At 40.0% G+C, this 144179-nt stretch overlaps 2 protein-coding genes across 4 annotated transcripts; one reads left to right on the top strand and one right to left on the bottom strand.

Moving 5' to 3' along the window:
* Window positions 1–9916: 9916 nt before the first annotated feature.
* CEP85L (centrosomal protein 85L) lies at window positions 9917–116257 on the top strand. Of its 2 annotated transcripts, XM_082302876.1 has the most exons (13): window positions 9917–10205; window positions 26670–26831; window positions 53053–53819; window positions 88905–89026; window positions 99603–99720; window positions 101741–101917; window positions 103585–103737; window positions 104018–104172; window positions 105643–105760; window positions 106078–106128; window positions 109766–109873; window positions 110256–110469; window positions 111548–116257. In XM_082302876.1, exons 1-13 carry the CDS (start codon window positions 10157–10159, stop codon window positions 111709–111711), a joined length of 2358 nt encoding a protein of 785 aa, XP_082159002.1. In that variant the 5' UTR covers window positions 9917–10156; the 3' UTR covers window positions 111712–116257. The 2 variants fall into 2 exon arrangements, with proteins under 2 accessions (XP_082159002.1, XP_082159003.1); XM_082302877.1 differs by lacking the exons at window positions 9917–10205; window positions 26670–26831 and adding an exon at window positions 45897–45959.
* Window positions 63521–73114, bottom strand: PLN (phospholamban). Of its 2 annotated transcripts, XM_082302879.1 has the most exons (4): window positions 72857–73114; window positions 68690–68731; window positions 66554–66630; window positions 63521–66151 (listed from the first exon to the last, which is right to left on the bottom strand). In XM_082302879.1, the coding sequence occupies exon 4, from the start codon at window positions 66026–66028 to the stop codon at window positions 65870–65872; it is 159 nt and encodes a 52-aa protein (XP_082159005.1). In that variant the 5' UTR covers window positions 66029–66151; window positions 66554–66630; window positions 68690–68731; window positions 72857–73114; the 3' UTR covers window positions 63521–65869. The 2 variants fall into 2 exon arrangements, with proteins under 2 accessions (XP_082159005.1, XP_082159004.1); XM_082302878.1 differs by lacking the exon at window positions 66554–66630.
* Window positions 116258–144179: the final 27922 nt, after the last annotated feature.

Here is a 144179-nt window from a genome sequence, read left to right on the forward strand (position 1 = left end):
AGAATAAGAGTGAGAGATTTTGCGGAGAGGCTATATACCATGAAGGCCTGAAGGAACAGATATTTTACACCGTCTCTTTGAAAGCCTCAACACACACCCACACACGGATTGTCATGAATAACTGATGATGCACTTGCCAGCTATTCTGCAGATACAAGCAAGCCAGTAAATGAGTTGCCTACTCATTTGCAGTAGTTGAGCAGGGCTAAAGCTGTTGGCAGTGCCTGCATCAAAGCTGAAATATGATGAAAGGATTTGTGTTGTGTGTCCTGAACAGGGCAGGACTGCATCATGTTCATTTGCCGTCCAGCAAATGCTACTTCGTGACACCATGACATGTCTCAGGGGCAGGTCTCCCTCTTTGCTGTGCCGAGCAGTAAGTCCAGCCAAGTCTGCCTCTCTTCTGTTTAATCTGTAACAGTGTGACCAACTGTCAAATCTCAGGAAATTCTATGGAGCTGGTTTTGTATTTAAAAATAGAGCTGATAAGGGTGTGGGTGGGGAAAGAGCACATTCAGAAATCTGGCTTTTTGTTCTTTGTGAGAACTCTCTCTCTCTCCCTGACAGATTTTGCAAAGAGCTTACCATATGGGGGATGAGGGCTTGGGAAAAATCTTACCCTGATCCTTCAAAACTGTCCTCTGCTGGGATGGTAAACTGTATGATTTAAGTTGTACAACTAACTGGACATCCTGTTTTATGGTCCTAATGTGCTTATTCATCCTTCATACAATCATTAGAGTCTTTACTGAGGTCCAGTCAGTCAAATTTATAGGACAAGAGGTGATGGCTTTAAACTGACAGAGGGTAGCTTTAGATTAGATATTAGGAAGTGGTGGGTGCCCCATCCCTGGCAGTGTTTGAGACCAGGTTGGACAGGGCTTTCAGCAACCCAGTCTAGTGCAAAGTGTCCCTGCCCATGGCAGGAGGGTTGGAACCAGGTGATCTTTAAGGTCCCTTCCAACCCAAACCATTCTGTGATTCTACGGTTCTATGAAATTACTTTTCAAGCCTTTGCAACTGGCTTTGCAAGCCCTGCATATGTATCAAGCAGAGCTTCCCCACAGACCAGTGCCACAAGGACCTCGAGCCCTTGTTCTCTCCAACACTGAACTAGTAACTCTTGTATCTGCCCCTTTTTTCCTGGTAAATCCAACCACAGAACTTCTAAATCCATATTGTGCTGCATGGAATTCTGTATGGAATCACCACCAGGAAGGGAGGATCTGTAGTATGCAGCAGCCTGAGGCCTATGCTGTGGAAATGTTTGATGTGGCCGAGTTTCAGGGGCTGTAAAACCCTATCTTGCAGTCACTGTTTGGGACAGCAAAAAGAATTTCTGTGAGAAATCCTTGCAGCTGGAGATATGGTTGATCAGGTCTCTACAAAAACAATCCATCTTGGTGACAGTTCACTAGTATTTTAAATAAATGAGCCTCTAGCAAAGAGTCTTTTACCATATGGTCCAGTTTGAGTATCTATATATACTTCATGTAAAATTATATTTGAAAGTCATATGAAAAATTATGCTAAAAAAAACAGTGAGGGAAAATAAGGGACTCCATTAGATAAGGAAACAATTCACAGCCTCTCAAACTAGATATCTGGATCTGCTTATACAACTTGGCTCACTTGCTAGCTCAATGGAAGTTACTGTATTTACTAACTTATCTGCTCTTTTTAAAGAAGGAGCTAATCTTCCAACATTTTCTTTTCCTCTCTGTTCATAAAAATTTGAACTCCCAATTCTGTTCTGTTTTGTTCATGATGGTGAGCTCCAAGAGGGTTTCGGTATATTTTTGTTCTTTGTAATTGTTACATTGGGAGCATGTACCTGATGGAAACAAAATGTTGATGATTCAGCCACATTTTAGAACTTCTTTGTGCTTCAGAACTGATGTGTATATTTTTCAAGGTGAAATTTTGTTCTGAACATTCAATGTGCCTCATAATGGCATTTTTTTCTGGTGATTTTTTTATGCTTTTGTAGAGGCAGTTTCAGCAATTAAAGCATGACACAGCAAATGCTAAATATAGATTTGAGTGGAATGGTTGGTAGTTTTTGTTTTACACAGCTTGGTTTTCTTATCTCTGTGCAAGGGAGACTGGTTTACTTAAATTGGAATGTATAAGCTCAAAGATATATAGCACTGAGTACATATGGTTATGTTGTAGAGCCTTTAGAGTTTGCAATGTACTTCTAGGGCTTTAGATATTTCAGTTTACTCTAGAGGTCTGTTAGAATCAGCTTTCTGAGGTTATGCGTTCCTGCCTACCAGGAACATCTGAAAGCAGTAACATAAAAATGCAGCAAATGTGTTTTGGGAAGATGTGATTCAATTTATCATTTTTTAAATAAGCACTTGAGTTCTACCTTAATACAATGCAAAATGCATGGTTTTCTTTTTTTTTAATCCAAATTTTGAGAGTTTATCATTGCTACAATTATCTTCAAACATGGAAGTGAAAGACAAGTAGTATTTGCATGTATTTCAAGATGCTTCATTGTAGCTGTCTTCTTATGATTTCTTATTTTTCTTGTTCTATCTGTTAACTGAAGTGACTGTGCTAAGTAAAGATCTTGTTACGGTGACTCCTGGGGATGTGTTCCAGCAGGGCCAACACCACGAAAGGCTCAGTTAACATATTGTCAATGGTGTCATTGAGCAAGGACTTCCATGAATGAAGTGGTTTCATGGAGCATTTGCTGGGGTAGTGTGCAGATGGGAGTCATGTGTATGACTGCCTCTTGCACTTTCTTATTGCATTTTTGTTGCTCTCTGTTTTGGCTTCCTGACTGCTTGTCATCTCCTGTTTCAGTATTTTTTTTTTTGTAATTTTCATATCGGAAGCATGTGCATAATGGTGTTTTGGAAGGATGCAGCCAGATCCAGATTTTTAGTTAAGCTATTTATCTCTTCCTATTAATGCATTTTGTTTGGGTCTTTCAAGCTTCTTACTTTGTGAACAGATGGCAATTACTTTTCCTTCAGAAGCCCTGGAGACAATCCCATGTTCTGGGTTGACCTTCTGATGCTTGGCTCAGAAGATAGCAACACCAAGAACTAAATGGTCAAAATATAGAGCATATTTGTGTCATACTCTCCTGCATTAACCAGAAAATTGCAACTGTGATTCTTCAGTTTCATTTTAATTAATTTAACAAGATATTCTTACTCACAATATTAGAATGGTACAGCAATGCACCACATGATGTGCACTTCTTAAACCATGGGATTCCTAAATGAGTGGGACTGTCCCCAAGAAATCAAGCAGCAATACTTAAACTTCTACGCTTCTTTTAGTCATATATATTGAAAGTTACATGCTCACTTAGGAGCTTGATTTTTTTCTTGTTTTCTAAGTGACCAAAGATCAGGTTACATGTTTACGCCTCCCAGATCAATTTGGTCACTCAAGTAATGTGTTAAAAGTAGAATGATCTTACAGCCAAGCCAGAGCTGCAAAGTTACTTTTAATAAGCACTCTTGTCCGTGTTAATTTTAAGTCAAAAGCAAAACAGTCTAAGGATACTGTGGTGGTTTGTATGTATGTCATATACTAACCCTGAGGTCCCATAAAACAAATCTGGCAGGCACGGTGGTCAGTACAAACCAGTACAGCCCAATTTGTGCATTTCAGTCATTTTCCACCTTCTTGGGTAAAAAGGGTTTATCTAAATATGTGTGTTCTATACATTTATTAGTTTACTGTGAGAAGGATACAAAGCACAAGACATAAGCAAATAATGCTTTACAGTGCCAGGCATACCAAAACCAGAGTGTTTTCTAAGGCTGCCTGTCCTGCACACAGGGCAGTTCCCAGCAGTGCCACGGCTGATGGCTGCTGGTCCTTCAGCATTGTACAGGGAGCAGGCTGGTTCTGAGACATCTGCAGGGGTTGTGCTGGGTGGTATAAAAGTGCCCAATTAAACTGGATTTTATTCTACCAGCATAGAATACCTTGTCATTTTAGTTGTGGAATTCTCACTGCTGAGAGAAAAAAAAAGTATTATAATAGTGATACATTATTCTAGCATATAGTATGTAAGGAATTATTGTAGAATTCATGTCAGTGATATTTGAAGAATAAAAGTCAACGGAGAAAAAATGGAGTAGGGAGATTCATTAAGTTATAGTATTTATAGTTACAGCATGAAATAAATTTTTCCATCCAACTTTTACGTATGGGCATATGACAGTACAGAGCTGACTAAACTAAGCACTGGCATAACTCCATTGACTTTACTGAAATTTCATCCCTTTGCAGCAATATTGGGTTTGGCTCAAACACAAGAGACCAGATAATTTTCTGACTGGTAATGTTCATAGGTTGTATTTCTGACTTGGAATAAACAAACAACATATTTCAGGCTATAAGCGGATAATGATGGCCACTAGGAAGAAATTTCCATTTTCAAGTATTCATACAATGTTGCACTGCTGGCTTGTTGCGCTGTAGTGTGTTTGGCCTTCCTGTAACAGTTACTTGTAATTTAAAATTCTGATTTATTGCAAAGTTATATAATTCATCAGGGATGCTTGTTGCAAAAGGAAAACAGGACTTACTCCTTCCAACACTGAGGTGGAAAAAGGCCACCCAAAAAACAGACCCTGAACTACATGGTCTGATCCTTTGTTTCAGTGACTGCATACAAGGGGGTGCTTTTTGATTGACCTTTAAAGCAGGTAGGTTTAAACAGGTTAGGCTAAATGCTGTTTTAGTGCTTCTAATACAGCAGTTACTTCACATTTGAGGTGGAGTTTAATATACATAAAGAAGCTTTGAAAACCCTGCAAATTATTGTGCAGTGATATCATCCAGTTTTGGATGCGTTATCCTTGTGCACTCGTTTGTCTGTGTGTAACACGGAGTCAAACAAGTCTGCCTTGAAGTAAAATGCCTGCTATAAAAACTTGAACATTGTCAGTGGCAGTTGGATCAAAAACCTGAACTGCAGCACTGCTGAGGCCTCCTGGGCTTTAGTGTTTTAGCACAGAGAAGCAAATACAAAAAAGTATTGATGCTCCTAAAATCAGACAGGGTGTTCACAGAACGTGAAGGTCACTCAAGTGGGCTCAAGAACAAGAGAACTGGAGATTCTGGGAAAAAGTCGTGCAACAGAGTAGGAGAAACAATTTTTAAAAAATATTTTTTGTGAAAGCATAATGTCTTGAGAAGAAGCTGGATATGTTAGTGAGTCCTGGTGGGGACAGGGGAAGAGGCTCTCCCCTGCTCTGGTAGAGGCACTTAAACTTTATAGGAACCAACCTTGGAAGCCTGGGAAAAGACCTGCCTCCAGCCTGTAGGTTTTTACATATTCTCTTCATCTCCTCCCAAACCATTTATATTTCCTCTTCTTCTCTACTGCTTTTGGGAAGAGGAGAGGATGGAGAAAAGGGAAGACAGAATAGCAGAACTCAAAACATTTTGCCTTGAGAAAAATGTACCTGGGAAATTCCTGTTTATCTTCATAAGTTACTGGTTAGGCACCACTGGATGCCACTCCTACATATGTTCTTCCTGCACTATCTGAGTTGATAACACAAAGTTGATTTAATTCTCTGTGACTTATTTTAAGTTAATATGACACACAGAGAGAAAAAAAGGTGAAAAATTCCTGACTCCAAAGGGTCTTTTAGCAATGACACAAATAATTTCTCAGGTGAAAATCCGACTCTGAAAGCTGGAATAATAATAAGAATCTGCTATTTCAGGAAGTTGGTAAGAACCATATCTACGGTTTATTAGCTATGTTTATAGGTATGGTAACAACGAGCCGTTTGGTTTGACTCTCTCCCATGGTGTAAGCTGTTAGTGAAAGCGCAGTGCAAAGCAGATTCAAACAGTATCAACTCGTGCTCCCCTGTGCAACGTGCACTCCCATTCACTTGTAGAAAAAGCAAAAATAAGAACATTGTATACACCGTGTTATTTCACGATGCCTACTTCACAGATATTAGGTGACACAATTTATTGTTAATGCTGTGCAGTGCACTCCATGTACTTTGAAGAAAACATTTCACTCTTTTGTAGGCCAGCATGCCCCTACCAGAAGGTGTGCAGTTCCATAGGTAAACTAATCTGTTCTTAATTACAGTGACAGCCAATAGAGTCTAACATCTTGCTTTGTAACATACATAGTTATTTTTTTGGAAAACAGGAGGAATTGCTCTAAGGCTTCTTAAAGGCTGGTAAGACTTTGTTAGGACGCAGTGTTCAACCGAAACAGTTGTGGGTAGAGGGAAAGAATTGCTGTACTTAGTGAAGCAACTCAATAGCTGAAAATCTGTGATTTTAATTTCAAACTAATTTACAATGTAGATGTGCTTGCAGAAATACTGCTGTTGTTTTTTGATAGAATGCACACATGCTTGATGTCTTAATTCGATAGGGGAAATGGTCTGCATTCTCTTAGAACCACGTTTAGGTATTAGCATTTGGGATTTTTTAGTAATATTTTAGTTTTATTAAATGTGAAAGCAAGTGTGTAGAATAAGCATTTAACTTATTTTTGGCTTTAATCAAAGGAAAATGCTGTTTTCACAGGTTATGCTTCAGCTTAATTCCACTTCGAGCATTATGTTTTCACAGAGGGGGGAAAAAAATGATGGGATTTCTGAACGTGGAGACAGATCACAAACCCTTGGATAAGACATGCTCCAATTGACCTTAATGAGACAGCATCTGCCAAGTACCAGTGCTTAAGCTGTTACTTTCTATTGTCACTTTCCTTTGTTCATTCTGCCAAGAAGGTGGAGTTTGTGTCAGAAAAAAAGAGGTGGGGAGAAGGCTTTTCAGACTCTAAGAAATTGAGTCCATTCATAGTCTGTAGCATCACATTTCACAATAATTACCTGGGGATGCAGGCTGTTTCCACTTACAGTTTTATTCAAATGTAAGGTTACATGAGTTTTCCTTCATACCAAACTGCTGTTTTCCATGAGTATCAGCAGTGAGGCAGCACTGGAACACAGATTGTCACGCTCCTAATTCTTATCAACCCAGGAGATGTAAGAGGTGACAAGCTTGAACTCGATGGTCTTAGAGGTCTTTTCCAACCTTAATGACTCCATGTTTCTACGCTCATGCAAGTCACGTTAGTGTAGGTGCGCTCCCTTGGGCACAGAGGGACAAAGGCATGAGAAGTGGACCAGAGCCACTACTGCCCACCCCTGCACACGGCTGGGCCTCGCAGGTGGGACAACAGAGAGTTGTTAAGAAGAGCAACTTGGGATGTCTTCAGGGCCCACTGCATTTCCAAGCTGAGATCCACATGAAAATAGGGGATTGCTTCAGCAACATTAAATTGCACAAGCTCTTTTTTTTTTTTTGCAGGAGGTCCAAACCAGTGATCACACTTTTTCAAGAGATTTTTGAAAGTCTAAAACAAATAGTGCTCCAGGTCTAGAACTGTATACAGAAGCAGACTGCAGATGTAAAACATTGCTGGATAGAGAATAAAGCATTAACCAGCTAACATTTATATAGAGAGTTAAACTACTGGCTTCAGTTTGGCCTGGTTTCCAGACAGATACACTGTGGTCATTTGTAGTGAAAAAGCTTTACTAATTACATTTAGTTTCTATAAAAATAACTTAAAATCCAATCATAACAATGAAAGTGTCTCAGGTTTTGTTATCTGACTGCTTAAACTTAAGCACAGTTATTTTTTTCTTTCTGCTCTGAGCAGTAGCACTGTCAAAAGCACAGATGTCCCAGTGGGGACACCTTGGAAGACACAGCCCTGTGGTTGGAGGGGATTCAGCCAGACTACCTGGTTGTGTTCTCCCACCCTCATCTTGGCCTTTTTATCTTTTTTTTTTTTCCTTCTGTAGTATTGTTCATGACTAGACAGGAGATACATAGGAAACTGTAAAGCTTCCATGAACAGCAATACAAATTACATAAAACCACTGCAGTGACATTTATTAGAAGACAGAAGAACAGTTGCCACAGCTTTTTCAGGCATGCAGCTTTCTGCAGCCATGATATGCCTCTGGATTCTTGCAGCTGCATTTCAGGACAGCACCACAAACTCCAAAGCTTAGCAGTCATGAGGTAATTTTTCTTCTTGCCTGCAGCTAGATACCTTCCCCTTCTTAATATTCAGCTTCCTTACAGCTCACTGCATCCTCCTGCAAATATGCTAAGTATTCACTCTAATCCAACAAAATAGTATGCTACAAATGTTACATGCAGTCAAGTCTTTTAAAGAGGTCTTGAACTAAGCTGTTTTTGTGTTTCATTGTCTTCAATGTTTTGCAAGACACTTTAGCTTTTATGCTTCCTTCTAAAATTCATGTTTACTACCATGCATCTGTCTCACAAATATTCTTCAGTATTGATGTTGGCTTCAGGATTGAAGGCTGGATGTTTCATTGAGGTGTTGTCAACAGTAATTTAGTTCCTGCTTTGGTGTTCTACTGTAAAGCAGTTTTTGTGGCTTCTTGAAAATGCTTCTGACCTTTTACCATTCAAGGACTTCTAGCAACAGTCAAGGTTTTGACAAGATCTCCTGCAGTTTTACTATTTGGGATTTTTATTCAGTATTTGGTAACATTTGAAGTCTGTGTTTCTACAACTCTACCTACAGAACACCCACTGACAGTTACACTCTGAAGTTAAACAAGCTGGTGAGGAATGCATCATGTCAGGTCTTCGATGAGTGCGCAAGGGCTTTACACAGAAAGAAAGAGGATGAAATAACAACATGCAGCATTTCTATATGCTCATGCCAGTACTTCTGAGGCCTCTTTTTGACTGAGTACATTATGAATACCAAGCTAGGCATAAATAAAACATGACTTGTGCTGAAATAAAACATATAACTTTCAGAATAGATAAAAGCTATTCTGTGATCATCAGCTACTAATTAAAAATGCATTGGGTCAGCAGGAAATGTTTGAACACAATTTTATTTATTGATTGCAAATGTCTCCACACAAACACAGAACTGATCCTGTTTCACCTCACTTCCCTAAACTATAATGTCTACCATAATCTACAATGCTGTCTGAAGCATTGCTTTTCTTCTTTTGGTGGGTGTGTGTTTTGTAATCTTGGTATGGCTATGCTGAAGTTAGAAGCTATCCAAATGTTTTCTCCTTCTCTTTTCGTCTGATGACATGGACTGCTGATTGAGTCAGGGTACACTAGTTCAGAAAGTAGTTTATAATGGGGACCACTGGGCTGCAGTTGCAAGCAACAGTAACAGTAAGGCTACTATTGCAGAATTATCTTTTGAAGTATTTGGAGCAGACTCAAAGCAGCGTGAAGGGATGCACCTCTCACTGGGTTTGAATTATTGCTGACAGGAGCATTTTGTTCCCAGTCCTGTGGCTGAAACTTTACGATGCTACTGTGGATCTTTTGGTGGAACTGATCGTTCAAATGGATGTTACGATTGTTCTTTATTTCCACATCGTCTTCTTACTAAAACAAAAATAAGTAGAGGTAAATTGTGATTTTATTATGAACTCTACTTACTAAAGTCTGAGCATACTGGCCTTGGGTATTTCCATGCCGCAACTCTGAAGTCAGGCGTTTCACTTTCCTTGACCGATTACCTTTACACCACGCTAAGCGCTGTCAGTTCAGTGCTTTCCCCGGGGACGGGCACACGCCGCTGCCTACCAGCCCCTTCCCCGAGCCCAGGGCGAGCGGGCGGCGAGTAAGTGACCTAAGCCGAGTCCAAACACACCTCCGCGGCCCGGCGGGGCCTGAGCTGGGCGGGATGGGCCGGCCCGGGGCGGCCCGTGCGGACTCGCCCCCCGCCGCAGCCCCTCGCTGCAGCTCGCCCCGTGGGCCGGGTTATGTAAGCAGTTCGTCCCCGAGCAGCAGCCGCCGCATCTGCGGCGCTCCCGCCCCTGTCCCCGCCCCGCTGCCAGCGCCGGAGAGGCAGGAGGCGGCGGCGGCAGCGCAATAGAGCAAGTTTTGTCTCCGGCGAGGGGGCGGCCAGGTCCCACCGCGCTCGGCAGCGCCGGCAGCATGGCCGCGGTGCCCCTGGGGCGGGCGGCAGCCCCCGCCCCGGCGGCAGTGCCCCGCTGAGCTCCCCGGGCAGCGGCAGCCGGAGCGGCCGCCTCCGCCGCCCATCCGGGCCGCTCTCCTGCCCGCCGGAGAGCGGCGGTCCCCCGGCCCGGCCCGGCGCGGCACCATGTGGGGCGGGCTGCACCCCCAGCCCGGCTTGCGCGGCTACAAGGCGGGTAAGGAGCGCTAAGGAGGGAAGGGGCTGGGGCGGGGGGGAGGCACAGGGGCCCGCGCCGCTTCCCCTCCCCCGGCCCGGCCCGGCTCCCTCCCGGGTCCCCAGGGGAACGCCGGAGGAAGCGGCTGTGTCCCCCCCGCGCGCGGGAAGCGGCGCGGCCCCTTCCCCACGCCCGGCGCCCGGAGGAGGACGTGGCGCCCGGAGGGGGCGCGGGGGCCGGCCCGGTGCCGCTGGCGCCGAATCGGCCCCAGCCGGGGGCTCAGCGTTTCCTTAGCTGGACCTTGCAGCAGATGACAAAAGCCGAGCTTAACCTACATAATCTGTTTCTATGTTTTGGGCTTTCTCTTCCGTCCCCGGTTTATGTTAGCGCACCACCGTTAAGCAGAGGCTGCAAGCGTGCTGCTCTTGATGCTTTTTCGTTTTAAATTTAGACCGCAACAAATGGGTCGAGTCCTGGTTTGTTTTTTTTTTTTTTTTCATCCACGACTTTTCTGCCTGTGGATTAATTAGAACCTAGTTCCTGCAGGCTGGCAGGGATGCGTTGAAATGTTAATGCTTGGAGTTAGGTTGTTCCACGGGCAACACCTCTGTGCAAGCGATGGGCTGACTCCCCCTGTCAAGGCTGTCAAAGTGGCAGAGGAAAACTGGTGAATTGGCTGCAGAGCCGTGTGAGCATTGCTTTTGGGCAGGTAAGGCAAGGTACCGGCTCTTTAGGATCCCCTTTTCAAATCCTTTTCAGGATTTGAAAATACTACCGACTGTATTACCTGTCTTGCTCTGGCAGGACTTCTGCAAATATTTTGTCATGTTTTGATTTATTGAAGCAATTGATCACAAGTGGAGGTCTGTGGTTTGGCTCTGCCATTGCAAGTGCAAAGTAGTGCTGTTGGAGTAATTTTTCTCGCTTAGAAATTTGGATTTATGTTTTAATTTTGGGTTCGCAAAAGATGACTGTATAATATGTATACAGTTAGCTGACATATTTAAATGGCGAGATTGTTTTGCTTTCGACTGACAGGGTTTTTCTTGCAAATACAAGAGCTGCTAAGACATTCTCAGCAGCTGCCTGAATCTCTACAAGTAGGCTAATGTTCATCCCTATAAGGTGAAAGAAGACATTGTTCTTTTTTTTCTGTACTGTGATTAAGTTATGAATTTCTATGTATAACACGTTTGCCTTGTTGAAGCATTTTAAAAAATTATTTAGTGTTTCCTGCAAAAGAATGGAGTTACATTATCTTTGTGCTACAGCTCGCAAAGATAGTGGGTATTCTGAGCAATAGGTGTGGAGATTTCAGTTAATTTGATGGAAACTGCAGGAATTTAGGGTGTTTCAGTTCTTGATTATTTGTGTTTGGGACAGGAATATTAAAAGGTTACATCACCATGTACTCTGAAACTATCTTCAGACTGTTGCAAAGGTTGTTGGTGTTCATTTTTCACTTGTTTCAGAAAACTTTAGATTGTGACATTTTATACATTGCTTTTTCCCTTTTGTTTGGGATCAAATAAAGTGTCTTAGTACGGTGTTGAATTTATCAGCAAGTCTGATCAGTGAATTATTGGATTAATGTTTTGCTTTGCTTGTTTGTCAAAATTGTCTTTACGACTCGAGAACACATTTTGTGTATTGCTTCTAGTTCCTCCGCCCATCCCTTCTTCTCCTTTGAACTTTTATTAACCCTGAGTGTTTAAGTTTATGTTTCTCTGTCAGCAGTAGAAGTATAAGGTAGCAAAACTGGTATAAAAAAGATCTCATTTGATATAAGATAAACTAGCAGAAAGTGGTGGTTAGTTAGAAAGCAAGTAGGTAGAGGTTTAACCTTGAGAGATGATGTGTACATTATAATTTCCAACCCAAGAGTGCCCTCCTTCATCTGTCCTACTGGGAAACAGTTGAGAAGCTGTTTTGTGAGGTTTGTAATCTATCTGAAGATGTGGAAGTTAATTAGCTCCATGCAGGTATTTTATTGAAGGAATGACAGCTACTAAGATCCTGTGTTATTGTTACTGCCATGTTAGATTTTTTTTTTTAAGGAAGCTGTTAATGGGAAAAGTATTTTGTAGTACAACAGTAGTGTCCTACTAGGAAGCAGGAGTTTAAGCATTTATTTCTTAAGTTGAAGGAACCTTTCTTCTGTCAAGATATGTTTAATACTTTAATGGCAACTACTTGCTGTAGATTCTGATTGGTGTGGGAGCATAATAGTTAATGACTTGATAATTCTTGGTAAACCGTATTTTTTACACTGAAAAGCCTTCTATTTTGCTGGTTGTACTTTAATTATCTGTGGACATGGGTATTTAGAAGTCTTACTTTTGAAAATCATTGAAAATCATATGCTTGAAAATCATACAATTCCCTTATAAAGCTAGGTGCTTACTGAGTTATTCTATTTACCAAGTGGAATTACCAGTTTTTTAGTAATAGATGCAATTTAATTCTGGTTATCTTAAAATGTAACAGGCAAGGACACTTCTGGAGCATATTTAATTTGTGACCTTCAGTTTTATTCTTTCTTCTCACTTCCAAATGGTACTTGCTTTTTGGTTCAATAGGAGTGCCTTCTCTGAAGAAAATTTTGCTGTCTTGTTTGCATCCCACTGAGATTTTTTTTTTTTTAGAGGTCCTTCTTGTTTAATCAGTAAATTTAAGAACAAAGTTTGCTGCCCATGCAAAATAATTTCAGCTCCTTACAGTCCCAGTGCCTGTCCTGAAAAATTAAATTGCTGGTTTTGAAATGTGTATGATTGACTTAAGTCTTTCAGTCTTCTTGTACATGTGACTGTTTATGAAACCCTTGCAGCGTAGTTTGTACCTCTATAAAGACAGCAGTTACCCATGTGCTGTAGGAATTTAACTGCAGTGAAGGGCACACAGCATTTCAATCCCTTTGCTTGTTTATCTAGACCAGCCTTTGAAATGCACACTTGGTTAATAACTCTTCCAAGACTATGAAAGTGTTCATCTAGATGTGTTGTTCCTCTGAGGCATGCAGTCAGGCCGTGTGTGTCCAACAGGTGCCTGTGGAAAGTGAAAGAAGCACTCTTTAAAATGAAATAACACATATTTATTACTTTTAGTAAGCTGTGCCACCATTAGTCAAGCTTCTTTCCACTGTCCAGTATGGCTTATTGGTAGTATTGGACATCAGAAGGATGTGGTCTTTTCCAACCTTAATGACTCTACTAAAAATAGTAGCCTGCACCCCTCTGCTCCTGCGGCCCTGGCAGTGTGATTTGCCCTACATTCTTGTACTTGAGCCTCACTGGCAGCATGACACACGTGGGTCTGAAAGATTGTTTAATGATGTCACAAAGTTTCAGCAGCAATAAGGTCCCAACACCTTCTAAGGCCTGTGGGGCACTGCCTTCTTGGGGTACCCATGGGCTTCACAGGCAGCTTCCTAACCCAGCTGGGGTGGGGAGAATGGGGCTGATGACACTCGTTTTCATCCTCTGAGGTGGAGGAAGAGACAGAAATCTGGTGGTTTTGTTTCTGTAACAAGTTTTCTTGGTCTGCTATTAGAGATCTGCAGCCAGGGATGTTACAGCTCTCGAAGTATATTGAAAAGGCAGGTTTATCTTTACAGACTAGGCAAGGCAATAAATGGTGAGTTAGTCGAAGCATACATTTCAAATTGGTTACCAGTTATAAGTGTATAAATGTGTTTTTATGTGGTGCATTATAAAGATTGTTCACCCAAACTTAAAAATGTAATGTTCCAGCTGCAAGACTGGCTGCTAGAATGGCCTCTGCTGTCTTTCACAGATCACTATGAGGTCAAATGACATTCTGTGTTTGAGTGATGGTGAACAGGAGCTACTTACTTCCCTTCAAAAACAATGCCTTTTTTTCCCCCTCCCTCCAGGTAACTCACTTTTATGGATAGAGCATCCACTCTTTTAATGTGTGCAGAACACTTACGTCTTAACTGTTTGGCAAGAGAAGAATGATTGATATGAGGGTGTATTGTAGTGTTGGGTTTGGAGGTTAGCAGTTGTTCTGATCGCCTGTATGTTACACTTTAAATGACTGAATATAGACTTGTGGTTGCAGTAATTCTATGCTTTTAAATTTTTAATTAAAGGAAGTAGTTATTACTTAAATAATTTTGAGAAGAATGCATTTGTTTTAAGGGGTTTTACAGAATAAGTATGTAGTAAAAAGCAGCCTGAGACATTCCATCTGCCCTAGGGGGAGGTGGTGTGAGAAGTGCTAGTAGGAAAAGAACACCTGTAGATTCTCCAAATAATATCTAGAAGTTATGTCAATCAAATACTGATTCTTACACTGCAAAATTATTTATGCTAAGATTTTAGCCAGGTATTTAATACCTGTTAAAGAACCTATGTGTTTCATGCATGGTGGTAAGAATACCTGAAAGCTTCCCAAATTGCATGACTTGAGGTTGTAGCCAGAGGTGATGATCTACCATTGTTGAAAGCAAAACTTGTTTGTTGTAGACAAGTTAGTTAAGGGGAAGAGGCATAGTACTATACTTGTTCAATATCAACTGCTCTGTCTTCTGTACTCTTTGGATGCTTATTTTTGTCATACAACTTGCCCATGGTTTAATAGTTAGAGAGTTAAACTAATTGTCATTTCCTGTGCTGGTGGTTCTTTGGCTGAAGAAGTGCTGACTTTGTTGTAGTTGTTAGTAATCTCTTGGATGGCCAAATGTGTCTTAAAATTGTATACTGACTATGAAACAGTCTCATTGTGGTTGTGATTAGCTTTAAAACACATTCAGGCGTATTTACTGTGGTTCAAAAAGTAGCTTTCTTACTGGCTTCTGCCACGGGTTAGCCTTGGCTGACTACTCAGTTGCTTGCTGCTCCCAATCCTCAGTGAGACAGGAGAGAAAATAGGAGGGAAAAGCTGGAGTTGAGATGAAGACAGAGAGATTGCTTGCCAGCTACTGTTACAGGCAGAACAGACTTGGCCGTGGTGTCAGTCCATGTTGACTCCTCTTTCACACTCCTTCCTTGTGCTGTCGCCCTGCTCCAGCCTTGTCTCTCTGGGGCCCTACAGGGTGCCTCTGCTCAGAGCTCCTGCTCCTCTGCTCCTGCTCTTGCCTCTGGGTGCGAAGGGCTGTTTCTCACACTCTCATTCATTGCTCACAGGGAGTGTTTTGCTCTTTCTGAACAAATGCTTTCCCTGAGGCACTGCCGTCATGGCAGCGGGGCTCAGCTGAGCCCTGCTGTGGCTGCCTTGGAGCTGTCTGGAACCAGCTGTGTCCATTGCCCAGCAGCTCTGGACACTCCTCATGCAGGCCTTCCGGCAGCCCCCACCAGCATCTGGGCAGCTGCACCCCATAAAACTTCTTCAGGAGGAAGCCATTATGTTTTGACGTTTCTTTTCTGGAATAATACTAAGTATAGTGTCCTGAAGTTTATTCCTGCCAACACCGAGGGAAGGTATACTGAAGTATAATAAGGTTCTGGCTCCTGCCTTAGGCTCCTCCATGAAGTTTCTTGCTGTCTAGGGCAAGTTGAGGAGGCACTAAATGTGGCCTGTGGGACACTGCAAATCAGCTGCAGAGGCCCAGAGGTGGCTGGCTGGGGAGGAGGAGGAGAACATGCAGCAGGGAATAACTCATGTAAATATGCTCACAAGTGTGTTAGTCCTGACACATCATCCCTTATATTCCCGGAAACTGCTGACCCTTGTGGAATTGCCCCTGAGGATGCTAGCTTTCCCTGGGCACTGTGCTCCACAGCATCTGGCTCGGCTGCCTGAGTGCGAACATCCTATTGATTGCACAGCCACGCTCAAGTGACCTATTTCTCTGCAGCCGGCCGTGCCGTAAATGACACTGCATCTTTCTGTTCCTCATTCCCCAGGGATCTCTGCTGTTTTTTGAGATTCAAAAGGCCCATCTGTAAAAGGAGTCAGTAACACAAAGAAAGGAAGGTTGAGTTGTGAGAATTTTTTATTCTTTTTTCTTTAAAGGTGTGATAGTCTCTGAAATGTGGGGGAATATGGCAGGTAAACTCCTCATTTTGGCTGAGGGCTTGCATGCAGGTGGATTGCAGGGCATGATTTCATTTTGCAGCTAAGATAATCTAGTGAGTAATTGCTCCCACCTTTCTGTGTACCTCCACTCATATATCCTTAGTGCATCCAATGTGCCAACTCCAGCGCTTGTTCAACCTTACAGCAAACTAATTGGGGAAGTTGGACCAGGAAAATACTGAAGTTAAATACTGAAGGGGGTGTTTACAGTTGTCTGACCCTGGTGTCAGGCAACTGACAGGAATCTGTCCATTCCACTGCAGGAAGTATCTATCCTGATGTCTGGCAGGTGTGGGATATTTAGAGTCAAATAGACTAGCTCTTCAATTGGCTGGTGGACAGTGGAAAAGTCTCCCAGCACAGTCTTGGTTTGCTGCTGCAGATGCCATCAGGAAGTATATAGGTAATCCCCAGACTTACAAGGTAGGCCAAGGAAGGTTAAGTGAGGATCAGGAAAAAGTGACATTAATTACATTGGACAGTGTAACTTCCACCAATTAGTGGACTGACAGGTTTAAGCAAGTCCAGAATAATGGATAATGACTGCAGAGGTGGTAGGAGACTCTCTCAGTCTTGCTGAGGAAGGGCCAGTGCAAGTAGTGTCAAATAAAAGTCATAACTCCCTCTTCATTTGTTAAAATAACTGAAGTAGACTTAGCAAATACAAGTAAAAAAGGAAAAGATGCTTTTCAAACTTTCAGCTTCCTGTTATGTTAGTGACCAGTGATGTGGTAATCAGACAAGAAACATTCTTGAATGATCCTGGAGTCAGATCTGAGATTCCTTATAAGGTATCCTTATGTTTTTAATGTTTGTTTTTACTCCTTTTGTAGCATAGTTTCCAGATGGTGTGGAAAGCTGCAACTTTTTTGAATGTTTTGAACCAAATTAACCTTTTTTTTTTTTCAGGTCTGTCTTTCTTGTAAGATGGTGTCTTCTCTCCCAAATGCCTACTCTTCAGTGAAGCTATTTAACTTTCTGGCAATTCTCAATGCCTTTGGAGTTATTCTTATAGTTGAGAATTAGTGCTTTGTATAAAAGGTCAGTGGCTAACACTGACCAAAGGCCTGATGGTTCTGCACGTAATAAGAAAACAAAATACGAAGTATAGTGACCTTACTAAAAGCACAAAAAGACATTGAAATACCATTGCTTAAAACTTTATCATTTTTGCTACTTAGCAAAACCAAAGCTAACCATTGCAGTCTTAACTTCTTTCTGTTCTCTTCATCATCTGAAATACTGAACTGAACAAAAGCTTTTGTGTGGTTGGTAGAATTATTGTAATTCAAAGCTTTACATCAAGTTTGGTTGTAGTTGTGAAGACAGAAACACAAGAAGTGCTGGTTTTGAGTGAAGGTATCCTGAGTAGAGTTGATGGTGTATTGTGTGAAGGATTTTTTTTTTTAACTACTACTTTTCAATTTCCAGGGTATTGTCCTTCCTTATATTGAATAGGTGTGAGAGGAAACTGTAAAGCTAAGTGTGGGGAAAAGTTGTGCTCTGTGACATGGGCACTGGAAATTTGTAAGGAAGATCTCCTAATGTCTTATATGAAGACAGAATTTCATCCTTTCCACTGAAATTGTAACAATATGGGAGCTCCCTTGCATAGTTCTGTTACTCAGTGCATACTTCTGTTAGCATGCACTAAAACTGTAGCCTGGAGGCTCAGTTTTCTGATACTTGGACATTAAAGTAGGTGCTGTTGTGTTTATAATGCACATTAGACCTCTTTAACAGTGCTAGGATTTTTTCCTTCATTTTTCATACTTGGGCAAAATATTTCAGTAAAATTTTAGTTTGGGGGAGTCTCTGTTTTCTTCATTTATTTTAGTGTCAGGTATATCTTTAGAATTGATATTAAACTACAAAGAGGAGAAAAATGATGATGCTCTTTTCTTTTTTAAAGTAAGACTGCTAGACTCTTACTTGTTCCACTTCGCAAAGTGTGGGAGCTACTTAAAACCATTTAGTATTTTTTGACTCATTTCAGCAGTTAGGATTACTTCACTTTTCCCTACGCACAGAGGAGATTGAATTAAGCCTTTAAACAGAGAGAGAGAGAGGACAAAGGTAATTCTGTAAGAAAAGTGTTAGAATGACAAACAGCTTGGAGAAAAACGTAGCTGCTTTTGAATACCAATAAAGCTAAGATGTAAGAAGGGGTGAAACAGATGATGATCTGTGATCATCAGGTTTTTTTTGACAGCAGGATTCAGCTGATCAGCTACAACCACACGGCTTTTTTAACAGACCATAGGAACTGGCTGCATGTCCTGAGGGCTTGGTGCTCAAAGTTTATATTAACTTTGAGCATAACTTAGTGTGTTTATTTTCTTAGACTTTCCTCTCTTCATACTGCAGTTGACAAACTTTCCAAATTTAACAGGTAGCCTTCTCTTCTGCAGTTGCTATATGGAAGTGAATGGAAACTAGGAATATCGTTTTGTGTTTCCATGGGGTGAATAGTGCATTGAGTCCAAAAACAAAGAGGCAAACCAGCATAGCAGGCATGAGGTAATAGTTGTAGTCTGTGTGCCAAACATGAAATAAGAAACATCTGCAGTTTGTATTTTGAAGTTCTGTTTTATGCAAATGTTCTATCTGGAAGCAAAAATCTCACAGGAGTGCCATCAACAATTGGACTGAGTTTTTGGTCTTGCTCCTGTCAGTGATGAAATAAAAGCAAACCTCTTTCTTTCCTGGCATGGTTTGGAATTTAATCATTGGTTTGATGCTAAATAACTACAGCTAAATGTTGTCTGTGTTTGAATTTTAAAGTGTGCTATGAATTTGAGTTTGGTTTACATACTTTCCAGAGTAGAAATCAGGAAGGCAGAGCCCAATATTACATTCTTGTGTCAGTTGAAGGATTTTGCCACCTTTTTAGTTAACAGTTGAACACAACTCTCTGTTAGCTGAACAGATTTTGTCCTCCTCAGTGAAGGCAGCCAGAGATTTATGCCTGTCTCGCTCCAGTTTAGAATCTGCCTTAATGTGCAATTTGGCAGTAGGATAAAGCCTGGTTGCTGCTAGGCATCAGACCTGTACGTTCCTGCTCCCTCCTTGGCCCTGCTTCTTGTCTGACCCCTTGCTGAGCAAGTTTAGAAGGTCAAATTAGCAGATAACCTTTTCCATAAGTGAGGATAGTTTGTTCCTGAACCACTTTCTGTAGGTTCTGGAGTGGCAGGGCTTATGCTGGCAAAGCAGGACGAGTGTGTGTCTGGGCAGGGGGAGCAGCATTTGCGTAGCAGCTGACCAGTAGATCCAATTAGCTCTGATGTCAAACAGCATTCCCAGCTCAGACCCATTTTAGCCAGCGGCATAAGCTGGTCAGCTGGACTCCTTGATGGAAAGACAGAGCTGTTCACCTCTTACTTTCTGTAGACCCTGGTGGAGAGTTATAGCGACTGGCTACCTGATTGTGTCTTTAAACTGCCATGGCAAGGTTCTCAGAAGCTCATCCGTCAAATTGTCTTATTTATTACTTTTAGTTGCCCTTGTTTCTTCTAAATTGCATACTTTCCTGCACACGATACCTTGCACCTTGTTGTTGCACAGTCCTGTACACATTTGTAAAGTCATAAAAATCAGACTTTGTGAAGGTTCACTCTGAAATACTGTTTTCTATAGAAGACAGATGTTTTATAGTTGTAATTATCTATGATGAGAGATTGTGCATTTAGCCACTTACGTTGGAGAGAAAAACCAAAACTGTTTAACCTTTATTAAGGAATTTGAAAAGCAAAAGAAGCTGGAGGTTTGGTGACAATCTTCTTGAAATTTAGCTCTCAAGAAACTGAGGCACAAGTTTATATTCCTTAAAATATGGCCATAGTCTTTTTTTGTAAGTGATACTGCCAGTCAGGTCTATGTGTACTTTGAGGATTGTATTTTGAGTATTTTCTTCAGGTTTCTTTCTTCTGTTTTTTTTCCTCTACTATTCTATGTTTTTCTCTCTCTCTAGTAAGTGAATTCTTTTGCACATTAATAGTACAGAGGACAGGCATTAGCCTTTGTATAGCAAGCAGCGTTATCAGCCTCTACAAGTAAAAATGTCAGTAAAAAGGTCTCTCTCAATATTCTTCTGTTTAAACTCTCACATTCCTATTTTTCTTCCCCTGCTTCGCTCTATATCTGTACATTTTTATCTTTCTTCATGCTTAGAATTGTTCTAATCAGTTTCTAACAGGAAGACTATGAGAACTTAGTTACTTGCAGGCTCTCTCAAGAAAGCACACTAATAAAGGATGTGAGTCCTTAGGATGAATCATACTTTAGCTGACACTGTAGAGTACTTTTGAGAAACTGAAATGTAAAAATTTAATAGTTCAGGCTGTCATTTCATCCCACTTTGCTTCTTATTGCGCTTTGATTAAACTGCATCATCCACCTACTCTCAGCTGCGTTTGTGTGAGAGGAGGAATTAGGACCTTCTGGTATCTTAGTTCATGGCCAACTGGTAGAGCTGCAAGTTTCCACCACCTCCAGAGTGTTTGTAAAAAAAGGATCCTGAAACTGTCATCTGGCCACCTTCCCTGAATGCATTGGAAACCTCTCTTTCCAGTGTTCTGCTCACCTTGGAAGAGAAAAGGTACATTGTAGACCTGGAGCTTGTTTTGGACATTTGTATTAATAAAAGTTGTAATTTGCTTTGCAGAAGGACCATGGAGATGAAGTGCACTTGGGAAGTATGTGTCTAGGAGGTTAGGGTTGGGATGCCATTTTTTAAACATTATTTTCAAAAGAATTTATGGTAGTTATTTGTTGAAGTAAGTTTTTTTTTTGCCTGTGTCTGGAAGGAACACTTACATGCCAGGATCTTTTTATTGTGTCCGGATATCGGATTGAATGACTGCACCTTATCATTCGCTTCACCTTAGACTGAGGGAGGCTGCTGTCGCACCATTCTATTGCTGACTCTCAGCTTTTTTTAAAGCCCTATATAAATGTGTTAAAGTATGACATCTGCTCTTGTGTCTTTTGGAAAGGATTTTTAGCGTTTTGGGTTCCCCTGCCTCCATTGCCTTTTCTCACTGTGTTGTCTTTTCAGCAGTTAAAAAAAAATAGAATATTATCCATGAAGACTTGTTGTGCGTGAGGCAGACCCTAGAGTGAGATTTTCTTTAATCTTGTGGCAGTAAGGATCTTGCAGGTATGATGAGTAAACAAACATTTTCCAACTGAAGTAAGTTTTTTCCTACAATACAGCAAATGGGTCACTGAGAGACCATTTGTGGGTTTCTTTGAAGACTTCTCCTTCTGAAAAGTGTGTGGTTATGCAGCCCTGTGGGACAGGAGGGAGAGCCAAAGAGAGGCTTTGGCACTTTAAGGAACTTATTGAGAAGGGAGGTGTGTGTAGAACATGCAACCGGAATAAGTTCAGCAATGTCAGGCATTTAAATATGAGTGGGTGTTGGGAGAACTGGCTTGAAGGTGGGTTGACTTCTTTCAAAATACTGTCATGGGATCTTTCAGCATAATTCTCAGGGTTTTGGGTAAAGGTACAGATGGTGAGGGTAAACTAATTAACTTTGTCTTTGGGCTGAATGCTGACTGTCTTCCCATGAAAGGGCTTCAGGCAGACTTCAGTGCCATGCAGGCGTGAAATACGATTGTACAGCCTGGTCACATCCATGGTGGCTAGAATGAGCTTTGCATAGTTAGGTTTGATAGTGCTGTAGTGAGATCTTCTTCAGAGTCCTTTATATAAATCTGCCCTGGCTGTCATGAGTGATTCATTTCTGGTCACAATCCATTTCAGTCACAGTGTGGAATAGAAAAATCAGTATTCTTAATTTCGTATGTATCTGGTGTGAAACCCAGTTAAGTCTTTTGCTGTTGCTTTCCATTCAGTGTCTAGGTAAAGTAACAGTATCATAGCTGTCACTTAAAATAATAATCTTTGCATTCAAGCATGTTAGAGGTATTTTAGGAACCAAATGTAAAGACAGTGATGTTATTATTTTGTGTATGTATATCATAGGGGATCTGTGCATGCCACTGAAATTAGGAGTGGTAACAATCCAGAATTAACTGGGAGCCTTTCAGACAGCAATAGATGACAGCATTCTGTAACACACAGAAAAAGATTCATGTTTTTGTGGAGTAAAATTTCGACAACTGTTTCCTTTTAATAAATAATCTACTTCCTGCACTTTATATACTTAGTTGTAAAGAGATCTGTTTTAAAAGCCTAGGCTGGAAACAGAGGACTGTGTTGGTATTTTTAACTGACCAAATTTAAGGAGGCATTTAACTGTTTGTATAAAGAAGGCTTCTTTTGAGATTTTTTTGTGATCTTACATGTATTTTGTCATGTTTGTTGGTGGAAATTGCAGCCCGGTAGGATGACACTACATTTTTCTCTTCTAGTGAATCCTGTGAAAGGTAGATTTTTCTAACCCAGTGAAGAATGATCATAGACAGATGCTAATATACAATTCAGCAGCACAAATACTGATTAGAAATTTTTGCTTGCTTCTTTACCCCACTCTGTATTTTGGGCAGATGGACACTGGCTGCTGATTGGCAGGTTTGAGATTAGAGCAGCAGGGTGAGGCAGGTGTGCTGGCTGAGTGGTTCGGGGACTGCTGTGTATCTTCCCCTTTTACACTTGGTTCTTTTAATGTAGGCTGTTTGCTGAAAGATGATGCATTTGCAGAGAGCTGCCCAAAAAGGAGATGGGGAGCATAGAACAGGGTGCATAGTGATTGGGGGTTCCTCAGGACTTGGCTCAGAAGGTGAGTTTCAAATAATGAAAGTAATATGTTAATTTTTAAACAGTGTCTTGGACTAATGAGCTCTATAAGGTCCTATTTTATGGGTTACTTAGTGTTGAGGCTTAATTATTGGGTTTGTTTCTACTGTCTTGGTGCTTGTATTTGGTTGTTTATGATACAGCTTTTCAAAGCTGATTGAACTCACCTTCTCATGCAGACACTTGTATATTTGTAATGGCCTTCTATGAAATAGAATCTCCATTAGGCCTGCAAGATATGGATATCCCGTGGAACATTAAAGACTGTAGACTCCTGGGTTATGTCATTAGCTATCCTTTTTAGAAGAAGAAAAGGAGTATGTTAAATGTCGGGGTGCCAAAGAGAAAGTATTTCTTGAAGTGATCACATGCAACCATGATCTGTTGACATGTATAAATAGGTTGAAACCCACATATTATTTACCTACTAAAAATCTAAACCAAGTGTCTTTCTTGGGACATACTGCTTTTAAATGCAGAGGCTTCTTCTCAACAGTAGAAATCCAGTGAAAAAATGGCTGTTTCACCTCACCCCAGCCCATGTGCACGCCTCTGTGTGCAGGATGGCTGTAAGGAAAAGGCATAATCATGGTGATGGCACTGTGGGTGTACTCCTGCTGCTGTTTGCAGCCAACTGTGCATCCCAGGGGAAGTGAGAGGGGAGTGCCTGAGTGAAGAGACCCTTCTGGAGCTCAGAGCACAGTGCAGGTAGACTTGTGTATTTCCCTGGAAAGCCAGGTGGGATCTGGCTGGCCTGTGCTGAGCCAAAGCTTGGAAAGTCTTGCTGGCCTCATGCTGGTCTGTGGGTAGCTATGGATCTGTACCAGCACTTACCTCTTCAGGCCTACCAGCTCAAGGATCAGGCTTCATGAGTTAACTTAGAGATGCTGAACTGCCCTTGAGTGCAAAGAAAGCATTCATTCTGTGATGTGCCAGCATGTCCTCCTGGACCTGTGCTTCAGCACCACACCCAGGGCTTGGTGTGTCCGCAGGCTGGCTGTGTGTAGGTGTAAAACTGAGAATACATTATAGCAGGTGTTTTGTGGTCCCTCTTATTTTCTCTACTTACAGTACCTGCAGAGATCCTGGTGGGAATGACTGTCTGCCCCCTTTAGTATGTTAACCCTGTTTGTTAACCGAGTCTAGTTGCACTGGGTTGTTGCATATTTTGGGATATATTGCAACACTATGTTTGGAACATGAGAGACTCTTGAGATGTTTGGAAAATTTTTTTGGAATGGAAGGTGGTAAAATGCTGGAAGAACCAGAGAGGTTGTGGAATCAGTGTCCTTGGAGGTGTTCAAGACTGAGCTGGATGGCGCCCTGAGTAGTCTGATCTAATTACCTTGCTTTCAGTTGAAGGTTAGAGAAGGTGACTTCTGGAAGTCCTTTCTTAAGTTACTCTCGTTCTGTGGTATTTTTAGCTCTTGTTCCTCAAAGTTCCACCGGAGTGAAAAGTATCTCTCCCTTTTGGGGGTTTGTGTATGGATGGTTGTAGGTTCACATGCTGAGCATTTGTCTGACCAAGAGATCTGAGGGGTTTGACACTTAATGCTGTGTTAATGCTACCACTACTGCATATTAAATAATCAGCTGCATTTCTTTTAACACCTGTGTAATGCCATAAAAGCTGAAATGTTACCAGAGAGTTGTATAGTGGAAAACGGCATAATAAAGGGTAAATCAATCTAAATTTCTCTTCTATAAATGTATTTTAAATGTCTCCTAAATCAGAACTGTCTCTGATTTAATTAGCTTGGCCTTCTATAAGTCAGTTTTACTCTTGCTGGAATAGCTAGATGCTTCTTGAGAAGGATGAAGTGGAATTCTTGTGGAAGGTAGCCCTGTGTCAGAGGGAGGGATGGTAAAATTATTGTTCCCAAAGCAGCCAGAGTATTAGTGAAAAATATGCTGGATGGTAGGAGAAGAAGAAATGTCCCAGTTTCCCACTAGCCGTGTGCAAAACTGTCACACTTCAGTACATTAGCTGATGACACAGAGAGGGTGGCATGAAGGATGACACCTGGAGTGGTATTCCCTTAGAATCTTGGCTGGGACCTTTTTATGGGGTATGACTGATGAGCCATGGGCACGTGTGTTCATGTCTGGCTCCTCTGGTCTTCCCCCTCATCCTTGGACTTGAAAGATACTGGAATAGTTAAGAGACTTTTGGAGAGGAAAAACTAAGTTTAAGGAAGAGAAGAAAATACATTGCACAAGGTATGGCTGAAGTGGAATGAAGGGGAAGGAGAACTGGGTGATTCTGAATCACTAGGAGAAAAGGTAGGCAAATGTGCTAAAGGGAAAAAGAGGCAGTAACCTCAATGGAGAATGAAGTTGAGGAAAATGAGATGGACAGGCATATTTAAGGCCTTCAAGGACCAACCTACAAAAAAGTAGACTGTTTTAGATGTCATGTTGCAGTTAAATAGTGCATGCAGTAAGGAATTTGTAAGTATTGTGTTCCTCAATTTTCAAGTGGCTTGGCAAGCAGCTGTTACCACTCTGGCTAGTAGGTCTAGTGATTTGGCTGCTATATGGGGAGCATGTATGTATTCATATGTGTGGGGGCAGGATTATATATACACCCACATATATTAATTTTTACGTCATTTTCTGAACTATTTAATTTACTGGAAAACAAGTACGGCTGGAAATAGCAGATATCATTGCAGAGGTAAATTGCTGTTATGACTTTGGATGGACACTGCTCTAAGTGTTTAAATGATCTAAAAATAATGGCACATAGCATAAGAGACATTATATGTGAGCTGATACTTCTTCATGAGTCATTTCCTGCTGAAAGTGCTATACAAAGCTAACTGCTAGAGGGGGTGTATGTATGTGATTATATATAATGAAGAGCAGCCGTGCTTTTTTCCGAGGTTCTTTATGTGCCTCTGCTGGTTCAGAGTATGAATGTGGTGATCAGTACTCTGCCTTTGAACAATGCTCAGATTTAGATATTGGCTATTGGAAATTGTAATGGTCTTCTGGGATTGTACTCTGTGATAAGTTTTCCCTTGAGGTTGACTGTGAGAGTATGTGGCCTACTTTAAAAACTCCTTGAACAGATGAACTAGTTGCTGCTCTGAATTGTGTTTTCAAATGTGATATTTTAACGATTATTTAAATTAAAAAATAACCAAAATGAAACAAAGCACTAGATGGATACACGTCTCACAAAGGTGGCTTGTGTGCAGCTGTATAAGGAATTACTTTAGATAGCAGTGTTGGTGATTCCATTGCCGGCTTTATCACCTAGGTCAGTGGTTTATTCACAGTACAAAGTGATTGTATCTCAGTGGCCAAGTCTTCAACTGGTTTCTGTCCTAACATTAATTCATTTCTTTGTATTTGAAGGCTTGCAATGCAAAATTCTGCTGTGAATTGAGAATCAGTTCTAGGATAGGAATCGTATGATAAGTGTCTTGGCACAGAGTACAAAGTAGTTTAAGGATCATGTTTCTAAATAGTAAAAATACATGTGTTGGAATTTTGGGGAAGCTTTCATCTAGCAAAATGATTAATTAACAAAAAAAATCCCTCCAAGACACAGACACAGTCTGGCTCAAGTTTGATCTATGAAACATAGGATTCAGTTTTCATCTTGGCAGGTATTTTGTTGCTGACATTTGTATTGTATCTCTAATGACAGACTTCTGGCTTTTTTTTTTTCATAGGCTCAGATTATTCCTCAGTGGGATGGTTACCTGGTACTGAATCCCTGTGGCAGTCCTCAGCGATTTCATCAAGCAGTCAAAACAATCCTGTGAGAAGACACAGCATAGCTTCTGACAGCGGGGACACTGGGATTGGTACCTCCTGTTCTGACAGTGTGGAAGGTGAGTTGGTACTGCTAAGTTTTGGATGTTTCTGTGAGAGAAACAATCCAAAACGTTTTAAAGGCATTTTTCACAAGCTAACTGTACTTTTGCAAAGCTGTTGAGTGCTTGCAGTTTCTCCCTTGCTCAAGCCAAGTAATTGTTTTGGTGAGGGTTGATTGATTTAGTTCTGCATGAGTTGTGTGCATTAACTTGCATCTCTGCCACAAAGGCGGTACTTGTCTTACATGTTTTGGTAATTGCAGTTACAAGAACTGCCAGATTATACAGAAGAGTAATGTCCTGTACTACAGCACTTGATAAACAAGAGGGGAAAAAGCAGAAACTTTTGAGGGAGTTGATAAAAGGACAATGCTTTCTGGTATTCATTGTGTGTGTCACATAGTGTGTGTCAGCAAAGAAAGTTTGCTCATTGTGCCGTGAGGAAAATGGGGCGTGTTGTGTCTTCTCATGTCCATTTCTGGTGGGAAGGAATTTCCATTTTATTGCATGGCATTTGAGGCATAGTCAAGGATCTTTGAGAAGAATCAACAGTACCTAAAGATTGTCAGAGCTTAGTTTGCATTAAATCATGATTACTCAAAGGTGATCTTATCAGGGAGGGTTACAGCCTCTAAGGTGGCAGTGTCTCCGTAACATCAGCACTCTCCTTATGCAACGTGTCACTGGAATTAAGCCTGAATGAGAGAGAGCAAGGCTGTAGTAAGACTTGAGGTTTCCTTCTTGCATTGACTTACTTTCCAGTAAGATTTTCAAGACAGGTAATGAATGATGGGACTGTGATATACTTTTCTCCAGCATCTTTCTATGCCTGAAATTTTTCAAAGGGGGTAGCTGGAATGAGGAAAAACAGAAAGAGTTAGTAGAAATGAAGTAAGGAATGCTGAATCAGTGTAAGAAGTCTCCGTGGAGGACTGAGCATTCCTGAGAAAAGGTCCAAATGCCTCAGTTAAGTCTGTCAGGCCTCTTTTGCACATGAGAAAATCCTTTCCGCGCTCTTTCTGTTGCATCTGTCAGTTGGAAAGGAGCTCATAACTTGCTTTGTGCTTCCTTTCATTTCGAAACCTTTCTAAAGTTGTTGGCATTGGCGAAATCAAGGTTTTGCTCAGATCTTCAAATTCTTGGGTGTAAAACTGAAATAGTAAATGGGTATTAATGCAGAAGCTTTTTTTTTTCTTTTCCCCAAGGAATATAGGGGGTATGAAGCACTCTCATGGTGTGTATTTATATATAGATTTAATCGCTCTCAGCCAAACGCTATACAATAATATTTTAAGACGCAGCATTTGAATTAAAACCATGCTCTCCCCTCCCCCCTTTTGAGGGCTTCCCCATTTGAGGGCTGGGATGAAGGAGAGGAAGTGAAATGGCAGCTCCTCATTAGATGTTCTGTTCACCTCTGTAGGCAAGAGAATAATCTGTTCAGGGCTGGGTGGGGGGAGACTGTGCTGAGGGAGAGGAAAATACAGAGGAGAAAGGTTGCAACAACAGATAGTTCATGACGTTTGTCTTCGGCAGTGCTTGACAATGGCCAGTTCTACTGTATCCTCAATGTTATGCATTTCCTGCCACCTTGTTTGAAAAACTTTTAAGTGGCAGAAAAGACAGTGTTAAAGAAAAAAGGGAAACCTAATGGTGAAACGAAGATTAATGAGTAATTGTATGACAGGCTTGGAAATTGACTGTATGTGTATATTTTTACTGGAAGAGGTCATTGCCTGTGGTCCCAAGTTGTCTGCATCTATCAAGCTGACCCCTCGACACATCCACAAAAAGAAAAGAGTATCACTGTCATCTGTGGGACTGTCAGGCCAGACTGGTAATTGCAGACTTGATGCTGGCCATCTGCTCTCAATGTGGTGCTTGGGAAGAAGCTCCTGGGGATTTTTCAGAGGGGAATTTTTTCACAAGTTGGCAGATTATTACACTTCTTAACAATGCTCAGAGAATGAATTGTGGCCTTGCTATTTCCTTTCTATTATGCCCACAAAAAATTAAAAACTTAATTTAAGAATTACCATTAACATCTCCTTTAATTGTGAAGATTGCACCTGAGTTTGTTTGTACAGATATGTAGTTGCTAGTAAATACACTTATGCAGGAAATGGACCTCAGGTGCACTTAAAATATATTTTTACTGGAATTTTTTCGTCCTATCTTAAATGTTCTTTCAAATTCATCTTCTTACTTGTACTAATTTCAGGAGCATTCATTCTTTTTGAAAATGCAGGGTTTAAAGAATAGTGACAAGTACCTCCAGTGTTTGACTCAAACCTGCGTGATTTGGAGGGGAGATGGGCTTTGACAAAGACAGGAGAAAGAAACCGTTTATGTTAAAATGTGTACAATTGATTGTATATTATGTTGTGCAAAGGCAGGAAAATGAGGAAATGAAATAAGCAGTGGAGTTTCACTGTTGAAATTGCACGATGTTGATGTGCACTGTGGGAGCTGAGGAGAGAAGTTCATAAACCCTAAATGTGGGGATGCTAGTTTGGGTAGATCTGACACTCGATTCAGAGTGCTCTTAAAGATTAAAAGGTGTTTTATCTCTGTTTAAACTACAGTTAATGTGTTTGGGGTTTTTATTTGTTTCCTGTTAGTAAGTTGTTCTGGATTCACATGAGCTTTTGGACTTCATTTGTAATTACCATTGTGATACCTCTGTATAACTATTCTTTCAGTGCCACTTACAGAAGAAATATGAAGTGTATATTTTAAGTGTTTTTGAGACTGTTTTTATTTGGGTTACCTAATTACAGAATCAGGGACTTGGCAGAAATTAAATGGTCGGTAGATGCCAGAAGAGCTCTTTCCATTGAGCATATTCTGAGTTTTGCCTCTTGGACAGGAGGGACAAGAACTAGATACTGATGTGGTAAGATACAAGGCCCATGATTCTTGCAGACCAAAACAATTTGCTTCATCAGATAAACTTGTTGTGCAGCAGAAAGTGCCTTATAAAGCAGATCTTTCTCCCTTATTTTGACATGCAGTTCATGATTTAACATTTCTGGTTGCAAATTAATGGCGTGAAAATTCATAGAATGGAAGAGAGAGATTGGATGCAGAGAATCAGAGTTACTTTTTTAGGAGTTGATGTTCTGCTAGTTTACTTTAATAAACCTCCTTTTTTAACAATCCTCCTACAACTTCTCTGGAACATTTAGCTGATAGAATAGAAACTTGTTTTAATGCTATGAGACCCAGAGTAGTCTCTTGCCTACCATTTTTAAGGGAATGTATTTTCTTTTTAAGGGATTAAAAAACCCTGATTACTTCAGTTGAATTGAACTGAATTGGGAACATGGTAAAGCCAGCATCAAAGTTATTTGGTTTTGCTGTTTTAAGCACTCTTTCTTCCAGCAGGTCCCAAGCATGGTATTCTAGCGCCCTTTTTTTTTTTTTTTTTTTTTTTTTATTAAGGAGAAACAGAAAAGTTAATAAATATAACTATTCAATACTGTGAAAGGCTGAACAGAATTTCAGGAGGCAAAACCTAATTATGAAGTATCTTGAGGGGTTTTCTTCTGCCGCTAGAGATAACGGAACTCACAATGTGTAGGTCAAGCATGTAGATTGTCCCGTCAGTTTGGGTATCACAAAAGTGCAATAGCACAAGGATCCTAGATCTTGATTGCTGGCAGTGGTCACTGTCTGCTGTGTTCTGTGATTTTGGAAGATGATTTATGTTCAGGGAAGTTCTTGATCTTAATTGAGTTGAGGTTAATCTCTATGCCCTTGGATCCTGGCAAGTATTGGCATATATTTGGTGAAGTAACTTGATTATTTGGAGGGTAGAAAATGATTATCTTTGAGGCATTTTTCCTTGTTTCCTTCCTCTGTGCTTGCCAAGTCTCATGTTATGAAGAAGTGTCCAGCCCTCTGTGAGTCAGAGTTACTGTGTTCCTTGGATATTATCTACCCTGACAATCAGAAATGTGCACTTCACTTAAGCCTGTGTTAGACTCTAGTCCTTGTAAGTGATATTACCATTGCTTGCTAGAATGAAGTGTCTGTATAGGTGATGGGAATATAAATATTAATGCTTAGAGTTTGGCTGTTTATTTTTGGGGGGTTTTAGGATTAAAAAAAAAAAAAAGTGCTATTTCAGATTCTAGTAGACTATTCCCAGGATTTAACGATTAGGAAAGAATTATACTAATAATTTTCCACTAAAATAAGATGGAAAAATTGCTTCAAGTGACAGTGACGTACTCTGTGTGAACTTGGGTACTCTGAATTTGAAGCTGGCTTGAACTAAACTAAAGGCACTTACTAGTTTCATATATGAATGTTATGCAGAGAGAAACAGCTGCTGCTTTAACTTCATGCTTTGCCTTCTTTTGTGATAGTTTCTCCGTAGGAACAAGCCCTCACAGTATGCTCAGTTTTCCTCACATAAAAAAAATGCCAGCAGGATTTTCCTCTGGCTAGTGGGAGTGTTCTGCACAGTGAACTTGGTGCATTTTGCCTTCAGCTAACATCAGTAGTTGTTTTTCAGAAAAATTACTTCTGTTGTTCTAATTGGAAATAACTCAGTGAAAATAAGTACTGCTTACTTAGAATTTAGTGGCATTCACTTGGTTACTGTGCAAAAAGTTATTTCTGTCATACATATTTTGGAGCTATGTCATTGAGTTGTACCAGAATGTATAGGATGGTGGGATGGGGGAGAGGATCAGAAGAGCAAAAAACAAGAAAAAAAACCCCAAACTTCAGGGTTGAGATAAAGACAGTTTAATAATGAAAAAAAAAAGCAAATGAACGTTGTGATGTAAAAGCACCATCAGGAGACTGATGCCCAGCCAGTCTCTGAGCAAGAAATACTTTGGAAAAAACCTGCCCCTCAGTTTCATTGCTGAGCATGACATTATATAGTATGGAATCTCTTTGGTATTTCAGGTCAGCTGTCCCAGCTGTGTCCTCTCCCAACCTCTTGTGCACCCCTCACTGGGGTGGCAGTGGCCGTGGTGCTGTGTAAGTGCTTCTCAGCAAAAGCTGAGACAGTGCTATGTTACCAAAACACAGCACCATAGGGGCTGCTGTGAAGGAAATTACCTCTCTCCCGGCCACTACAATTTCTGCCTCTTTTTCCATGTCATTTGCATCATGCTTAGGTGAAATATCAGGTAGTTGTTTTTAATGTCCTGTTACCTGTATTTTTGGTGGTAGGTATCTGGCATTCTGATGGGAAAACAAGGAACGTCATACAATTATCTCACCTATATTTAGGTTAATGTAATGAGACCTGGGCATGCCAATCATTATGCATTCTTTGTTGTGGGATTTCAGGGAGGACTTTTCACTTTTCCTTGCTACTATAATGTCAAAGAAAACTCTCTGGCCTGCATTCAGCAGCTCTGTAGCTCAAGGGGAGCAGGAGTGAGATCAGTTTCAGAAGAGCAATGGAGAGGAACAGTTGTAGCCTTAGACTTTTTCTGTGAACACCAGAAACATTCTGTAGCTAGTCAGTACTTAATGTATGTATTCAAGTAGCCTTTGCAGCCTTATCTGAAGAAATCACAGGACTAATTTTTAATCCTTTCCACTATGGACAGAATAGTGCACTTAGTGACAGACTGTAGGCATTTGGGATATAGGCTGCAAGTTCTTTGTAGCCAGAAAAAACTTGTTGCTACTGCCTGGAGTTCTAGCCTGGGGCTTGACAGAGAAGACTGGTTATATTCCCCCTAGAAAAGTTTGTAAAACTGGTTTTTTAACAGTGTTACAAGACTACCCATTTCTGGAGGGCTTATACTTTGCTGTTAGTCATTACTCAGCAGACCTGTTTCTACTATAATGTACGCACAGATTAAACTTTCTTTTAGTGTAAAGTCCAGTTAATGTATTTAATGTCATCCTTTATTTTAGCCATGATTTCAGTGTACTGATAATAAGTAATTTCTGTAAAAGTACCCTTTGAAGTAGAACATAAAAGCTCACTGTTACAGAGAACCTTTTTCAGGGCTTTGCTTGTGTTTCTGTGAGCTTCTGTGATAAGTCACATGGAGTTTTAACATCAGTTTTGGCAGTATAAAAGCAGCAGAGAGGAAGAACAATGTGCAGAGACCACTTGTGCATGAAGCATGGTTACTCCATCTCACTTCCTTCATCTCTGACTTTCTTCACGTTAGGGGAATTAGGTATCTGTAAGAGGAAGTGAGAAATACTCAGCAAATGACAAGTCTGATTAGTTAGCCCAGGTTTGGGGTATAATGAAACAGTTTGAATAGTGGGGACTGGTAATGGAGGGGCAAGGGGATAAAGGCTCAAAAACGCTTGCCTGTGTGCTCATGGGGTATTTGTTTGCAGTAACCTGACTTGAGTGGTAGTTGTTAATAGCTGGCCTGTTTTTTTCAGGCAGAATTATGTGCAAGTTTGTTGCTTTTGATATGTTAAATTCCTTGGAGAAGTGTGATTGGTTTTTTTTAAAAGCAAAGGTTATTTTTATACCTGTGCTTTTTTTTTTTCCTTTTTACCATCTTAAATGCTTCTTACCCCATCAAATTTAGAAGGAAAACTGGTGTGTGTTTTTCCCAATGTGAAACATGGTAAAAGAAATCTCTTGGGGTTTTTGTTTCCTTCCTCTTAGAGGGCTGAAAGCTAAGATTTTGCTATGACAATGACTGCATTTGTGTCAGCAGCAGTTGTGAAAGTCAGCCTTGTAGAAGTGTTGTCAGCTACAGAGAGGTCACTTCTTTGCCCCTGGAGCATGTTCTTCTGGTATAGTTATCCTGTACAATAGGTTAAAAAAGTTTATGCCTAATTCGGCTTATATAAGTAAATACAACTTATGCAACGAATAGCTCTGTAGTGAATACTCAAGCTTTTTCTGCAGAAAAACACTTCTGAGGCATCCTAAGTAGGAAATGTTGTTTATATACATCTAAACAGTATTTTCTGTGTATGTGTATATTGTTTTTAAAATGTCTATTAAGTAGCAAGATCAGAAAAAACCCAGAAGGCAACATAGGTGTCTATGTAGGAATAAAATTAAGTCTGTCCTTAAAGGCAGAAAGATGATTGGCAGGAAAAAATGCAGTGTTCTATTACCTCTAATGCAAAAAATGTCTCTGACATCAGTCCTCTTTGCAGCTTTTTCTGAGTTTTTTGTAATAACAATGAAAACCAGAAAATATACAGGAGTAACTTTTCTAATTTTGCATCAATTTCTCCCTAGCTAGTTTCCAGAATTCCTGTGATGTTCAGGAATTGCACACTCTTCTCTTCCCTGTTCTCTGTGCTGCTGTTCTTCCTGGTGCTTAACCCTTGTATAGAAAAAGTGGTAACAATGAAATATGTTTGCAAGGAATTAATTACATTTCTGAATTACATAAACATAAATTAGTATCTCCCTTCTTGTTAACTGTTCTTACATTACAATTTGTGCCTTGTTGCTCAATATGACTGGATTATTTTTTTTTAAACTCTTACAGCATTGAACAGAAAGTTTATATTAGGATGTTGCTAACAAATTGAGTGGATTGCAGAGGTTCCTGGGGTTTTTTTCCCAATGAGCTTAGTGTCCCAGAAGAAATTACATTCCCATTTTGAGATCACAGTATACTGCCTTTGGCGGTATGGCCCTGAAAACGGGATGGAAGTGGAAAAAAATTTGCTTTCATCTTGCCAGATAATAATACAGGTGTGACATGGCAGTCATCTCTTAAATAAATGACACACCCGGTCCTGAATGCTAGTGTCAAATTCTACCTGGTTGTAGGTTGGCTCCTTGCAACTCAACTCATACTTGGTAATTTAAATGGCACTGCCTAGCTCATGGGAAGATAGGAAGCAAATAGTTTAGTTCAGATGTTTTTAATGCAAAATTAATAAGAATTTTAGCCTCTTTGAGAAAGAATTTGTGCTGGGTATTTTCATGCTATTGAGGTATAGAAATGTGGTTTGGAAAAGACTGCAGGAGGTCTCTGTTTCCAGCCCTATGCTCAGAGCAGGATCATCACCGACACGAGACCAGGTCAGCCCTGACTTTGTCTTGCTGATTCTTGAAAACCTTCCCAGGTACCTCAACCTCTTTGAATAACCTGTTCCAGTGTTATAATAAGATGTCCTTGTGAAGGATTTTTCTCTGATGTCCAGCCTGAACCTACCAAGCTGTAGTTTTTCTATTGTTGGCCCTTATTTTGTCTGCTACTACCAGGAACAGTGTGGTAAATAAATTTAACTAATTTAACTACCTGACATTTATGTATTTTTGGGGGGAAGGAGGGGGGGGGGCGGGCGTGGTGGAGTGGGAGTGGGTTGTTACCGTTTTGGGGTTTTTTTCTGGCCAAAACTGTGTACTACTTTGTATTATCTGCTGTAGGTTTTGGCAAGTCTGAAGGCTATAAAACAGAGTTTAAACATCTTGCATTGAATGTGTCCCTGTGTTTGGGCTGCTATTCTTAAGCATACAGGATGATTTTAGTCTTGATGTCAGTGAATCAGAAGACTGTATTATGTGTATTTTTCTTAAGTTGTATAATTATGATAAACTCTTAGTGGCACAACCTTTTTCCATCAGGGATTACTCTATCCGTGCCAAAGGCTAAAAATATTTTGTATTTTCAAAAATAGAATAGTCTTTCTTGGTTGATGTAAACAATGACATTTATTGTATGAAGTGGCAAGAGGTTTTCAGTTTTCCTGTTTGTAAATTTTATTCTGTAGGATCACCTAGAGATTTGGGACAGGATTGTAGTTTATTGTTCTATCTTACATAAATTCTAAAGAAACAAACACTTTTTAACAGGGTGAGAGGTATTCCTGGAGTAAGAATTCTTTAGAGAGGTGATATGGTTAAAAGTACCCCTTTCTTTCTCATTGCATCAGCCATCTGCATGCACTCATACTTTGCTGTTGAGAGTGATGGCAAGGTTTTAATTCTAATTAGCTCAGCTAGAAAATTGAACTAAAAATATGTTCAGAGTACATAGAAAGGGAATTGGATTCGCTAGGGCATCCATAATGGGGTTGTGGTTCTCCTCATGTGTTAGAGAAATCTTAATAGCCAAAAGAAGTCTCGTTGAAAAAATTTTAGCGACTGTTGGGAATTCAAATAAGATGTGCAGAATTTTTGCTTTTTACTATTTTGCCCTATTTAGACGAGGAGAAAAAATGCTCATGATCAAAAAAAATCCCATGTGAAGAAAACACACTTCAGAGGGGTTGGAACAAGATCATCTTTGAGGCCCTTTAAACCCAAGCCATTCTCTGATTCTGTGAAAATAACTCAATTTTTTGCGGCAGTTGCTTGGATGTCTGTTGTCTAATACAGCTTCTGAAAGGTTCTGGGTAAAATGATTCATGGCTTCTGTAAAATTGGAAGCGTGCTCTCCCTGGAACACATGGTCTGAATGGGATCTTAGGTTACTTTCTCACTCCTTTCAATTGATGTTGATGTCCCCAGGTTCAGTATTCCTTTTCAGATCTCGTTACTCCTCCATCTTCTCTCTCCTAGTGGAGTTCAGGGAGAAGAGGGGGGAAAACAAGTTTGACTTCAAGCAGCCCACAGGATAGATATGCTTTCCACATTCAGGCCTTTACATGAAATCTTTCTCACCTTGATCAGGTACTCACATGATCTTACTAGTTGACACTGAAGAGAGCGTGACAGAGGACTTCAGTACAGGAGGTCCAAATGGGTTAGTTTTACGTACACAACTGCTCCAGTTTGTTGCTTTTCTATTATTTCAGTGTCAGTCCCTGTCGTCCGTTCCCCCCCACTCCCCCAAAAAAAAGGTCATTCTGGCCAAATTTCCTGGTTTAGAGTCTGTAACTTCTGCTGTTCCAAATGGCTCAATTCTTGTAGCCCTTGGGTCTTCACTTAAAAAGAGCAGTATGTTATATAAATAAGAGAAGGAACAGTCCATGATTTATACTGGTAGTATTTCAGCTCTTAGAATATCTTTATGAGATAGTGCAGTAGTATTTTCTTCCTTCTGTTCCTGATGATTTTTTTTCCTTGCTTTCCTTTTTGAAATGAGGTCTGGGATAGTTGTATTGTTTTTGTACATGTTAAGACTGATACCAGTAAGTGATGTAACCAGACTCTTGTGGAATACAAGGATGTGGTATATGTGTAGACATGATGAGTGCATAACAAAAATTGAAGGTTTGTGTTTACCCATGAGTAGAATTTAATTTTTTAATGGAAATTAGCATTTATTTAATCCGTAATGGAAATTGTAATGGATTCTTTTGGAAGGAGGTGAGGAATGTGAAAAATTCAGAGTCTATTAATTATATACTTCTAAAGTTTTGGAATGAAATGGGAATTTGAAAGTAGGTAGGAATATTATGGCTATATATGAATATTTACTTTAGTTAGTTCTGGCAGGTAGCATAGTCTAGTAGAATTAATAATACATGTGGCTTACTGCCAGAAGTTCATGTTTAAATGGTTCTGGGAGTACTGTACTCCCATGAGAATAGTATACCCTTAATTTACTGTAAAAATTAAAGAATGTTAATTAGATTGGTGCTTACATGGGTGGGTGTTATTCCAGCTGTTGAGAAGTAAGTGTGGGACTTGATGGAGCAGGATGTACATGGAGTTCTGTGTTTCAGAAGTCTGATACCAGACTTGGAGAAGCATGGATTCTTTTTTTTTCCTTTTCTTCTGAAGCTTGCTGATTTGTAAGGCTGGTTAAATCAGTTTATTTTATTACACGTGCTTATATAAACAGATTTATTCATATGCATTATACAAGAGTTTCTATGTGGATATCTCTCTCTCTATATATATATGTACACACACAACAGTTACCATGCTTGTTTGTCCAACATCATTAGTGTTTTTGGCCTTAATAACTGAGAATATAAATTAAAATAAAAATAAAGTGCATTACAAAAGATAGGGTAAATAGAGATATTATGATTCTTCTGTTAAGAAGCTGTTCTTGCATTCAGTGTTTATAATTGTTATTGATACAGTTCTTTCCACTGCTTCAATATTGTAATCATGTCTAACTTGCCTGTAAGTGTTAGCCCAAGATGCAAAAAGGAATTTAGCAGTGTGTGGTTATAAAAATATTCTGTGCAAGGTGAAGCATGGTAGTTTTGATTATGGAAAATCATTTGTGTTGACCTCTCTTCTGAAGCTGAAGCACATCAATAACCTTGCGCCACTTGAGTGGGGATGTGAAGATCTGTGTGTAGCTTCTAAAATTGCTACCCTTTGCAGAGTTTCAGATTTCATCCTGGTAGCTAGGATGTGGGCTGAATGCCATTACAGTTTGCTATGTTAGGGATTTACTGGTGCTATTGGGTAACCCCGAAGAACACTGTGGATACCGCATTGCACAAAATTGCTGTCTTGTGTTTCTCTGGGGTGGAAGATGACTTCAGCTATTAACATAATTAGACAGATTTAATTTTTTAATTTTTTTAAAAATTCAAATGCTTTCTGTAAGTATGCAATTCAGACTTTCTGAGCTAGTTGTTATGGAACTGACTTAATTTCAGAGCCAGAGATCGGGTCTCTCAAGTTTACCGCACCAACTTTTATGACAGACTTTGTTTGGTCCATGTTTGTTCCAATCAAAAAATAAGATCTGAAATTGAGTCTACCTTTTGAAAAGAGTTCTGTTTTTAATTTCTGGAATGTGCTGTTCTAGTAGTACCTTAACTGAGGTGTTTCTTAATAGGCTGGAGAGTGGAGAAGAAACAATTTTGTTTTGTTTTGGTTTTTTTTTGTGGGGATCAGAGCACTGCTAATGTGCTTGGATGCCATAGTGATAAGCACTATAAATACCCAAATGTGTGAGCCAACAACTGGAAATAAATTTATAAACACTAAATTCTTTCCATTATCAAAGTCAGCAATTGAAACATTTTCTGCTCTCCCACCTCTTGCTCTGTACTTTTAACTGTGCACATCAGAAAACAAAAAGGACATACAAACTCTGTCTTCCAATTTTCCTGGGGAGCAGAGAGAAATGATCACTAAACCCTTTGAAGGAAAATGTAATTCAGATTGATTGTGTTCAAGCTTGTTGTCTATAAACAGTGAACCACTCTTCTGTTGAAATAAAGTCTAAAACCAGGTGGCAATGCAGGTAGTAGCACTTAAAATAACCACAGTTTTTATGTCATGTGTTATGCTTTGTGTAAGCATGATGGGCTGTGTGCAATAGCGCTGGAGATTCTGTGGCTATTCAGGGAGGTGTGTTGGCAGTGAACCAGCATCCCGTTCAGGTGCCAGGTAAATCTTACTGTTGGGAATTGAGATGCCACATTGATTTCTAGAATTATGGTGATCAAATCCCGAAACTTGCACCTAGGAAGGACTTCTTTTTGTGTGTAGTGTCTTCTTTTTGTTTTGAATACTTTAGCATGTTGTTTCTTAAATGACTACAGAAATCATCTCACATATGCAAGTTGGAGTTGGGTTAGGGTTCTGTTATCTGCAGTAGATCAAGTCCTTTAATCTGTGGCTGCTGATATAATTCATAGCGAGTGTGTTTCATTCCAGGGAGAATGAATTCAGTGGACCAAATGGTGCCTGACATATATACAATTTGGCAAAGGAACTTCTGGTCTTTCAGGATGAGAAACATTCTGTTAAAGCATTTTTCATAATAAATTACTTACATTTTCTTGCTTTTATGATTTAGTTGGATTTATTGCTTTCATTTAATTAGTGTGCTAATCATAACATTTTTCTAGACTTGTAATGTCTGGGCACTAAACTCTATCTTTTCTCTGGCATAGGAAGTGGGGGAGAAAAAACAACTTTAGAAATGGATTGCCAGTGAAAGAATGGGGAAATTCTAAACTGCTGTTAATTTTTTAAAAATTTATTTTAGAAATTATTTACAAAGCTAAGTGTTTTCATTAGGAAAGCTGGGATAAAAGACTCTACTGGTCATTATGCATTTCTCTCCTGATTCAGTCTCAGCTTATTTAAGCATTGGTTATAGTTAAAATCAGATCTTTCAGCCAGTCTTGTCAAAGGGCACAAATGACCTTTAATTTTCAAGATACTTCTAAAAGAAAGTGACATACAGGTTCATTTTAATAGTGTGTAACTGTCATTATGTTACAGACAAACTGCTAGCAGGTGAAAAAAACACTCCTAAGAATTAATGTGTGCATGAAGTTTGGGGTTTTTTTCCTCCAGCCTTTAAAACTGTCCTTCACAGCTTCTTTGATGGTGGACATATAAGGAAGTAATATTCCCTTCTGGAGTGGAGGCTTGTTTTTTACAATACAGAAATCCTCCAAGGAGTGTGAGATTTGGTTCTAAATACACCCTCAGAATTAACACTCCTAATTTTACCTGTGTAATATTTCACATTTGCTCAAACTATTAACTGTCCTCCAAAAAACCTCTGCAATTAAGTCCTCAGAGTGTGTGAAGGTTGGGGGTCCTGGAAGACGACTTGTTTATGGGCAGTACAGAACTGTGAATGCCTCTCCTTTGTTTTGTGTTGTAGGTAAATTGTGTATTAGAATTGGAACAACTCTATGTTATTAATAGTCTTAGTATCATGGCTCCACAAGTGTGCCTGAAAAAGATAATGTTAAAAGTTGGAGTCAAAATGGTGAAAGCCAGATGGTGCACAAAAGCAAAGGGCTTTCCACATCTGTTTATTATCCTGTAATGAGTTTTGTGGGATGGAATCCAGTAACTCTTCCATATCTTCTTGTTGCTGCTGTTGCTTTCAGAAATATTTCTGTTAGTAGTAGGAACGTTGCTATAGGAAAATGCTGAGGATTCCATGTGGGTCTTATCCTCCTTTCCCCTGATTTTATAACTACAAAGTTTTTCTTGAATTTGTGAAATTTAAAAAGGTAACCAGGGTAGCCAGTACTGCTTAGTGTAAAGAGCAGTGGGAGGAAGCAGGTAAAGTTTACTAAGTGACATTAGGCTAGTTGTTGTAAGAGTTTGTCTCCTGTTCTTCATTTGGAAAGTGCAGATAATGACGCTTAATTTTTCGAGTATAAAAAGTGACTTCTTCTGTAGGATATAGAGCTGTGCTAAAATCCAATTTAAAGTTAATCCTCTGTGACCTGAGCTGGGTTCCAGATGGTGACCTACATGTGGAGTAGGCTGTTAATTTGTTATCAAAGCCCTCTGATGTGTCCAAGAAACTTTAAGGGAAGGTGAGATTATTGTATGGTAAATAAAGGGTAGAGTAGCAAAGCTAAGAATATAAATGTTAGAAAATAGAGTGCTAAAGCTACTTTGGCAACATTGTATTTTACTTCTTTCTGTATTTACTTCATGGGGTTTTACTAACATTTGTTTTCTTTTTGTTTTCTTTTTTTTCCAATATTGTATTTAAATATTGTGGTTTTTCCCAGATCTTGTTAAGTAATTATGTAGGCTGCTAGGTCTGCAGCAGACCTACTCCAGTTGAATATTAGCTACTGTTAACATATTACCATCTCTTACCATTTGGGGAGCAGCATCTGAAGGGGAGAGACTTCATCCCAGTGAGTTAAGTTATTCTTGAGGCAACAGTTGAATTTTTGGGATTGCTGGGGATGATTTCTGGCCCTTGGAAGGGATTACTGCTTGATATGGGCCTTCCCAAAGTGTATTAAGTAAATTGCTTGTCGCCCATTAAGTGCTTCCCAGAGGTGCGCAGCAGTGGCAGTGCTGCAGCAAGGCAGGCTGGCTGCGCTTGGCGACCTGGCCTGACCTTGGTCTGCAGCAGGAGGAAGGAGTCAGACAGGGACAGTCTTGCTGTGAAGCAGTGGAAGCCATCAAGCAGTATCCTGCCTCACTGGGCCCATGGCAGCCTCGCTGCTGTGACTGCCCACAGCACCTGCTGCTGCCTGTAAAAGGATTTCTTTTTCCATCTGGGTAATGTACATGTGTTCTAATTGTACAGAAGTCTGTGTGATACTTGGAAGAGTTACCAGTTAAAGGGCTGTCAAATATTGGAACAGACTGCCCCGGGAAGTGTTTGAGTCACCATCCCGGGAGGTTTTCAAAAGATAACATGCAGATGTGGTGCTTGAGGCCATGGTTTTAGTGTGGGACTTGGTAGTGCCAGGTTAATGGTTGGACTCAATGATCTTGAAGGTCTTTTCCATCTTCAGTGATTCTGTTCTATGATTATGGATTCAGGCTGGAGGTCCCAAAGTGAGAATACAGAAGTAAGTGAGGGGGATGACTACTATGTGCAAGACTCAGCTGGGGGAGACCAGTGGAAGAAATGAGGTTGAAGTGTGAGACTGGGAGAAAAAATGGAGGCATGTTCTGTCTTTCCCACTTGCATAGCCTGGCGTAAAACTGGAGGGTGCTGGTCCTGTTAGAGCTATTCCTGGTGGGCTGTGAGCCAAGAGATCCACTGCTCTGTGGTGTGCAGAACAGGTACCAGTTGAATCTAAATATTTTAGTATTAAATTATTTTTAATGATTTATTTCAATATAAAGACAGTCTTAGTAGGAACAGGGATTAAACTGTCATTAGTTGATAATTATCTCAAAAACACAGCCAGAAACTCCAGTCTCCTTGAAAGTGGGATTTAACCTTCTAAAGTTACTTGACATTGAATTGAGGGCTCTGTTTCTACCTGTAGTTATGAAGAAAATGTGAGGTATTGATACACACCTTGGTCAGCCACGGAGTTTTAACTCTCTGAAATGACCGTGCTCTCTGGGAGCGCTCAGGTTTTGCTCTGGCCCCTTGTGTTAGAGGGGATCTCTTAACTCTCCTTGTGTGCGTCTTCACGTGCACGTCCTTTGCCCTTCATGTCTTAGGTGAGGTAGTTTTGCTGCTGAAAGGTGTCAGCCTAGCTAATCAGGGAATCCTGTTGTAGGAGATGGCAACAGAGGTAGGTTAGAGTTGGGATAAAACAAATAAGTTTCCTGTGGAGACTGAGAAAGCACAACTTGCATTTGTCTTGGTATAGGAAGGGGTAGGTATGTACCTGGTACTGGGTGTTCTCTTACAGAGAACAAAAATACCTTGAATTATCCCCCTCTGGAGGGCAGGGATGGATTTCTGTTGTGATGGGTTAAGTTACTCCAGTTTTTTTTCATTCCTAGCTGGGGATGAAAAAGTAGTGCCATCGAGAGGGGGTATCTGGAGGCTCTTGAAGTAGATGGTATTTGTGGCGTGGGTATTGGTATCTTGCAGATACAGAAGGGAAGGAGAACAGATACATTGTGACATCCAGAGTATTTTTCCCCTTTAGCCATTACTTTTAAAGAAGGTCCTGGGGGGATATTTGATTTCTTCATGTCTTCACTGTTAAGTGCTTGTTGTTGGAAAATGGAATTGGAAGCTGTAGATGACCTTCATAAAAGGGCAAATGCAAGTTAAGATCTAGACTCGTGAAAAATGAGACAACCAACCACAAAAGAAATTCCCTGTGGCAGTATAGGTTCTCACTCATACTTTTATTTCAACGAAATCAAGTTGCATGTTTGCGTGACTGCTGTTCTGGAATATTGCTTTATCCTCTTATCTGGGGGGGTGAAAATAGAGCCCATTAATCTAAAAATTGTTCTACTTAGTTATGTAACTGTTTCTTAAAAATAGCTCTAGATGGCTGGAGAAGATAGATGCTGTGGGATACAAATTCCTCTTCTGCTTGGCTTGTGCTCTTTTGCATAGAGCATCCATATTGCATGCATAATGTTTTTGTCTATTTTGTGGTGGCCAGCTGCATGTAACTCACATGTACTCCACAGCAGCCTGTGAACATCCTGTAGCACAGTTTTCTCTCAGGTGCTGTACTGAGGATGGGGCATTTTTTTGTGTGTGTGGCACTTACTGCTGGGAAAGTTTAACTTTTTGAAAATGGTTGTTCAGAGCATTCTTTGTTCTGTTGTACTTCTAGAAATCGCTATTATGTTTGGCTGTGGGTTTGTGATATCCTTGGTTAAAGAGGCAAAATATAAAATCAAAAGGTTTATTGTATTCTGGTAAAAATGAGTTCATTCTTTTAAGACATACTTCTATCTTAACATGCTCAGTTTTCTCATCTAAAGAGATTTTTGTGTAAGTTAGGTTAGCCTTTTTCTTTATAGATTAGTTTAGCAGATGGCCATTGCAAGCTTGGACCAATAGCAGTCATAAATAACTTTTTTTCAGTGACTGATATGGAGTAAAAATTTGCTCTTGGGCTTACCTGCTGTTTACTTTAGACTATTTGCTCAGATAAAATCTGTGAAATATTTTCTGCTTCAGTTAAATATCCCATGGTATTGTATTTGTCGCTTGTTCTTTTAATGAATCTGTACTTTCAGATTTCTCTAACATTGGCATCTGGAATAACTGAGTAGAGGAAGGAAAATAAGAATAGAATCTTGCAGTAGTTGACTTTGCTGTGATTTTTTTTTTCTCTGCTGAATAATCTTTTCCTGTAAAACAAGTTTTGCCTGCTGCTTTTTCAACTGTGTGTCTGTTCATTAGAGCTGCCCTTGTTGCACAGGACCGATGTCTGACTTCATTTTGGAGTGGCAGCATCCCACCTCTATACACTGCTACTTTCCTTTACAGTCCCCTGTTACATCATGTTCTGAATCTGGGTTTCATGTGAGTGAGCTAAGTTGACCCAGATCTGGCTCAAGAGTAGAAGTTACTAAATTTTTTCGAAGACGCTTCTCTTTTGGAGTTGCGGATTCCCCATCTGAGTATTATTAGCCTAGATATTGCTGGGTAAATTGGCACTTCACAGAAATATTAATAGGCAGTACTCTTTTTTTGTGTCCTAAAATATCAGTTAGGCTAAGATCCCTTGGGCAGAACACATATACTTGGTGTGTATCTGATATGTTGGGGGCATGGGGGTTTTCTTTTTCCTCTCTGCATGTATATACCTAATGAGTATTAGGACCTCAGGTTTACTGTACCACTCACGTGTACTTGCCTTTTTCTGTTTGTGGAGTTTGTATTTGTTTTCCCCTATCAAAAATTGTTGCACTGCCTTGGTGCAGTCTCCTTGAAGTCAACTGTTGCAAAAAACAAAGTACTGTTAAACGTTTCTGTTAAGCTTTGTTAGTTGAAATACATGTAAAATTTTATTGAGTCTTATAATAATTGATACTGCCAAACAGCTAGTTTAAAGAAATTTTTTTAAAGCAAAATGGGGATCATTTTACCCAGTATTTTCTTGCACAAAAAAACCCAGCTATATATTTCAAGGGAATGTGTGAACTTTTAACAAGGAGTGTTTTGGATGACAGGTCATTCTACCAAATGTATTTTTAACTTCAGTTAGTATTGGGAACTTTGGCCTCAGATCTGGCTGCAGTGGCACATAGGAGAAAACTAACACTTTCTACAGAGCTTGTCTCGTGTGTAATGGTTTTTTAACTGATCATGCATGATCAAAAAAGAAAATGTATGATCTCTGTGTGCTTCGTTTTGGCACTGATTGTGGTTTGATCGCTCCTGTGCAATTTTCTGGGAAGATGCTCAGATTGCATCTTAAGTTAGATGACAAGTGATGGAATTAAGAATTTGGCACTTGAAATGGGATGTGGAACGCAGAGATTGATTCGTAGTGCTAAGGTGAGTTCATGTGAAGGTGTGGCCCACTGTGTCACTGAGTTGTGTGTTCTTGCTGCTAGAATCTTAAGAACTTCACTACTGAGGTTTTTGCCAGGTCTGCTGTCTCAGAAGGCGTGGTGGGGACCTGATGTTAATGCACAGGGATGACCTCTCAAGCATGGGATAGCACTCTTTAAATAAATCAAAGCTGGTGAGTGTTGGCTGTGACCTCATGAGACTTGGTCAAAGAGCAGACTTGTGAAAGACTATTTCAGTACCAGAAATACTAAAACTTAAGTAGTAGCTCCTAGAGTGTGTGTTCCTTGTCAGTACTGTTTTCTAGGGAAAATACTGAATTTTCAGGTAAATCTAAGTGAATCAAGACAACCTTTCCCATGGTAAGCTGAAAACAGGATGTGAATAATGTGAAAATAGGGAAATACGAGTAATTTTCTTTGAGTAAATACTTTTCCTTTGCTCAGTAAAGAGGTATAATTTTGTTGTATTCAATGACAGTTTCTGTGTTAAGCTTTAATAAACTTTCGAATATACTTGTTTCCCCCTTCCTCTTTTTTCATATTATTTGCAGATGGACACTGTTGTCCTCATTACTTGTCTGAGTAGGATTGTTGCTACCTTATCACCTCTCTAGCAAACAAGGGAGAAGGTATGTTTGCCTGAAGGGTATGGAAAAGAATGAGAAATCACAAATGGGGGAAATGTTAAGTTCATGAGCCATAGAGGAGGAGGATAATGAAGATGGATACCAAGTGGCCAGGTCTTTAGTAAATTAGATGGGGTATGTTTGGCAAGTTTCTGTTCAAGTATGTTCATATGTATGTAGCATTCCTTTTGTTCGTAAGGATGTCTAAGAAGCTGTTTGCCATTTGCTGGAACTCAGTGTTACCTCTGCGTTTCTTTCCTTGCATAAGTGTCTATGCCATCCTGGTACTTATGTGTGCAGCTTTTACTAGCATGTCTTTCTGCTCTACTTACTAAAAGTCCTTTAAAGTTGCCTTGTAGTATTTTTTGATTTCTCTACATTGTAGGACGCCTGTGAGGCTCTCCTATCATTTATTCCTTCTTCCATCTCTCTGCAGTAGCACTGCACAGGGATAGTAGCTTTACCAGTATTTGACCTGAAGGAAAGTGCTAAAAGCAACAAAATTGCTTCACATTTTTGAAATCCTGTCTCAGCTGCAACCTTGTAAGTTCCCATTCATATTATTCAGTGTCATACTGTTCAAATTCTTTGTGAATTATATAGTTTTTTAATTCCTTCAACTTCTAAACCTAGCGAGGTTTTAGGTAGAACTTGCATTCATTTGGTGTGCAATGCAGTAGATAACGGAAAATCTCACACAATTAATGTGAAACAAAGTAGAACTGACTTGGAGTTTGCAATCCACATCTTATGTAAAAGAGTTCTGATTGATACTGGCAGTACAGTGATGGTGATGGTGGAAGGCAGTGAACTTCCTTCTTTTTTCCAATTGACATTAATTGGACTTGCTTCTGAATACCACATGACTGTTTCTGCTTTGAAGGCATAGATGTGACACCACCATCTCAGTTTACTGGCAGTAAGTATTTTAGTATTTAATATTATTTTAAATTAGCATTAGTTAGTATTGTTTTGCCTCTAGTAAGTTTTTTGTTATTCTTTTATAGTTCCTTTTTGTTCAAACACAGAATTTTATAAACAAGCAATATTTAAGAATTCTTTCTCATACAAAACTTGTTAAGTGTCTGACCAGTTCTCTGCTGTGTCTGCAGAGCTTCCTTCTGTGCTTCTGCCACAGCCTTCTCTGATGCGTGTTCTTATTTATCCTTTGGAAAAGAGTTATTTGCAGAGATTTCCTTCCTTCATTCACCTCCTATTTTGGCATAGTAAACTTGAAGGAATATGAAGAGGGCTTGTAAAAAGAATGGTGAGGAATCTGGACAGTACCAAAAAACCCCCAACAAACCAACCAAGCCCCAACCATTCCTGTGACTGCTGCTGCACCCTGGAAAGGCATGCTTTTGCTTCCAGAGAATGATGAGTCAGTGTGCTTAGGGCTTTTTGCTAGGACTGTCCTCCTGCCTGACCACTTTGAAATGTCTCATTTGGCTCATCTGATTATCTCTGCTGCATTAAGGCTGGTCCAGTCTATGAATAGGTAGGCAGGGAGCAACACACATGTAGCATCAATACTGCTGTCATGGTACATCATCCTACTATGTTTCAACCAACTCCCAGGAGAGTCAGACACTTCTGTTGTTGAAAGCCACTGTTTTGGAGATTTCTGGGAAGCAGCCACATGCTTGTGTGGTAGATGGAAGACTCATGGCCCCTTCAGTCTTGTGTTGAATGCTGGAATTGTCTGTGGCTTGTTGCTGGGGTCCATGCAGTTAAGAGCTACAGAACAGTTCAGAGGAACGGACATCATATAATGAATGTCAGAGCTTTTGTTCACTAAACTGCAGCGAGATTCAAGACCTTAAATGCATATAATGGAGGCTTGACATCCCCTGTTTACCTTCTGCTTAGTTAATAAGAACAATTTAGTTTCTTTTCCTGGACTGGGATAAACTATGTTAGTGTTTTGGGGGGTGGGCGGGAAGGGAGGACAGGAAGAGAAGGTCAGCTGTTTTTAATACTGGTGTTTCTCTCCATGATCAGGGCATTCTAATTATACCCTGGATAAAATATCAAATTTCAAAGTCCTTCACACGAGGAAGGTTCTCTGTTTTCAATGGCATTAGGTGAATGTGCATCCCATAAACACATGTATCAAATGCATTTTGGTTTTGATTAATATTGGGTAACTATATTGGCTGATTACTCTGCTCCTGTTTGATAATATCTTATTGGGACCAGTGAAGAATTTGTCCCATGCAGAAGTATATCTTAGATGGGAGCTCTCATAGCACTGTTTTCATTTTGCAGCTTAAGAAGTTGTTTAGGGTTACAGTGAACCTTTTCTGACTTGTGTGTTTTGACTGACTGTTGGGCAACAGATAAGGATTTTAAGTAGCTGAATGAGGCTGGTGTGTCTGGCCTGAGAAATTACTTCAGGGGTTTTTCTTTCAGTAATTTAAAAAGCATAGAACAGGAAAATGCAAATGAGTAGGAGGTGGTCATTAACTTTATATTGAAGAGTTTCTTTCTCCTACCCCTCCTTCAGAAGAAAGTGCCTGGTGTGCTTTCTCTTTGTGATTAGTTTTTTTATTAAGACCAAAATTGACTCTATTACATTATTTTCTATGCCAGATAAGCAGTAATTAAATATTTCAGAAGTTTAACACAAGATGCTAAGAAAGCCATATGAAATGTTCTTCAGTTTTTTATTCCATCTGCTCCTGTTATGTGGTAGAAATCTTGTAATGCGTTTCTAAAATAGCATATTTCAATTCTCTTATTTATGTGGCTTTGGAAGTACTGGATCAGGTATTAAAATGTCATGCCTGTTAGAAAAGTACTCCAGGGAGTTTTGTGGTGGGCCCCAAAAAAAGTTATTAGGATAATTGAAAAGAAAAATTTGTCATATAATCCTACTTTTGCTGAAAGGAAAACCAGTACCATCTAGCTACTTTTTTATCCTCCTGTCTCGTTCGGTTTTCAATAATGAGACCAGTTTTAAGCTTTGAAAGACTCTGGAGACACACAAGCCATGTCTAAGAGTGTTTGTAATCTTCAGATAAATACCAGATGAGTGAAGTATACCCCAAGTAATCCCAAAGAGAGAGTGCTTTCAGTTCTAAACTGGCATTTGCTTACCCCTGCCTGTATGGAAGGGAAAAACCTGCTGCTTGAATAAAGTAGTCTTTGGCAGGATTTGGCCAGATGGAGCTTATTCCTGTGTCTACAGAAGAAGTAATGTCTCTTAAGTTTCATGATGCTTTCTGTATTCTCTCCTGTTTTCAATGAAATCTACAAATTTCCTGCTTTTTGTGTTGAGGGATGTTTCTGAATTGCAGACTGGTTCTCTCTCCAGCTGAGCCTGCAGGCAAGGCAGACTTAAGCAATATGCTCTAAGAAAATGTGTGAATTTTCTCATATGTTTCAGTGAGCGTTAATGGGAAGACTAATTAGGACAATTTGAAGCCAAAATTACTGTGTTTCTCTTTGAGACAAATTATTAGAGACATCCATCAGCTGTACTTGGATATAAGTGGCATTCCAAATTCAAATCTGATGGAAGAGTTTAGAATTGGAAGTGAGGAAAAGAAGTTTAAATCTTAACTAAAAACTAATTAATTTTTAATTTAATTAAATTTAGAGTAGAAAATGGAAAAATAAAAATATACCACATGTTAATAACTCTAATAAATGAAGGAGATAATGCATTTACAATTATTAGTGCTTTTAATTTTTGTTTGAAGATCATGTATGGGTAACATTAAGTCAGTATTTTAGACTGAAAATGCTGTATTACATAGTACTATATATATTTTATTAAGTTTTATAGATACATGTGTAGAGGATTTCTTTCTCCTTTCTCTTGCAGATGTAACATATCTAGTCCTAGAAATCTGCATAGCCTAAAACATAGATCAGTTCTTTTTGAATTCTAATATATTCTTATTTTCTTCGGCTATAAAAAGGCCTGGGTCTGCTGCTGGACTGACTTTGTGCTGTGTCAGATTCAGCTTCTAGGTAAGGCTCAATACAAAAGTTAGTTTTCTTGAGTGTTACAAAGCCAGCAGCATCAAGATAAGGAGTTACCTGTACATGAGGAGATGCATTTCTTTCTGCTGTGCATTTCCATCCCTGCTTTTATCTGAGAAGGTAGGAGGGAAGAGCAGGAGTCTCTTCCTGCTCTTCTGCTGCATATTCTCCAAAAGCAGGACTCCAACCTGCACTTTCCATCTCATGATATATATGTTTGAGACTCCAGCTCCATCAGGTCACATACCTTTCTTGCTTTCTTGTCACAGCTTTGACATCCTCAGACAGAGGTGGCCATGTATCTTTATTTCCATAGCAGGGCTGGACTGGAAGCTGCAACCCCTGCTACACAGCATAGCCAGATGTACCCAATTTGTAGTGGCTTCTGATGCAAGTGTCTGATGTGCCATGAGAGAAGACAGGAGGCAGAGCTGAAAGAAGCCGATACTGTACCTGGCACAGGCAAATAGGTTACATGTGGTGGACATATCACAATTTGGAAATGAATAGTGCTGCAGTGTCACCACCTCTGCTGTTGCAATATCTGTGGGCACTGTTGTGTTTGGTCAGAAGACTGTGATTCCATCTGCTTGAAATGGGTTGTGTGGCCTTCTGTCTTCCTCTGTAACATGTCCCACCTCTTGAGCAATATCAAGACAGAACAGCCAATTGAAATGATTCTCTCTGCAGTATAGAATTTTTAAGGAAGGAGTGCAGGGAGGAAGGAAGGTCTTTTGTCTTGCATGCAAAAAATGTTACCTCCACATAAAGTAGCAGCATGATTAATCAGGTAGCAAGCTGGTCCATTTAACTTTATCATAGAATCAGAGAGTATCCTGAGTTGGAAGGGACCCACAAGGATTGTTGAAGTCCCACTCCTGGCCTTGCACAGGACAGCCCCTGAATGTGTTCTCTGGCCGCCATCAGCACCCTATAAATAGGGTTAAACTGTTGGTCCACTTCAACCAGCACTGACAGTTCTGCCAAGTCTTACAGAGAGTGATGTTCTGTAACTACCACGAAAGTAGGCAGCTGGGTAGAAGCAAGAAACTGTGTGGTGTGAGCTTATGCACTGAAACGAGAGGGTACGTGGTGAGGCAAGGACTCATTGGGAGGCAGGAGGGCTTCAGCAAGATTTGCTGCCTTTCTAGGAGTCCTGGCATTAACTATGTAATAAATAGGTATCAATCAAGGAACTGTTTATTCTTTTGTGGGCTATAATGCATTTTTCTCATGAAGAGTGTGACTGTAGGACTGTATTAATTTGTATTGGGCTACAAGTGCAAAAAGTGAAGGAAGTCTGATCCCAAATAGGGAGGAATATTCAAGTTGCAGGTAAGGATATTTTTATTTGGATACATGGAAAAAGAAGTGCTACCATTTTTGAAAGTTGTTGCGCCGTTGGAAGCTCTCTTCCTCTCTATGGTGTGGTATATTGAGTCAAATACGTGCTTTCACAGTATGCTTAATTAATAATAATGTGTACTGGCTTTCACCAAATCACATTAACCTAGTGTAGCCATCGAACTGGTTATGCCAGTTGTACTTGTAGAGCAATTTTTTTTTTACTTTTAAATTATCACAGTATGAATTCATATAGTAGCTGACAAATCTCAAAGAAAGAGGTTCTCTCTAGGTTAGCATAGAAGAAATAGGAAGAATGTATCTGTCTTGCTTTTTGGCAAAAGGGAGACTAAAAGAATCTTTTAATTAGGGCAATTTCATTCTGTCTGTCTGCCATGAACCTGACTTGGTGGGAGCTGATCCTCTAATGAGAGAATTAGGTGTTTATTTCTGGTTGCCCACAGCCTGTGATGCTAAGCACATGTTGGTGGGTGTGTGAGAGCTCTCAGCCAGTCCCCAGTAATCTCTCCTTTTCCTCTCATATCTTTGTTCTGCTGTTCCTTCCTGAATATCATCTTCCTGATTTCTCTGTTCTTGATATTTTGACTTGGGAAAGATTTTATAAACTGATACACATTTTCTCTGTGGTGTCGTATTTGGGTGTGTAAGTATACAGACACTCACTCCTCCTGCCCCCATGCCTGGTGGGATGGGGAGAAGAATTGGAAGTGTAAAAGTGAAAAAACTCATGGGTTGAGGTAAAAACAGTTTAATAATTGAAAAGAAGAAAAAAATTGTAAGGAAAGTAGTAGAGAAATAAGAAGCAAGAAAGGCTGCAAATGAGAACAGTTGCTTACCACCAGCTGACTGTTGCCTGAGCAGCAGCCCCCCAAACCAACCTTCCCCGTAGTTTTATTGCTGAGCATGGTTCCATAGGATATGGAATATCCATCTGGTCACTTGGGGTCAGCTCTTCCAGCTGTGTCCCCTCCCAGCTCCTTGTGCACCTCCGGCACCTTTGCTGGTGTGGTGGGGTGAGAAGGTGAGAAGCAGAAAAGACCTTGACTATGTGTAAGGACTGCTCAGCAGGCGCTAAAATATCCCTAAATCACCAACACAGTCTCCAGAACAAATCCAAAACATAGCCCCATATCAGCTACTGTGGAGGAAATTAACTCCTTCCCAGTCAAACACAGCGCAGGAAGCATACTTGGAAATTGGTGAGATCCAGAAGGGATGAGTAACTCTGTCCAAGTGACCATTATTAAACTGGCTTGTCTCCAGCACTGCCATTTTACAAAGTGCATTTATTGAATTGTTTTGCCTTTAAAAAAGGAGAAGAGGGGTGATGGAAGAGGAACCAGTCTTGGGGCTCCTGAACACCTCTACCATTTGTGGTATAGAAGCTCCTTAGTATTATGTGGGGTGGGTGAGAAATCCAGCCTGGCAGCTTAAAGCTGGGAAATGAGCAATGGTTTCTTTGGCTCACAGGCTGAGAATTCTATCTGGAGCTGCTGTTTCCCGTGCTTAGTGCACTTTTCTTTTTGTAATCATGACACCTGAACAAAAGATACTTAAAAATCTCTCACTTTAATTAGTTTCCATTCTCATGGTTTAGAATGGTCTAGAAAGCCCTATTTTGTCAAGAAACCTCTTTCCTTCCATTTTGAATTTCACCTTGAATTTGATATTTTATCCTATCTGAATGAATGTTAATGAGCTCAGTGTTGTACTTATTTATGTGATAAATTTCTCTTCACAGATCATTCAACTTCAAGTGGTACATCATCATTTAAGCCCAGCCGATCACTGGTTTCTATTCCCACTGCCCATGTGATGCTGTCTAGTGCCAGCTCTTCACTTTCCAAACACAGGGAAGCTTTCAAGTCTGATGGCTCAAAATGGAGTACAAGCTTTGTGCGGTCAGGAGGAGGCAGAAATCAGGGAGCCCTGGACAATTCTCTTGACATGAAAGATACAAGACCTGTAAGAAAATGGTCCTCCTTGTCTAAACTCAGCTCACCAAATAACTTCAGCCAAGATGGAAGTAGTCATTCAGTGGAATACAGGGCTGGTACGGACAAAACCGTGCCACCTCAATTAAGGACAAATGGGCCAAGTTGTTTGCATGACAGCATGGAGTTGCTAAAAATTGAGGACAAAGAAATGGGGAAAAAACGATCCTCTCTCCTGGACTGCAAATACAAATTTGAAACGTGCAGCAAAGATGACTTTGTTTCAGATTCCCCAAGTAGGAGACATGCCTTAGACTTGACCTACAGTGCCTTACCTGAAAGCAAACCTATGGCAGGCGGCTGTGAAGCTTTTGGCCAGAGATACGCGACGCTGGGACAGCAGGCTGTGAGCGGAGCTCCCATACAGCCGGCAGTGAGGACTCAGATGTGGCTCAAGGAGCAGTTACGGGCAAATCCCCTGGACTGCAGGCCTGCTGAGGAGCCCTATGGCGTGGCTGCGTGGCACATGCAGCAGCTTGAAGACTTCAGAGTAGCAGGTGACCAGCCTGTGCAGGTAAGCCTAAAGCTTGGTGTTTGCTGCCATCATGTGGCATCCTGTGTTATACCTGAGGAGTAACAGGCAGTTTTTAATGAAACAGGAAAGGGAACAGGTCCTCCTAACCAGGTGATGGTATTTTTAAGCTTTGATTGGGTATGTTGCTGCTTGTTTCTCAGTAGTAGTTGTTTGTTGGGTTTTCTTTTATTTCTGCTGTCTGCTTACAGTTTACTCTGATTCATTGTGCCTGTCCGCATGGGACTAACATCTTTATCTGAAGCTGGCTGTGGGAAGAGGCTCATCAAGTAGCCTTTTCATTAGTTTTAGAGTAACTGCATAGTGGGGGAAATATGAATGTATTTTGATCTGAATGAGCTTACACAGATGCTGCATTTATACATTCAGGAAAACAAGAATGACTTTTGTGTACTGCAAGGATGAATGAATATTCAGTCTCATTATGCCTAGCACTTAAAAACTGAATTCAGTTTAGTATTAATGCTTCTTTTTTAACAAACTAAAATCAACTAACAGTAGCCAACAAATCTGGGTTATTTAAATAAAGTAATATATGGGGTTGATGCATCATTCTTGAAATATTTTCATATTGAGAATATCAAGCACATAGTTTTAAGAGATAGGTAACCCTTTTCTAACATGGCAATTCACAGTCTGTTTCCAGCTCTTCCCCTAATGGGGAAGTACAGTTTGTGAATGAAGGCAGTATTTAAAATCTACATGTTCTTGTTTACCTGTGTTGGTAAGTTTGGCTTGGCTTGAGAAAAAAGTCCTGAGCAGTTTACTGTATGTAAATTTGTGTGAAAGGCATCTTAGAGTTAGACTAGGATGTTACCTGAGCAGAGATAATCTAGCTGTATGTCAGATTTCCTGTTTTCTTCAGCCTGAAGTACTTTAAGTGATTTACAAAGAGTTGTGCTCAAATGTTGATGTTCCTTCTGCTCTATATTGAAGGAAAGAATGACAAGTTTAGAGATTCTTAACATCCAGTTTTGCTCTTAATGGTGATCTGGTTTTGTTTTTTTGGTGGTGTGGTGAATTTTTGTTGTGTTTTTTGGTGGTGTGGTGAATTTTTGTTGTGTTGGGGTTTTTTGTGTTTGTTTTTTGCTGGTTTGTTGGGGTCTTTTTTAACTTCAGAAAATTGAAGCCAGCTAATATGGCCAAACCAGTAGTAAGCCCTAAGGGTTTCTCTAAATACCTGACATTTTTACAGGTAGCCAGCCTTTACCTTTATTGCTGCAGAAACGCTCATCTTTCTCTAAGCATTTTAAAGATTTTGGTGCTGATAAACTCCCCAGGTAGAGAGCAGAGGCTGATGGGTTCCTCTCACAGCCAAAGGGACAGAGACTGGCTCAGTGCTGAGGCTGGGTCCAGGGCACTGCCAGCTGGGCTCCTGGCAGTTGGCAGCTGCTGGTGGCTTTGAGGAGCACATGAGGGGTTTGGGAAGTGACAGCAGGGTACCGTGAGGGAGCTTGGGCTATCCATTCATTCAGGTCTTCCCAAACACCTGAGACGCGCAGCTGGCTGCAGCCACCAGTGGTGCTGTCTGTGAGATTTGTGATCAGATTGCTGTGCCTGGTGGTTCTCTTCTTGAATTTAAATATACAGAATGACAGAATGTTAAGGGTTGGAAAGGACCTTAAAGATCATCTAGTCTCGACCCCCTCTGCCATGGGCAGGAACACCTACTAGACCAGACGGCCCAAGGCCTTGTCCAGCCTGGCCTTGGACACTGCCAGGGTTGTGGCATCCACTGCTTCCCTGAGCAACCTATTTCTCTGTCTTCCCACCTTCACAGTAAAGAATTTCTTCCTAATATTTAGCCTTAAATTTCCCATTTTTCAGTTTGTACCCATTAGTCCTTGTCCTATCACTACAGTTCCTGTGAAGGAATTCCAGTAGGCTTCCCTCAGATACTGGAAGGTTGCTGTGAGGTCTCCAAGCAACCTTCTCTTCTCCAGGCTGAACAGCTCCAACTTCTTCAGCTTGTTTCCATAGGGGAGGTGCTCCAGTCCTCTTACCAACTTCGTGGTCTCCTTTGAACGTGCTCCAACAGTTTGATATTCTTCTTTATGTTGGGGACACCAGACCCAGATGGGGTCTCACAAGAGCAGAGTAAGCTTTATTTACTTATTTACTTCATTTAGGTATGTGTCTCTTCATCATGTTGTACGTGCCTTTACAACACTTTGTTTAGGATGGGTGTTTTAGAAATTTATTTTTTGTTTATATCAAAGCAACTCCCAGCTTTTGTCCTTCATGTCTCAGAAGTGCTTTCTCACTCTGGTCATGTTTAAATACAGTATGAAGGCAAAGTTAAATGTTTGAAACAAATGAAGCCCTGTATGTGTTATCACAGTTACTCAAAAAGCTGTGTTTGGAGGACAGAGCCAGCAGGGGGAACACGAGCGTTATTTTTCTTTGATTCAAAAACGGTGCTGCACCTTTCTGGGTTTTTGAGATTTGATACTTTGCCAAAAACTGGCTTGCTTGTTTGTTTGTTTCACCTGTAGCTTTTACATCTCCGTGGAGGAAATTCCTGATGGTCTTAGCAAACACTTTGATTGGTACAATCTGGAGTTGTGTTGCTGACCTTGAAATAGGATCTGTTTTATATCCTCAAGTGAGATGTGCTTGTGAAACAGGACCCAGAGAAGGTTAAAGCATGTGCAAGAGCAGTGGGCCTTTGGGCTCTTAGAGGCATCGCCTGCTGTCCCTCCCTGCCCTCTGTGTCTTTCTGACAGAGGTTACAGCTGTAAGGAGGATAGATGCCAGAAACAAGAAACGAGAATGGTTCTTCCTGTCTTGGCACCTGTTTTCTAAAGAAACCTCAGCATCATTCTGCTGTGGCCTTTTTTCAGAGATCACATGTGTACCTGGAAACTGGTATTTTATTATTTCTGAGAAACCAAGAAAACTACAATCCTAAGTGGAATATATATGTAAGAGAGTAGAAGGCATAAGAGGAAGCTGATAATTTATAAAAGGGGCAAAAACCACAGCTCTATAGAAATTTTTAAATTTTTCTTTTCCTTTTAGTGAGGATCACTTTTGCTGTTTTGCTTTTAACACATATATATGCTGATGGAAGTGGTTTTTCTAGGACTGTAGTGGTTTTTCTAGGACTGAAAAAAATTAGTTTATCATTATTTTGCTTTAAAACTATTATTGCCGTGAACAGAGAATACAACAACCTTTGCTTTAACACACAGCAGCATTTCCCATTTACTGAACTAGGAGGCCGTAAAAATCTAAATTAAAAGGCTCTATGTTTTCAAGCAATGGCATTTCTTTAAGTCTGATCCTATTATATATCCTGCTATCTGAATGCATGGTGCTAGTCCAAAAATTAGGTTTAAAATAAAAACATGCCTTTAAAATTGTTGGAGATCATATAATAAGAAGGAAAGCTTCAGAAGGTTGCATATCTACATATTAAATTTTCACAGTGTTTTAAGTATCACAGGATGAATCTCTTTTTTTCTAGCATACAGAGCATCTGTATCATTTCTTCATGGTGTGCTAAATTGTGTCAGAATATTGCAGAGATAATAGGTGGAAATCGCTTAAGTGCATCTTTTCCCTTTAATGTACCAGGTTTAGTGGGGTTTTTTAATGAGGAAAACACTGGAGTGATCATACCACGTATACAAAAGTTGCTGGTAATTAAGTTTTAATGCAATGAGAAATTTAGAGTTATTATAACAGTTTTCACTGGAAAACAGAAAAGGAAGAAAGTGAACTGCATGCATATCTAAACACTGGTAAACAAAGCTATAAAACTTTAACTGAAAAAAAGTCATAGCATTTTTCAGATAACAGTGTTGCCACATAAAACTTCATTCTTAAATGTCTACTCAAAGCTGGGGTTTTTTACAATCCTATCAGATCAGAAAATTAAAAATTATTAATATCAACATTTTTCCTGTATCACATTTTGATGAAACCATATTTCTTAGGAATATAAAACTTATTAACATGAGAGATTATTACTTTTAGCTAGCAGAGTGAGCTCCTTTACTGTGAGCCATAACTAAGCTTTTATGGTCTGTTCCTTTTGCTGTGAAGTTGGTAGCCCAACAAATGGGATTCCATTCATAATAATGTGCTTGTAGGTTCAGTCTGGAGTAAGTGCTAGCAGATGATGAGAAACCAAACTTGGACTGTGCTTGACTGCAAAAAGAGCCTTGGCGCTGGTTAGCTGATAACTTTGCCAGCTTTATATGTCATGTCAGGAAAACGCATATTTCAGTTTCAGCAGCGTATTTCAGCATTTGTTGGGGATTCTGTCATGTTCATTGCTGGCTGAGAGGAGGCTACTGGGATTGTATCTGGGAGTTGTTTCCCCATACTTTAATGGCAAAGTTTCTCACAGACTTCCTTGGTATGTAATTTTTGATCTGGAAATACATGATAGTTTGTGGCAGTAGGATCATCTTCCTCAATTTATTAAAAAGGAATAAGTGATTTTATTGTTTTGTCAGGACCAACTGTTGTCATCATGGTTTCCCTAAGAAAAGGAAACTTCTGAATATACAGAAGGTCATGCAGACAATAAGCTTTTGTAGCCCCAAGCAGTATGTCAGTGAATAACCATTTTGTTGGGAAAACTGTTCTTACTCTACTTTGGACTAGAGTGGGTTTCCTGTTTGTTTCTGTGTTTTTGGTGTGCTTTGAGCCATCTATGTCAAGCATCAGTGGGAATTCTCCGAAGTAGTACACAACTATGTAACCATTACCACATATATCTCTTGTATATAAATTCACAGATTTTTTTTAAAGCGGAACATTTCAAGATTATCAAAATAAATGATGAAGTGCTTATGGTGATGTAGCTGTGCAAAGTTTTGTGCTTTAAGTGTAAACAGATTGGAATTCATACTACTATAACTACTATCAACATTAGAAAACTATGGGTATATAGTTTGCAGAAGCTATTTCAAATGTTTATTGCGCGTATTTCAGAGCAGGTGAGAAAAGCGCTTTCATTTTAACTATCTGTGCTGCTCTAGGCCATTGTGCTGGTTTGGCTGGGGCAGAGGGAATTTCCTTCATAGTAGCTGGTATGGAGCTATGCTTTGGACTTGCACCAAACTGTAGTCCCATGCTAACTACTATACTGTGAAGAAAATTAACTTTATTCCAGACAAAACCAGCACACTAATGCTCTGTAAGCTTTGGAGCAGGTAGCCTAGAGTGGAATGTGCATACCTATTAATGGTAGGACTCCCTTAAGCTTTTGGGTTTGCTGGGCCTTTTCTTGTGAAAAGTCTATTCATAGATCCAGTTTAGATGAGTCTCCTGCAGATAACTGAACCACCCCACAACAACAGTGATCATACGGAAATTCTGAGTGTGAACATGTACGGATCAGCTCTGTAATATACTCAGCACTCAGCAGTGTATGTGCTGAATCAGGGATGTGCCTTTGGCAATAGGAAGCTGGAGCTGGGGCTTCCCCCACCCATGAAACATCATCTGCCTCTTTTGCACGTGTTAATATGCATATGGCAATAAATTTACTGTGCAATATGTATTTGTTGGTGCACACTGTTCCCATGTTTCTCTTGGGGAAGTGAGATGCTGAGAGGAAGTTGTTTGGCTCCAATATAATGTATGAAAATCTGCTTCTGGTCCCCTCCTTTCCCAGCACTTCTCATGTATTTAGAGCTACTTCCTGGCAAATCATTCCAACAGAAGTGTGCTCTTGTTGGTCACTCTCCTTCCCAGGACCCTGTGGGGAAACTACATCATCATTGTAAAGAGCCACAAAAGAAGGTCGTGTAAGAAGTTTTTGCTGCATGCCTAGAGGTGAGGACAGGCTATGGACTGATGATTGCACTGGCAAGTAACAAGTGGTCTGTCAAATACCGCTGGAGGGCCCTCACACTCTCACTTGACCTGTGCATAAGTGGTAAATCCTCTTACTGAGGCTGTAATGCATCTTGGGTCTGTGCAGATGCACTTACTGCTGGTGTATGTGCTGGTGTTAAGGGTTTTCTGGGCAGAGTTATGATAACCTTGGGTAATGGCCCTTTGTTTTTCAGTTGTTTTGACAGCTGCTTGTTCTGATATGCTGGATAACAGAAGGCTTCTGGCTTTTTGGTGTTCCAGTGAACCACAGGTGGTCAAAAAAGGTCTAACTAATAATTATGTTTTCATATTTAACTTTCACTTATCCCCATCTCTGCTACTGTAAGCTGCTTTGCAGGAATATCTTTGTTTCCATTTACAGCATCTGTGCTTTTCTCTCCACAGGCAATTTGATGTGTTCTGTCAGCTCAATGCTGGCATTTTGGTTTGCCTTTCTTGCTGTCATTTCCTATTAAGTGTATGTTCTACAGAAATCCCATTCTAAAAATGTGGTATCTGCTGTCCCCTTTTTGCAGAAATTACATTCCTTGAATGCTGCAAATAACTTGTAGATCTTTAAATAACAAGCAGCTGTAGCAATGAGAAACTACAGTAGCTGCTGAGGTATTCTTGGATTTCTTCAGGTACTCAGCAAGGCTCTAGATGCTTTCTTCACTCAGTGGCAGATAGACACTTGTGCACAGCTCTTGGGATTGCTTTCTGATAAATTTAGGGTGTGAACACATTCTCTTACTGTCGGATATTTCAGCCTCCGCAGTCTTTGCATACTTATATTCAGGTAGTCTAAAGTGTCTACATTATCATTGCAAAATCCTCAAGGCAAAATCTGAGAAGGAAGCAGAGCCTTACAGAGGTTCACATCAGCTTCACAAGGATAAATGCGAGCACTAGAACCAAGACAATGAGCAGAAAGTTGAGTAGCAGGTTGAGACCCCTGTTGTTGGCAAGATCCATAATGTGTATCAGTCTGCCCTCTTGTGCCTGCAGCAGACTCTTAGCTGTAGATTGGGGTTGCTCCTTCAGTACAAAGCCATGTAGGTTCACATGAATTTCATTGTGTCCACAGCTCTTTACCTGGTTTTACTTTCTGCCACTTAAGGAAAAAAGTATGCTTACAATTGCTAGTTGTTTGGTTTTTTTCTGGAAAAGGATTCTGGATGCTCCTACAAGCCTTTTTTCTCAAATACCTTAAAAATAAAATGAAATGAAATTAAGGTTAATGATAACTTTCAATCCAGTATTGAAGAATTTCTGAAGAACTAATAATTGGAGGAAGAACTTGAATTTTTTCATGGAATTTGGCACTTCATTGACTTTTTTAATGTGTATGGTACTTTTCAGGCCTATTGAATTTTCAAAAGAATGACTGTTCTGAAGACTTTGTCTGTTTCATTAATAAGACTGTTGAAAATGACTTCCTTCTAAAATACCTCTATAGGTACAACATGCCTCCCCCCCACACACTTTCTTATCTGGGCAAAATGTTTCTCTGTTAATAGATGTATTTCCTACCCTTCTGGGGTTTGGCATCATGCAGTGCAGTCGTATTTAGCCAGCAATGTGCTGTGTAAGGTCCACTGCACTTTTGCAAGCACCTTATGAAGAATCTGGATGGAACTGGCAGAGGATGCATCCTTGATGCTTTTATAGCACATATGCAATTACTTATTTTATGATAGCATTAATAACTTAACAATTGAGTTTTATTTATAGAAATATATATACATAAATGAAAGTAACCTATAAACCCACTCAGCCCTAACACTGCAAACAGTTGCCAAAACTTCATTTTAATAATCAGCTACATTTTTAGGGAAGATCACAAGAGGGCAGTGTTTTATAGTTTTATACTGATACAAAGATGTAAGTTCTGGCATTATTTTACCTTTAAAAAAAAAAGACTTATAAAGCAATCAGTCAGATATTACAGTAAATATAGGGCCTATGTTAAATAATTTAAATTACCAGGGTTCATATTGAGGTGAGTATCAATTTTTAAAGGAATACTTATAAATATGTTCTGGTTTTTTGTGTGGTTTTTTTTCTCTTTTTTTCCCCCTATCATGGAGGTCAAAGCTAAAAGGACTACATTTGTTTTAAAATAAGATATCTCTGGATCTTGCAGGATTTCACAAATAATTTTCCAATTGTATTCTGTGAGGCACTACTCATTAATAGCCATACAAATACAGGTATCTGGTCTGTAACCTATAGTGTATTAGTATGCTTCCAAATATAAACAAAAACACTCTCTAAATTAATGTGTTCAATTACTCTGCTCTAATTTTGGCAGAGAGGATATAGATAAAGTATGTTTCAGCATACTTTAAACAGTATATACATTTTTCATGATTATTGTTTTCTATGTATCCCAGAATGGATAAGGTTGGAAGGCACTACAGTCTCCCTGCTCAGACAGAATCATCCTAGAGCACATGGCACAGGATTGTGTCCAGGTGGTGTCTGAACATCTCCCACTCCACAGCCTCTCTGGGCAACCTGTTCTAGTGCACAGTCACCTGCACAGTAAAGAAGTTCTTCCTCACATTCTTGTGGAACTTCCTGTCCATCAGTTTCTGCCCATTGCCTCTTGTCACATTGCTTGGCACCACTGAGCAGAGCCTGGCTCCATCCTCTTGGCACCCCCCCTTCAGATCCTGATGGGCATTGATGATGTCCCCTCTCAGTCACTTCTTCTTGAGGCTGAACAGGCCCAGCTCTCTCGGCCTTTCCTCTTAAGAGAAATACTCCAGTGCCTTAATGATCTTTGTCATCCTCTGCTGGACCTGCTCCAGGAGCTCCATGTCTCTCTTGTACTGAGGAGCCCAGAGCTGGACACAGCATTCCAGGTACAGCCTCACTGGGGCTGCGTAGAGGAGAAGGATCATCTCCCTTGACCTGCTGGGAATGCTCTTCCTAGTGCGTCCTAGGGATACCACTGGCCTAGTTGTACCATTGACCATTGGTGTAGCTGTAGCAAAACTTACCAAAAAATTCTTTGTGCTAGGTGGGTGACAAACATTTTGTGTATGGTATATGAATAATTTTGTTTAAGGCTGTTTTACTCTTGTCTTTCCACTGAGTTGTTAGGTTCTGCTAGGAAGGGAAGTTGTTGCTTAATTGATAAAGAAACGTGAGTATCTGCTGCCTTCTAAAATACTTTACTGACTAGTTTTGGTCAGAGCAAAGTTTCAATTTTTAAGTGGGTCGTGTTTTCACTTAGAGAATAATATCAATTATTCAATTACTGAATCACTTATTATATCAATTTTTGCTGAGGACCTGGCTGAGGAAACACATCTTTAAAACCAGCATATTTTGGTTCCTGATTCAGCTACTTCTAAGTATAAAATTGCCATGGAAGTTGGTCACTATTGTTTTTTGGAGGAAGGGTAATAGAAGATTGTTGCCTGTTTAGCTGTCTTTATTCACTATTAGTGTGTAAGATGATCTTTGGAAAAAGATTTAGGCTTGGGTGGAGTGGAACAGAGAACTGAAAACTTAATCCAAGGTACATGCTGTACATATTTGAAATTTTTATTATGGGTTATAAAAGTGGTGAACTTTTTGATTACACTTGCATAAAATTCATTAGGAATACTTACAAACTTAAAAGCTCTAGCTACTGAGTGGGAATCAGGTGCGTGTAAGTGACCTGGAGATCGCAAAACAGTGAAGACTACTCTTGAAAACCAAAACAGAATAAACAGAAATGTAGAGAATTAGAAAGCTGTGTGATGACTAGATTTTTTTCACGTAACTGTAAGAAGTAAGTAATAGAATGGATGCTTCTTTCTCAACAGAACTGGATATATTTTATGCATTAATATTTTTCAAGCAGTCCTTTTATTAAATAAAAATACAGTAGATATTATTTTTAAAGCTTATGTAAGTCTACAAAGAAGATTGTACTATGTACAAAAGGGGATTTTTTTTAAATCTCTGGGTTCAGTTGACAGTTGGTGATATCGAGGATAGTAGCAGATTTTCTGATCAACAGAAGCCTAAGACAAATAAACAGTATAGGCAATATATCTGCATTGCTGTAAAATTGCATAGGGCTTCCAGTTTATTGATAATTTGGCTTTATTATTCTTGTTTGGTTATTGTTTTAAAATAAGTTACGGGTTTTCAGGTACATAGGAGGAAGGTGGAGGGTTTGTTTATATTGAGCTATGTTTTTTAGCAATGCTTTACTCTGACTCCTTTTTATTATTGGCTTGTGAAACCTATAATCCAAACATGTCCTCAGAATATAAAAGCTGGTGCTTTACTCTTAACACTTTTTTCTTCAGCAAATGTTCAGTACTGTTCAAAACTGTTGTCTGTTTCCAGTTGAAGTCTCTTGAAACACATCCAAAGCAAGCTGAAGCTAGAAACTCTTATCTATCACAAAAATACAGATTTGAGAAAAGAAGAAAAGGAAGAAGGATTAAAAGGGGAAATACGCTTGCTAAAATCTCATGTGTTTGTGAGAGTGGTCAGAATGTATGAAATGGAAATTGAGATTTACACTGACAGTTCAAATCAGTAATGCTCAAATACTGTCTTGCAAATGTGGGGGTGTGTTGCCAGTCTCACCAGTGCTTGCCCTAATCGTCATACAGTAACTATCCTAATTTCTCCTAGCAGTTAACCTTATTTCAGAGTCTGGTCTCAACATACCTACTCACCAGATAGGAAATTCATCACCACTGGATTTGCTTGCATTTCAGTGAATACAGAATTCTTTCAAAGATTTCTTCCCTTCCTACTCAGCTGTTCATTGTCAACTTCTACTCATGAAATACTAAGTCTTAAAAGCAGAATACAAGATCAGCTTGTTTTGATTTTCTGTATTCGTCAGTAAGAATGTTTACATAGAATGGAATAGAAGGCTATCTCTTTTAAAAATGGATGTCTGTCTGACCTTGGTCTGTTGATTCTTGAGCTTTCTTTAAATTTGAAAAATGTATCAAATTTCTAGGAATTTTACTTGTAATAGGGTTGGAAGTTTTCTCCTCAGTCTTGTTACTCGCAATTGCTGGAGTAGAAGTGTCGTCTTCTATGTATATAGCCTATGGTTTACGTGTTGGAAAGATGTTTCTGCAGTGGTTTCCCCTCCTGTGCATCATTCTTTATAACTTACTTTTTTGTCTGTCATTTATTTTAGGAAGCTACTTGCATGTTCTCTAGCAGGAATTTGCAGCTGAAGGTGGAGATGTTGCTTGTATTTGTATGGATGCACTTCAGTCACAGCAGTAAGAGTGTTCTAGGCTTTTCTCTTTGCCACATTAGATATGTCACCTCATGTGACATTGGCATATTCCAAGGTTTTTGTAGTTTTAAACTAAGGAAATGATTACATAAATTAGAACAGGCCTTAATTAAGTTGTCTAAAGGCAAATATTAAGAACTCTGAGAATCCAAGTTGTGCCAGTTGTCATGTCAGTTAAATGACTGTGGAAAACAGAATTTTTGATATCAGTTACAGTAGTGTCAATTTTTTTCTGCAAAACATAATGGAAAATCTTTCCACATGTCACATATATAAGATCCCTTAAATAGGGAGAAAAACATATGAAATAGTTTTTCTTTCTGGATTAGAAGAGATTTTTGGTTTATTTTCATATTCCTTTGAAAAACACTTAAACAATTTGAATGCCTTCAGGTGATAATGTGGAAATGCAGCACCTTGAACTAAGCAGAGCAGAAATTTTCCCAAGATGTGTTGAGGGCCGTGTACCTGTAAGCTCCTCTTTGAGCAGGAATGGTCCAAATTTGGAACCCTTCCAAGCGCTTAAAAATTTTTAGAGAAACCTGAAAACACTTAGGCCCCCAAAAAGTGGTTGTGGTGTTTATCTAACTAAAACACTGAATTTACCAGCTGCTGGCTGTTACTGATGGGAGCAGATAATCTGATTTGCCCATACTTTACCCCATGCTCTTGATTGAGACTGACAAATTGAGTCGTGCACAGCTTTGTAACTACAGGCTCTAAACACTGTTCTGCACAGAAAACGTGGCTTTAATACATGTAGCAGGCAGTAAGATAACAGGGCACCGGTTGGCACACCCTCTAGTCCAAGTGCTAGCCCCTGTCACATGAGGATCCTTGCACTGGGAGTTGCAGGTGTAGGTCTCTCTTCCCCCTGGGGTGACTTTCCTAGAGGACAGTGCAGAGAAGTGCTGGAACTTCAGATAAGCATCACAATGATACAGATCAGCAAGAGGCAAATTAAAATCAGGCAGAAATTCACAAAGAGCTCTTGGAGCCTTTGTCGTGCTTGTGGGTTGACCTCAATAGTTGAGGCTCTCCTCAGAGCAGAGCGGGTTATGTGTTGAACCTTCTCCATGGCAACAAGAAAGCAGAGGGGACAAATCAGAGGTTTTAGGAGTGCAGGAAAGAAGAGCAGTGGTCAGGAGCAGTGCGAAGTGCCTAATATCTTCTCTTTTTGTTCTAAACAGCCTTTGCGAAGCTGGAAAGCAGGAAAGCAGAGAATTAGAAGTGCAGAAGTGTTTTTACGAGTGCAAATGGAGATTGTTTTACAGTTCTAAAAAGTCTGAAACAAATAGATTGCCTTTACAGTGTTTTTAGGTAAAAACAGGATTTTAAAAATTTGGGGTTTTAGGTTTAGATTTGTGCTGTATTGTGCTTCTCCTGAAGGCTACTGAGCACCTGCTTCTTAGCAGTGTTGAGTAACTGTACTATGGAAATTGTGGGTATCTGGGTTTTGCCCAGATTATTGCTTTAGATCCTAAACTCTCTGTCTCACGCGGTCTGTGAAAAGGCCATGGCTGATTGCCGTCCCACACACACCCCTCTGCTTTATTTGTTCGTGCACACGTGAAAGCTTGATGATAAGAGTAAGGTCACAGACCTTTCAGTCAGGAGATATGGATAGTCCTGCTGGCTGGTCCTGACAGGGCAGATAATCTGATTTACCAGTACCTTTTTCTGGAAGGGAGGAAAAGAAATCTTGTTGAAATATATCCATTCAAAGTAAAAGTTCTGTATGGTGAGCAATTAAAAGCTGTTGCCTCACTGCTGTAGGGAATTTTAGTAGCATAGTTCTCAGCAGACAAGACAGAGTAAGGGCTAAATCTTTTTTTATGCATGTAGGACAATGTGTTACAAATGTGAGTGCAAAGGCAGAGGACTGCTATGAGGAACAAAACAAAGAATTTACACAACTTTTTCTCTTAAGTGAGTGTTATATTTAAAGTGCATTTTCCTCTTCTTTAATGGCAGATGGAAGGACCGGGTATCAGTTGTTTTAAAACTCCAAGTAAGTAGTTGCATTGTAAAACCCTTCTGTACCCTTCCATGGCAAGAAGCTAGCTTTGTTATATGCTTGTTTAGCTCATGGTGAGTTGGATTCTGAATGTAGGTGCTGTCACAATGTGAAAACTTGGTTTTTAAAATAATGCTGATATATGCATCTGTCAAACTTTGTTCCTAAAGCTGCACTTGCCCCTAAATGTTTTATGAATTTACATTGTGTTCGTATTTTTCACAGAAGGCCTCTCCTTGTCACCGCTTTAGTTGTTTTGCTTGGCAATCACTGAAATTATATATGCAACATAAGGGAAAATAATTGCTTAGATGTCTGCTGCCCAAATTACATGATGATCCTGACTGAATCAGAGATACTTTGTTGCCTATGAATTTGTCTTTATATGTGGCTAAAATCTAAAAACCTTAAAAGGAAACAAAAGTGTCTTTCAGGCTCTTCCTTTTTTAATCCCTCCATATTGGGCTGTAGAGTCAAATGGTACTGTATGAACAGAATACATGTGTTTTCAGTGGCAGTGGTGGTATTTAAGAGAGACTTTCAAAAGCAATCAGATTGCACATGGTTATTTTAATACCTTTAGAGGATTCCATGTGATGACATCTCCTTCTAAAACTGAACTTCAGATTTTGTTATGATCTTTTGAGCTGTAGTTGATCTTAACTTCATTGTGAACAAAACATACACCAGGAATGTACTCTCGTAGTGGCTATAATTTTTCATCTTTGTTTGACTTTCTGCTGTACCTGTTTTCATCTATTTAAGCAGTTAAAGTGCTTGCCAAGTATATCCTGCTTAGCTCTTTGCTGGTCACAGTCTATCCCAAGTGCCGTAAAAGCAAGACATGCACAGGAATTCTCAAGTCTCTTGGCTGAATTCACATTCATTCTCCCAGGCCAGTACAGGCTGGAGAGCATTAGACCGTTTATCTTCTTGCAGACAAGTCCCGGTAGATGAACCGCTAACGGATTTACACGGATAGAGGAGAGTTTCTGTAACCAGCTTGTGTGACAGACACTGCCCAGAGAACAGCTTTTCCTGCGGGCGACTTCATCACAGCATCTTACGGCATTTTTTCAATGCCAGGTGTGTGCATCTCTCGGTCTTTGAGCTGTGTGTGACCTGCTGCAGCAACATTTATCTTTCCTGATTGGTATTTTTCCTTGGGGTCCAAAGAAGGATTGGAACAGCATTGATGTGTACCTGTGTACATGCACAGTAAATGTACATTCCATTTCATGTGCACTTCATTAGGTGTAACTGCAGTGGTGCTGGCACCTGCACTGCTGTGTTGCTGCATATGTTTCACTTGCATGACTCAAGGGGCAAGGCCCTGGGGCTCTGAAGTGCTTCCATAAAAAGCAGTATTAGCTGGTTGGGCATCACAGATGCAAGATCAAAATAGGTATTTGGACATAGGTGACCAGACAGCTGATACAAAGGGATCTTAAAAAATAGAAGGTAGCGTAAGTTAAAATCTGTATACCTATTACAGCTAGAAAAAGCTGTAGAGAAGGAAGGAAGGACAAAATAGACTAATTTGAATTTCTTGATTTAATAGTTTATATGTTTTTGGAAGTTTTTGAAACATCTATGTGTTGTTTAACTTAATGCGCCTATCTGTGTGGTAAGTTTTTTTGTAAGCAAGGGAAGCCAATTCTGTGTCTGTATTTCAACAAGTTTATCTTTACAAGTGCTCAAGTTCAACTAATAAACACATACCTTGCTTGTTAATCCTCCATGGCTCTGTCACCCACCTAAAGTCTGCAGAAAGAGAAACAGATTCAGTAACACAGCTGCATATGGGTGGCTATCAAGGTCAAAATGGACAGCTTGGAAAATAATTACACAGGAACAAAGACTGATCATTGTCACAAATAGTAGCTGCTCTCTGCTGTTCAATCCCCCGTGTTTTAGGCCAATATAAAGAAGAGTTGTGCATATGCACACACCACTTCTTGAAACAAAAGTGCAGCAAAAGGGCAAGTTACATTTGATATTTTAGAAGTCACAAATGTTACTTGTGCGACAAGGCTGAGCATCACACAAGAGGAACAGTTCGCTGCGTTGCTGTGCAGTTGTGTTTTATCAGTGCTGTTAATGCATGTGCAAGGCTTGTCTTAGGCACAGAGTGAATCTGCAGGAAGAGGTCTGGTGGCTGACCCTGTATGTTACTATGTAGGGAATTCCCTGTACCCCATACTTTAGAATGAGTCACTGATCACAATTATTGCTTCCCACTTGACTGACATGTGACTGTTTCCCTGATTTGTATTAGGTTATTTTTATCTTTGTTCCTGGGTGCCCTTCACAATGAGAAGGGGTATGTGACCAGAGTGAGAACTGTGGGCCACGCTCATTCCTGGTGCAACTGCGTTATCCTTTGAAGTCACACAGGATAAATTTGGCTCCCTTGGAAATGCCACAGCCTGTTTCCTGTCATATGTTCACTAAATGCAGCAGTGATATCAGTGGAATAGAAGAGGTCTGACTTATTTGAATTCTTGCAGTTCCACATGACCAAGTGAAGCCCTGAGGGACACTGTTAAAAAGTTACGTTGCATAAGTCTATTGCATAGATATTTACAATGACATGTCCCAAAACCCCAGTAATTCACTTTTATCCATTGAAAAGACATCTTACTAACCATAAACATAGTGATGGAAAAAGTACTATAAAGTTACGTTGATTGAAGATTTAGACACTGACTTGTGGCATATAATGTTATTTTTCAATTGTATGGAGAAAACATTTCCTTGGAATGGGGAAAGAAGCAACAGTTCAGCTCATAGTTTGATAGGTGCTGGTAACAGGAAAGCAAACTCATGTCTGTTTTGTACTGAAGTGTCATCTGTGTTTCAGAGAGCATAGGGGAAGGCTCACACTTGAGATTCTTTTTTTCCTCCCCCTCTTACAAATTAATTGTTTATACAGTCTTCCTTCTGAGTGGCTTTAATGTTCTTAGTGTTCCAAGAAGCAAGACCAACAGTAAGAACCTCTACTTGTATTTCAAGTCCATGAGAATGTGAATGGTGTAGGTAGTAACAAGGAATTACATTGGTCAATAGCTGAACACACCAGTCATTTTGGGTTTTGGAATTTATCCATATATCTTGTGGGTAACTGGGACTTCTGTGTGTGCTGGTCCATTAGAGTAGCCTGGGAGCTAGTGCTTTGGGCTAGTTTTAAAGTTGGTTAAATTCCCTGCAGCTGCTGCAGGACCCTTATCAAAATAAGACATAAAATAACTGTATACCATTACCAGTCTGTTGGTGTGATTTGCCTTTTACGCAGTAAATTTATTCTGGGAAATGAACTCCATCCTCTGCTGCCTTCACTGAGTACCTAACAAGTTGCTTTCATGCTGAGTTTTAGCTTTGGTTGTTCATAATGTCCCTTTAACAGGGAATGGTCTAAGTGCAGTCTGAATTAAAGTAACAATTGAAATACATCTAGCATGTATAAAAGGTAGAAGGAGAAGGGGATGTTCCAAATTTTTTTTACCTTCTAGCAGCTCAGGAAACAATGACGTGGCATTGATTGAGAAGGATAAAATAGATAAATTCAACTTCCGAGAAGTTACTTGATGCCAGGAAAGTCTTGTTAAGGCTTTTTTCAATCTCCAGAAACCAAAAGCAATTTTCAGTTCTAACTTGTCTTGTAGTTTTAGGGAACAGAACTTTACTTCCCTGCGAGATTTTTTATTTCTCCTCCTGGGGTACTTTTCTATTCCTAAATCAAATTATTCTTAAAGCAAATAACAAGTTGCTTTTGTAGTTCTGTGGATGTATCCCATACATTTTTGTTTGATGATGGTCTAAAAAAGTTGTGACAATCACCTGTCCACTACCAGTTACAAACTGATTTCAGTGAGTTTCCTGCTGTATGATGGAGGCACTATATTCCTAACTTCCTCAGAGGATGAGAAATAAATGCAGCTTTTAAAAATAGAAATGTGGTATGTACATAAATCTTAATCTCTCTTAAATACAAATAAAAATAGCATCGCCATCTTGACAAATAAGTAGCAAAAGAAGAACAAGAAAGAAAAGTGTCTGCTGTAAATTAAATGCCTAATTTCACATTGATTTGTAATACTTATCACCTACCCTGTAGCACATGCTTCTGTCATGACTGTAGGTTCTTGTTTTTCAGGGTTTGGATGTCTGTGACATGGGATGTTATAAGTGTGAAATTCTAAAATTTAATTTAACAGCTGAGCCACTCTCTCATCTACATTAAATTAGTGAACTCTGACAGGATAAAATTGAGATGATGGGGCAGCTAACCTGCTGTAGCCATGGGATGCATTCCAGCTAAAGAGCTGCCTGCAGCAGTTAAGTGTCTGTGTCTATGTTTAATCTATGAGTGTATGCATAAAGTCTGTATCTTTAAAGATCTGTATATGCAATATTTGTGGTAGAAGAGAAAGATTCTCTGGGTGGTACAATAAACCTTAACGCTTCTCTTCACTTGAAAGTACATTTTATGTATAACTTCAGCCTTGAAAAAAAATCTGTCTTGTAATCTTCTTGCACCTTGTAGGCACTGGGAGGTCTGAAGTGCTGCTTCTGCCTACTGAAACCAGCTTCTAGAGAGCTCTGTAACAGATTGTTTGCCTTAGGAGTAACAGCATGTCCAGACATTTCTATCACTTGAATATTCAAAACTGGCGCAGAACTGCTGAGCACAAAACTAAGCACCTGCATGTATCTTTGCCTGATGCCTACCAGTCACTAATAGGAAAAGGAATTAGGTGTATCTCTTCACTAACAGGGAAAACACGCCTCACAAAATTAAAGTCTATATTAAGTTTGTCTCTTCTATAACCAGAACCATCTAGATGTGAGTAGTAAGGTGTGAATTGATGAAAGGGGGGAATGTGATTGGAAAGAGCATAAGCACCTTAGAGACATACATATTAATGAATCATATTTCTTTTAAAAATATTTGTAAATGTAAATATTAAATATTCTCTATGTGACATATTTCTGTGTGAGATGCACTTTTTTGTCAGTGATTTTAAAGCTGGGATTGTATTTCATTGTACAACACATCTGTGCTTCCCTTAGAAATAAATGGGTTATTTTCTGCATTTGAAACTCAGTTCATGATGTTACAAGTCCTAGATAAATTATTTATCTGTTATTAGAAGCAATCTAGGATAAATGTGTTAGTTACAATGAACAACAGGAGAAAATAAACTTTTAATGGATGTCAAAGCAAAAACATTACATGAATTCTGTAGCTTGAACTGCAGTTAGAGTAACATGGTATAATTTTAGTTGTAGTGCTACTATAAATCACTTAAATTTTTAAATTAAGGGTAATTTTTCATCATACAGCAAAAAAAAAGATTTGCTCTCTCAATGTGTTAGATCAGAAAAATGTTTTTCCGAGTTAATGGTGGAAGGGCTTCTTTACCCTTGCTGGACTATGAATAGGCAGCTTTGGGAAAAGAAAAGCCTCTACAAAACTTTTAAGTGAATTATTCTCTTTGTAGATTTTGGATTAAAAACCAAAACCAAACAGACAAAAGAAAAAACAATCAAAAGGTATTAAATTTAAAAGGAAAGACAAAGGTGTGAGAAACATGATGAAACCTTCTCACCTTCTTGTGTAATACCACCTGTATAAATCATCTACCCAAGGACAGCCGGTGTCTCATGAACATATAGGAAATTCTGTTGCCTTTAGTGTTGCTGAAAGACTCCCCCACACAGCAGTACATTTTTGACTTAGAGCTGTAATGCCTACATTTTCATATTTTTGATAAACAGTTAAAACCAGCTGTTAGTTTGAGTAGAGGAATTTTTTGTAGAAAAGTACAGCTACAGCATGCCTTCCTGCAAGAATTAAAAGCATTACACAGAAGAGAGGTTCCTTACCCCAGGTGTGACTTAGTGAAGCACAGAGGAGCTTGCTCCGGGCTGTGGGACGTGCTTGTAGATCTCTGGCAACTTGTCCGAGTCTGTGACCAAGTTGTGGAAACAATTGAAGTAGGTTGAGGGGAAAAAATAACAAAAGTCTCAGAGGCAGGACTCATGGTGTCACTCAGCAGCTCACGAGTTGATTGGTCCCATGTGCCTTCTGACACAGGCAGTGGCTCCTCTAAACTTGTTCCTAGCAGCACCTTTCCTTTTGTGAAAGGATCTGAGTGCCAGGGAGATCACCTGCTCAACCACAGGATGAGGGAATCTGGCAAGTGGCATGCTTCAGTGGGGTAGTGAAGGGAGCTGCTTGCTGACTCCCTGCCTTTTTTTAAACAGGAACTTAAATGGGAACTTATTCAGGCAGCTGCTTTGGATGTGTCACTTTTGCTACAGCAATGTTTCTTCATCGTAGAAAAACCTAAATAGCGAGGGCTGTCATATTTCTTGTGGGTGTTTGACTTGGAATGATTTTCTTTTGTACAAGGTATTTTTAAAACTACACTTTCAATATATATGGTTTTGATAATTCTGTTACACAGCTGGTATTCAGTTTATAGTGTATGATGAGTGCTTTCCAATATCATCTTTCTTCTCAGTGCTTAAACTGAAATAAATTTTCTGTATTTCAAGTCTCTCCCAACCTTTAATATGTGGATTAGAGGATTTTTTTTTCCCCAAATAAGATCTGGCGTATATAAGTTCATCTCTGAAATTTATCATTACGATATATTTTGATATATTTATCTTTCATTTGAAACACACTTCCACATTTTTTTCTTCCCCTCCCACTTTTTGTGGCTGGAAACTATTTAAGTGAATTTTTTGAGAACGCTTTCTCTTTGTTTGGATAAGAGTAGCAGCTTGATGCTACTTTACAGGTTATCTTATGTATACTCTCCTGTGTTAAGAAGTGACAACATAGTGCATATACAGAGTAGGTCCTGTGCATCCAGGAAGTGAAGGATTTACTGGATTAAGCTGTCAAGTGTACGAGCATCCAGCATCAGGCTTTCTGTGTGGATGCAACTGACAGCATGTCCTTTTTCCTGATTTGGAAATTGCAAGCAGAAATACAGAGGCTCAGCCTAACTGAACACTTATGTGTGATTCAGTTTTGACAATAATTGTTTAGCATAGATGAGTGCTTGGCTTTAAGCAGGACCCCAGACAGGGAGAGTATTTTTGGCTTAGTTTGGTTTTTTTGTTCCCTGGAAGCCCTGCTGCGGTACATCGTTCAAACCAGAGACAGAAGGGCGTTGGTGGTGATGCACCACCCTGTTTCAAAGGGAGCTCTATTTTTATTTTTGTGAGTACAGTTTAGCTCTTTTGCAAATTGGTTATATCATAGTTGAAGTTAGCAACTTGGTTTTAGTATAATAAATCTGCCTGCTTTCAGTTGTCCTTTAATATCAAACCCAGGAAGTCTGGGGTCACATATTTCATTTGAAAGTTAATTGAATATCTTCACGGTGAGGAGTGATGGTTCTTTACTGGTGTAAAGTGTTTCATAATTTACTTATAATGGCATTATTAACATTATAAATCTCTCACAGTCAAGCAAACTATTTGGCTTTTTTATGAGGGATGTTTCATGTTTTTATTGCATGCTGTCAGCCAAGAAAAGTGCTAGTATTGGATCGTTTGCTTTTTCTAAGATGTACTATGAAACTTGTACCATTGAAATTCACCCTCTATATTTTGTTATGAAGTCCAACACCCAGCACTGCAGCAGCTGCAATGCCATTCCACCCTTTTATCAAACTGATGTAGAATTACCATGTTATTTAGTTACACTACCCAAAATTTTTGGCTCTTTTTGTTAATGAATTGGAGCTTTTTAGAAATGAGATACATTAAAAGAATTTGGTTTTGTGTGTGAGCTGCTGACACAGTCATAGCTTGGTCTCCATTTTAAAGACTGATACTTTAATGTACAAATTAAGGCACTGAAAAAATACTAGGCTCTCATCAGGAATGTAATACACATCTTCTCTAAATGTCTAACTCTGATAAGAATTTTAAGATGGAAAATGTATTTGCCAAATAGCAATAACATGTACAAGTTCAGGCCCCATGAGGGTTGTAGATCTTGTATTGATGTTGGTTCTCTGAAAACACGCTTGTTTAGGAACAGTCTCTTGAGAACATTTTTGTAGTTCAGGTTAGTATCATTCCCTTGTGTAACTCATGGAGGTTTTGGTGTGATTCTGAGGCAGATGCCAAAGTACTGCTTATGGGACATGTCAAGTCTGACAAGTACAGACACAATATATGAGCACATCATTGTGCTGTTTTCATTCACTCCTGAGTGAACAGGTCCAGACACCCGTGGATATCAGAAAGGAAAGGCTTTAAAGAAGGAATCTGTTTTGGAGGTTTTGGTCTGCTGCATTTTGTTCTGGGGAACAAAAATGTGCAGCTGTTGCCTGCTTGACCTTAAATGGAGATGATCTGGGCTTTCTCCAGGGGGATTAGGAATCTACCACTAGAACATGTTTCTTCTCAGAAATTATTTAGAGATCTGGTTGATGTTTGGGATAACGTCTAAAAAGAGACGTGCTGTACTTCAGCATACCAGCTGCTATATTTGAATAATAATCGTAAGACTTCTATTCACATTGGTAATAATTTCCTGGATTATTTTTGCTTTTCTTGTGCTAGTTTTCAAAATTTGAGCTGTAGACACTGGCCACCTCTATAATCTGTAAAGAGTTTGAGGTGTCACTGTCTGGTCCACTGATAATCCTGACTCTACACTGAAATGGGCTGTGACCCAAGTCCAATTATTTATAATATACAAGTAAAGAAATTCAACAGTAAGTCTGAGTAGTCTGGTTGGTGAGTTGTTTCATGACTCTGCTGCTGTTTTCTCTCACACTGCAAAAGTACCTCTGTGATCTCACGTGGCAGAGGTTCTTGTGTTGCACATTTGGTTTAACAGTAACGCAAAACAGGGAGAAGGAAGAAGTGAATGCTCCCACAGATGTGCACTAGTTTGTGTGTATGTGGGACGGAGTAGCAGATGTTGGTATTGAAGCTGAACTCTAAAATAAGATCTTTCCTTTTTGTAAGCAGTAGTTTTCTGGCCTGATTCTCCCATGGGTAATTGCTTGTAGCCATCCAGATCTCAGCAAATATGGCTTACAGGACCCTTTTTCCTGTTCTCTAAGAGAAAGGACCCAGCTAATGTATCCTTCCCCTTTGTGCTGCAAGCCTGATACAGCCTAAAGGGAAATGTGAGTTTTTCCTTCCTTCGAAAGTGCAGGAAAATCAGTATTTTCAGTGCTGATGTGAATAGCATTCCAGAATCACACCAGATAAGGCAACAGCCTAATCAATTCAGAGATAATAACTTTTTAAATGCATTTGAGGTTTTTTACTTGAATTTGATAGACTTATGGCCCTTTTGCTTGTATGTTTTACCTGATGCCTCCTTTAATGATTATCGGACTTCAGTGAATCTCACTCACATCTGTAATCTCAATATCTTCTGGATTTATGTGAAGGAAGTTGCCTTTCTGAGACTGCAGATGTTCCTGCTTTTCTATAGTGAGACTTAGTCTTTGTTAGTGTTATAGGAAAGAGCTCTGCTGAGAAATCTAGGCTTTGCATCATGTTATTCTCCTCTGGGACAAGATGTATTTACATTTCCTAACCATTGGACAGACATTAAATTAGTTTGATCTTCATGGTTTTTTTCGTCTTTACAAACAAGATGAAATTACTTTTTGAGGCTGCAGCTTTTAAAGCATACCGTTGCAAAGTGATGTAAAAAAAAGTACAAAATAAATCAATAGAAAACTATACAACTTGGTCTGAAACATTTCTCTTTTTGGGAGTGGTGAAAGCTCTGGTAGTCATCTGATTTTTTTACTGACCAAAGACATTTTTTGGAAAGGTCATCTTGAATGTTTTCGTTTCAGTTGCTGTTACTGGCATGAACCTTAAACCATTAAAGTAAATCACAGTGTGCAGAAGTGTGTCACGCCTGTTTATTGTCTTTGGTGCTTTGACCCAGTGTTAGAAGCAAAGGGAAATAAAAAGTTTTGCCTGGCTCTTGCTCTGAAAGTTGACTGTGTCCTTCCTCTTCCTATACCACCTTAGGAAGCACTTATTTCACATGGAGACAATACAATTAGCACAGACTTGACCCATGTAGATGGTTTATTTTGCAACAAAATATTGACAACACAAAAAACTCTGTTCTTGTAAGTACTTGGTGGCTTTCACAGCAACGAAGTGTACCTTTTCACTAGGTTAATGAAGGTCATATAATTTACTAGTAGCAGGTATCTGCAGTGATGCCAAGTGTCTTCAAAATAGCAACATGAGACAGGATAGGAAATTCAGTGATCTTCATTACGGTGAAGGTTCTTCATTTCTGTGAAACGCCTGGGAAAACTGTGTTTTAGTGCTTATTGGTAAGGCTGAACAATGTGCTTTAGGTGGTGTGCCGAGATCCTTATACCTAAGAAACTGTGTTGAGTGTCTTTCAGATAAACTGTTCTGGGAAGCACAGAGATTAGTTGTGTTATTTGACATGTTGTGAGTGATAGATGAACAGCGGGACAAAGGCACATGAAGGAGAGATAAAGTTGGAAGACCGTGTTTCAGTTGCCAAGTGGTGGTGCTGGATTATCTCCACTTGAAAGGGTGACTTCAGAACTGAGGAGAAATGATTGGGCTTTAGCTTTTGCTGCTACCTGTTTTCAGCTGAAAGTTGTCCTAACAGAAATGCATAAAGATTACCCAAACAATGAATGCTTTGGCAGCATTAAGAAGCTGAAGGATTCGCTTGTGCAGAGTATTGCAGTGATCACCCTCAGGTAGTGTGGAGGGGCAGCAAGTAGACCAGTGGCCTCCACATCTTGCCTCACTGGGAACTTCATTCAGATCAACATGGAAATGGCATTAAATCAACCTTTTAAAGAGTTTTCAGGCTGATTTTCAGGTGTCCCTGCTTTGAGAAGTGGGAACCAGAAACACCTTTCTTTCTCTTGCTTGGTGTTACAGAATGGTGTCTGTCTTTTCTTCATTTCTTCTGTCCATTGCTCTGCAGTTTGGTTTTTTTTTTCCCCTTCCCTCTACGGAGTGACTATAAGTAAGACTAGCACAATTCCCATGGTGAACAGCTATCTGTTGCTTCATATCTTTGTTTCATGCAATTCATAGCTAAAACACTAAGGTTTTTTTTTTTACTTCTTCAGAAATCACTGAAGTCTATTTAAGAAGCAGAATGTCTTTTCTCTGTTTGGAAGTGGAGTGCTGATTCAAAATTACTTTTGCAGGAAAAAAAGCATTCAGCAAAAAAGCACCCCAGAAAATTAAGATCCTGAATTTCATTACCTGAGAATTTGAGGTACAAAACTTCGTATTTTTCTTTATTCTGTTGCAGAATGTACCAAATAAAAACATGGGTCCACTCCTTGGTTCAGACTAGCTCTGAATAGCAAGAAGAGATTTCCTGGTCTTGCAGATATTTTCTGACTATGTATTTTGTTTCAGGCAGCTGCTTCCTCATGGAAGTTCTGCTGTAAGTCACTGGAGCATGGAAGCTTTGTCAAGTGTAGTCTCACAGATTGTTTTGGCTGTAGCTGCCTGACCACTGAGGTCATGTGGAGAGCTTTTGTCCTGCTTTTATGACTTTGTTCTTACAAAAGAAACTATTTGCTTTCCTCTTTTTGTTGCCTTTATTGAAAATGAATTGGTTCTATGATTTTGAAATACAGTCCTCTGTATCAATTGGTTATGTGAGTACTTGGTATAGCATTATCATTGGCATCTCTTGAATTAGAAAATGAAAACAAAGGTAGTTCATTCTGAAACATGAATTTTCCCGCCTTCTAAATGAGCCTCCTTCAATCAACACATTTTGTTTTCTTTAGGCAGAGATAGTCTCATTTGTGTCTGTTAAAACCAGTATTTTGTTTACAAAATGGTTTCCACACTAGAGAATCTACTGTGTTTTGGTGCTCTTTGAATCAGAGACATGGACAAATTGTCTTTGTTCTTGTCTCAATTTCCTCTCTGTAGAATGAGAATGATAAGTCTAGTTTCTTTTTAAGAAACTTGGAGACCTACAGGTGACCTACAGGTACAAGTACTAATTGCTAGTCTTGAAAGTGATACTTATTTTTTTTAGTGTGAACTTCTAGCCTTTCTGCTTATATAAAGAAGGTGTTAGGGCTCCCCATGAGTTTATCTTGCAAGGAAGGAAAACACCTTCACACACTGACACGGATGTTTGGATGCACCCTTACATCATACTGCTGCTTTTGCTAGAGACAAGTGTGTTTCAAGTACCCCTCATAAACTCAAGTGGAAAAGGTTCAATCTGGATTGAAGCCAAACAGTTCAAATATCTGTCGCTTACTTCACACACGAATTATGGGATTACCTTCCATGGTTGTGTGGTTCCTGGTTTCACACACAGTCCAGTGTTAAATTGGCAACATTTCTTCTGTTTATCAGTGATGCAGAAGTTTCAGGCTAGGATTTTCAAATGTCTGACTTCTGAGATTCCAGGGCCTGATTTGTCAGAGGTGCAGAGCCTCTGTAAATGCATCTGAAATTGAGACAGTCATGCAAGTACATGGTGTCTCCTTGTGAGCCTTAAAAAAAAAAAAAAATCAGTTTTTTTTTTATTTTTCAAAATTCTGGGGCAAGTGACTGAAATATTTATGTGATGATATATCATATATGTGATGCTGTACAGGGATGGTGGTAAAATCCCTGCTTGAAGCAATTTAATCTTCATGGTTGATCCATGTGCTGTTCTGCTTGGTTTGCTGGCTGAAACAGCTAATTCCTTCTGGGAAGAATTCCTGCAGTTGGGACAGAAAACATGAGTATGGCTCTGATTTTCCCACCCATGGAAGTTTTTCAAGGTAGTCACCAATAAATGTAAACGAGTACTGTACTCAACGTTGTGCAGAGCTCTGATGTCTACAGATCTTACTAACTCTGCACGAGTCTGTTTTAGTAGAGAACTCGGTTTGCTCTGCCAATCCCTGGTAAGGCAACTTTACTAAATCCCTCACTTGCCACTGTTTATAGAGTATTCTTGTCTTTTTTGCCTTGTTTTTAAAATCTGTGTTTGTGGTAATAAGAGCTGGAGAAGAACAAAGGTGTGTGTGTGAGGGGATGCCTTTGTTACTGCTAACAATTTTGGTTTATCAGCCTAAAAGGAAGTGGAAAAGTGTATTACCTAATCATTCCTTCCCCATTAGCTATAACATGTGCAGAAGTTGCATCTGCAAAACTTGAAGTGCACGTATTCCAGTAATTTCACTCCATTCTTTCTGCAAGTGCTCATAGAGACCAGTCCTGGATTATTGTTTTTAAATAAAATGTACTTTCTTGAGTTTGTGGGAATACTTGGATTTGTTCTAATACAAATATTTTTAACGTTTCTGCTTTATTTTTGTGGGATTTTTTGTTTCTTTTAAACTTTAATTTTCTTTTAAACTTCTTTTAAAGTTAATTGTGCTGAGTATTACAGACATGGCTCATGTTTCTTGTAAAGTCATGAAAAGCTAAAGCAAATGGAGCGCAGGAAAGAAGAGGCTCAGTTTTCTCATTTAGGGGCCAACACCCTTCACAGAATCTAGACATCTGCCATTTGAGAAATCCAGACACTTGATAAAGAAATTGCAGAGCATCACTTTTCCCCAAATGTATGCCCCTGCTTCACATTAAATTCATAGTGGCTTCCCTCTCTTCCAATATGTTTGCATGTTTCATTAAGAAAATTTGGTGTTCTGTGCTTATAAGATTTTTCTAAGTTTTCATTTCCAGTAGGATAAGTGTGGGTTGTGGCTTTTTTTCTCTAATATTCACCCAGGTTGCACTCCCTTTTTGTTACTTTTTTGTTGCAGGAGGACTCCTGTTAAGTTTCTGTGCAAGATTGATGGCCAGCTCTGCTCATCCTTACAAAGTTTGTGCAGGCAGGCAAAAAACAGATGCTTTTTAAATTGCTTTCTAGGTCACTTTTTACATCCACCTTAGCCATGAGCAAGCATAATAAGTGAGCAGTCAAGACTGGCACTCAGTAAACTGGTGTTTGTATGTATTAGCAATGGACATTTAATGATCAGAACTTGGTTGAGGATTTCTGAGATATTTTATGGGTCCTTCATGGTTATTTGTGACAATTATTTCTTTTTTTTAAGCTACTTCTGCCTTACTTGTACAGTTCATAATTTTTTGTAGTGAATAACATGTCCTGTATTTATGCAGCATGTAAAACAATGGTCTTTTTGAATAACTGTAGTCACTTTTTGGTCATGCTGCTTTTCAGGACAGAGTAAGAAACAAAAAGAAATAATGAATTTAACAGAAACTTCAACTAAAAGCTTCAAAAAAAAAAAAGGTTGTTCTTGTGGAAACTCCCTTTCATCTCCAGATGTTTAAATTTTTTTTAATAGTAAAGAACATTTGAATTTAAATGCAGTGGGAAGATAAAATGAACACTTAATAAAACAAGTGCTTCTATACTTAGGAAAGACCCAGTCGTTATCAGTGGAAAATTCCAGGCACTGTTGCTTTTAACGTCACATTAAGTAGCACCTAGAAGTGTTTTGTGTTCAAAACATTTGCCAGAATATAAATGGAAAGGATTTATGACAAAAATAATATTGGTGTTGCATGGAGTATGAAGGAATGTTAAAACAACACATAAAAGCAAACCAAGTGTGGTTGTTCAGGGGAAGATAAGCAGAGGAGGGCGTATCATTATCCTGTGTGCAGCTCCGAGAGTGCCAGTGTCACCCTTCAGGAAAATAGTAACTTAGGGGGCAGAGATGAGAGTCAGGAAAGTCAGGGAGGAGTGCTGGGTGGCTGCAGCCTCCTCTAGGAGACTGTCCTTGTCTCTGCACTAACAACATGCATCCCTAGGGATCTTGCAAAGTCTTTTCAGAGTTAATCTATTGACTTCTTTGTCGTTGGAGGCTTTTGCACAGTACCATCAGGGATGCTAAGAGGAACAAAACCTTGCCAGTTAAGTGGTGACCAGAATTCCAGTTCCCTTCCCTCACTAGTCCCCTGTTATATTTCTGCTTTATTCAGCATCCCCTGCTGAATGCAGGTTCTGAACACAGAGATCTTACACGGGCACTCTCTGACTGTAAGCTAGGACTATACTGCTGGTCCTGTGTGTGCTTTCATAATTCATATAGACGACACAGAAAGGACTATTTTGAAAGGTAATAAGGCGCAGAAGACTTTTGATCTGTTACGCCATCTTGATGTGCAAGTTCCTTTTCTTGAACTCATGGCTTATCTAAACACCAGGTCTTGGCCAGCAACTTGACAGTGTCATAGCAATTGCATTGTAGGGTTTTTTTCAGAAGTTTAGAAAATATTCAGTCTATACACTGATACTTTGGGAGGGTTTGGCAGTGCCTGGAGTTGAGATAATTCAGCTTGTGGTCATGTTCGTACTAATTAAGCACGAAGCTGTGCCACTGCAAAATGTGTTGTCTTGTACACTGCTTTCCTGCTTAAGAGTATGTGCCAGTGCTGGATCTCACATGGCCTTGTGCAATGAATCTGATAAGAGTCTGACTGAGATACAAATAACCTTCACGTGTGTGGGATGGAGGGAAGAGTGTAGGACTGGGGTTGTCAGGAGGGAGCTGAAAGGTATGAACATTTGAAGTGGTAAGAAGAGGCAGGAGAACAGGCCCCCTCCCTTTGATAGCAGTGTACATTTATTCCACATTTAAGTGACCACGCAGTTGCTATCAAAACCCTGTAACTATGCCATCAGTAGAAAATCTCTGCTTGTTTTCTATTTATTTAAAATTTTTTCCTCCATGGTGAATTGCTATCTGACCTTAGCCTTTGTTTTCTCCCATCTCTTGTAGTATCCCAGCAACCGTGTACTTGCTATGCTTTGCTCTTAATTCATTTGGAAGCTACTGTGCCAAGGGACCATGTCTTCCTCCCTTGTTGTGGTTATCACACCTAACCTTGATAAAGTTCAGAAGCCTCAGCTGCAGTATAAACAATGTTGGGGAAGAAGTAAATATACAAATAACAGTGACTTGTAGGACTGTCAGGTTCCTTCCAGGGTTATGAGAGTAGAATCTGTGAGGTTTGAATTAAGTGTGTTGCCCTGTATGCAATGGGGATTTCATTTGTGAAGGAAGTTCGAAGAAACATGCTTGTGAAAGTGTAATGGCTAGAACGAGTGCTGCTTTTAGGAGGCATGTGAATGCTATTACTGTTTGTTCTTCTCCATTTTGAAAACCTTCCATTTTCTAAAAGTTTATGATGATGGTGGTGTCTGTAAATAGCATTGGTATTTTAATTTTTTATTGGAAAAGCTTTAAAAAGTCATATAACAGATGTAGCATCCATGCAGTTCAGGTCTGGCTATGTATCTTTGAGGTGATCCCTTTTAAAATGAATTTTGATTCTCGAATTTTTGTCTATTTGGTGCCTAACTGTGATTATTCTGCTCTTGGCATAGTGTAGGCAGTGTGTCTTTAGTCACATGTATGCATAATTTAACCCTAACACTGAAAGGAAGTCCTGATGTGCAAGTAAGGACTGGCTTGCCCCTTTATTTCTAAACTTCATCCAGTGCAGATTCTAAAATTCTAAAATTTGGATCTTCTCTCAGTTGTTTGTAATATGCTTTTGCTACTTTTCTCCATCTCTTTAGTTGGTTTGATGAGGTTTTTTGTTATTGTTTGCTGGTTTTTGTTTGTTTGTTTGTTTTCTCCTGATACTCTTACCCCAGATTGCCATATCTCAATTTTCATTCCATCAACCTTAGTTTACATGGACTCTCAACCTAGGAAACAAGGTATTTACTGTCTGATTTCATGTCTTCTTCAGCCTTTGTGATATTTAGCTTTTTATCATAAATCACTCTTCCTGAGATTTTTAGTCATGAAAGTTTCTCTTTGAACATGTTTTACCATTTCAGTGACTTTCTGGTTCTGGGCACTGTACTTATAGACATACTCTTGCAACTGGGTTTATGCCAGAGCTGTTTAAAGTCACTATTTTATCCTTCCCTCACCCCCTTTTTGTGTGCCCTGACACACCATATATATGCAATCGTGACTTGCATTAAGCTGATTTTCAGGCAGGTTAAATTGTGAACTCCTGTCAAGTTTATTCTCCCCATTAATTTTGGTCCCTCTTATATTAAGTACTTTGCAGGTTGCATGTCTGTATAAAGTATGTGTTCGGGATTTTTTTTTCCAAGCCTTATTGATTTTTGTGTTGCTGTTGGCAGTGCTAACCTCTCTACAATACACCTGTATTTCCTAGTACCTCACCATTTGATGGTGTTTCAGTTTTGATTTTAACGGTGTTTTCCTCATTAAAAAAATTCCCCAAAGAACACCACATGTACCATGGCTGAAATAAAAGTGCAAGGGCATGATTAGATGTTCTTTCCCACGTGACTGCTGGAAATTTGTGAAAGCATAGCAAAATGTGATACAGCCTAGATGTTGCTGCCAAGAAATGTAGTGATTATATCCTGCTGAACAGAAACACTATCTTCCCTAAAAGGCAAAGATGGAGCAGAGTTATGCAGTAGGTAGGTGGTGGTGAGATACAGATACCACAAATTAGGGATTCTTGTCTGTAGTCTTGTTTTTACCCAGCTCAGAATCTGTTACATTGTGGAGGATTCAGCTTTGTAGCTGTTTTTCTAGTGCATTTCTGCAAGGCACAGCCTTTCTGTATAAATGATTCCTTAAAATTAGGGCCTTATTCCATGGTTGCAGCCTTCTATTGCTTTTCCTGCATGAGAGCCACTATCCCTGTCATGTTTTGCCTGCAGAAGGATGAACGATCTTTTGATATTGTCTAAATTATGGGAGCTGTTGTGAGCTGAAACACTCTGCCTGATGTAAGGAAGAAATCTGGGTGGAGAGGAAGGGATGGGTAAATAATTTTTTCCTTACCCAGGGTGGGGAGCAGTTACGGAGCTCCTCAGTGACTGCTGCAGTCACTGTGCCTTTTCCTATCGCAAGTGACCCATACGCAAGAGGCACCTCTGTGACAGGAGTGCATTTGAGCTTGCTGCTGCCACATCCACCTCTTCTTTCTCCCACATCATCCATCCAGTGATGTCCCTGAGGTACAGCCTGAGGGGTCACCCTTATTTGTTCCCTCAACTGTCAGTCAAAAGGGTGAATCCTTAGCTCCTGCTAACATTGGTTGTGTTGATTCTTTGCCTTGGATTAGCTGTGGATGCAAGGAATTCTCCTTCTGTTGGGTAATGCCTGTAAAATGCAGCAAGAGAAGAATGATCCCTATGGACAGGAGTTTATGATAGTGTAAGGCAGTGTAAGCAGTTGTCTAGAAGGGATCACTCACTTGGCATAATTCTTGATGCTCTGCTAGTTGTTAGTAATGGACTGTGAAAACTTTACAGTTGTAGTATGGACAGCACTAAATTATTTAACCTGCAACTTTCACAAAAAAAACCTCTTTCAAATACGTTGATTTTTTGTGGGGTTTTTCTTTGAGCTTAACTATTATATTGACATTTTTGGACTTCGCCTTTACTTTGTGATGTAGTAAATGACATCATTTGAAGTGATACAGCATGTTACACATGGAATGCTGGGCTGCTCTGTGTGCTGAGACACTGATCTGCTTCAAGCAGAAACTATGGGCATATTTGAGAAGATAATTTTAATTAGCCCAGTTAAAAACCCAGCCATATTTGACCTAAGTTGTCTAAATGATGTTACACTCTGTTCACAGAAAAATTGTTTTTCCACTGATAAATAAACATGAAATCATCAGTCAGCAATGTCTCTTCCAGCAGTAAGTATTTGCGTCTAGGTTAGTACAGCAAAGATTTTTTTTTTTTTCCCCAGCAGCTGACTTTCCCTCTGCAGTGACTTGAAGGCTTGCCAAGCCTTTGTCACAAAACAAGCTAGTGAGGACCTTTGGATGTCACTGTGCAAAGGATTCTGTTCTAACTGAACAGATGTTTTCAGGACAAGGGTGATGCTCTCAGAAGAGGTGCCAGGTGACAGAAATAGTTGTATTTTGTAGGACAGATAGAAAAGAATGCTGTGTCTTTCCAGATGGTATTTTGTTTGTAGCTGTGGACGATTCAGGTTAAGGGCTTGGAGTTGTGGCTGGCTTTCTAAATATGACTCCTGGAAGTGTATCTGGTCTCACTATTTGGTTTGATATCCTTAGGAGACAAGGTACTCAAATGTAAGCGGGCTGCTTGTGTGTTACCACACAATTCAAAGCAGTTAGAAAGCTGTCTGTAGTAGTCAACACCATGTGCTCATAAATGAGTGAAGTGTCTTGTTATTTTGGGAAGTGCTAAGAGGTATTTTTAGTATATTCTTTTTTTTTTTAATTGGATGAAACATGATATCAGAATCAAAACATTTTTGTTCTGAGTGAAAAATTGAAGCACAATATAATACAAAGTAATATTTCATTTGTTGTTATGTATATATATACATCATGTATATACTCCATAGGAGTGGGTATATTCCAAAGTTAAAGCGTCTCAGTGAGTCATCTATGGAGGCTTTATGTTTCAGATTTAACAAAAACCCTAAACTAACACTCTGTTGTTGGCATCTCTTTCACGAAATATTACTCTGTTCTTAACTTTGCAAAACTCATTGCATTGCTTTTCAGCAGCCACAGTATTTGACTTGTATAGTTACTTACTGTACCAAATTTGAAGAGTTTTTTTCCAACTTCAGTGCAAATTACAAAGTTTGTTGAGGTGCTAGATTGTAAGGGGCTTGCATTGAAGAACTCTCCTAGAGAAACCACCAGTGACTTCCAGAATGTCGTCACTTAAGATAGGTTCACATTTAAATAGTTGTCTTTAATCTCTTCATTTTTATAGTTCAGTCTTGAAGAGAAAATTCATCTTGCTCATTAAGTTGATTTGGCTTTAGAAAATCATGTATTTCCTGTTCATCGTGTCAAATGCTTGTGAGTTTTCTTTTGAGTAGAGGAGGACTGTGGCTCAGAAAAGTAAAGATCTAATCCCAGCTGCAATAAGGACTGTTTCTTTCTTCTTTTTTGACTTCAGTGTAATGGTGTTGAAGTGGATGTAAGAAAGCATTCATCAGCACTGTAGTGGGAAAAGCAAAGGAAAAAAATTCATAACATGAAGTCCAGTGATAGTTCCTGATGTTGTCACTTTGTACTGCATGTCGTGGCATGGGTCACTAAGAGACTTTCACTGGAATAGGTTTGTGCTGGTGCCTCTTAATTTAGCCAGTCATATGTATAACTAATACAGAACAGTATGTGACAATCCCAAGGTATTCTGTAAGCACCAGTGATGACTTTGAAATGATGTGGTCTGGATGGAGCAACCCAGGCAAAATAAACTTTAGATTCCTTAAGCCATTAAGACTCTACATGTATGTTACTTACAGGAAGAATCATGACTAAGTGTCTTACTTGAGTTTTATTAGATCACTGCCCAAACAAAAAAAAAGATTACCATTTTAGACTTCTTTTAATTGGCATGCAGTATTTAACGTGTAGGACTATTGATGTTCTTTGGGTTTGGTTTTTGGCTTTTTCTTTTTTTTTTTAATCATTCATAACTGATCTTACTATTGAAGGTACCCAGTTTGTTAAGCAAAAGAAATATTCTCTGAAGCAGATAAATGGGACCTGAGGGCATGAGAGACGAGGTGGGGGTGTAACAGTCTTGAGAGATTTTTAGAAATGGTAAGTCTTGTCATCTTACCTGGTTTTAAGTTTTCAATTAGAATAAATGGGCAGAAATACATCAGCGGGCAAGCTAGGGATTGAACTGAACTAGACTGAATGGGAAAAAATACTTTTTAAAGTTACAGAAGAGATGTTGTGAGGAGTTGGCTCCTGACTTAAGTACCTCATGATATTGGGGTTTAAGCAATGAATTCTTTCCATTCAGTGTTACAATTCACTTACAAACTTATTGACCAGAAGCAGGGAGCACGATTGTTTAACTTACTTTAATTGTTGATGATATGTCTTGGTCTTAATACGGTTTGTTGTAATTTCAGATGAAATTTGAAACATTGTAGAGCTATAAAAGAAAAAATAGTCTAAAGTCTATTTTTTTTTTTAATGGTCATGTTTTTTTGCTTTTTTTCCTTCTGCTCTTTTCCAAAAACATAGAAAGACAGCATAGTCCAGGATGCTTCTGAGATAATAAAAAGAGTTATCCTTTTTCAGTGATTCAGAAAACTGGTAAAAGATTAAATGGTACTTCATGGCAGTTGATGCTGGGATCCCTGTTTCATCACAGAAGCTCTACCTTAAACCTTACCTTATGTGAATTCCTGATGCAAATATTTGTAATAAATTTGTAATAAATGCTTTCTTGATTGAACATCCCAGTCAGTTTTTTCTTTTCTTCCAAACCATGATGTTGTTGGTTCACATTCATTTCAGTTGTTGCAAGACACAGAGTATGGTTTTTATGAAAATGAATAGAAAGCCTGAAACCTGTTACTTGTGAAACTTCTTTTGTCAGAAACAGTTACAATTTAGCCAGAATTATATTCCCATATTATGCATTTTAAGTGCACGCACGTCAAGGGAAATTTCTCTTTCTCTGTGTGCTGTTGTTACAGGTGGGAGTTGACCGGGTCAGTGGCAAGTGTCACCTGCAGTTACCGGCAGGTTTAAAGTTATCCAGCAATGTCTTTGAAGTGCTGCAAGGATTGCAATAGGATATGAACATTTTATGCTCTTCCTCTTGATGATGTAGTTAAATTCTTAACGAGCTATTAATTCCAAACTGCTTTCAGAGCTATGAATTGTTTACTAGAGAAATTATAAAATCAGTGACACTGAGCTGAAGTTTGTTTCAAGAAACTTGTTTATAAATCCAGTTGTTTTATACAAAGCAAATCTGAGTTAAACTGAAAAACAGTCCTTAGGTTTCTGTGAGAACAAACCACTTTGTAAATGCTGTAATATGTAGGACATTATTTACCTTCATTGTTTTGGGGGCTAATCCTGCAATTATTTTATGCAGGTTTCACCTGGAACATCTCGTTCGAGTTACCCAGCTACCAGCTATCAGGACTCCAGCAACTGGGAATCTCTAATGAAAATTAAAGAGGGGCTGCTAAGACAGAAAGAGTTTGTGATTGATCGGTAAGTACCCTGCTCCTGCTGCATTCATTAGACTAGATTAAGTAAAAGCTATGGTGTAAAAGCTGGCTTTCAGGAGAACTACTTACTCAGTAAAGTTGTTAGGTTTCAGTCCAGCTACTATTTATGCACAAATATGTAGGAGCTAGTTCTGCTAGGAGAGAAGACTGGCAGCTGGCCTAAAGTCTTACAGAAACTTGGAAATGTATTTAGGAGGTTTAATGCCTCTGGAGTGGAAAAGGAACAGTGGGCCCAACAGCCAGTTGTGCTGTCAGATTCCCCTCTTAGCTTCTTACTGGGCTGCAGATTTGTATAGGACATCTTTCTGCTTTTATGGTCTTGGAAGTGACTTGCAAGATGAAAATTGGTCGGCTACATCGTGCTGACTTCCTTTCCATGACAAGTACAGAAATGCAATGTATTTGAAGCCAGTTGATAAAGCTTTGAGAAACTGGCCTTTGTAGTTACATTCAGTGGTAAAATCCTATTCAAATCCTCATACAGATTGTTCAGATAAAAAAAATACTAAATCCAGAATCTTTATGTCAATAAATACATAACTTTTTATTAAAATTGCTGTCAATGTGAATGGGCCTTAATAGCAATTCACCACTGTTAAGTTTCTAGTACTGGGAAGATTATGCTTGTGCAAGATCTGTTCATTCCTCTATTGCGACAGAGTGAGGAATTGCAGTGGTTGAAGGTGTTTCTGTCCCTTGGCAGTCTGGCCAGCACCTCTGGAGGCATTTCAGTGGTGGAAGTTGGCATTGGGTTGCCTGGTTTGATGGGAGATGTCAGTGTGTGTTTACCTGCTGCTGCAGCAATGATGGGACTCAGTTAGGAACTGGGCTCGCCATTCCACTCTGCCAGCTCTCCTTCGGAGGTGATGATCTCCCAAGGGGGTAAGCAGTTAAAATGGAAACATCCTTGGCTGTTGTTTACATCTCCTCTGTCAGAGCCTTTTGATCAGCTGCTTGAAGGCCATCTAAATTACGGTGTTTTTTTCAGGCTTGCTATGTCAGTTAGTAAAGCTGTAGTAGGAAACCTGCAGCCCACCTTCTGGGCCCCAAGCTGTCAGCAGTGTTTGTGAGTACACTGCCCTTGATGCCTGGGATGGCCTTCAGTGCCTTTGCTGGGGCTTATCATCCTCTGCACTCCACATGAAGGCTTGTTATACACTGGCAGCTAAAAATGCAGTTGGTGTTGCTCTTCTCACACTGGAAATGTATTTACAGTCAAGGGAGAAGTTTCTGAAGGGACTGCTTTTAGCTGGCTGCCTGCTAATGTTGCTTGATACTGTCCATGTGGAAGAACAAAAGCTATTTCTTGACATCCGGTGATGGTGTGCTAGTTCTTTTTTTTTAGAAGTAATTTCTTTTGTGTGACTTAGTGAATACAGTTCTTTCAATATTTCTCACCAGAAGTCTGCTTAGATAATTTCTTTTCATTCAGCTGAAAAGGCAAAATACACTCAGTAAGCTATTGAAGTGCGACAGACCACTTAGTGATGTTACATACTTAAGCAGATACTTGGTGTTAATGTTGTAATTTGTAATAATGCAATGTAACAATACATCACAGAACAGGCTCTTTTTCGAATATTGAATTTCCATTTGAGCAAAATATTTGCCTGAAAAGTTATTTTAAAACGAAATAGAAACATTTAAAATAGATGGTTTGTATTTTTAAGATTAGTACAAATCAGTGTTGCATATTTACAAAGTTTTTACAACAGATTGCTTAATTTTTTCTTTTATTTTTTTAAGGGCAGGTAGTGCTTTCTGTGAAAAATAAAAATACTTTTGGTTTCATTCATGAAGAAAATGGTACATATCTACTGTGCAAAAACCTTGAAATAGAACTCCATTAAAAAGCACTAGTGTTACATTTCATATTAGATGGAGTATTCAGGCTGAAGTGTGAAAACTACCTTTCTTCAAGGCCCAAAGTGGCACTGGGTGAAAATGTGATATTACCTATATTTAACACATGCGAACAAGAACTTCCAGCTCTTGATCTTCCTGAACTTAAATTAAACTTCTTTTCAGAGTTTGAATTTATTTGGGAATAGTGACCTAAAATAAAAAATATGAAGTTTGCTAAAGTGTAGTTAATTCAGCATGGTGGTAGTTAAATTACAGAATTTATGCTTTGGTGAAATGGAGGAGGAATTAATTTGTTGACTGAGGTTAGGTAGTAGGTGTTTGAGAGGGCCTTTGTACCTGTGGTTTTCGTGGAGTTTTAGAAGGTGTAATCTCCTTAAGACGTGTACTGAATTTACAGACTGGTGGTTGAGGGGACAGAAGCTCTGGAGAGATGGGTTAACCTCCTGCTGCCTGGTAGCCAGAGGAGTGGGACAGCAGCTGGCACGGTGCTCCAGACCCAGCTTTTTGCTGCTGGCAAGTACAAGGAACAGCCGGATGAAAAGATGCACACCAGGAACACCCCCCTCTTGCCCTTGTCGCCAGCCTGCCCTTCACCCACAGGGTCATTAACCATCTTTTTAAGGTTAAACACTCTTTTTGTTGGGAATTGTACTGGTGTCCCACTTACTGAGGAAGTGGAGGAGATTAATATCACACACCTTGTTCTGCGTAGTAGTGCTTAAATCTCTTGATAAGTATGAAGTGGATGCTCTGTACAGGGTAGTATCTTTAAGCTGTTCCAGCTTTATCTTGTTAAAAAAGGGAAGAAGAGCAGATGAAGGAAAGAGAAACTTGCTGCCTGCTTTCCTTCTTTCCACACCAAGACAAAAAGTCAAAAAATTCGGCCCTTCCAGATTAGATTATTAAATTCCCTTGTTTTGCATTGGAAATTTAACAGATAGGAATAGTTGCAAGTAAGTTTCCAGTAGTTATGAAAACAATTCAAGGCATAATGCTTAACAGTGTAAATCATAATATTTGGATACTTTGGTGTGTCACTAGAAATTCAAGTATTTTTAAGTTTTTAATATCCCAAACAGTCACTTGAGCCTGTGAATAGAACAAGTAGCTTGATTTTTGATCTGTGTGCTGTGTTCAACAGTAGATTTAATAACAGATAAGTGAAATTGATTTATTTTGTATAGTCTGTTCAGCATTTATTTAAGTAGTACACAGCATAATTGAGTGGGTTTAAAAATGGTTCTGGTTTGCTTTTTAAAACTACTCTAGGAGTCACTGCTAGTTTAATCACTAAAAACTTGAAATGCTTTTTAATTCTGCTCTTAAGAAAATGAGGAGGAGCCTGTACTTTTAGGAAGAGAAAACCTGGTGCGAGGAAGCCAGCCTGCACTGTATGTGCATACCAGAACACAGTGGCACTTCTTCAAGGTGTGTGTCTTGTTTTCTCCACATAAGAACTGTTGCTACAGACCATGAATGAGGACTTAAGGATTTAGTCTGTAAGAGGAAATCTGCTGCTGTAACACTTATTACTATAATGTTTGTCACCTACTGTACGAAATAATTGGATTATATCATTGCCTTACTTCTCTGGCAGCTTAGTATGTAACACTGCATTATATTTAGCACCAGAGGGAGCCAAGAGTGTTTGTATTGGTTTAGAAAATTACTATGTCACATTTTAATTCTTCATGTTGCTCCTCTGTTCAGTACAATAACACCACTAAAATTACAGTGTTTGGTGCAATGCTGAGTGTCTCTTGAGACTGACCTGCCACTGTAGATGTCTCTAGTGTCATCCTGGCAGAGTTTGCCTGGCAGGGGCAGCATGTAGTAGGTACGTGAATAAATGCCAAATATCTGGACATATGACACAAGCTGCTGAGAATAACACTGGGCATGCAGTGTTCTCTTGCAGGCAGCATAAGAGCATTTGAACAGCTTTTTAAGGAAAGGTAGGTTTGGAAGTACAATTTTAGTGAATAGCTGTTATCTCTCAGAGCAGAACAACATTTAGATTCTTAAAACAGTTGCAAAATCATTAATTTTTTAATCCGTATCTGAATTAGGATTAGATGTTTTCACTGAGCCAGGAGAATTAGATTTTCTTTGCTTTGTATTAAATTGTCCTTATTTCAGTAGATGACTCAAACTGTATATGCTCTGACAGTGATCATTCTAATGCTAGTATAAAGCTGTAGTTCTTTTAATTTCAATTGGCTTGTTAAGATCTTCATATCCACTTGAGTGATAATTTGATGCCATTTTTGAGGAACCTGAAGCTTTATACTGCCCAGGTGGTGAGTGTGTAACAGGGAGTCCTGTGCAGGGAGTGGGGCTGTGAGGAGCCTCCTCAGAGTGCTCTGCTGTGTAAAATACACTTTGCTTCCAATAAAAGTGTGAAAAAGATGCTTTTATCTTTTTCCAATACCACTGGTCACCCAGGTAACTTGTGGATGAGACTTCTGTGTATCTTGAGCTGGTAAACTTTCAGGAAGGTTTTGCTACAGAGTAATTATTTTAGCTGTTTTAAAAGGTCACTTTTTCAGATGTGAATGCTAGTAACATTGATGAAATTAGTTTCATCTAATAGCGTAGATCTTAGCAATAATGAGAGGATGTAGGGTTAGAAAGGACCTGTTTAACCTGACTGCCAGGCCATAGGGAAGACAAGCTGTAGTGCTGTCACTAAATGCTTACACTATTGCAATATCTGCAATACCAGATGATCTACAGCCTTTCTGTGTTGAGCAGTCTGATGTTTATGTAGGTCAAATGTTAGAAAATTTTTCCTAATATGATTTAGTTTTTCCTCCTAGGTAATGTTTTCTAGGCATGAAGTAGTTTTTGTTATTCTTTGAGATCTCTCCAGCTGATGAGCACATCTTCCCTGAAGTGTCCGAACTGGCCATTGAGGCCTCTCCCGGGCTGAGCACTTGTCTCTCACAGGCCATGGTTGTGTAGTGTTTACTTTTTGTGGTACAACATTGTGGAGTTTTGGTCAGCTGCAGTCCCAGATACTTCTCTGATGAGCTGGTGCTAAACTATTTTATATTGTGTAGATTGAAGTATTTTTAGGAAGTTCTAGTATTTTGCAAAGCTGAGAACAGCAGGGGAGGTGCATGAGTTGCTCTGTGTTTGTCCTGTCAGGAGACTGCAGAAGTTGAAGAGCTCCTACCATGGGAAGGAGAGTGCAGTCCTCTCTCTGAAGAGACATTTTGTCTGTGTCCCTCTCATTCCTCACCCCCTTAATTAAGTAGCTCAAAGCTTTTGAGAAAGTAGAGTTGCTGTCTGTGCTCTTGCCTGCCTTGCTTCAGCACTAGTTCACCTCCTGTGGGTCAGGCAAGCATTTCAAACTTTATGCAATTCAGAAAAGTCATTAAAAAATACCACACAAACCAATCCATCCAGATCAGAGATTAATGTCTTGACTCCCAAAGGTAGTGTTCCCATCTTCCTTCAAGGTAAGTTCTGCTGTGACTGGAAGAAAGGTTCACTGGTAACAATTTTACAAAAAAAGGAGACTTTATTGCATAGGAAATTTGAGATCTTTTCTCATAAGCTTTGCTGATGTTGGAGTTCTTTGGCATTATCTTTCAAATTCCGGAAAACGTAGTCACACTGTTTTTAGGACTTTGTGTACTAAGGATCTCTTTCCCTATCAGTACTCTGCACGTCTGGACTTGGGGTCCCAAGAGATTGTGCCTCTAAAACAAAGGGATATAATGATTTGTATCCAACTTCTTAAGCAACAAAACAAAGCAGCGTATGTCCAGCTGCAGTATGGAATAAATTATATCTATAATACAGAGAGATCCATGTCGTATTTTGCTTTGCATCCTGATTCTGAAGAAATCCGCTCAGACATTTTCACCTAAAGCAGCAAATTCTTGTAAACTTGTGACTTTTGAAGGTAAGCATCAATTGTCATTTGGTTTCTTAAGAAGTTACTAATGACCCTTCTGTGGTGGAGGAAGCTCTGTTCTAAAGTCCCTGAATTGTTTGAAGATACTGGATCTGTGCCTTGATTTGGGGTGTGGGACTTAGATTTATGCTAATTTAAGAATTAAAGTTAAAAAGCATAACTTGGAAGTTGAGGGAAGGAAGTGCTTTGCTGACAGATGAGTGTTTCTAAAGGCTCTTTCAATGTTTGAGTAAGTTAGAGTAAGTAAGGGGTAAGATGGGCTTATGGTGAATGGGTGAGCTGGTCCCAGATTCAAGAAATACGGTTTATTTCTAGACAAATGCATGTATGAGTGTCTGTATGTGTCCACACTTGAATCAAAATAGAGACCTCCCCCTCTTCCCATTGATACTTCATTCTTATGGCTCTAACTTTCTTTGTTCATTTCAATGGGTGCAGTTAGGGTCAAGTAGCATCAGAAGTTTTCCTCTGAGTTCTAGACAGCTTTGTAAGTAGAGTCATAGAATGAGGGGATTACAAATGGAAGTATCTGTGGCAGGCAGAAAGACAGATAAGGAGCACTACTCTCCTTCAATACCAAGGAAATAGTTACACAGAATCAGCATCTTTGGTGGCCTAGTCTCTAGTGTCTCTATCCTACATGAGGATTTAATGTAGGAATGGTAGTTGGTAATTCTGGGAAAGGCAAGAGAATGGTACAATCTGCCATAACAGGTTTTTCACTTTTCCTTCCTAACAAAATATCATCGATCTGCAGTAGTGAAACATGGCTGAAGCCTTGAAATTTTGTTTACAAAAATAAAGAATGTTCGAGGTAATAGAAGAAAAGGGAGCAAAATATGTGTTTACAAAACCTGGAAATAAGCCACAGTCATTACTTTGTGCAAATATAGAGCTTTCTGTAAATAATCTAGCTAGAATGTAAATAGCTAGCACGTAGGAACTGGGACAAAAGAGCTGGTTTAGAGACCATAGAGCAACACATAGCCACCACTTGAGTCTTGTATGTTGGATAACCTGTCACTTCTGCTGAGCTCCCTCAGAAAGAATGTACCCGGGAGCAGCACAGGGAGGATTTGATCTCAAGTTATTTATAAATGGCTAGAGGTTCAAAAAATGGGGTGAAAAGGCATGGTCCAGGGTATCAGTGAAATTTAAAAAAAAAAAAAAATATATATATATAGCAAGCAGGTAGGTAGCTTCTGAAAGAAAAAACCCCACCTTTAAATCGCTATACCTGGAGAAAAAGACAAGATTTCTTCAGTGCAGAACTCTTCTGGGTAATTGCAACAGTCCTCTGTGTACCAAGCAGTCTTTTCCTGTCTCAAGAGGAGTTCAGATTCTCTTTTTGTCTGTTTGTTTCTGCACTGCCGCCCCCAGTTTCTGGAGACACCTTGAGAGACAGCTGGAAAGATTTGTGTCAGAAGTGTTTGTGAAAACAATATTATTAGTCTCATGTTTGTACTAATTGATTGGATAGAATATTTACAGTTTGTACATATTTTAATGCCATTTCCTTTTGATCAGTTTAAATAAGGAAAACTAAAATGTCCCTTGCAAAAGGATGGTTTTTATTTTTGCCTTCTGTGACTTCTATTTTTTTTTTTTTTTTTTTTTTTTTTTTTTTTACTTTTATTTATTTATTTTTTAAACAAACTTCTCAGCTCTGAGTCCTTTTGGCTGGTGGATGACTTTGGATCAGGGTTCTGCCTTCTCTTCTACTTCAGTCTGAGTGTAAGGGAAGGGATGGGTCAAGACAGACACTTTAAGTAAAATAGTGTTTTTTCCTTTTGGACGAAGGAGCTGAATGAAACCGTATGAAAAGTGCCATGACACTTACATAATACATCAGTAACTCTTCCTTTGCTGTCAACATAAAATTGTAACAGTTATGGGGAAAAAAATGAGGAGATTGTGAAAGAAAGTAGTTTCTGGGGTACCTAGGTACAGTACTTTCACTGAACCTGGTTGTGTGAGGTACGGTCTGGTTTCTGTGCACTGAAGTCTCAAGGCTGGGATCCTGTCAGATTCCCCCATGCCCTGAGCTCAGGGCACAACCTGCTCCCACTTGCACTCGGATGGCTTCTGGAAGCACTAAAGGTTGAGGAGCTCGACAGAAACTTGGAGGCACCTAAATGCTAAAGGCTGACTGTATTTAATTTTGTTTTTTTAAAGTGCTGGGCTGATAGATTGGTAACAGGGAAGCTTGTGGGGTCAGTGTTCCCACTGTAGTAGGCAACCTGTGTTTTTGAGAGCAACTGAACTTTATAAATTCCCTTTAAATAAAGCTCAGAGTATCTGGTTATGTAGCAAATTTTTTGTTTCTGGGTGCCATGAGGCTAATGCTGTTTTCAGAGAGGCGGTTATGTAAAGAAGTCGTGGCGTCTACACAACCTTAAAATATTTCTAGAGTGTGTTTTGTTGGCAAGGTTATATAATGATGGAGAGTCTCATGCTTTGCAGAGTGAAAAGAAGCAAGCTAGTTAAACTCTGTATTCTGTCTCATCTCAGATTGACTTATCTCACCTTTTTTTCCAACAGGGATTTGGTAGGGTAGGGAAGGATTATTAAAGGAAATACGGTAGCATAGTTCAAACTACACTGGTAGTTAAAAAATATTTTAAAATTTTTTTTAAATACTCCAGGCTGTAGTGTCCAGGCTCTTGAAGTCCTGCCTGGGAAGGAAGGCACTGCTAAGTTAAAATCAGCCATAAACAGAAAATCATATCGTGCTTTCAAGGGGTATGTGACAAGTGGATAAATAATTTTAAAACACATGGGACAACAAAATTTTAATAGTTATGTCTAGGAAGTAATAAGGTGATGAAAAATGAAAATTTGCTTCAGTTCATAGGTTTGGATAACTCATACTAAATAATTTTGGTCTCTGTGATAGGGCATGCACAGACATTATCAAGGTTTTATATTTTCTCATATGATAATACAAACTCTTGGGCTTTTTTAAGGTCTGTTACAAGTGAAGAGCATATTCTTTTACCTAATCTTCCAAAACAAGTTGGAAGTTTTTTGTTTGTAGTGCCATCTTACAGATGACAACCAGAACTGCACACAGTCTTCCAGTGTCGCATACTCCTTCTGTGTTTGTACAAGCTTGTTCCATCTAGATAGTAGAGGGAACAGGGGAAGCCTCAAAATCACTTGTGCTGATCCAAAGTATTTTAAGGCTTGCTATGGAGTCACATAAATACATTCCCTTGCTCTCTTCTTATTCATTCACATTGAATGAATTTTTCTAAGGTACCAACAAATGGCAACGTAGTATATACTGGTTTTCCATTCATTACTGTTCTTTATAGATACAAAAATAGGGAAATAGAACAAACACATGTTATCATGTCTTCTTTTTTCTAGCTGAGAAATGTGTAACTTCTACTACATTCAGTATTTTTCAAATATGAAATTCTTCTTGTAAACCAAATAATAGGGGTACAGTTGGCTAGGAGAATATGAGTCGCTAAAATGGTCCCTTTAGCTGTGTTTTGGCATCCTATTAAAATTTGCAGTTGGCATCTTTTCAACTAACATATAATTCATGTTGGTTTATAGGTTGTAGAATGAGTATTTTGTATGCACATGCTAATGTTTCCAAGATGCTTTTCCTAAACTCAACCCTTCCAAATTTTAAAAAAAGCAACAGATTTTGATAGTTTTCTGTATACTTTGCAAGATTTGCTTTTCCAGTATGTGCACAGGCAGGTCTTTTCCCTTGAAGTTAACCTGTATTTGCTGTTTATCTCCTTCTAAGGTTGGGTTTAGTCATCTGGGTTCAGTGTCATTGTTTCCAGAAAAGCCAGTCATCCTCCATGCTTGGAAGTAAAACTCTGAGAAGAAGATTTCATGCTTGCACGCAGATATATCCTAGGATAAAAAAGAAGGAAAAGTGAAAATTAGCAGAGTGCACAATGCTGGTTTTAAGTTGAGTGAGATGGTCTCTGTGTGTTTCTGGTGGGTGCTGACAGCTCCACTGTGGGGTCAGGTTTTGAGGTGCCTGTTGCTCCATGGAGAGTCACCGCACACCTGGTGGGGCTGTGACTTGGATTGGGGCAGGAGCTGGCAGGTGTTTGCCCTGCAGTTGTGCCTAGTTCAAATGCCATCATGATTTAAACAGTGATATAATTTGTGTTATAATTAAATAATGATACAATGCTGATACTGTGTCTGCTGTACACTGGCCAGGCAGTTGGTGCATGGTACTTGTTTTAGCACACAGTGCAGTATTTTACCCCAGGGGAAGGTACATCTTATGTAAAGCAGTTGACTGAGAAAGTCTTAAGCAAAAAGCGAGACCTTGCAGGAAAGCTGTGCTGACTGTCTTATATAGTGGCCTTTTCTTCTTAAGTTCTTTCTGTTCCCCTTAATTTGTAAATCTCTTCAACTTTTGTCAGAAGTCAGCTCTGGTAAAGAGAGGAGCCAAGCAGGAGAAGTCCAAGTAAAATGAAGGTGCCATTTTTGTTTGGTTTTGTTCTGCTTTCTGTATTCTTTTCCGTGCTTAGACTTCCAACCCTAGCAGCAAATGGCAACAGAAGCCTCCCTCAATCCACACAAAATTGATAGAGTTTTCAAATCATATTTCTGCAGCTGCAGTCTGGCTGCAGTGGGAAAAAGCCCACAGCTAGTGTGGATCCAGGATAGTTGGATACCATTGTTAATGTATTCTTCAGTATAAGTCTAAAGATCTGTGTTTTTCTAATCTCTCTTCCATTCCTTTTTTTTTTTTTTTTTTCCAAATTAAATTTGTGTATTACAGGCAAAATCAGCAAATTAACAATTTACATCAGAAGATAAGGGAGAATGAAATACGAGCTCAACATGCAAGACTGAGCCATCTTGTGAACTGCGAAGAACCATACATGACTAACTTACAGGTAGGATGAATACTTTTATTTCTGCAAAGCTTTCCACTGCCCAGTAAATGGCACCTAGAAGCATGCTCACAATTTTCTGCAGGCCAAAGTGTAGAGCTTTTGTGACTGTTGATGGCTGTGTAATTGCATAGCTGTGAATTGTACAGAGAATACCCTCTAAGTGTTGTAGTTTACCTTATATTTGCAGAAATCTGAAGTTACATTAAAATTTTGTACATACTCAATTTGAAGTCTGATAAAAATGAGATAGCAGTGAGGGATTGTGATCCTGTAAGAGTAAGGGTTTAATAGCATGCATGTATGGTAATCCTGCAGGGAGATAGTAGGAGAGAAAATAGTTTGATAGGAGAGTATCTGAAAATAACTAATGAGAGGTTTTCTGAAGTGGAGGAGGTACTGCCCAAAGGATGGTTGGACTTTATGGATAGAATAGATGGAGGAGATGTGAGAAGGCAGACAGACTGGTGGAATACCTCTTGACAAGACACCTGAAAAGGATATGGACTAGTGCTCCTAGGGAACACAGAGGGAATGTCTGGTGGTATTTTGAGTATACTTGGCCTAATTTTCATCTAACTAGCACAGGTATCAAGTAGCATAAGGATGACATAGCAAAGGTTCGCCAAGAAATGCAGGTCAGTATGAGGGCTGTGGCTGCTTATAGCACACAAATTCCATCTCCAGGCCTTGGCATATCTAAAAGGCAATGCAGCTACAGAGTGTGAAAGGCAGATATGCAGCGAGAAATAGCTTTTCTGTCCCTCTTTTATTTTGTTATCTTTTTCTGTCACAAACACTGCACTAGGATCTCAGCTAGGGTACTTCAGCATGACATTATTTGTGTACTTGGAATAACACAGCTGTACATCAGGTGAGAATGTGGTTTGTGTGTCAGCAGAGGAATTCAAGTGGAGCCTCACTGTGAACTTAGGTATACAGAGACTTTTTGAGACATCTAGGAATGTGGCTTTTGATGCTTCCAGATCTTCTTATACAAAATACTTCAAAATCTGTCTAGATTAAGAATTCTTATTTTTTCGGGGGGGCAGGGGAGAAGATGCAAACAAAAAGCCCAGACAAACAAACAAACAAAAGAAACAATATCGCAGAAACGGAACTTTTAGTGCACATCTTAGTATGTTATGCTTCAAATAAAGCAGCAGGTGCATTCGTCTTCCGTAATTTAAAGAGACTTGAAAGTTTGAAAGGTATTTGGGTTTCTGCTTGATTTGTGTGCCTTCTGTAAGACAAATTTATAAAAGGAAATCTAATGACGGTTTTAATCTCTAAATACTTTGCTGAAGGAATGTCACTAGTTAAAGAAGTTATACAGACAGTATTTTAAAGGTAACCAATTTATGTTATTAAAAGAATATTGAAACTGAAAGCCTAATGGGATGCATCTCATTTTTCATCCCACATGCAACCGACTTCCATTTTGTGCTTGTCTGTCTCTGGGCAGTGGAGATGGGAGTTTTGGTATACAGAACAAAAGATAGGAGACCTGCCTTCTGACTGTAGCTCTAGTCTCAGGATTGTTCCCGCACCATTCTCAACGCAGGAGTGATAGCTCTAAGGTTTGACTAGTACTGATATTCTGCTTTAGGAGGGTCTTGAGATTGAAGCATCTCTTACTACAATATATTCATAGGCATTTTCTAGTGTGTTTCTTCCCAGGAAGTGGTATGATAATGCAGTGGCAGTGATTTGTTTTGAAAATGCTTTTTATCTACATTTATAGGGATTTATTTTAGGAGAAAAATCACATCTTCCATAAATCTGAGAGGGAAAGTGGCCACACAATGTTCTTATGCATTTGTTACGAGTGTAAAGGTGTCCATCTCCTTTGTCTTTTTGCTCCAGATTCCTGAAAGACATGCTGTTGCCATGTATTTTAACATTTAAAAAATCAAACCCCACCCTTCCTGACAGCAAAAACAATGCAGGACTGTTTTCTGCTCTGCAGTTCAAGCGTACAGTGTGTGTTCATTTGTGTGATTATTTTATTTCTTTTCGTAAGCAACCACAGTATGAGAGCACACCACTGCAACCTCACATTTCAGAAAGATCAGCATCCCACCTCGAGGAGCTTGAGCGAAAGATTGCAGCAGCTGAGAACAAGGAATTACAACTCAGTGAAATTGTGAAACAACTTTCAAACAAATCTAGTGAGGAGAAAAAGAAGATGGAGGAGAAAGTAAGTGTCTTTCTGTTCCACATTTCTTTTTGTTACAGCAGCATATGTTATGTTTGCTAGAAAGCAGCTTGGTATGTGGGTGTCTGAGTTATTTTCAAAAGGTAGCTAAACTATCTGTGATAGAAAAAGAGGATTAATGATTTCAGGTGTTGTTAATGGATAAATCTGGACTTGCAGAGAATATATCCTAAAAAGTGAAACTAGGTAAAATGGTAATCATGGTAACAGTTTTAACCAGATATCAGTTAAGCTTTCGGAAATAGAAGAGCCACTCGTTCTTGTAGCTTGAAGTGTTTATTAGAGTAAATAAAACATCATTGCAAAACACAGATTGTGAAAATTAAATCCTTATTTTAAGCATGGTTTGTAAATGTGGTGCTCAAGCTTTGAGATGCACTTACCAGCCTGTATATGCCTATTTCGCAGGAGTGCTTCTCTTGTAGTTTTCTTAGGATGTGCAGAGTGGACTTTAGTCTGAGAAAAAGACAGCTGTGTTCTTGGAACTGTTTCGACAAAGGGTTTCTTTCCAGGCCGAAGCAATTCCCAGGGGTAGTTTTGAGTGTACTCACAGCCTTCCTTTATTGCAAGCAGGAATGTGCCATTGATCAAGGGGTTCCTAATAAATGTTTTAGAGATGCATTGTCACTGCAATGACACTGCACCTCATCTTCTTTAATTACTGGGCTTAAATTATATTAAATCAGGTTCAAGGAGTACAAGCGATATGATACCGTGAGATGTCAGGTGGGAAGACAAAGAAGAATGCATAATTCATCTCAAAATTCTCCCTTACCATTTCCTGTGAACACTCAATATGCTTTTCACTGAGGCAGGAAGGGCAGAAATTGGTTACTGCTGTTTCCTCCTGTCTGAGCTTTTCCTGCCTGTGTTCCTCACTCTGTGGGAACTGGCAGGCAGTGGCAGTGGTGAGGACCTGTGCAGCAGTACTTGTGCCAGCAGAGTGGTCTGTAGGTCCCAATTCACTGCCCAGTCTTGATTTGCCTGTTAACCTGTCCTTTCTGTTCACTGAACAAAAAGCTCTCAAGGAGAGAGAGGGCAGGGAGGGACAGTGGAAAATACTCTTTTTTCCTGCCTTTCTTTCCACTTTTTTGACCTAGGTAATAAAGCAAAAGAAGAATCAGGAATATGAACAAAGGTAACATAAGACAAGAAGTGTTTTCCAGAATTATGGAAAATCAAGGTGCCTGTAGAAAAGGTATTTAAGAAAGCAGCTATTCTGATGCCCTCTGATGCATCAAAGTCAGGGTTTTGGCTTCAATTTTTGGTAGGTTAAGTTCTTGGTCCTTGTGTTTTAAGTTGTTTTCCTAGTCCAGAGGAACTAAAATATATCCTGATTGTTTGTTGCACATGAACATCTCAGTGGGTGAAAGAATTAACAGTATTTTAAGTGTTGAACTGTTCGTGTTTTCAGTTCATAAGGCACATGGATGGTTCTGGGCAGAGGTGAAGCAGCTGTAGTTTGAGATCACATGTGGGCCTGTAACTTGAAGCTGTTGGGATTAATAATTTTTGGGTTTGTTTTCTGCTCTTAGCCAACTCTTTCATGCAGGTGAGAGTACAGTTCTTGGAGAGTCAACAGCCTCTGCTTCCAAAGCAGGTTTATTTTTTACTGTTATCCTAAAGCATGTACTCTTTCTTTCTTCTAGCTTAAAACTAGAGACCGATATATTAATAGCCTGAAAAAGAAATGCCAGAAAGAGTCTGAGCAAAACAAAGAAAAACAAAGACGAATTGAAACCTTAGAAAAATACCTGGCTGACCTTCCAACACTGGATGATATAGAAGGGCAGACTAAACAGGTAAGGTAAAGGGGGTTTGTTTTACATTTTAAAAATTTAAGTAAGCTCCTTAATGCCTGTTCTCAAGTCTTTTACTGTTTCAAAATCTCTTTTTTTTCACCCTTACATTTAGCAAGAGAAGTATTTCAATCTTTTAGAAAGCTGTAGGTATTAGGATTTCTCACAGTCAGATAAGCAACATGGGTGTGAAACTATGCAGCAGGTCACTGCAAGGCTGTGGTCTGCCACAAGGCCTTCTGCTGGTGTGACACTGTGTCTGACTAATGTAACCTTGTGTTAGCTGCAAATTCTAGAAGAGAAGAACAAGCAACTTCAAGAAACCATGGCTGAGTTGGAAAAGAAGCTCGGAGAGGCCCGGTCACAGTGCAGAGAGAGAGAATTACAGTTGGTGGCTCAGAAGAAAAAAGAAAAGGAGCTGGTCACAACAGTGCAGAGGTATGAACAGCAGCTCAGGCTGTGCCCTGGAATGGGTGTGCTTCCCCACCTGATGTCAAGACCTAATGCTATTTACAATCTTAACCTATTACAAGGCTAATGATTTTTCATGGCAAGGGTTTTACAATTTGCTGTGTGGCAAGTTGTAATTAATACCACAGAGAAGTTACCTCAGGGCATTCTTTGCTATCTGTCTTTAAGGATGTGGGACACGCCAGCAATGGCATCATAGCCTGCTGGCACATAGAAGATGGAATAAACCTGTGTAGCAAATGGATGTTATATAGAAGCTGTCAGTAAGGCTATAACTGATCCTGTCATGAACTGTGGGAAAACTCCCTGGATATTGGCTGATGGGTGTGTGAGGGAAGGGTCAAAGATTTCAAGAAATTCCAGCTGTTTCTTATCTTTTCATTGAGGGTACAGGTATTTACAAGGAGATTTAGCTGTAGTTAGTGTGTTGTCATTGAACTTGCCTAAGTATGAAAAAACAAATGGGAAAGATATCCAAGACTATCCAGGTAAGACATGGAGACTTTGTTACTATGTTCCATTTTAGATCAGGGGAGCTACTTAAACAATTTTTTTATTTAAAGGGAAGAGGGAAGCAGGAGAGAATCACTTTTGAGTATGTGTGGATGTTCCTGCAGTTGGTTGCCCCTCCATTGGGTAAAGCTGCATGCCACAGGAGTCTGAAAGGTTTCCATGATGAAAGGCGAGCTGGCTGGGACACCTTGCCAGCCAAATTGTTGACACATTTTTTCCATCTTACCAATGGAAGGCGTTCGTGCTCTCATAATCTGGAGGGGGATCATTCTGTCTTTTTTGAAAGCCTACAGATATTTGGGGTGACCTCTGGTTTCTAAATTAGACAGCAAGATTAGCACTAATAAAATGTATTTCCTTTCTGAGAGAAGGTGAGCTGACAGAGGCTGTAGCTACACGTATGAGCTTGAGTTGAGCAATGAAGGGTCTGAAGGCCATGCCCTCCTGTGGGTGCATTCCTGGGAGGAATGGCCTTGTGCCCTTACAAGTCACAAAGGGCATGACGGATGAGGACACCAGCACTGGGCACAGCCTCTGATTCTGGACTCCGCTTCGAGTTGTATGTGCCCTGGTGAGACAATCTGATTTAAAAGCTCCCAAAGCTTTGAAGGTTCACAGATGCCTCTGATCTGTGCTGGAGCTGTGCTTTTTGGGAGACCCAGCACAGAATATGGTGCATAAAACCTGCATTCATCTGCATGAATCTGTCCTTGTCAGGCCCATGGCAACTTAAGTTTAGAATTTTTGCATCATTCTTGCACTGTTGGTGCATGAATTACATGCTCATTGATAAGACTGGATTCTCCTAGGTGTAGTTTTACAGTTCTGGTTGGAAGATGGCTCAAGTTTCTAATTTTTCCCTAGAACACACAACCCTCTGGTTTGTATTAGCCCACTTAATCTTCCTTTCATGTTGAATGGCAGTTTACAACAGAAAGTAGAAAAATGCCTGGAAGATGGTATCCGGCTTCCTATGTTGGACACAAAACAGCTTCAGAGTGAGAATGAATGTCTCAAAGAGAAGAATGAGAAAGCTAGTAAGGTTAGTCTGCAGATAATCTGCTGATGGCATCTTTAATCTTAAATCCTGCACTTCTTTCTTTTTTTTTCACTTTAGAAATAAATATCTCACTGAAGAATTACATATTTGTTGCTAATTCTGATGATTTTTCAATACCTGTCTGTCTCTGTTCAGTACATTTATTTTGCATGAATTTTGTGTTAGTTGAACAGTTGAACTGTCTTGTCATTTGTGTTTTTAAAGATGCTATTTAAAATCTATGGCTACACATAGGCTGATTTTTAGACAAGGATCTGAAGAGATTCAAGCCTTCTAAATTACTCTATTTTATATTCTAGGTCATAGACAATCAACAAAATCAGATAACTGGACTGATTTTGGACATGCAGGTAAGGAAAAGTGTATATTCTCTTGTTTACTGTGTGCATTTTTAGTTCATAAGAATAATATTGCTAAAGTTGAGGTTTGTTTTTTTTTATCTTTCTGAATAGGAGTCAAAGGGAGAAATTCCAAAAACTTAAGTCTTATGGACTGTAGTCGACCCATGTTCTCTTGCAGGCTCATAGTGTAGTCATTGTGTTTCTGTGGTTTAGCACTTAACTGATACTCACCAAAAAGTGAAAAACTGTTGCTATTCTGCTGGTCCAGTGTATCATCCAAAGTACAAAAGCGATGTTGCTTAGGGGCTTCATTGTTCAGTTTGTTAGAAAAGACAGGTGCCTTTCTAAATCATCTCACTTCACATTTGACATCATTTAGGCAAATTGAACCCTGTTCAACTGGTTTCTGACACTTAGATACCTTAACTGTCTTGGTGGATCTTGGGCACCTAGCTTGGAGCCAGAGATTTTTCTAGACGGCAGAGGTTGTCAGTAAGGAGTCAGCTGCAGCTTTCTAGATCTGATTAACAGGGTGTTAAGTTACTCATTGACCACTGTTTGTTGTGGAGAAAAAGAAACATTATCTAGCTTTTAGGGAGAAAGTATTACTTGCCATAGAAAAAGCTGAGCATTTAAAAAAGCCCAAACATCTGCTTTCAGCAAATCTTGAAGCCAAACTCTAGTTTCCACATTCCTCTTCTAGAATGTCATTTGCCTATTAAAAGTTGTCTTCCACCGTTAAATTGCTTCCTTTCTCTGCCACAGTAAATAGGAGGCCTGATTCCTGTCAACAGCCATGTATTTGTTTGATTAGATTGCAGTGTATGAAGTGTATTTGTAGAGAAGCAGTAGGAGAATTAAAGTTGCAACATGATGTATGTATGTTAACTGAAAAGGAAATGGAATCATTTAAGCTTCTCAAGGTTTGAGAAGACTAATTTTATCAAACTGAAATGGAGCAGACTGGTATATGCAAAAATTGTGACACAGGCAAATGTTATTTCAGGTGTTACATAGTTAAAAAGAAATTCAGCTTGAACTTCATAACCTTTCTGAGGTTCTCTGTCCCTTTTTGTTAAGATTATTTACAGATGTACTCCATATATATGTTGTGCTTATCAGAAGTACACGCAACTTGCTAAATGTATTATCATCAACCTAAATCTTTTCCCATTTCCTAAACTTTCTGGTCTTTTTCTCACCAACACCTTTATCTTGAGACTAGTGATCTTCAGTGTTTTGTGTGTTTAGCCTGACATGACTTTAGGGAGCTGGATTGGGAAATGCTGAATAGTTGTGACTGTCTGTGAACAGGGTACTGTTATGTTCTCCAGGACTTTCTCTTACTTTTCCTCTTGAGGTATTTTATATAAGGACAGAAAATAAGATTTGGAAATGGTGTCAGCCCTCAAATTACTTGTAGATTATAGCAGCTTCTTTGTATCCTTGATCTCCCTGGCCTTCCGTACTTGTGACTTGGGAATCATTGAAAATTAGTTCATTAGAAATTGAAATTCCTTATCAGCACAGAGGTGCAAGTTATCTTCAGCTAAGATGATCTCATTTTATTCCCTGTCTTCTGCCACATTGTAAACTTATGTTTGAGAATGTATTTCAGTTCACCCTTTTTAACTTGCAAGCTGAAAACAAATTCTGTTTCAGACAGCAGTTGTATAAAGCAGTATTAGTTTCTATTTGCTCATAATCATGGTGAAATTATTTTGATCTTCCTTGTATGGTTTTTCTTCATTGATTTGTTGTTCCGAGTGAGAGGGATTAAAATTCCGGTTGGTCTGGACAAGATGCTGTGCTGCACATATAGTGCATCTTTAGAAAGGGAAAAATTGTAGATGGCAGAGGTGTTTTAAAAAAGAAATTCATATTTACATGATTAATTTAGATATCACAAAACTACTACCAAAAAAGAGAGTAGAAGTAAGTCAGATTGTACAATGCCTATGTTACCCGAAGTACATCTGTCAATCTTGTCAGTCACAATAAACCCCCAACTGTGCCAGGCTGGGAATATTGCCACCAAGTTGTAACTTTGGAAAGCATATGGAGAAATTAAGGGTGAAGTACGGAGAATTCATAGCACCATGAGGAACGTGGAAATCCTAGCACTATAGGTTCAGCCAAGCTGTTAAGCACATGTGCTTTTTCTGAGCTTTATGATGAGGGTAACAGAGAATGAAAGATCTTAGGTGTATCTCTTAAAAATAAGCACTGATTTCTACTTCTAGTAGTTCCCAGTACATGGAGCTCAGTTCTTGAGCTGAACATGTGCACATTGCTTAGAATATTCTAAAAGTTGTTTTTTGCTTAGTTTGCAGAGTCATGCAAATTTAATGGCAGATGTAGTTCTGCAAATACACTGGGGAAGGTTAATAGTTCTCACCCTGTCTTCCCTACCACCTCCTACCCTCCAGAAGGCTGCACAGTCAAACTTTTTTTGTCTGTTGTTGATGGGAACATGAAACGTGTAAGTGGTTGTACTAATGCATCTATCCCAGCTGGGGCTCTGGGTGTCCCTGAACTTGATCTTCATCAAAGACTGTTAAAATTGAAAGATATTTGGAAGCTGGGAGGGTGTTTTGGGCAACTGCATTGCCCTGTTCACTTCATGCTTCTTAAGTATGACATCTGTATGCCACAGATGAAGCTAGAAGGACCTTCAGTCTAACCTAGTGATGGCTGTTTTTCTCAGTAGATAATGTTTCTAAAAAGCAATGATTCAACACCACTACAGGTTCTGCTCATCTGCAAGCACGTAAAGGAAATGCCTGAAGCAGTTATTTCCTTCCCTCTCCTGACCCGGGGTTTCCTTTGCCTCCTTCCCCCCACTGGCGTGTGTAGCTGTGCTTTCTCAAAGAGCTTATCTTTAGGATACACATTACTTCAGCACTTCCTTTTGAGGGACATGCTGTGGGTGAAAAGAGCAGCAGGTCAAGTGTATGAAAATGGTTTTAAAAACAAGTAGTCGTTTCTGGGTTCTGTCTGCTCATTCTTAATGCTGACATGAAAAGAAAGTGTTGAGGGTTTTTTAGTCCATATTAAGTCTGTAACTGTTATCACCATTGTTTTCCAGTTTTGCAAAGAGTATGACAGAGTACTGACTCCCCACTGCTTATGTGGTGTCAAGCGGAATGTGCAGGGAAATTTTGTCAATGCAACACCTCCTGTGACCAGCCAGGCCTTTAAAAACTTCATTTAGTGTTGGCCTTGCCTTGCCTCTCATTACTCCCTGCCTTCTCGTTAGCACTGATAAATCTTACAGGTGGCAAGTCACAGCTGAAGAGATCTCTCTGAAAGCATCAGGAGTTTATATAGTCTCTATTCATTGTTAGTATTCAGATAAGATGGCTTGAATATTCCTCTTTCTGAATTTTGCCAGATGACCTGGAAAGACGTATCTACAGATTTAAAAGCCAAGTAGTGGAATAAATATGAGTACTTTCAAGAGTAAAGACACCTGTGGTCATGCTGCATTCACCCTGAAAATTCCATTTTGGCAGTATCTCGTGATTTCTCAGTTTGGACTCTGTGGTTGAAAACTGGGGATTTGACAGCGGGTGATTCCATATTTTAGTGGTTTCTTTATTTGTTGTTATTTAAGATCATTAACCTGTGTTTTCATTCATTTCAGTCTATGCAAGAGAAGCTTTCACAAGAAAAGCTGGTAATTCAGAAGATGACAAATGAGCTTGAGGAAAAAGACAGACATATAGAGCAATTGAATAAAACTCTCTCTGAAGTAAGTAAAATAGCACCAGTAACCCAATCCCTGACCACACCAAAGCCAGGAAGAACCTTACAGAATGATTAGAAGATCCCTTGGTAGGGCTTTATGAGCTTAATTACATACTTGACTGTCCTGGCTCCCATGCAGATATATAATGCATACCACCGCTACCTCAAGAAGTGAGAACTTAAAGGGTGAAGATGGCTAAGTAATGGTAACATGAAATAGCCATGTAAAAGCTGCCTGTATGCTGTTCTTTGGAGGAGTACAGAAATACCGATTATATGTTTGGAAATTAATCATTTTGAATTGTACTATTTGTGGTTTGAAATTTTCTGCTACAGTGAATGCTGCAGACTGACTTTACCATTTTTTCTATTTGCTTTTCACAAAGAACCAAAGACTGATGGAAGAGAATGCCTGCCTGAAGGAGCAGATGCGGCTGGTGGAGCAGTCCAGGCAGCCGGTGTCTGAGAAGATGCCTGTAGCAGACCAGTTGTTCAAGGAAATGTCCCATTGCTTGTTTGACTTGAAAGCACTGTGCAGTATTCTTACCCAGAGAGCTCAGGGCAAGGAGCCTAACCTTTCCTTACTGCTGGGAATCAGATGTAAGTGGTGTTGGCTTTCCAGTGTTTAATAAATGTTTTGACACAAAGGAATAACAGTTTAGCTAACGTGACGCTTGGACTTGCCAGCTGGACAAGCTTGTGTCCCCTTGCTATGCAGATGGAGCAGTAGTGCATGAACTCATGGAGCTCCTGGGAAAAGCTGGGCTCCTGTGCCTCTGGGCCCCTAATTGCATGTGACTACACAGGTCCTTGCCAAGTCAGGAGAGCAGGTAGCTGGCTCTTCGTGTGCACCCAATCATGGATATGTTCACTGCTCTAGAAAAGAAAGGTGTGCAGCCAGGTGTCTGTCCCTCCTGAGACACACTGCAGCTGCTGTGAGGGTTAAGAGATGCTAAACACATCTTGTGCTTTTGTTTTAAAGCCCTTGGGGTCAAGTGATAGCAATATCCATCTACTGTTTGAATATGTATATGTCTGGTTTGGGAGTGGGGGTGTCCAGGTGTTTTAAATAAGCCTTCTGCCTGATAACTTCATCTTTAGTGCTGTTCATCTAGTCTTCAGCATTTACTAGGCTGTTAAATTTAACCAGGAAATGAGAAGCATGCCCTAAAACCAGTCAGACAAAGTTTCTGTTAGGCCTTTTCCTTCTAACAAGCTGGTTTTGACCTGAATGTATCATATTCTAATGTTTTCTGAATGTTAATTAGAATTCATCAGGTGGACAGGTTGCTGAACTGAACCATCACAAGGTAGAAAGGTAAAGTTCAGTGCTTGTGCAGCAAGAGCTGCTATACACCTGCTAGCCCTCTTTTCTGGGTGACTACAGAAGCGCCCAAAGTCTCTAGAAAATGCTTGCTCTATCCATTATTTTCCACTGGTGCTCTGATTCCTCAGACTTCAGCAAGTCTAGCTCTTGGTGCAAACAGAAAAGCATATCTTTCAGAGAAACACTGATGGGCTCTGAATTAGGTTCACAGCCTACATTTTGGAGGCTTTTAATCACACTGAAGCATGCTGTAGTTAAAATGACCTGCTGCTTATTTCCAAGTTGTGACTAGTTGCAGTATTCACAGGACACAGCTGCTGGAGCTTTAACCTTGGGTGTTTTTTTTCGTAGCACTGAGCTGTTCATCTGAAGAGAGTGAAAATTACCACAGCACAGAGACCCTTTCGAAGAAGCTCTTGGACGTTTGTCAGCTGCGGAAGGATATTGATGAGTTAAGGACTATAATGTCGGACCGTTACGCTCAGGACATGGGGGACAACTGCATCACTCAATGACAGCACTCCAGCTAGTAGCAAATGACTTACTGAGTCCTGCTGTGTCACAGGTCTTTGCATTTCCATTAAGGAGCCATATGGGAAGGCTACAAATAGCACCAGACACGCATCTCTGAGGGCTGTGTGTGATTGATCTCGGGAGTCTGGTGTGCAGGGGGCAGTCATTGTGTGAACAGTGGTACAAACTGCAAGAAACCTTTCTCCAAACTACTGAATGTAGGAACAAGCTGTGAAGAATGATTCAGTTGGACACTCTGTTTCCTTCATTTGGGCTCATTTTATTACTTTGCCTAGTTTTTGGAATCAGAGCTTCAAAACAGCCATGCTGCTACAATGCTCAGTCCTTTCCTTCATCAAGGGTTTGTGTGGCATTATCTGTGTTCAGATCTTAAGGGAGAGGGTCAAAGGACCCATAGCTGTACATGGTGAAGCCCGAGGCTTCTGCCACTGCACTTCACTCTAAGAATTGCAATTGGAACAATCTTGAAGCACTCAAAAAGTACTTTCTGTCCTAATTGTCAAAAATTAGCATATAAGAAAAATGTTTGTAGTAAATGGATGTCTACCTTTTTTGTCCAGTAGCAGAAAAACACCAAGTTTAACTCCTTTATGCAAACAAGTCCCTAAAATATAGATTATTTGAAACACCCTCATGTTGCTCTAAGGAATTTCAATAGTACAAAGTCTATGACAAACCCAGAGAAGCTCTAAGGCATAAAACTGCAGCATACTCCATGGCTGCAAGAAAAAAAAACCAAAACAACCAACAACTGTATTTTAGCATTTGTACTTATTTTTCCCCTTAGGTCTTTTCCATTTCAAAATGTTGCTGGTCTGTGTTCTGTTCCTGAAGGCCTCTGGTAAGATTGTGCACCACCTCAGCCATTTTTACCACAGCTACAAAAAGGGTGTTTGACCCTTGGCAAAATTAAGGCTCAAAACAGAATGTTTCCAGTTAGCAATATAAAGTACTTGGTTATCTGAGGACTGAAAAATTTTCCACATTGTTGGGGAATTCTTGATTTCTCCATTTTTATAGGAAGTAATTACATAAAATAGTAACCTCATGTTTCACAGCTTATTCAGTGAGTGTCACTTGGCAGTGCTGTTTAGCTCCCATGGGACAGATGACATTTCCTGGAACATCACTGCAAGTTAGCTGCACAGTTATGCATGGTGGAAAATTGTATTTAACTGAAGGAAACAAAAACTTGCAAAGAGCAAAACCACTTTTAAATTACACTGTTAAGAAAAATACATGCATCACTTACTCATATGGTATTACAAGAAGGTTTCAGATGCCTTAAGGTGCAAGTCAGTCATCTGATCTGGAGTGGGGATAACCGCAGAAATCTCTTGGAAAGCATAGCAATTTGAACCAAGTTAATTCTAAGGTAACATTTTAATGGCAAAAGTGAGTATCTTCAGTTTTCTGATTTGGTGATGTTTTGCTTTCTGTTCACTGTTTAACAGTTACTGTTCATGTTGTTTTTATAATTTAGTGGTTTAATTGTTTTTAGCTGTATGGATTTATTTATTTGACAGTTTTCTCTATTCTGAAACTAGACTTGGACTAATATGTGAACAGTAGTGTTGCTATTTATATTACTGTTACAGGGAGTTATCAGATGGATTAATCTGACTGGTTCAGCTCCTGTGAGCACTAAAACGGTGTCTAGATGAAATCTCAAGTGAGGTTATCTCGTGTCTACTTCAAGGAAAAAAAATGAGGCCATTTTATTTTTAATTTCTGTGCTGTTTCTGTAGGCACTCTGCTGTCTCTCCACCAGGGCATGATTTTCGCCAGTTTTCCTTATGCGTCTCAGTGGTGTGATGCAGGTGCACTTGGAAGTGTAATTGTGCTCTTCTCATTGGTAAGACATGTTCTGCTAGGAGTGGGGAAAAGATCTGAACTAATCTCCATTCTTAGACTGCAAACAGTTATCTGGTTGTTATCTGAAGGAATGATTCATTCTGGTAGCTCATTAACAATATTAATTCCATATTAATACACACCTGCTGCATCGAAGGTGTACTTTTATACTAGTGCAAAACTGAAAACAAGGATCTTTGTACCAATAGGCTTGCACAGTTTGCTGTGCCTCTTGACAGTGCTGGCTTTTGTGACTAAGGCCTCAGCTTGTTCCTTTGGTGTGGTTGGTTGGGTTTGTCCCTGCAGTGAAGTAGTCTTCAGTTTATGGCATCTGTCTCCTATCAGAATTCAACAATAGCATTTCACATAATAAATAAAAAATATTAGGGAGAGAGGAAACACCCAAGTTACACATTATTGCTTCCTTAGATGGCAGTGTTGTACCTATAAAAAATTACCAAAACCCACATTTTTCTACATTTGATAGAAATAGCAAGGAGTTTAATAGAGCAATTAGAGGGGAGCAGGAGATCTTTTGAGTCACTTTGAACTATTAAGCTTGTCACTTGGCTGGTGTGCCTCCACTGTCCCTCCTGCTAAATGGTGATACTGTACTGCAAAGTTGAGATCAGTAGTTTATATTTGCAAAGCACTTCAGAGCTTTTATGCTCTTCAAGTATTAGTTGAAAGTCCCTCTGGGAGGAGATCCCATTTTATTCATAATACTTTGATTGCAGTGCTGTAATCTTGTGTTCTAATGTTTTTGTTACAGAACCTGTAATGTTTATGTTGACTTGAAAGCACTTGATTTTAAAACCCCCTGAGTTTATCTGCCTCAGTCAACTTAAAATAGGGAGGTAAATGATGGATGTATGAGCCAAAGATGCGGACTACCAATTGACTATTCACAGTGATACAGTATTTTGCTTTGACTTCTTAAAATTTGGCCTGTTGTAGTGGTAGCAATTACTATATATGCATCAGTTTACAGATGCCTCTAAATGGAATAAGCTTTGTCTAAGATATGCATGACTGTTTAATTGGTTAAAATGTAGTGTGTGTGGTCTCATTCAGCATATTTAATACAGAGGTGATTAACGAATGTTAACATTGGAATTGCTTCGATTTAGTCATGACAACTTTTTGCTGTAGCTATTAGACAATCCCAAGGGCTGAAAAACAGCTGCAGATGAATGGGTACTGTACCATTCTGGCTGTCAGCAAACTGTACAGTAACATTTTGTACAGTTGCAGATTGAATTTATATGATCCTCTAGAAGATATTTACAGTAACTACTGTATTTAAGAATGTATTTTGAAAAAGACATGGAAAGTAACCGTCTTCAGACAAGCTACAGATGATGTATTCACTATATAGAAGTATTTGCTATATAGAAGTAATGCAGCTCAGTCATGTAAATGTGATTTAGGTTGCTGAACTCCGCTGTGCAGCTTTGTGGTATGACAGGTGTGTGAAATTGTGGAGATTTGCTGTAACCACCCACTCGGGCTCCAGCATTTGAAACTGATGATGGGTGGTGAAGTCATTCAAGAGCTGAAGTTCCGTCCTTTTCACTTCAAAAGGTTTCCTTCCTTCTTTTGCCCTCACTACCTGTCTTTTGTTTCAAACATTTTTTTGGACATTTTTCTTGGGAAGGGTAGGAGCACAGGGAAAAGAAGAAAGCAAACTCTTTCCTCCACGACCTGCATGGGCAGTGACAGCACGCTGCGGTCTCTCCACCAGGGCATGATTTGCTCCAGTTTTCCTTGTCCTTCTCAGTGGTGTGATGCAGGTGCAGTTGGAAGTATAATTGTGCTCTTCTCATTGATACGACGAGTTCTGCTATGAGTGGAGAAAAGATCTTCTGAACTAATCTGCATTCTTAGACTGCAAACAGATCAGTGGTTGTTATCTAAAGGGATGATTTATTCTGGTAGCTCATTAGCAATATTAATTCCACAGCAGTATACCTTTGTGCCTTTTTAGCCTGAAGTAAATGTATATTCCCTTTGAACTTCAGATAAGTTGTTAGGATGCTGATGACTGCACCTTGTTTTCTTCTCACTTGCCATTACTTTGTTAATAAGCTTTTGTAGTAAGAACTCTTGCATAATGTCTAGAAACAGAAGTACTGAAACTAGGTACTAGGTGTACACTTCGAATGTTAGGCTGGTTGTAGTATGCAGCTTCTTTGAATATGATGTGTGAGCAGGAAACACAAATCATAATGTGTTCTTTCTGTGTATATTAATTACAGTATATCATTGGTTCAGTGGGGAGGAGTGTCTGGAGCTCTCTTTTTAAAGCACAGCTGACATATGTACTGGATCAGTCCCTGAAGACTGGTAGTTTTGTAAATTGGGTTCAATTTTTGAACTGCTCAGAATACCTCATATGTAAATAGAGTTGTCATGACTTAATCACAATGTGTTCATTGTAAAAAGTAAAGGAGCCACTGGCTGGCTCAGCTTTAGGCTTGTTGTTCTTGCCTCTTTTTGTAATTTTTTTTAAAGTAGGGTTTACAGCTAGAATTTTGAATGCCAAAGTTCTATTTATTAAATAATAATAAAAGTTTTCATTGTTAATGACTGGTATTTTTCCACTGGAATTTGTTTGTTGATGTTTGGGATTTGTATCCACAGAGCAGAAATAAATTTTGTTACAAAAGTGAATTTTTCATGGTTCTTTTTTGTCCAGTATCTGGCATGTGACAGAAGTGACCAAAGCTGGAGGCAAGAAAGGAATCATGAAACATCTTCCCAACATCCACGCCAGCTTCCCTGAGTGGTCTGTTCTGCTGGAATACCAGCTGCTCAAAGTCAGGTTTAGTTTCAAAGTACCACGACTAAAGCACTGCTGACAACGGTAGTAGTGGATGTTCTGTTGCCTTTAATTCAACAAACAAAATACGACTCCACAGGTGGGTAAAAATGAAGCCTTAAACAATAATGCTGCAAATAACACCGCAGCATCTTGAATGAGCACAATTTACAGTAGGTAAATCTGCAGTAGATTGCCTTCCTTATGTAAATTAAGTCTGCAGGATGTGCTAACGATGCTGGGTCGTTTGTTTTGTAAATGAATGGGTTCAGTATACTTGGAAAATTTCCAAATGGTAAGGGAAAGTGGATAGTATGAACAACGGTATTTAATTACATTTTAGTATGTGCATATTTCTTTTCATGCTTTGTCTCAGTTACTCCCCCTTTGGGGGCAGCTGCTGCTTTTCTCCTCCTTTTCTTGGTGTCGAAGGTCTGAATTTTGTGGAGATAAAGGCACGCTTCAAGTCATGGAGACTGCTCTGTTTGTTGAACATTAGGTTCAGCTAATGTTTTGTGGCGTCTTGATGAGCAGTTTGGCAGCTCCCCTGAAGAACGCAACCTTTGGGTATTAATAGACCAGAAAACTGATTGAATGGTCTGTGTACCTGTGAAAGCGTTTGCCTCAAGGACGGCAAAAGGAAACCATTGTCTAGTTCTGGTTTAGAAAAAAAAAGTCTCCTGCTGAGAGACTGAATTGTAATGCTGAAGGTGGAAACCCCTCCCAGGCCAAATGGGTTGTATTGAGCTTTGAGGTGCCAAAGGAGGGTGTTTCAGAGCCCCACTGCTGTCAGGCTGTATTGGGGCGGGGCCCCAGGCATATCCTGTCCCAGCGCTGGGCCAGCTTGCTGCCAGCCCGGCTCCCAGGGCCGAGCTCTGCCTTGGGGGAGCGTCAGGGGCCAGCTCCCAGCCCCAAAACTGGTCAGTGTTTCAGTGTGGGCTGAGTCAGAAGCCGGACTTTCCTGGTTTCTCAAGAAGCCGACGCGCGCTTTGCAGCCCTGCTGAGATGCATTCCCAGGAGCCAGGCAGTGTGTGGACAACAGGACTTAATGGACCAATGCATTTCCTAACCTTCTGCTGGTTTTGATCTCGTAATGGTGAAATGAGATGATGCCTAATTTATTGTAAGTTAATTGGGGGCAATCCAGCAAACAGGGAGGGAGAGGACTGATCAGAGTGAGTGATGACACAAACTTTGAGATGATCTATCTTCCCTCAATGCAGAGACACTTGAGCTGTTCAAAAAGCTCTGTTTTAAGGTGGTCTGAAAGTAATGCTGGTGCCTGGGGCAAGTCCAGACCTGCAGGACAGCCTGCAGCAGGACAGGATGGGCTGCTGAGGACCTCTGTCCTGCTACAAACATATCCTGGATGTGAGACAGGCTCTGGAGTCTGACACACCCCACTCTGGTCCTTGAAAGTCCCACTCAGGCGCTGTGGTGGCCGTCATGCCTTGAGCACAACCACCCAAGTCTGCATTCAGCTGAGCTACTTGAAAGCTCCCACGGGGTTTTCGAACTGAGCTTTCTCCTCAGGAAGCTCAGGTGTGCCACAGCAAGTTGATTGATGGCTGTCACCCTCCTGTTAATATAGGCAACACCTGCTTGTCCTCTACATCAGAGCTGGGGTGGTAGGACCCAGTTCGTGGAGCCTTCTTTGATCAGCAACTTTTGCAGTAAGTGGTTTATTGGCAGGTTAAAGCCACAAAACAGCCACCTCCCAGCAAAATCATCCCTGAAGCACTATAACCATGTGCTTCAGCAGTTTTCATCCCAACTTCTGCACCCTGGAGGGGATTTCATCACTTTAGGGAGAGACAATAAAGGTCACAGCTGGGAGGGAGCTGTGCAGTGGGAGCTCTGCTGGAGGAGGGAGCACTGCAAAGGGCCTTGATTGATGGCATAATCCCATCAGCCCCCAGACACACCTCATTATCCAAGCCAGTGACAATCAGATCATTAGTTACATTATCACCCACTGCCTTGGTGCCCGGGAAATAGTGAGGATAAGTAATGGGATATTTTTCGTTTAAATTGTGGTTTGAACATTTTAATTAAAAGCTTATTATAATCAATCTGTTTCTAACATCCTTTCCTTCACCCTCATTCATAAAAATTAATTATCACTGTGGAAAGCCAGTGTGTGAGTATATCCTGCTGCTGGCCAGTGGCAGCTTCAGAGCCTGGGTTTGCTACTCTCCATGTGGCTACGTGCACTGGGCCAGCCCACATTGCGTGCACAGGCAAAGCTGGTCGCTGGGGCAGTTTCACCAGTCTTCCCATGCTGGCCCAGTATGAGGGATGTTGCGAGTCACTTAAGCAAAAGTGATGATCTGCTCAGACATCCATTTATATCTTGGAGGTGAGAAGAGCTGGAAACACATAGACTTTCACCAATCCTAAAAGAAAATTGTCTTCTCAAAGTGCTAGCATTTTTTAAATGTCCCAAATCTTCCCCAAAGTTCTGCTGCAGTGGCTATAAAGGTCAGCACAAAAGGTGACCCCCAAATGGCTGAGAGAGCAGTTAACAACGTGGGGGTACCAGGCAGCTTAACACTTAAGTATTTGCAGTGTTTTACTCCGAAACACATTGAGAGTGTAAGAATAAATACAAAGTTAATCATCAAAAAAAATTTAAAATAATTAAGTCATTGGCTAGACTTTGCCTTGACCTTCTCAAGGCTCATCACTGGTCCCAGCCTGCATAAACAAAAGGAGACTTAGGCTTTTAGATGCTTCATTTGGGCATTAAACTTTTTCCAGCAGTTCTGGAGTTCAAAGCAGTAATACTTCCCCTGCCAAAGAGAAATCGACAGTTTTAACTCAGGAATTTTCTTAATTGTTAAAAAAAAAAAAAAAAAAAAAAAAAAAGGAGTATTTCTAGTAATTATCTCATGGGAAATCCACACTGTGATGTATCAATCAGCAGGGCTAATACACTTGCAAACTCTACAGTTTTCTGAAGTCCCAATAGGTGGTTTGTGCAATGTGGAGTTGGCAACAAACTATTTCCACAAATTAAACAAACTTCGTTTGTAACATACATTGCAAGTGGTGACTTTACAAAGCAAAAGAGTAAGTCAAAGACCTTGACCTTGATAAAGTAAGAACCTCCAGTTCAGGAAAGAAATAAGAGTCTCTTTTCCAACTATGGAAACAACTGCACTGTTACAGGCTTCCAGATAAATTAACTGACAGCTGCAATAGGATCCATAATTCATCTTAAGTTTGTCTGTGAGGATGATACAGGAGACAGTGCTGGAAGGCTCCCTAAGCTCAAGGTGCTATCATCCCCCACTCTCCCCTTTGCCACCAAGCAAATGATTTTGTTGTAGAAGTCTGTCAAGTCAGTCACATATGTTTTCCCCTTCATAAATCCATGCTGATTACTCCCAATCACTTTCTTTAATGTGTTCAGAAACAGTTTTCAGCATAACTTGTTCCATCCCCTTCCCAGGGATCAAGGTGAGACTGACCAGCCTGTGGTTCCCTGCAACCCTCTTCCTTTCCCTCCTTGAAGATGCCAGTGACATTTGCTTTCTTCCTGTCTTCAGGATCCTCAGTGCCGTGGCTATACAAAGATTATAAGGAGTGGCCTCGCAATGACATCAGGCAGCTCCCTCAGTGCTCATGGGTACTTCCCATTGGACCCAAAGATTTGTGCATGCCCAGACCTTACCTGGGCTTCCTCCATAGTGGGTAAATCGTCATTGCTCCATAATTCCAAGCCTGGGAGATGATCTGGTCTCTGCTGGCTGCATTTAGTGCTGCTGCTCCCTTTTTTGTGTGTACACCTTTCATTTACTCACAAGTAAGAGTCTTTCCCTGACTCTTGAGGGTGGCAGATGCTGCTTGCTCAATTAAGGGAGTTAAAACTTCAATGAGTTTAGTAGGTGATGATGCTAACATGATTTTTTTCCATCTTTCAAACAACTTGACCCCGAAAAATGAAGTACGACACTGAAATTTCACTGTTTTTCTGAACTTAAGCACATGTCAAGCAAAAAACCACTAAATCCAAAGAGCTGTGGAGGCTGGATGGGCCATTTCTGCACTTACACGCTTTTCCCTCCCCATTTGCCAGCTGCCTCTTTGCCCCCTCTGTTCACGTTTCAACACTGGAGCAAAGCCTTCCCAAACCTTTGAAGGGGGCACACCGTGTTGTGGGGCACTCCTGACATGATTTGCAGCAACTGTGTCTCTCCAAGGAACTTTTCTTCTTCTAAAGGACGGGAGTTGGGCAGCATAATGACAAAGAAACCCCAGTGTCACCTTCCACTGCTGGGTGCTCACAGCAGGCAGCCCAGCCTGCTAGGCTGATTACACAGGAAAAAGATGAGTTGTTGCTTCTCTCCCCCAGCCTGGGGTGGAGTGATTAAGGAAGCAGTGAATTGAGTGTTCCAAGCACATTTGATTGCTTGTCATGACCTTGTTACACAGGTCCTTTTGGAACATCACTTGTTGGCTAGAAGCCACACACACACGCAGACATATACAAACACACAGAGCCTGCTTTGCAGCTGGATTCCCTACAGTACTTGAATTATTTGCATTTTGGTGGTGCTTAAGCCAACATTTCTCCATTGTCATCTATGGTAGGCTGACAGAAGTCCCTCATGCTGTGTGGCAGAGAACAGGAGGCTTGGATAGATGCCAAAACACAGAGCCAGGGGAGCACAGAGGAGCTGGCAGGGTCCTCATCCGAGGAGAAAAGGGACCGGGAGAAGCCTTCACCCATGATAGATGGGTTCCACGAGAGCAGCATGGCAAGACATCAGAGCTGAGCCCTGCCTTGGACATTTGGAAACAAACCATTTATGTGGCAAGCCAGTCTCCAATTATTAAAATGGGGATAAAAGGAGCTCTCATGGAGAAGCAGTCTGAGGCAGCAGTAGTGACATTTTCTGTGTCTTAGGTCTAGGGTTTCACACAGATGTCCAGAAAGAATATCTAAAAATATCACACCACCATAGTACAAATGTGCACATTAATACAGAACACCACATGGTCTCTGTCTAATTAAAGCAAAAAAATCTATTACATAAGCTGACCTTCAAATAAAAAGAAATTTATTACCTCTGCACTTACATGCTCTAAATCTGACTTTGGAATGCTTTGAATTGTTTCAGTGTACCTAGTGAAGAATTTGTTTCTTCTTGACACAAACTAACCAAGAAGAGGTCAACCTTGCATCTATGGCATGCCTGAAATATATTTCAGAGGTACCATGTCCTGGAAAATAGGCACAAAATGCCCAAATGCGGTACTGGCTGTTCTGTTTGGGCTGAGCTGGACAGTTTTGGGCAAGTAGCTCCTCTCAGTGTCTCAGTGTATGTGTATGTCAAGTGGAAATTGCACAGGCTCCCTTGGAAAGCATCTTGACACCCCTGGATGAGAATTTCCACAAGAACTAAACAGCATCTCCACCAATCAGCATTCACATACAAGTCTGTGTAAGTGAAATGCTAAAAAATTAGATGCTAAAAAAATTAGTGCTTTTCAATCTGATCACAAAACTGAGATACTACATCTCCTGTCTTGAGTCCCCTACCACCCCATCTCAGCTGTCCCACTTCCAGAATTGAGATTAGGGGAACTGCACAAAACTAAAAATCCATTCCTTATACAATAAGTGGGGGAAAACCCCCAGACTTTAAAAACGTTCCTAACTAGTACCTGAAGGACCTAATTCAACCAAAAAGTTGTAGTTTCATTTACATACAGCATGATTTCCATAGATCCACAGGTTCTTCTGCAAGAAGGCCTGGGATTTTTTTTCTCCCTTTCTGTAGAGCTAGCACAATACTCAAGTTTTCTTTCATCAAGTACCAGACCAGCCTGTTAATCATAAAAATCTCTGCTGGATTCCCCACATTAGCATCTGCTGAGCTGTGGTTTGGAGATTGTCACCCTGTGCTTGTGCACCATGGTGGAGTGTTGCTGCTTCATGTGCCTGCAGAGGAATGGCCAAGGGAGTGGAAAAAGCTACTGCTTTGCTCAGGCATCTGGCTTTTTTGGGAACTGGCCCGTTGGGAAGGGGGTGTCGAGGAAGAGCATCACTCAGCATCTCGGGGCTGTGTTGCAGGGATTTGCTTCCTGCCCACTGCAGGCAGCTGACACTGCCTTGCCTGCCCTTCCTTTCTCTCCATCCACCCCTGAATTTACAGAGCAGCAGCTCCCAGCACCCCTTCCCAACCATACCACGATGGTTTTTCCTCCCCACCCTGCAATGCTGGTGCCAGCAGCTCCCAGTGCCAATGGTTGCTAAGGCACGGACACAGCAGGGAGCACCACTGCAGCCATGGCTGCTGCTGCCCACTGGTGTTGTCTGTGATTTAATTCTCCTGACTAAAAAGCCCCTGCTCATGTGTTCAGTGGTCTGACAGTGCTTCAGGCTGTGTATGTGTAAATGGAAAATGAATTAGAAGATATTATGAACAACTTCAAAAGTTCAGGCACAGGTGTTTGATCCTTGACAAAGAGTGGACAGATTATACTCTTTCATTACCAACCAGGAGAAGAAACATCAGGATTGCAGAAGAACATGCAGGAGGAGTCCTGGCCAAGCAGACAGAGATCTGCAGTGCTGATGAGAACAGAACAAAATATACAGGATTAGTTTAAGTGTATAGATCTTGGATCATGACAATCACAAGCATTTTATTTGCAGTTCTATTTATTTCCTTCAGATAAAAAAAAAGAAAAAAGCAGTTGCCTTTGTCCCTTTGCTTCACACCTGAACACCAGCAGCTTGGGATATTATCCCACTGTCAGTGCATAAGGTCTAGCAGGAGGTCCTTCTACCTGTGTATCTTACTCCATTTTAGGGTCCAGTCTTTATCTGTGGCAAATGAAGAATTCCATCCCTGTTATGAGCTAGACTTCCTGCACTCCTCATGTGAATGATATCTGATGCACCTCAGCAGCAGCAGATGCTCCCATGCATCAGTGATCCTTCACTGTGCAGGAGCATCATGGAAACAGGGGTTTGGCCTCAGTGCGGGCAGGCAACACCACTCAGTCCAACAGCCACAGTGAAAATATTCCTCAGCCATGACTCAAAGATTTTCATTACTACTTAGTAATGCTTTTCTTAAGAATTGACAACCTTCCTCTGACTCCTTACCCTTGCAATACAAGGGAGCAGAGCAAAGCCTGAAAGCCTGAGTGCACATCCCATGTCTCACCTCCTGCGATCCTCCTCAGTGCCTGCCAGGCCCTGGTTGTACCATCAGTGTGTCCATTGCCTCTGCTGCACCCACTGCAGGAGCTACAGGGACATGACTCAATCTGGCTTGAGGCAAGGAATGGAAAGGAGCTGTGTGAGCTCTCGTTGCCCACACTTGGCACAGACAAACTGAAAGCAAGGGTCAAAACCAATCCTGACTTAAATCCCTGTGCATTTTGCTCCTGTGCACCTTTCTCTTGACCTATCAATTACTCTTCCCACCACTTGACATTTTGCTAGCTAATGAAAAATGTGTCTGGTCTTCTCCTAAGGCAGACTCAATAGCACAACCCTTTCCATCTTCCATATGCAGAGGGAAAAGGTCACAGCCATTTTAGAAACATCCAAGTGTCTCTGGCTGAAGTGTCCCATCAAAGAGGGATAGCCTTGAGGAGAACACCTTTTCTTGGCTAATCTAGCCACGAACTGCATCTTCAAAATGGAGATTTTTATTTTTGAATGCTTTTGATTCAGCATCCAGCATGTGCTTCCCAGCAAGGAGTCTGTCTTCACTGCAGGCCACACTTCTACCATTGCTTGTTGAAATGGTGTGAGTACTGACCAGGAAGAAGAAAGCTTATACAAGTGAACTATCAAGTTATTGCAAAAGAGAACCTGGAGAAATGACTGTGAAGTCTTGAAGACTCATGTCAGTTTGTTAGTATGTAAGCATCTGTAACTAACAAGGTCATTATGAACTCATGGTACTGCTCTTTCAGTCAGTACCACAAAGTCTCTTTAAAGCAAAACAAAATTAGACTGGAGAAAAACATTCAACTGTACTACTAGTAAAATACTGTATTGGATTCATGAGGAAATAAAGTGAATTCACCTGAGGAATAAAGACTATCCACTCGTGCCAAGAAAATCCTGTGCAGTACAGCTTCCTCATCCAAAATGCAGGCGGTACATTTCTAACAATCAGATCCTATTCTTGCACCAAAGGGAGAAGGGAAAGGCCTACAGACATTTCAACAAAAGCATCATTAACACAGATGCAGCCAGTTCAGTGCGTGTCAGGATTGCTTGTGCCTGGGTGCCTCACTACGGCTCACGGAGAGCTTTGAAGGACAAGGGACCTCCTTGAGATGTCCTCTGCCATTCACAGAGTTGTCACCTGCAAATGAGCACACTGCAGGACAGGAAGGGAGATTAAACAAAGGGAAGAAAACCCCAAAACACCCAACTTCAAGAAAAACCTTGAAAATTAAAAACCTGGATATTATGGGTCTGGTACTTGGAAAACCCTAGACTAAGGCAGGATGTGTGTATGTAGCTTCCTTTCTGCCCAGCAGTTTTCTCTGAATACCCAGTAAAACTATTTAGAGGCCTGGACTCTACAGTAAGGAAAAGAGGGATTGGATCACCTTTTTTGTTGGGTGAACCTTTAGATCCTGGGATGGTTCGAACTCTCCTCCATTACACTTCTGCAGACAAATATTTGGAAAGAAAGCCACACTGGCCTCAGGAGACCATGGAGAGGGCAGGAGCTGAACATCCCACCTATGGCTTGTGTAGCTTCTCCTCATGCTGCCCTATTCCCCACTGTCCCAGCCATCCTGCCCACCCCTGGGCTGAAGGGCAGAGCCCAAGTCCCCATCACTCCTGCCCACACCACCACTGTGCTCTGGGAGACACCGTACCTGGCTCTGGCAGCAGCCTGACTTCTGCTTTTTTGTCAGGAGGGAGTGGGAAGAAGGGAAGAGAAGCAGCTTGTCAGGAGCAGGCACAGCTCATGCACATTTGTATAGCAAACACTGCTTCTCCCTCACTCAATTTTTGTCCCCTCTGATGAGGGAGGGGATAAAGAAGGATGGTCAAGGACACAAAGTTGTTCCTCCCTTGGGGGCAAGCACAGTGCGCTGCTCATTCTCCAAAAAAAAAAAAAAAAAAGAAAATAAATTCAACATTTGTGCAGGATGACCCAAATTTCTCTTTTAAAATATGCATGAAGCTTTAATCTTGTTCTTTCCTCTGACATATAATTTAAATTCAGAGCAATGAAGGTGTCTATATCCTGGCAGACACTCAGCCCATTTCATTTAAGGCATTCATAAAATATTTCACTCACTGAGGATGGCTGACACTACAAAGAGCAATTCCTACATAACTGTAGAAGGTATTATGATACCATTGACATATATATATTATTTGGCAGTAATTTTTTTTTTTATTGCCAGGGCAGAAGATGATAAAAGAAAAAAAAGTAATATCAAACAGGAGTACAAACAAGTTCACGTGAAGTGCCTAAGCCTTCACCCTGTAAGCTACTGACAAAATATAATCTGTTTGCTCTACACATTCATGCCAGACATTTCTCTTTTTCAGGCACCACTTGAACAGCTCTAGAGGTAGGCACTGGGTTTGCAGTAGCCCACGTTGCCTGTCTCAAAGCACCGTCAAGGCCACAGAAAGAACTTGCCATAAGATAGATAAGCCACCACAGCGGGAATGTGAGATAAGCACAGAAGGGAGGAATTTACAAGAGGCAGGTGCAGATTCTGGGTCTGATGGTGAGATCTGAGAACATGAGGCTCTCCATCACTCCTCATAGCTTCCAAGAACTCTTAATTTTTTCCATGTATTACACACATTACCTGGGCAGCATCCACATTTTTAAAGCAGTGGAGAGAGGAGCTCTGAATTGGTAAGTCTGTCTTGACAGGTCTAAGTCCAGTCCATCTAGGCCCCATAACCATGATTAAAAAAGGCATCTGAAATCCATTAATTTAAAATCTGCTTGCTTGTCTCAGTGTAATTGAAATGCAAATCTCAGCAAAACATCATGGCTAAACTAATGGTTTCTCCTTTCAATCACACAATGATGCCATTCTTAGAGAACAATTTGTGTGACACAAAGCACCCAGGCTCTGGATACCCCAAAATCTACCAGCACTTAAGCTTACAAATGTTAAAATTATCACATCAGAACATGAGAAATTAATTGCTGATAACAGCAGGACTTATCTGATGCACTCAATTTAAAACATGCTTCTTTGTAAATGTAATGAATTTCCCATTTAACAGACTTTTACATGGGACACAATTGTAGCAACACTTTATCACAGCAAACATTTGCAAGTGCTTCAGGAAAAACCACACTAGTGCTGAAATAATGTTTGGGACAGCAGAGAATTCATGAGATGGAATACTTTTAAACAAAATTTCCAGTCCAAACAGAACCAGAAACAGCATATTATTTCATTTTTTAATGCATGACAGCAAAAAATTGAAATGTCTGACTTGCTAAATATCAGTATTTCAGAAAGTTCACTGCAAATCAGAATTTAAAAATCTGGCATATGTAGTACATTTACAAGTGTAATATATTATGTACAAATATGTAATGTAAGTGCATGTATATATACACATATATCGCAGTAATTATGTAGGCACAAAAATGTCAAATTTAAAAAAACCCAAACCAGCCAGAGATTTTTGGCAAAAAATATAAAGATGCTTGAGTACCTATACAAAAAGAACATTCCAATTCAGTCTTGGATCATTCTGTATTTGTTATCTATATGTTTATATCTGATAGGTTTTTTCTTGTTTTAGGGCCAGCTCTTCTAATATTCTTCAGTTTCTTCAATGCAAGTTCTTTGCACCTTAGTTCATAAAGGACTGAACCACATGGATAGAAAAACTGAAACAAAGGCCCTAACCCAGAGTGGTTCTTATTAGTGAGGGCTTTGGAGTTTCAGTAAGATATTAGAGTGTTAGAAAACACTATGAATGTGTCCTACAAGAAGGTTGTCTGCTTGACCTAATGCCCACATTCACTTTTTGTGAGGACAGGGATGAAGCAGACAACTGTAATTCCAACCTGTCAGTAACAACCTGCCACAGCGACGGAGAGCTTCTGTGTGGAGCTGTGACAGTGCTAAGGAAATACGGAACAAGACCAGTGAAAAGTTGCCATAGAGTTCCCAGCCAATGCCACCTGTGTTCCAAGAAGAACAGGACAGCTGTCAATCTCTGAGTAACAACATCGCACATCAGAAGCACGGTGTAATTCTTCAACTTCTACTTCAAAACTTCTGGGACTTTTTTTGACCTCTGAAAAGCAGGAAGTAGATCAGGGCAAATTCACCTGCGGCATAAACCTATTTATTTCACTCGATTTAGATTAGATATGAAATTGGTTCCTACCAGGATTTTAAATGATGATTAGATTTGAAATGTCACTATCAGGCTTCAAAAAACGAGTAGAAAGGAAGTGGTGTTGAGCCACCTGGAGAGCAGCCATCCATCTTCCTGAAAGAAAATCATTAAATTCTTCGACCAGAAACCTATCAAGGTAGAGGACTTCTAACAGAAGGACTTCTAACCTTCTGGGTGTTGTACTTTCTCTCGCTGAGAGTTGCAGAACTTGCCCAATTTCATTATGGTCAGGATTCAAACCCTGTGTCCAAAGATCTGCGGCATCTGTACAAGACCTGTAATAGCTGCTGCTCGAAGGAGGGCAGTAATTTCTCTCTTCTGTGCTGCAGCTGGCTGACAAGTTTGTGACACCATTCCAGTTGCTGGCAGACAGCTGTTCAGCAGCCCTGCATTAATATAAAATGTGCAGAGATTCTTGTGACTTGAACATCTTCAGCCCTCACGTCAGCCTTTGTCCAATTTAGCCAGGCAGATCTCACCACTTCAGTGGTGCTCATCAGTGGCACAGGTGGGAAACAAATGCAGTTTTGACTTATTTTGAGAGTTGCTCAGCATGATCTAGACTGAAACATCTTTGCATTGTAAATGAATCATTATGGGGGGAAGCAAGTATTAAGACCTAATGACTGCCTCCCTGTACCCCTGAACCTTGTCTGCAAACATATTCTACTTTAACAGCAAACAAAAACAATGATAAATCTTTAAAAATTTGATAAACCTCCTACCTTTAGAGCCCTATGAAATCACTACCCACCCTAAGCTTTTCTGACAGGCAGTATTGGAAACTTGGTTTCAGCAACTCCTCTGACAAAAATCAAAATTAATTGCCTTTCTTGTGCCAGCAGACACATGTTTCCCTCCCACTGAAGAAGATTAGAGGTGCTTTGGTGTGGATGCCTTTCCCCCAGGTGATGTCATTGTGGATTTGTGCTAAGCTCCATGTTTCATTGCCTGTACCCAGCCTCACTCACAGTGTAAAATACACAAGTGCTCAGCCATGATCCACCTCCCCTTTCCCACAAAACTGCAGCCTGTGTTGCAGAGCAGGTTAATGAACTGTGGATTCAGCTCTAAGCTTACTCACAAATTCCTTGTGAGCAACAACAGAGATGTTTTTCTTGCCTGAATGCTATTTTAACCTTGCAGAGTGCTGTTCGGTGTGTGTGCATCTTCTCCAAGTGCTGGGTGGATGGTAGTGAAATGTTTTGGAGGCACAACTGCCCCAGAAGGCCCCTGGTGCAAAATGGGTTGTCTGGGAAAGAGTGCACAGTGGGCACATGGGAATGCTGGGGAAGTAGCAGTAAAAGGGGAAACACTGTTCCATCAAAGTTTGGGCAAGTTTTCAAAATATATTTAGGGACTGACAAATTATAGGATCAATATTTGGACCAGAGGTTTTTAAAAATTGCTTCAAAGTTGTTCAAATTTGGCCCTCATAAAAATGAAACCTTTACCATAATATATGATAGGAGAAAACTTTGAGGTCAGTGCTTGGTTCCTATTGAAACAGTCCAGCAGCAATATCTAGTATGCTGAAACAGTATTATCATACTCTCTCAAAGAGAGTTATGAAATAGGTAAAAGCAGGGATAAATTAATATCTGGAGTCATATCCAGCTTTCCAAGGTGGCAAGGAGATCACTAGAAAAGTTAAAATCAAATCCACAGACTAAAGACAACACTGTTCTATCTCATTACACTTATTTTAAAGGATTAGAATATAGACATTCACCCAAAGAGTCAATCTTGTTGAGAAAATAAGGTGGAAAGGGTAACTGCAATGAGTTAAATTTTTAGAGAGGCATTGAAACTATTTAGATTTTTCTCTTTGGGTGCACAGAGCAAATTAAAAAAATCACAAAATAGTAGAAGAAAATCAGGAACATGGAAAGGAAATCTGCATGTCTGTATGCCAAGGTAAAAGGTATTAATAAAAGAAAGGAAGTATCTTTATGAACAAACAAAGCACGGTGTCCTTCTAATGAGGACTGCAAACTCTGCAGCGCACAGACAAAAAATGTGCAAGAAACAGCTTGTAAATGGTATTAAAAATAAACAAAAACCCCCGATGACCTACCCAACACTTTTTTGAACTCATTAAGGTTAGAATCTAGAGGACATACAGATGACCAACATGTGATAGAATTTTCTAGAGAAAATAAACCATGGTCAAACACCTCAGCGGGTCTCTACATCTGCAATTATCATTACGTAGTTTGAAGAGGTTCCAGTGCTAGACCTACTCCCTCTTTTTGAGTAGAAGACATGGGAGATCTTTCTCCAGATGCAAAATTGGCAGAAGGACTATGGAATAATGGACAAAGTGAAGAGAAAGTGAAGATGTGGCAAAAGGACAGAATAAGCAGTAGCAAATGGCCAGGACCTAATTGAATATGCCCTGGATCTTTCCAGAAACTCTGAGATACAGTAGCTGAACAGCTCTAAGTGGTGTGCACCCTCTCTCCTGGCACGGAAGGGAAGGGGAAGGTGGAGACATGATAACAATATTCCTAGGAGGTGCCAGGGCCACCACAGAGCAGGGATTATCAGATAACAGGAAAAACGTTCTGTGCTGCAAAGAAGAGCAGAGCTGATATTTCCCATCCTTTCCAATACAAGTAAATGGGGCATCAAGTGATGCTAGTGAGTGTCAAGTTCAAAATGAAAAAAGTGAAGAGGTTGATCCCCACAGAGGACAGAGAGAAGATGATAAATTCCTGGTTGAATGACATTATGGAGGCTAAAAATGCTATATGGGCTCAAAGGAGCACCTGGAAGACTTTATGAAAGAAAAATCCATCACAACCTATTACACAAAAGTTACTATCTCTGTCTTGAAGTTCTCCTATGGCATTTCTGCCTGTAGCTAAAAACGTGGTTTTGGAATTATTGCTCTCGGTTTACCTTGACCTTATCCTCTCCTCTAGGCATCTGCTGCTAAAAGCAGGAAACCTGGCTATGTGTGTCCTTGCTCTTTTGCCAAGAAAAGCCTCTCTTTTTCTCTGATTACTCTAGCCAACAGGAAGCAGAGTACAGACCTGTCCTAAGAGGAGAATTAGAAAAATACTATGTGAAGTTAAAGAAATCTTTTATCGAAGTTCAAGACCAAAGTTCCTATTGCACCTGTGTATGAAACACCGTGTAGGCAGTTTCTGTTTGCTTTTAATCAGATCCATTTTCATCTTTCACTTTGGAGTCTCAAACCCATTACTAAATTTCAGACAGGGTGCTAATCACTGGAACCAGGCACATGTGAGCTTTTTTCCTCAAAAGAGATCAGAAATGAGCGCAAGAAGGCTAGAAGTTGAGATGTATTAATTAGTCCTTCCAGTGGCAACCTTATCCAGAAGATGTCACCAAAGCACAAGTAGTGCTCAGAGTCCCTAGAACAAGGAACATAAATGGAAGGACTTCAGACTTGTATAAAAACCACTGAAAAATCAAGAAGGATGTTGAGAGAACACCTCAAAACGTTGTGTGATAGCTGACCCCAAGCCACAGCAACCAGGTGGTTGGTCAGGGTGAAACCAGTGCCTGGAGCAAAGGCTCTCAGTGCTTCAGAGAGCTTGGTCTAGCATGGCAGAAATGTGGATACTACTGCAACCTCAAGCAGATCAGCAATTAACAGATGATATCTGAGAGGTTAATATCATTTCACTTCTTTGTGACAGCTGAGTGCAGGTATGAGCCAGCACGACTCATCCTGATTAATGCACTGTTGTTCAGAATAGATCCTATTGCGGGGAAAAGTTCAACATAAAGAACACAGACCAGGACATCAGCCAGCAGGAACTGTCCTGAGCCTTGTGTTCAAGGGTTTTCTTGACCCTCTCTGGCAGTAGGAATCGAGCCCCATTCCATCACATTTATCCTGCTCTAAGAAGAAACCAAAACAAATCTACCTGATAATGGTAAAATCCACAGGTGCTTTAGGACTGACAGTGTGTTAGAGTGTAACACCACCTGAGTACCACTCTCCACAGACCTCCCTGACTAATGTGTTCTAGGAGCAATTAGAGTATGAATAACAGAGCTTTTAAACTCAACACACCTTTATTCAGATCTTGTTTATGACTGCCCAATTTGCACCATTTTGAGCAGAAGGTTAAAAATAAGACTTGCTCCAGTGATATTTGCACTATTATGGGAAAAGATTTTGTAAGAGGTGCTCCTAGGAAATGATGCATAATAGTGACATATTATGAGAAATCACATTCTCCTGATATCATTTGGCAGGTTAAGCCTTATTTCTAGGAAACAGGCTAATGGAAACTGTGTCCTTTTGGATTCCGTATTAATCAAACAATGTCATGAGACCAGGTCTACCCTAAAAAGTAATCTGAAGGTATATCTGTATGAATTTCCAGTGTTCTGAAGCAAGCAGTAGTCTAAGTAAATTTTGTTATATGCATCTATAGTTCATATATATGTAATATATATAAAATATATATATATACAAGCACACACTATTAGGAACAATTCATTGCCACAATTAGATTTTCAATCTACCAAATGCAATAAGGAAGTCTTCTGTGAAAATTAGTGCTACTTGAAAATCTGTACATCTAGCACCTGCTAAACAAAACCATTTTTCAATTTCTAAAAATTTACAAAAGCAATTTAACAAGTAATGAGGTGAAAAGAGAACTTCTTTAAAAGCAGAATTAATTTGGGATTCAAAAAGTGAATAGCGTGCTTCTTGGCTGAAGAAGTTCAAATTGCAGACAGGGCTCTTAAAAAAAATCAATTCATGGCACCTGGCCTTGTTGCTCATGTCTGAACAATCAAGCCATTGCTTTGTTTCAGATAAACAGTTTCCTTAGCGATCTCAGAAAGTCAAAACCCACAGCAACAGAAGAAGAGGCTTAGCTGCACACACATGGTTAAAGCAGTAATAAAACTGCTGTTCTACTACCATGTTGGATCCCAAGTCATGACAAACAGACAGAATCAGCATCTTAGACACCACATAGTCCTGAAGTCCCCTACAGGCTATAAACTCAACAAGGTAAGAGGGTCAGGAAGTTAAAAGCATTCCTGGGAGAAATCGGCTGTGTGGTAAATGTAATTCTCCAGTGCTTGTGTTGAGGACCTGCCTGGTTTGGAGAATCCTTTCTAGAAAGCTCCTCTGATTCACCTCTCTTTCTGAAAAAAGGATTTGCTTTCTGTTTCTCTAAGTGAGAGTAAGCAGAAGTGGAAGGAGTGGAGCAAGCTGATTTTTTAGCAAAAGCTAGAACTGGACATCAGGTCCAGTTATTGACAAAGATTCTTCTCTTTGTCACATATCAAGAAGGTCAAAAACTTCATATAAGTGTAAATTGACATCAAAAGCTAATGCCTGATTAAGCATAATTTGGGAGATTAGGCAATGTAAACAGGCATCCAGCCTTTCTGTGTAGAGCAAAACCAGAATTTTAGCCTCTGGGAATCTCTGTTTGCAGGTCTACCAGGCAATAAATCACTGGAATTGCACAGACTTTTTTATGACAGTAATCCTTCTCCATTACATAAACTCATTTCTTTCTCTCTTTGTCATAAACTAAAAGAGGATGCTTGACAATAAACACTCACAATTCTCATTAATTGGCTGCTCTTTGTGCAAAACCTCCCTGGTCACACATAGACCTGGACAAGGAGTATAGTTAGGAAGTAGGATGCTGTTGACCAAGCAGAACCAGCGTGGTTCAACTAGGTAACTGAGGAGATATTCACAGTTTTCAATTTCAGTAAGATTTCAATGTACACTTCTATGAGCCAAGATACATACAGAGAAATGAAAACAAGTCAAGTGATGCTGAAATCCACTTTTCCTTCTTTTGGTAATTTGCAAGTAGATCCAGATCCTATTCTGTGTAGACATCACAGTTGGCCTTGCTGGTAGACCCCAAGACTAACACTTTTTTTTTTTAAAGGACTTCCAAATGCAACTGGGGAGCTACTGTAAGCTATGAAACTATGTGCAATTGGAAAGTCCCATTTTATTTCACATGCTGGTCAATTACTCTTCTGTATTTTCAACCTGTGCTTATCAGTGTCTGCAGGTTATACATATAGCAATTAAAAAGAAGTCATAATTAAAAGAAAATTACTAGGTCTTTACACCCAGTTTTATATTCTGTTCTGTGCTGTTGTCTATATTCATGGAGCATAGAACATTACATACTGCTCCTTTATCATGTTTTATCATATGTAGCTGCCATACTTATTTCTTGTACTCTAAGGAGTTACAGTCTTGGAGTTTCCATAGCTGGTGTACCCAGAGGACAGACTACTTAAAAACGGTATGGAAAATGTAAGGAAATAAGTGTACCTTTGATTTAACTCAGAGCCCTCCTTCTTGAGGAGCTTACATTAGAGCTGATCTCTCCCTTTCTTTTCTGAATGTTTCCACTGCAGGCAACAAAAGAGTAGCATTAGTTCAGAAGCCACACTACCATGGTGGTGATGATCCACTGCCAAATTTGGCGCTGGTGCCAGGAACAGAGATTTGAGCTGACACTAAGTCACAATGTCTTTTAAATTTATTTGGCATCAAACATCAAAAAGGTTTGTCATCAGTTTCCCGTAACACAAGTACAGCAGCCTGACAGGAACAGTAAAGGCTGTAGCACTTTTCTCTGTCAACCTGGGTTCTCAGTGTTCATTTTTCAAACATAACTCCTTTATCTGTGTTGCTCTGTTGGAGGAGGTGCAGAGACAGTTCCTACTCAAAACACAGCGTGTGTGAGGCTGTGTGAGCTCTGCCTCCTGGTCCTGGCTGTACAATTTGCTCCCTTAGCTGAGACAGTACAGCAGTGATCAGAAATAGCAGAATTGAGTGTAATATGAGAAGAATCTGTCTTTCACTGGTGAAGAACATTGGCCACATCTCTGATGAGATGTGACTCTGACAGTTGTCATCCCATCACCAGTACTTCTTACACCAACCTGTGGCCCCTAAATCAGGAGTTTCTCAGGGACAGGTAGGTATTTTCTCTCAAAGTGCAGAGAGGAAAAAGAATTCTGAGCAGCACCATAATTAGAGACTACTATTAGGAAAAAGGGAAAAGAAGGTTAACTGAGTTCCTGTGACCATTCAGATGCTTAAGGATTGATAATTAGGATAACCTGTGGATAACTCACAGGCTTAACCTGAAGTATATAGTTAAGTACATGACTGCATGGAAGCCTGTACTGTCAGCCACTGAGACACTGGAGCATCCTGGTATTTAAAACATTTTGTGGTACAGAATCCTGTCTACTAAAAACTAGTCTGAACTCTTAATTTACTTTATAAGCAAATCAATGAAGAAATTTATATTTCAGTAATCTTCTCGTAGCATGGTTTGAAATAAATCATAGTAAGCAGGAACATACTAGGCAACCTATACACTTTGACATCTCAACTTACACATCTGTCTTTTCAAAAAACAAAAAGCAGAAATATGCATGATCGTTCCTTTTTATTTGGTAAATGACAGCATCGTTTCATATAAAACAGAAAAAGAACCATGCTGATCAGCCACCCACACACTTTCTTTAAAGCTCTTATGAATTGGATCAACATTTAGAAAGCACAGCAAGTACTGGCATTTAAGTAATATTATAAAAACAGTCAAGCTGTGATAGTGAATATATATCCAGCCTTTGTGCATTAGCTTCCCTATGCACACACAATGTTATGAAATGCTGTTCAGAAATACAAGAACATGATTTTCATGGGAATTTCACAATTAGAAATCACCTCTTCCTTTACATACATGAGCAATGCCGTTAAGCTCCCCCTCTCCCTAGCACCAGCTATTCATGGAGCTGCTCCCTCATCCTGCCTCTGATTACACAGCTATGCTCCAAGATCAGCATCTGCATCTTCCGATGCAAAAGGCTGGCCCCAAGCTCCTGTGCAGTCTACTTGGTCCTCCCACACCTGAATTTAAACTGAATTGGATCCTGACATACCTTGGGAGCAGCTACAGCTATTGCCATGCCATATCTCTGCCTCAGCCAAGGTTCATTGCTTTATTGGTGATGTCCTCCTGCATACAGAAAAAGACAAATTAAATATGGTAAGTCCTTTGCAGGATTTGCTCAACACCAAAACATACAGTTACCATTTCATCCTTTTTCATATACAAGGCAGTTGCATGAATGCAAGTTTGGGTTGGTTTTGTATTCCAGGTATCTCCAGAGCCACTGTGAACAGGCAGTGGTGGTTTCTCATTCTGCTACTCTGGCTCTTATTTAAAATTTGTGTAGTGTTTACATTCTTCTACACTGATTTTTAATTTAGTTGTATCTTGAAACACATACATGCACACAAACAGCTTTTAGGCTGGTCAAGATGCATTATTATTATCCTTTGAAAGAACACCAAGTGTTTAATGTTACCCTTTTTATTGCCAATCCCTCTTTAGCACCAGTCTGATCTTCTCCACTTGATGGGATGTTATGAAGGGGAAGGGGAAGAGGTTTTGCCTTGAATTTTCAGTGGAGATTAAATTTAGTAAGTTACTGTGATATTGTTACTGGTCCAACTGAACCTCTCCTAACCAGCGAGGGTAACCCTCGTGAGATGCATTGCCCAGGAGTATGAGCTGGCTTGCCTGCTTCTGAAGCACCCCAGGGAGGGCACAACCTTCCAACAAGAAGCCACCTCATGTCTGGCCCAAAACCTGAGCAGGAAAGCTTAACACACACACCAGCATTAGCATATGCAATCCACTTGAGTCTTTAGCTCCCTCATATTTCAAAGCTGGGATACTCACCTTAGAACAACAGAGCTACTGCAGTGGTTTGGGTGGTCTGCTTCCCACTGACATCCTTGTGGTCTCCTCTGGAGCACACTGGCTGCTAAAGCAAGGCAACTATCAGGCTTTTCTGTGAAATCAACCTTGCTTTCAGTTTGCATCCCAGTGTCATTAGCATCAGAGCTGTTGGTGAGCTGTAATTCTGATTTCTTCGATCTGTTTTGTTTGCCTTCATAATCGAAAGGCAAACACACGCTTGGCAAATGAGCAATTGCAGCATTCAACCTTTTTTTTTATTCCTTCAGGGAATGCCATGGCGTGGAGCAAGGTCTTTGTAGCCCCTCATGCCACCAGGATGTGGGAATAGCACCCTCGGCTGGCTGAGGAAAGAAGATGAACCCACCTGGTACTGAGTCTGGGAGTAGAATGCCCAGGACTGCAAGGCTTCCCAGGGTGCAGAAAGGACCTCCCTCTCCACACTCCCCAAGGGTGGCCACCGGCTCTGGGCAAGACCATTCTTCCTCCCTGCCAGCCAAAGAGGTGCATGAAGGCTCACACGTTTTATAAACCACATTCATGGAAGTTGAGGAATGGCTGTGGCCATGGCATATTCTCTCTTTAAATAGAAATGATGATGCCTTCAGTGGGACACTACATCCTATCATCTGCACTCCAGACAACATCCATCCACTCACTGGGTGACCCAATAGGTTTGATCTGCTTGGGCTAAGCAGGTACCATGCAATTCATTTTGCTCAGAAGCAGAATTTAAAGCAGAGTTTAAAACTGCAGACCCAGAAAATTGATCTTAAAAAACCACTCAGCTCTGTGAAGAGCTCATAAACCTAAAATTAAAGCTTTAAAATAAATGCAAAAGCCATCATCTACTGCATTATATTTCTCACTTACACCAATTTAAAATTTTCACACCGAGATAATCCGAGTAGCCCAATTCCATGTCAGTAATATCACCTACACTAACACCCTGCAAGCACAGAAACAAACTCTCCCAGGCAGGAGACCAGGTGCCAGCACCAGCCACTGAACTTGAAATCAATTTTGTCTCTCAAGTGTAACTTTATTCTTGTACTTTATGAATCTATCACTGTGTACAGGGACAGCTGTACACACATTTTACAAAGATAAGTAAGATGAAACCACTGACTTAATAAATTCATTTTTTATAGACATACAGTACTTCTGTGCAGCTGTGTAACATAGAGTGGGACTGAAGCAAAGTACAGCAAAGCAGGAAGAAAGAAAAGATGAGATCTTTAAGATCTCTTAGAGATTCTTTCTCTGAAAAGTAAATCCCATTTCTGTCACGTGAGCTTTATTATCTCATTGAGGGGTTGCTTTGAGGGTTTTAACCACTGCTGCCTCAAGGCTTCATTTCTCATCTCCTATCCTCTGTGCAGGCAAACTGTTATTTGCATCCCCTGTTTTTCTCCCACGTCACAAAAGTTTAGATTTTCCTGGCCTTTAAATTGTCCCAAAATAAGCTGAACGTGGAATACTCTTGGCAGCTTCCAAAAATAGGGAAAACAGCATTATCCTTCTCTGAGTCAATAGATGTAATTAATTGTTTCTAATATTGAACAATGGCATATAAATTCACTCAAATGTTTAGTTGGAATTGAAAAAGAAGACAATAAGGACTTAAAACTATTTTCAGAATAAAGATAGCTGACTGCAGAAGCCAGCAGATAACATTCTGCTGGCAGCAGGCGGAGGTATCTGCATTTATTCTAAAAACTAGCAAAATAGGAAGATGCAAATCTAACATACCACTGAAGTAGGAGAAAATGCCCCCTTATAGTCTTCTGTTTACAATCACACTGTTAATAATCTGATCACCTGTTCTTTCCCCCCATTAGACATTCTCTAATTCACCACGAGAGTTGGTTAATGGCTCTCTCTAACCCCAGGGTCACACATCCCAGCTTGAGATCACTCTTTCAGCAGAGGCATCCTCCCCACGAGGCAGATCCCTCAGCATTTGCTGTGACCTTTTGATGCTTTTAGAACAAGCAGAGGCGTTGTTTAGGCAGAGGTGCTGTGGTCGTCTTGCTCTAATGGCACCGTTATCTGGCACCGTGCCCGGCATCTTTTGATGCCTCGTTATCTTGTAAAAGCAGAGCAGCCCCACACGTGGTACAGTTTTTCCAATGAACAAGTCACAAGACTTTCAGAGGTACAACTGGTGAAAGGCTGTTGAAATGCTCTTAGAATTATAATGACAACTTATCAATGCTTGGAACAAAACCATCCTTTTACTGATTAATTCATAGGCTTCAGGAAGAGTGTTTGCTTGTGAAACTTCCTCTGCTTTTTCAGTGTCATTTCTTCTTTATTCTCTACGGGTGATCTGTAAAAGGGGAATGTTAATAACAGCAGAGTGTGGACTCTTCTCAATTTAGCTCTGTTATCAGATAGCTTTCTTGGGAGACTAACAGATAAGAGCAAAACATGACTTTTCTCACCAAATAACAACTGCTTTGACATGCGCAGTTTGAGAGATAAGCTGCCTGTGCATGTCACAATCTGCAGACCTGTGATCTTTCTTCTACATCTCTGCTGCCCACTGGGTAGCCAACTCTAAAATGTGGGCATCAGCCCCTCTGTGACCACGCAGAAAAGGAAGCTCTTTAGGTCTCTTCAGCTGAGCAGAGATTCCCTCAAGTGAGAGCTGGTAATGAAGGAGAGCTCCAGATAAAAGTGCACCTAGCTTTTATCCACAGGGAATAGGGAGAGTCTGTATTTCTACCAGTAGCCATCAATTAGAGATCCCTTATTCAGTGCGCTCAACCTCAGGAAAAATTAAGGTCTGACCTAGGCTGCTTGTTAGCAGATACTCAGCTGATAGACTACTACCTCTAAAAATTGCATTCTAAGAAAAAGGATATGATGATCAGAGGACACTCAATATTAGGAAAGAACTTTTCTGACAGGCCTGAATCACACTGTCCGAGGACAAACAACTCCACATCTTTCCAAAATAAGCTGCAACACAGCTTGTTTCAAGCAGAGGAATGACACTGAGGGTGCCACTGTCACCATGTCTGGCTGTGAGTCCTTCAGAAGTCACAGTGACACCCTCCCTGGCTTTGAACACTGGATGTTAAAAGCCAGAGCGATCTTCACACTTCAGGGTGCTGGACTGCAGGTGGTTTGCATATGTGTTTAACCCAAGAGGTACAACAGCAGGGTTTATATATGATAATTAAAAGATCCTCTATGGTAAAGAAAAAATGTCCAGAAACCACCCCTCTCTGTTCAAAACCCAGGATAGGGGGTCTTTGCAGAAGAATTCCTGTGTAGAAAAGTCCTGTATGCTGAGACCTGGCCAGTGCCCAGGCATGTTCTGTTTGCAAACAAATCACTGAGAGAAGAAAAGGACACAGTGACATGCTTCTGAGAAGTTAGATTAGAGGCTAGGAGCACTAAACCAACGTTTGCCTTGGCTGGAAGAGGAGCCTTAAAGATAAGTTGCCAAGTTTTATCTGTGGCACTTGTGTCCTGCTAGGGAAAGTCCCTCAGGCCCACACTATATGACAACACTACGGTGACCATGAGGTTATCAGAAGTTTCTTGTTTTCAGGAGTGCTTTTCTCTTCAGGTCTAGCTACAAGGCAGGGTGAGGGCTGGCAAGAGATCACAGCATCTAGAGGAACTCTTACCTCTCGAGGAAAGGAGCCCAGGACACATTTGCCAGCCTTTTGAAGATTCATTTCTAAATGGAGACAGAAAGCACTTTGCACTGTGTCCCCAGGACAGGGATGAGCATTTTGCAGTGTTGAAACCTTTGTACTACTCACTGCTCTGGTTACAACTTTCCACCTTTTACTGCATCTGAATCTGAAAGCATCTTCACTTGTCCTTTCAGTTACAAATACTGAACATTATATTTTGGTTTCTTTGCAGAAACACCTCTGCTTACTGACCATTATTTATCAATGATAAATTGTCTGCAGATGCCCAGTATGTGATTATGAAAGATTAAACAGTGCGGGCACAGCTTTCAGAATCCCAAATGCCAGTGCTGATGATGCACACAGTCATGGGTTTATCATTGAAGAGGGCACATCAGTAATGCAGTTGGTACTACTCTACTTTAAAATTCTCTGGTAATTAACAAATCCTGGAAATACCTTGGAAGTTTTGGAAAATAAAAAAAACTGTCTAAAAATCTTTCTTGATGATACCATTCCCTAAATTGAAAGGTTTCTTTAATTTCTAAATTCCCACTAATCTTAAATAAAACCAACATCTTTTTGAAAACCCAAGCCATATCCCTAAAAGTTGAATAACATTGTCAAAAAAAAACCCAAACCAACAAACCAAATTATTCATATTTCAAAAAATAAGCAAGCAAACAACTTTCCCATCTCTAGGATGAAGGACAGGAATTTCTCCCTAACTGGTTTGATCCTTATCTTTCCAAACAGCCACAGAACACGGGAAGCAAAATCAGTGCTGCTTTGTCTTGAGTTCTGCAGCAGGTGAGTATTGACCCACTGCTCACCTTCCACTGGTTTCTTTGACATTTTGGCCAAGTGGATTTTATGGAGTTGTCTGCAGCGTTTTTGTTTATTTTGGTTTTCTATTTTGTTGGGGGTTTTTGGGTTTTTTTTTGCCTCCCTCCTCCTTAATCTTCCTTATGCAGCCTTTGAAAAGGCTATGATAGAATGATGCCACACTGGTAACAACTACAGAGTGTAAACAGATGTAGTGAGCTCTTTTATCTCAAAGCTGTTTCCAAGAAACTAAGGTACATATTGATTAAGAACATGAATTGTACACTCTCATTTGAACACTGACTGTGCAGCTGAGAAGGCAAAGGAAGTACTTTATCTTTATATATTGAAGATTGATTTTGTTCACTCACACTGAAAAATACTTTACTCTAAAGGATGTCTTGCCAGTACCAGTAGGATACTTAGGCTTTTAGTCCCATTAGATCAGGCATTGGCTTATTTCTAAATAGAGAGAGTTGGAAGAGTCCAGAATGAAAGGACTCAGGTGCATAGCTCCAGAAGCAGCTCCACAAGTTGGACAGATGCTCACTAGAGTCCAAGCCTTTTTTATCTTTTTAACAATAATTGACCTCAATTAACTGCAAGAGTTTTCCAGCTTGGTAAAACCCAGAAAGAGTGAGGTGGCATTACTAATACAGGAAGGCAAATATTGTATTAGGATATGAAATACAGTGAGCATTATGCACATAATCTGAAAATCACAGCTCAGTGCTGACTTCTAATGAGATTTTGCAATTGTGCTAGAAGAGGCTTCCCCAACAAGGGAGTAAAAATCTGAGCTGTTTATCATTTACTGATGCACACTACAACTGTTAGAGGCAGCTTCTTCAAAATCTAATATTGCAATATCTATTTTGACAGCCGTAATCTTAGGTAAACAACACTGAACATAATGTGATTAGCAGTTATAATTTCCGTTTGATGTGAATGTAATAACCCTAATTCAAATCTAAACCAGAAAATAAGGAACTGTGAAATTTTCACCCAGACGGCCCTGGAAATAAAGAGACAACCCATCTCCATGGTGGGAACTGTCCAGGGCTCTTGAGACCAAATCACTGGAACCTCAAGAAATACCACTTCCAATAAACACAATATAAGCATCTAATATAAATTTAACTGTAAATTACAGAGGGCACATGTGTTAACAGAATAATGAAATTTTTTATACTGCATCAGTTAGCATAGGAAGGACTGAATCCTGAGTAGCAAATGTGTTATTATTGCCAAGCAGCACTCTTGGAAATCAGAAACAACAAACAACTGGTAGGTTATTGACAGTGTGGTCTATTCAAAGAGATTTTCTTATCCTTTCTTTTATTTCAATTTTCAGTGGTTTTTCTTGTGTTGCATTAAACAACCTACTTAAGTAATGCAGCTTCTTCATCATGTTTTAGGAAACCATTCTAATTTGATAGGTAATAATTACAAATTTGCCTGCAGGCTAAATTTTTTGCAAATTGGTTTATTGCTACTGATCTCAGACTCTCTCCCCTCTTTGATATTCAAGCCTTTCAGGCACAGTTTTGGGCAGATAACGTTATATTACCTACTTGTATAAAGACTTTTTTTTCCCCACAGAACCAATCTCCCCACATTTCAGACATTCCTGACAATCCCTCAAAACTTGTTACCCTTCTTGCAATTACACAAATTGGCCAGAGACAGTTCTTTGTAAGTCAGATATCCGGGCCCAGTCTTAGTGCAGTTGTACACAAACCAGCCCTGGCTGAGCTTTGCTTAATCACAGAAAGCAGCACACATCTGAGGAAGACAAAAATCTTTCAGATATTTTTTTGGGGTTTTTTTGTTTTTTGTTTTTTGTTTTTTGTTTTTTGTTTTTTTTCGAAGTGAATACAATTTCTTCCTCTCCCCAGGTTTTCTCACAATCTGAAATTAAAGAGCAAATTTTACTCTCTAAAAGATGTAGTTGCTGTTGGGGAGTGAAATAAAGTAAGCCTCGAAACTGAAAAGGCTTGTACTGGAAAAGAAGATAAAGGTATGTGTGAAGGTTTTCCAGTGGTCTTATGTGATTCATTATGCATGTGATATAAGATTGCAGGTAGAAGTTCAACCCTCAACTTCAGAGGTCCTGTGAGAGCATCAGCAAAAGATAACTGATCCATGTTCTGAATATGCACTGAGGGAAAGTGACAGTAATGGCTATGACAAATGGTTATCCAAGGAGACTGTCAAAAACCCTGACTCAGGACCAAAGCCCTACACAACCCTGCAATGTACTCTGTACACATAGGATAAATTAATCTTTATTTAATAAAGTCAGGGAGACAGCTCCACTAACACCTCATTCCTATGTGCCAGTCATTGACCTTTGCAGCAAGCCACAAGCATTGTTAATTAAAAGAAAAAGAGCAGCATAAACATTTAGGAAGAATTCCACTGTGCAGCTCAGGTAGCAGATGTGATGTTCTAGCTCCTGCCACTGTTCCCAGAGCACACATCAGAAATCTCTTGCTAGCAGTGGTGTGCATGTACCTGCAACTTCTGCATTGTACATTATGTCCTGTTCCTTATCTTGCTTGTAGGGTCTCATTGTGCTGTGTTTTGCCTATCCCATTCCTTGTGACTCAGGACGAGCTGGAGTATGATATGTGGAAACCACATCCAGAGAAGACTGATGCATCCCAGATCTTACATTGGTGTGGAGTTGATGTGTAGGAAGGGCATAAATTCAGCCAAAACCCTTCTGACTCCCAGGTCAGACGTAGCCTCCATCCACCTTCCACAGCTTCTTCCCTTCCATCTGTTTTTCCATAGTATGTGCCCCTTCAGCCCTCCTGTTGTTGTTTCTGCCCCTTCATCAACAGTTAGGTGGTGTTTAAAGTGTACATGCTGAGCATGTGGCCTGCTGCAAATCCTTGCATGACTGCAGTGAAAGAAGGGAGATCCATATACACACACCCTCTTGTATAAAGAATATACTTGTCTTATCCTACAAGAACCAGGTTAAAATCTGGACACAAGATGTTGCATCACATAAAAATGCAAGAAGCTATATTTTCAAGCGGTGCTGCATAGGTCTCGGGTTTTCATATGTATTTAGCATTTTAAAATTTCAAATTAATAAAATGCTTCCATTTAGCATTAAAGTCAGTCAGAA

Source organism: Coloeus monedula, assembly GCF_965178545.1.
Source record: "Coloeus monedula genome assembly, chromosome: 2".
In the NCBI taxonomy this organism is placed as follows: Eukaryota; Metazoa; Chordata; class Aves; order Passeriformes; family Corvidae; genus Coloeus; species Coloeus monedula.

Coding starts and splice junctions, on each gene's coding strand:
- CEP85L (XM_082302876.1), top strand. CDS start 10,157: ATGTGGGGCGGGCTGCACCCCCAGCCCGGCTTGCGCGGCTACAAGGCG. Junction 89,027..99,602: donor AAAGAGTTTGTGATTGATCG/GTAAGTACCCTG, acceptor TGTGTATTACAG/GCAAAATCAGCAAATTAACA. Junction 109,874..110,255: donor TGAATAAAACTCTCTCTGAA/GTAAGTAAAATA, acceptor CTTTTCACAAAG/AACCAAAGACTGATGGAAGA.
- PLN (XM_082302878.1), bottom strand. CDS start 66,028: ATGGAGAAGGTTCAACACATAACCCGCTCTGCTCTGAGGAGAGCCTCA.